The 144,179-nt window shown below is 37.2% G+C and overlaps 1 long non-coding RNA gene across 1 annotated transcript; it reads right to left on the minus strand.

The window, feature by feature from the left end:
- Window positions 1-22,273: 22,273 nt before the first annotated feature.
- Window positions 22,274-84,046, minus strand: LOC144617069 (uncharacterized). The gene is made up of 3 exons (XR_013557086.2): window positions 83,650-84,046; window positions 56,511-56,569; window positions 22,274-22,350 (listed from the first exon to the last, which is right to left on the minus strand). It is a non-coding gene; the product is annotated as an uncharacterized LOC144617069 (long non-coding RNA).
- Between the last annotated feature and the right edge of the window lie 60,133 nt (window positions 84,047-144,179).

Here is a 144,179-nt window from a genome sequence, read left to right on the forward strand (position 1 = left end):
TTCTTTCTTGAGCCTCTTTTCTCATTTCATGAAGGGAAAAAAAGACCAGGTAGCTTGTTGAAGACAGGTGTTTGTTTTTTTGTTTGTTTGAATCAAATGAAACACCAAGTACAAAAAATAGCAGTCCCTTTTCCCATTCTTATGTCTTAATTCCAACCACTTTCAGTCCTTTTCATTGTTTGTACTGTTATTTACTTCCAAATGTCCTTTCACTGCTATTTCTTAGTTTATTAGTATTTTACATTACCTATTGACTCCCTCTGGTAATGAGACTGTAATCTCTTTCACACACCTCCTCTACTTTCTTCCCTCCCATTCTTCCATTATAGTGATATTATAATTTTTGGCTAAATCAATATTTGGAATTATGGTATCATGATAATATAAGTATTGTTTACTATGGAGCCAGGTAGTCTACTGAAGTATATTTTCTTTGTATACAAAAGTTTGATTTCCTGGAGTTAACAGGTGCTTTTTGAAAAACAAACTTTTGATTTTGGAATAATTTTAGATTTCCAGAAAAGTTGCAAAGATAGTAAAGAGTGTTTCTTTATACCTTTCACCTGGTTTCCACTAATATCATCATAAATTATCCTGGTACACTGTCAGTACTAAGAAACCAACATTGGCACATTACTAATGACTCCAAACTTTATTAGGGTTTCAACAGTTTTTCCACTAGTGTCTTTTTTCAGTTCCAGAATTCCATCCGAGGTGCCACATTGCATTGTTGTCATGTACCTTTACTTCCATCATGTCTGTTACAGCTTCTCAGTCTTTCCTTGCTTTTCATGACCTTGACAGTTTTGAGAAGTATGGGTTAGATGTTTTATAAAATGTCCCTCAATATGGATGTGGTTAAATTTTAAAGATTGGGGTTATGGGTTTTTAAGACAAACAGATTCAGAGATACAGTGCCCTTTTCATCATATTAATGGATACATAACACATCAACATGAATTATCACTGGTGGTGCTAACCTCGATCACCTGCCCAAGGAAGTATTTACCAGTATTTTCCAGTATGAAGTTACTATCCCTGCTCTCTATAATCCACTCTTTGGAAGTAAATCACAAGGTTTGGCTCATATTCACAGAGGGGCATAACTAGGCTTCATCTCTTGAAACTAGGCTTTATCTTCTTGAGGGAGATATCTACATAAGTTATTTGGGTTTTTTCTTAAAGAAGATCTGTCTCTTCTATTTATTTACTTATTTATTTACTTCAGGATGAATTCATAGGTATTTATTTTATATGTTAGATTATATCATATACTGGGTTATTTGTTTTGTTGTTCAAATCATTCCAACTTTGGCCATTGGGAGGATTTCTTTCAGGCTGACTCCTGCATCCCTTTGACATGATCCCATGCTTATGTTTTTTGAGTACTTTCCTACTTTCTGGCACTACAAAATGCTCAAGTCTCATCTTATATAATTTTCCCTTCTTGGCCTTAGCATCAGCCATTTCTCTAAGAGTTTCAGTTCCTTTTAATGGGGAATGGTATTTAGAAATCATTACCTGAATATGGGTTGTTTTATTTTTATTGCTTGGTTTTCTATGTGTCTCTCATTGATTTTTCCTAAGTGCTCCAATGGATCTGCCAACTGCCTTTTATTTACAAAAGCTGAAACAATCATATAAGCTGTCAGTTCCATTTCCACTGAGATACCAGTCTCCTAGAGTCATCTATCCTCTTGATTACACTTGCCCTTTATTCCAGGCCTGCTTCACTGCTGTCTTCCTGGACTTTCCTCCTCTGTCAAATAGGACTTTTCTTTGTTATTAAATTGTAATAGAACTTCCATATCCTGGATCCCAAATCTCACTTTGTTTTGGTTTGACTGGAGTGTGCATTCATATGCTGGATAGCATACTTGGTAGATATACCTCAAAAAGTATGGAGGAGATCAAAGTTTTGGCCTGTAGGTCTGAAAACATGTTTATTCTATCCTCACATGAGATGGATAGATTGGTTGTGCATCTGAGTGTTTAAGGCATTATTGTATTAGTACATTTTCCTCTATCTCTAGCAGTTGTTGAACTACAGTCATTGCAGTATTCATGTAGGTTTTTTTCCTCTGCCAATGCTTCTGAATTTTCTTGATTACATGCATTTTTCATTCATAGCATTGGGTTTTTTTTCTATCTATAATAAAGCACAGATGGAGTGTTCTAACCTAGAGGCTCATGTCTTTCAGTTTAAGAAGTTGTATATTTTTGATGAAGGGGGCCACGATGGTGGAGCAACATGAAGATTTTGGGTCTCTTGTCACTGAAATGCAGCTAGATGAACACCAAACCATCATGAACACCTAGAAAATTGATCTGAGGATTAACACAGCAATCTGCATAACTTGAACCACAGAACTCAGCATGTACACAACTCAGAGATGTGAACTTGGGGAAAAAGAAGCCACAGAGGGTAGGGAGCTACTTTTGCTTGCAGAGAGAGGATGGAGACAGGGAGGGGGGGAAGTATAGGAAAAGTGCCCCCCTCAAAAGGAGCTGGAGAGAAAGAGAAAGAGTGGAAACACCCATAAGGGACTTAAGAAGCAAGGGAGAAAGGAGAAAGGAGAAAGGAGAAAGGAGAAAGGAGAAAGGAGAAAGGAGAGGGTTTGGATACCCTTAAGACTCTATGAACACGGGAGTGTGGAGTCTGAAACTCTGCAGCTCAATACCTGGTGGAGCTCTGGTGGGAAGGGCGAATTTCCAGGAGCATAGAGTGAAGTCTGAGGGGCCCTCAGGTCACATGGAGACAGGCGGTTCCCATGATGAGAGGACATCTGGCAGAGGCTGTGCAGCTTCCCCACAGGCAAAGGTCACAGCGGACCTCGGAGAACAGCCACATTTGCTGGTGTTGGAATAAGGACATTAAGGGGCAGTGAAGCCTGGCACCAGATGTGTGTTGTGGTTTATCATAACCCCCCAAAATGCTGCTGCTACACAGTCCTGTGAACTTTTTCTGGGGTGGGCTGCCACCTGGCTGCAGTCTCTTGGCATCTGCAGCAGCTGGTCGTGTGAATGTTCCTGAGGGTGGGCCGGTATCCAGCCATTGCTTGGCAAGCCTCTCCGAGAGGGTCTGAGTGGGTCAGAGCCACAGGGCCCTCAGAAGTGAGGGGTTTGGAAACACAGCCCCATCTGAGATAAAACTTGGGAGGGAGGTGCCGCCTGGCAGACTGATGACTTCGTTGGGGACAGGGTAGAAGTGGGGAGTGGATGGAGGCCAGAGACAAAGGAGGGGTTTTTGATTGCCAGTCAGCAGGAGCACAGAGTTCTGATATCAGAGAACTGGGTAGCTGGGTGACGCCATTTTCACCCCTCCCATGCATGTGCATATACACCTACAAGCACCACAATGACCCACCCCAGTAAGCTAAGCAGCAGCATCTAATGGAGAACAGAGCATCTACACCAAGCCCCATCCAGCTGCACCAACTGCTCTCTAGATGAACACCACAAGTCTGTCCACCTGCTTAGTTTATGTACTATAAAGTGCTTCATAGTTTGACTTCTAGGGGAAACTGGATGTAATTTCAATTATATTCCATTCTGCTCACTGATCTATCTATTTAATTTTTTCCCTTTTCTTTTCTTATTCATGAACAAAGAAAGAGAAAAAAAATCATTATTTTCCATTTTTATAAAAAAAGATTTTTCTTCGGGGCGCCTGGGTGGCTCAGTAGGTTAAGCATCCGACTTCGGCTCAGGTCATGATCTCACGGTCTGTGAGTTCGAGCCCCACGTTGGGCTCTGTGCTGATATCTCAGAGCCCAGAGCCTACTTCGGATTCTGTGTTTCCCTCTCTCTCTGCCCCTCCCCTGCTCATGCTCTGTCTCTCTCTGTCTCAAAAATAAATAAAACATTAAAAAAAATTAAAAGAAAAGATTTTTCTTAAAATTTTTCTACTGTATTTTTTATTTTTTGTTAATTTTCATTCTATTTTACTTTCATCATTTCATTTTGTTCTATTTTATTGTATTCATTTTTTAAGTTTTCAAATGTTTTCCTTTTCTTTCTTTCTTTCTTTCTTTCTTTCTTTCTTTCTTTCTTTCTTCTCTCTTTTTTTTTACTTGTTTTCTCAAATCTATCAGGCTTCTTTCAACAACCAGACCAAACACACCTAGGATCTAGCAACCTTTATTTGATTTTTTTGTACTGTTTTTTAATTGTTTAATTTTAATTTTAATTTTGTTAATTCTTTTTCTTTCTGCAAAATGACAAAACAGTGGAATTCACCCCAAAAGAAAGAACAGGAAAAAATGACAGCCAGGGACTTAATCAACACAGATACAGGAAAGATATCTGAACCAGAATTTAGAATCACAATAGTAAGTATACAAGCTGGGGTTGAAAAAAACATGGAATTCCGTTCTGCGGAGATAAAAGAAGTAAAATCTAGACAGAACAAAATTAAAAATGTTGTAACTGAGATACAATCTCAAATGGCTGCCATGGCAGCAAGGATGGAGGCAGCAGAGCAGTGAATCAGCGATATAGAGGACAAACTTATGGAGAATAATGAAGCAGACAAAAAGAAGGAAACTAAGGCAAAAGAGCACAATATAAGAAATAGAGAACTCAGTGACTCATTAAAAAGCAGTAACATCTGAATCATGGTCCCAGAAGATGAGAGAGAAAAAGGAGTGGAAGATTTATGTGAGTAAGTCACAGCAGAAAACTTTCCTAACCTGGGGAAAGACACAGACTTCAATATCCAAGAAGCACAGAAAACTCCCATTAGATTCTACAAAAGCCAACCATCAACAAGGCATAACATAGTCAAATTCACAAAATACAAAGACAAGGAAAGAATCATGAAAACAGCAAGGGGGAAAAAACGTCCTTAACCTACAAGGGAAGCAGGCCAGGTTTGCAGCAGACCTATCCACAGAAACTTGGGAGGCCAGAAAGGAGTGACAGGATATATTCAGTGTGCTGAATCAGAAAAATTTGCAGCCAAGAATTCTTTTTTTTTTTTTTAACGTTTATTTATTTTTGAGACAGAGAGAGACAGAGCATGAACGGGGGAGGGGCAGAGAGAGAGGGAGACACAGAATCGGAAGCAGGCTCCAGGCTCTGAGCCATCAGCCCAGAGCCCGACGCGGGGCTCGAACTCATGGATCATGAGATCGTGACCTGAGCCGAAGTTGGACGCTTAACCGACTGAGCCACCCAGGTGCCCCAAGAATTCTTTATCCAGCAAGGTTGTCATTCAAAATAGAAGAAGACATAAAAAGTTTCTGAGACAAACAGAAACTAAAGGAGTTTGTAAACACTAAACCAGCCCTACAAGAAATTTTCAGGGGACTCTCTGAGGGGAGAAAAGATGAAACAAAACAAAAAAGACCAAAAGCAACAAAGATGAGAAAAGACGAGAGAACACCACCAGAAACTCCACCTCTACAGGCAACACAATGGCAATAAATTCATATCTTTCAATACTCACTCTAAATGTCAAGGACTAAACGCTCCAATCAAAAGACATAGCATAACAGAATGGATAAGAAAACAAGTTCCATCTATATGCTGTTTACAAGAGACCCATTTTCCACCTAAAGATACCTTCAGATTGAAAGTAAGGGAATGGAGAATCATCTATCATGCTAATAGTCGCCAAAGGAAGCCAGAGTAGCCATGCTCTTATCAAACAATCTAGATTTTAAAATAAAGACTCTAACAAGAGATGAAGAAGGGTATTATGTCATAATTAAGGGGTCTATCCATCAAGAAGACCTTATAATTGTAAACATTTATGCCCCCAATGTCAACACCCAAATATAGAAATCAATTAATCACAAACATACAGAAACTCATTGATAATAATACCATAATAGTAGGGGCCTTCAACACCCCACTTACGTCAAGGGACAGATTATCTAAACAGAAAATCAATAAGGAAACAATGACTTTGAATGACACACTGGATTGGATGGACTTAACAGATGTATTCAGAACATTTCGTCCTAAAGCAGCAGAATACACATTCATCTTGAGTGCACATGGAACTTTCCCCAGAATAGATCACATACTGGGATACAAATAAGCCCTCAAAAAGTAGAAAAAGATTGAGATCATACTGTGCATACTTTCAGACCACAACGCTACGAAACTCAAAATCAACCACAAGAAAAAATTGGGAAAGACAACAAATACTTGAAGACTAAAGAACATCCTACTAAAGAATGAATGGGCTAAGCAAGAAATCAAAGAGGAAATTAAAAAAGTACATGGAAGCCATTGAAAATGATAACACCACAGCCCAAAACTTCTGGATGCAGCAAAGATGGTCATAAGAGGGAAGTATATAGCAATCCAGGCCTTCCTGAAGAAGGAAGAAAGGTCTCAGATACACAACCTAACCTTACACCTTTAAGAGCTGGAAAAAGAACAGCAAATAAAACCCCAAACCAGCAGAAGATGGGAAATAATAAAGATTAGAACAGAAATCAATGCCATTGAAATTAAAAAACAACAACACAAAACAACAAAAAACAGTAGAACAGATCAATGAAACCAGAAACTGTTTCTTTTAATGAATTAACAAAATTGATAAACCCCTAGCCAGTTTGATCAAAATGAAAAAGTAAAGGACCCAAATAAATAAAATCAACAACGAAAGAGGAGAGATCACAACCAACACTGCATAAATACAAACAATAATAAGAGAATATTATGAGCAATTTTATGCCAATAAATTAAGCAATCTGGAAGAAATGGACAAATTCCTAGAAATGTGTAAACCACCAAAACTGAAACAAGAAGAAATAGAAAATTTGAACAGACCCATAACCAGTAAAGAAATTGAATTAGTAATCAAAAATCTCCCAAAAAACAAGAGTCCAGGGCCAGATGGCTTTCCTGGGGAATTCTACCAAACATTTAAGGAAGAGTTAACACATATTTCTTTGAAGCTCTTCCAAAAAAAATAGAAATGGAAGAAAAACTTCCAAACGCTTTCTATGAAGTCAGCATTACCTTGATTCCAAAACCAGATGAAGACCCCACTAAAAAGGAGAACTATAGACCAATTTCCCTGATGAACGTGGATGCAAAAACCCTCAACAAGGTAGTAGCCAACCGGATCCAACAATACATTAAAAGAATTATTCACGACCAAGTGGGATTTATACCTGGGATGCAGGGCTGGTTCAGTATCTGCAAAACAATCAATGTGAGACATCGCATCAATAAGAGAAAGGACAAGAACCACATGATCCTCTCAATAGATGCAGAGAAAGCATTTGACAAAATACAGCATCCTTTCTTGATAAAAACCCTCAAGAAAGTAGAGATAGAAGGATCATATCTCAAGATCATAAAAGCCATATATGAAAGACCCACCGCTAACATCATCCTCAATGGGGAAAAACTGAGAGCTTTCCCTCTAAGGTCAGGAACATGACAGGGATGTCCACTTTTGCCACTGTTGGAAGTCCTAACCTCAGCAGTCAAACAACACAAAGGAATAAAAGCCATCCAAATTGGCAAGGAGGAAGTCAAACTTTCACGTCTTTGTAGACAACATGATACTCTATGCAGAAAACCCAAAAGATTCCACCAAAAAATTGCTAGAACTGATCCATGAATTCAGCAAAGTCACAGGATAAAATCAACGCACAGAAATCGGTTGCATTTCTATACACCAATAATGACACAACAGAAAGAGAAGTCAAGGAATCGATCCCATTTACAATTGCACCAAACACCATAAAATACCTAAGAATAAACCTAACCAAAGAAGTGAAAAATGTATACATGGAAAATTATAGCAAGCTTATGAAAGAAATTGAAGACACAAAAAAATGGAAAAATATTCCATGCTCATATATTGGAAGAACAAATATTGTTATAATGTTGATACCACCCAAAGCAACCTACATATTGAATCTAATCCCTATCAAAATAACACCAGCATTCTTCACAGAGCTAGAACAAACAATCCTAAAATTTGTATGGAACCAGAAAAGACCCCAAATAGCCAAAGCAATCCTGAAAAAGAAAACCAAAACTGGAGGCATCACAGTCCCAGACTTCAAGCCATACTACAAAGCTGTAATCATCGAGACAGTATGGTACTGGCACAAAAACAGACATTCACATCAGTGGAACAGAATATAGAACCCAGAAATGGGCCCACAAATGTATGGCTAACTTCTCTTTGACAAAGCAGGAAAGAATTTCCAATGGAATAAAGACAGTCTCTTAAGCAAATGGTGTTGGGAAAACTGGACAGTGACATGCAGAAAAATGAACTTGGATCACTTTCTTACACCATACAGAAAAATAAACTCAAAATGGATGAAAGACCTTAATGTAAGACAGGAAAGCCATCAAAACCCTTGAGAAGAAGGCAGGCAAAAACTTCTTTGACCTCGGCTGCAGCAGCTTCTTATTCAACATGTGTCTTGTCTGGAGGTAAGGGAAACAAAAGCAAAAATGAACTATTGGGACCTCATCAAGATTAAAAGCTTGTGCACAGTGAAGGAAACAATCAGCAAAACTAAAAGGCAACTAACAGAATGGGAGAAGATATTTGCAAATGACATATCAGATAAAGGATTAGTATCCAAAACCTAGAAAGAACTTAATCAAACTCAACACCAAAAAACAAATAATCCAGTGAGGAAATGGGCAAAAGACATGAATAGACACTTTTCCAAAGAAGACATCCAGATGGCTAACAGACACATGAAAAAATGCTCAACATCACTCATCATCAGGGAAATACAAATTAAAACCACAATAAGATACCACCTCACACCATTCAGAATGGCTGAAATTAACAACTCAAGCAACATAGATGTTGGCGAGGATGCAGAGAAAGAGGATCTTTTTATGCACTGCTGGGGGGAATGCAAACTGGTGCAGCCACTCTGGAAAACATTATGGAGGTTCCTCAAAAAGTTAAAAATAGAACTACCCTACGACCTTGCAATTGCATTACTAGGTATTTATCCAAGGGACACAGGTGTGCTGGTTTGAAGGGGCACATGAACCTCAATGTTTATAGCAGCACTATCGACAATAGCCAGAGTATGGAAAGAGACCAAATGCCCATCAAAGGATGAATGGATAAATAAGCTGTGGTATATATATAGAATGGAGTATACTTGGCAATCAAAAAGAATTAAATCTTGCCATTTGCAGCAATGTGATGCAACTAGAGGGTATTACACTAAGCTAAATAAGTCAGTCAGAGAAAGACAAATATATGAATTCACTCATATGTGGAATTTAAGATACAAAACAGATGAACATAAGGGAAGGGAAGCAAAAATAATATAAAAACAGGGAGGGGAACAAAACATAAGAGACTCTTAAATACAGAGAACAAACTGTAGGTTGCTAGAGGGGTTGTGGGAGGAGGGATGGGCTAAATGGGTAAGGGGAATTAGGGAAGACACTTGTGGGGATGAGCACTGAGTGTTATACATAAGGGATGAATCACTGAAACCTACTCCTGAAATCATTATTGCACTACATGATAGCTAACTTGGATGTAAATTATAAATAAATAAATAAATAAATAAATAAATAAATAAATAAATTGCATATTTTTGTTTGATAATTTTATCCCCCTCCTTTTCTGTCTCCTGTTTCTTTGGAGCTACTATTAGTTGACTGTTATTCCTGAATTTGTTAATTTTCTTTTCACTATTGCCTTTTCTTTTGACTAATGATTCCCCTCTTTTCTAAGATATTTTCTTGACCTTATGTTCCAGTAGTTATTTTTAGTTATCCTACTAACTTTCTTAAAAATTCCTTTCAAGGGTTCTTTCTATTTCCCTTTTGTTCACTTAGTTCCCATTTTCATGGCATCCTGTTTTTGTTTTACAGAGGCATTATATTTTCTCTCCAAGGCTACTGATGGTAATGTATCATTCTCCCATCATTCTAGATAGGTAGATTGTTCCTACACAGAACTCCAAGTTAAATCACTTTCTCTCAACATTTTTAAGGCATTAGGCATCCTTTTATAGCTTCAAGGGTTATTGTTGAGAAGTCTGAGATTATTCTGATTTCCAATTCTTTGTAAGTTATCTAGATTTCCCCTTTCTACTAGACTCCTTTCTTTATATCTGGCATTCTGAAATTTCATGATTATATGCCTTTTTCAGCCATAGTACAAGGCACATGTCAGTGCTTCAATTTGAATACGTATTCTATCAGTGGAGGTTAATAATTCCTAACATTTACTGAGTGCCTATCATGAGCCAGATACTGCGTTCAGTGTATCCTTTCACTGACACACCCCACAAACAACTGTATGATATAGATATTATTATTATTTTAAAGAGGAATAAACTGAGGTACAAAAAGTTATGTAACATATCAAAGGTAAGGTAAAGGAGCAAGACGAGCTTTCTGAGTGTAATGACGTAGTGGTTATGGCCACTATCAGGCTTAGAGTCTCATCATCATGGAAGTGATCATCTCACCAAGATGACTTTTCAGATCTTTATGTGAATATGTGATATGTGAATTCTACAGTTTAACTCTCAGATATTAATTTTAATGCTAATATCTTGGCAAAGGGAGTATGTGACGTGGAGTGGGGGGCACCATGTAACAGGAAACTTTAAATTTGAAGCAAATATTAATGAAAAATCACTGTATCTTTGGGGAAAAATTAAAACGTGAATTTTCTTTTTCAAAAAGATTATGTTCACACACCTAAAACTGTCTCATCTCAGGAAGCCTGCTGGCACCAAGAGCAGTAGCTGGTGGTGATGAGAGAAGTATGCACAGTTTACCTCTGTCTTGCTTCTTAAGTGGGCCCTCTGTTGGAAGCACCTTAACATGGCTACTCACAAAAGTTGTACCAGCAACACAACAGCCAGTCGGAGAGTGATTCAGATATCTATTGAGACATTTTTTTTCAGGGGTCCTGATATATATGTGTAAATTAATCTCTGGGAAGATGATCCTTTTGGATGTTAAGGATTCTATGGAGAAGAGATCCAGGAAGAAGATTGGAAAGCAAACATTTCAGTCAAGGGGTGACTGGCCTTCCTGAGTAAAGCTTTTTGAATGTAAGTCAAAATTACTAGGAAGTTAATAGTACTTCTTTAGAATAACCTTTGGAATTATCCAAAATAAGCATTTAGACACAGGCACTTAATTCTGAGTAATTAATGTCTGTCTATATAACCCAGCAACTTAATGAGCTGGGGCGTAGCAGGGGCACACTGAGTCACTGGAGAACCCCAGAGGGCTGGCTGTGAAAAGAGACCCTCAGCTTGCCAGGGTTTTTGGTAATAGCTGGAACATTTTTATAGGCGCATCATTATTGAGTTCCAGCCTAAAGGCATATTGGCTCTAGGCAAGGTTTCATGTACCCTATTATATTGCAGATACAAATGCATCTCTAGATTAATTGTGACAGTCAACTCCTTCATCTTCTATGGGCAAAAATTTTGAAAGCATAATTCTCTGTAGTAAATTAGCCTTGAGCTGAGAGATAGATTTGGCCTAAAAACCAAAATCATCAAGTAGATAATCTTTGATGCCTCACTTTGTGGCCCTTTTCTCTCCCTTTTAAATCATCTTTTGGCAGACTCTCCAGCCTCCAGTATTTTCATCCTGATCTTGGTCCCTCTCAAGAGAAATGCTTTAATAGTTTACCAATAATAATTGCCTAATTAGTATTACATCATGATATTCTACCCAAGAGTATATGGATTTAAGAAGAAGCTTTGTAGGAAAGGAATCCAAAGAAATGATGTGTGGTAAAATTCCATATTCATTCATGGGACATTAATTACTGTTCAGATGCTAAGAAAACAAGGATTAATAAGACGTGGTTCTAACCTTTGAGACTTCCACTGTCCAGTAGGGGAGACAGAAACATAAAAAAACTAATTTTGTAATAGAACATGATGAGTTTTAATCATGGAAACAAGATAATGGGTTGACTTATTGTATTTGGAGTAGGAGGCTGAATTGAATAGAGGAAATCATGAGAGACTTCATGTAGAAAGTGACAGTCGAGATAAATAATCTATGGTAATAAATAATGGGGGAATTTTAAGCATCCAATACATTTAAAGGGTGAAGCTGATTGTCTTCCAAGATGGGAAAGAATTTTGAGCCTCAGGACTCCCTTGGACCCTACTGAATCATGTTGGGTAGAAGAACCCTTATTCTGCCTGCCTTGAACAGCACCAAGAGCAGCAAAACCTGCAGCCGACAGCAGAGTCAGAAATGACAAAGAGCAGGAGGTGTTTTACTTAGCTCTCTCTAAGGGAAACAGCAATGTCCATAACAGTTTTAAAAAAAAAAAAAACTGCTGGGAAGGCTACTCTACGCCCTCATAAGTCCAGATTTATTAAGTGCATTAAAATGGTGCTGCCAAAAGGAAATAACTGGAGAATTTTCTGGAGCCAAGGCGGGCAGAATATGCAGTGATGAGAAGTTGGAAAGCAGCATTATCATTTTCCAGACTGGATTTCACTTTGTTCCACTTCAACCAATGGCCACCTTGGTCCAACACAAAATTTAAAACAAGACCATAGCGTGCCTTTGTTCCAAATGAGAAGATGGAAAATAACACATACAATAGAAGTAAGGAAATCCTTCTGCAAGCTTCCTTGGCAGGAAAAGGTGCTAGGGCAGGGCCGGGAAAAGGTGGAGGAGTAAAGAAGGAAAAAGACTGGAACCAGTGGCTTTTAACATTTTACACTGAGGCTTTGTGTGATGGTTGTGTACATTGTTGAAAAGCACAATGGTCAGTTATTCCTTACATCAGAATTGACTGTTTACTTGGCTAATTATTTTAGTAATCTGAGGGCCCCCTCCTGTGGTTGAAGCAACACTAAGTAGGAACAAAATGATGGAAGCGGGTTCCAACAGAAAGGTAAGGCTGTGAACTTGAGCTTCTTAGTTTGAGACATATGGGCTATATCTAAGGGAGAGCAAATGTGGAATCTAAAATGGTTTATCTGCAGTTTTTGGCTATTATAACTACTAAACACAGAGGCTGTACAGATGACCTGGCTTTTTTGGACTGAAGATGGTTGAAGAAGTTAAAGAAGTTTCTGAGGAAAGAAAATTATTGCTCACAAATTTGGCTTATGTACCTATCTATGCTTGCCAAAGCCAAGCATAAATTATTTTCTATTAGCAATTGTTTTGTCCAATATATTCCTTATGTTAAGTTCTCCAAGATGGCTTCATTCACTAAACAAATGTCTTTTTGAGCATCCACTACACTCAAACACTATTTTTACTACTTAAGATGGTACAAATATAAATTATAGGTGCATTTTGTTTTCAAGAAGATTAGTGTATAATAGAGGAAATAAGTATAGAGCAAGGTAGAAAGTGGCAAGTGCCTTGAAAAGAGTATAGTTACTGTGCTACCAACATTCAGAAGAGATTTACTTTACTTGTGATGTTCAGAAGAGACTTTGTGGGTAAAAAAGGGCTAAATTTGGCCTTCAGTGAGCCTAAATGCATACAGATGGAGTTGAGTAGGAAGGTCATTTCAGTGGAACCTAGATGCTATGAGTAAAGACAAAGACACAGGAAAGCTCAAGGTGAGACAGAAATGATGAGTAGATAGTGACTTCCTGGGAGGAGTCATCCAGGGAAATGGTGGGAGCTAAGTAAGGTGAGGAAGAATGCCAACAGGCTGTAGAGGGCTTTGAACACTAGGTGAGAGAATTTAGACTTTTTTTTCAAGTCAGTTGGAAGAAGTCGATGTATTTTTCTTAATTTAAAATTTTTAAATTTTATTGTGCTAAGAACACAACATGAGATTCACTTTCTTAATAAATTTTAAGTGTATAATATTGTATTAACTATAGGTCTAATGTTGTACAGATCTCTAGAACTTGCTCATCTTGCATTTCTGAAAATTTATGCCCATTGATCAGTACCTCCCCACTTCTCCCTCCCTACTACCCCCTGGAAACCACTATTCTATTTTCTTCATCTGTTTGACTCTTTTAGATACATCATATATGTGTAAAAGTGCAGTTTTGTCCTGCTGTGATCAACTTATTTCATTCGGCATATAATTTCCTCCAGGTTCATCCATTGTGTCACATATTGCAGGATTTCCTTCTTTTTAAAGGTTGAATAATATCCCATTGTATGTATAAGCTTATTTTCTTTATACATTCATCTACCATTGAACATTTGGTTATTTTCACACCTTGACTATTGTGAATAGTGCCACAATGAACATTGGAGTGCTAGTATCTGTTCAAATCATGATTTAATTTCTTTTGCATAAATACCCAGAAGTGGGACTGCTGGATCATATGGAAGTTCAATCTCTCTCTCTCTCTCCCCCACCCTTACCCACCCCTCACTCTCTATCTGAATTCTGCTACTATTGGGTGGAATGTTCTGCATGTTTGTTAGGGTCCATTTGGTCTACAGTGTTGTTCAAGTCTGCTGTTTGTTGTTGTTGTTGTTGTTGGTGGTGGTGGTGGTGGTGATTTTCTGTTTGGTTCTTTTATCCCTATTAAATGTGGGGTATTGAAGTCTCCTACTGTTATTGTATTGCTGTTTATTTCTCCCTTCAGTTCTGTCATGTTTGCCTTATATCTTTAGGTGCTCTGATATTGGGTGCATGTATATTTATAATTTTTATATCTTACTGATGAACTGGCCCTTTTACCATTACATAATGTCCTTTTTCTATCTGTTGTGACAAGTTTTGACTTAGTGTATTGTGTCTGATATAAGAATATAAGAATGTTCTCTTTTGGTTACTATTTGCATGGAATACCTTTTCTTATCTCTTCACTTTAAGCCTATGTGTGTCTTTATTTATGTGTTTAGAAATAAATAAATACCTTGTAGACAGTATAGTTGTACCTTATTTTTATAATTCGTTCAGCCACTCTGCATCTTTTACTTTGGGAGTTTAATCCATTTTCATTTAAAGTAATTACTGATAGGGAAGAATATACTATTGTCATTTTTGTTCATTGTTTTTTGTCTTATAGTTCTTTTGTTTTTTTCCTGTCTTGATGCTTTTCTTCATGTTTTGCTGATATTTTGTATTTTATATGCTTTGATTCCTCTTTTTCTTTTGTATAACATCTATAGGTATTTTCTTTGTGGTTACCATAGGGCTTACATAAAATATAACAGTCTATCTAAAGCTGATATCAACTTAAATTCAATAGTAAACAAAAATTCTATACTTTACTAATATCCTTCTTATACTTTGTTATTGATGCTATAATTTATATCTGTTTCATATCATATATATGAAACATATCATATACTGTATATAATATATATCTATTAATATATTTTTAGTCAGTTATTTTTAACATTTTTTTCTTTTAACTTATATACTAGAATTGTCTTTTAACTCATACACTAGAATTACTCACCACCATTATAGTAATACAGTATTCTATATCTGTCTATATATTTACTTTTGGCAACACATTTTATACTTTCTAATGCTACTATATTGCCCATTAGTGTTCTTTCTTTTTTTTTTTTTCAAGTTTTTAAAAAACGCTAGTTAGTTAACATACAGTGTAATATTAGTTTCAGGAGTAGAAACTAACACCCAGGGCTCATCACAACAAGTACCATCCCTAATAGCCATCACCCATGTAGCCCATCCCCCACCCACCTCTCCTCCAGCAACCCTCAGTTTGTTCTCTATAGTTAAGAATCTATTTTATGGTTTGCCTCTATTTTGTGTTTCCCTCTCTTTTTCCCCCTATGTTCATCTGTTTTGTTTCTTAAACTCCACATATGAGTGAAATCATATGGTATTTGTCTTTCTCTGACTTATTTCACTTAGTATAATATCCTCTAGCTCCATCCATGTTGTAGCAAATAGCAAGATTTCATTCTTCTTGATGGCTGAGTAATATTCCATTCATCTCTATCTATTCATCAGTCAATAGACATTTGCACCACTAGACTTGCCTTATAAAAAATGCTAAAGGAAATTCTTCAACTTGAAATGAAAGGACAGTGTTAAGTTAAAGAATTTCCTTTAGCATTTCTTGTAAGACAGGTCTAGTAGTGATGAACTTCTTTAGCTTTTGTTGGTGAAAATCTTTATCACCTCTTCATTTTTTTAGGGACAGTTTTGCCTGGTACAGTATTCTCAGTTGGCAGTTTTTTCCTTTCAGCACTTTGAATATATCATCCCATTCCCTCTGGCATGCAAGGTTTCTGCTGAAACACCCACTAATAATCTTGTAGGATTTCCCTTGTGCTTAACAAGTTGCTTTTCTCTTGCTGCTTTCAAAATTTGCGTTTTGTCTTTCTGTATCTTTTGACAATTTGATTATAATGTATCTCTGTGTGGTTTCCTTTGGGTTCATTTTATTTGGGATCATTTGGGCTTCCTAAATCTGGATGTCCATTTCCTTCCCAAATTTGGGGTTTTCAGTGATTATTTCTTTGAATAATTTTATCCTTTTTCTTCCTCTTCTTCTCCTGGACTTCCATAATATGCATATTGGTCTTCTTGATGGACCAGAAGCCCCTTAAGTTTTATTCATTCTTTTTGCTCTCTGATTGGATATTTCAAATGAACTGTCTTTGAATTTGTTGAGTATTTTTTTCTGTGCTCTAGTCTGCTGTTGAACCTCTTTATTGAATTTTTCAGTTTAGTTACTTTATTCTTCACCTTCATGATTTCTGTTTGGTACTTTTTAATGTTTTTTAATCTCTTTCTTGAAATTTTCATTTTGTTCATAAATTGTTCTCCTGAGCCTCTTGAGAATTTTTATGATGATTATTTTGAATTTTCTGTCAAATGTTTCATATATCTATGTTTCATTAGAATCATTTTCTGGAGTTTTATTGTATTCCTTTGTTTGAATTGTGTTTCCCAGTTACTTCATTTTCCTTGATTCTGTGTTGGTATGTACATATTAGGAAAGTCTGCCATTTCTCCCAGTCTTCACACATTGGCCATGTACAGAAGACCTTCACCAATCAACCTGGCCAGAGCTTGTGTGGGCCTCTCAAATCTTCATGCTAGTCCAAACTGCCATCTTTGTTCTTAGTGGCCTCCAAACATCTAGATTACGTCTCTTGGGTTCTGTCTCTTGAGAGACTTTTTTTCCCTCCCACCTGCTTGCTCTGTGCTGAGACAGGACTCCTCCTGTGGCAAGTGTCTGCTCCCTAGTTCAAACTACCATCTTTGTTCTCTGTAGCCCGCAAGAATCTAGCATTTACCAGGTCCCATCAATGCTGTAAGACAGGCAAGATAAAATCCAGTCCCTTGGGAATCATCTACAAAATCTGAAATATCGGATATGCAACCTAACTCTTTGCCTTCTCAAGGAGAAGCTGGGAGCTGGGGGTTTCCTCCTGTTTATATTCCTCCTGATTATTGTTCTGGGTGTGGAAAGAGAGGGTGTCTTACATTTTCCTACCAGTTTTGATGTGGATGGTTTCACATTTGCCTGGGATGCAGGAACCTTTCAACTAGTTTTTGTATTTCTCACAGAGGGAATTGATCTGTGTACTACTGTTGAATTGGTATGTTCATGAGGGAAAGGAGAGTTCAGGGCTTCCTATTCTGCTATCTTGCTGAAGTCATTCTCAAAGAGGTTTTTAATCAAGGTCGTTGATATAATCAAAGAGATGGTTTCTGAATATTTATCTGTCATGAATTTTATAGGTGTACTAGCAAGCACATTGATGCAGATGAGCCACAGGTAGGTGTGGCCACCAGAAAGGTTTTTTTCAAATTAAGGTCATAGAAAGTACCTCGGTTTCATTGGTCTTGATGTACGCTAATCATTAGAGACAATTTATGCAATGTAGTTTTACTTCATCTTTCCTTCTTTCATCCATCCATCCATCAAGAAGAGATGAATACTCTTCTATGTGGTCAAAACAATATGTTCTCATTATCCCAATTCCTAAATCATGTAAAATGAATATATGATTTTCAGGAATTTAAAAACATAAGTAAAATAGTATCTGATTAATATGATTAAGCTTGAAGGCAAAATCAGGTGTCCTAGTTAAAAGTTTTCTCAATTTGAACAATTCAAATTAACCAGATAATGAATAGATCAACTCTGATTTTTGGCTATGGAGACTCCAGGTATATACCAAACAAAATGAAATGGAGAATTAAGGCAATTCAGTCTCCAAATTCTCTTCTTAAGAGAAACATAGAATGAAAAAAAAATATTTGAAGAGGTGAGGATTATGGATTGACTAAATTTAGCTATATTAGTAATGTTTAATAATTACTTACAGAATTATGATTCCTTATTAAGTTTTCCCCATGTAGGCATTACAAACAATAAAATGCTTATTTAGAGAATTTATGAGCTTTTAATCTACCTGATTTTCTAACTATGGAAATAGTCTTATGTTGTAACTGTCATTTGGTCCTTTATGGGTCAGTGGTCCTAGAATATCTCCTCATACCCATCCTCTAGCAAACTCCATCAATATGGCCAAGATCTTCATCTGAAATATCCCAGGATCAGGCTTTGAACATCTTCTCTTTTATAACACTTAACCTCCAAGTGATTTCATCTAGTTTCATAGTTTTAAACACCATCTATATTCTATTAACTCCCACATTTTTATCTCCAGTTTAAACCTCTGTGAAATCCAGAGCTGTAAATCCATTTGTCTACTTGACATCTCCACTTGGATGTCTAAAAGGCATTTCAACTATACCAAGTTCAGCTGTCTTTTTTTCTTGAATTTTGCACTTCCATGCACTAAAAATACTGTACCTCCATTCATCCAAATGGTCAAAACTGTTGTCATCCTTGTTTCCTTTCTATCCCACTTTCAGTTCATTACCAGATTCTCTCAGTTCCACCTTTAGACACTATCCAGAAGTCTTACCGCTACTTCTACTGCCACCATCCTAGTTTAAGCCATTATCATATCCTTCTTGCCTGGATTACTACAATGCTGTCACCGACTGATCTCTATGCTTTTCCCCTGGATCCCTTACAGTCTTTTTCAACTTAGTAGCCAGACTGATTTGCTCACATAGAATAGCTGTAGGCTTCTCATCTCTTTAATATAACTTTCTTCCTCTGCAGAGGCTACCTACCAGGCTCAGTTCTGGTTGACACATTAGGCCTGGATTGGTGTGGCTCTGTGCCCAGAGCAATCTGGTTTTATTCACCAACAGCAGTTTACAGTTTCATTTGTACCATTAGAGAAAAATGTCTGGAACTTCCCAAATAGCATAATGCTACAGCATATTAAAGGGCTGCAGCATTATCCTTTCAGAGCCCTCCATATGTGGGCAGCTAGAGTTTAATGACTCTTGGTCCATTTCATTGAGGCTAAGCTATGAGTTGGGTGGATAATTTCAGGAGGCCAAGTTTTGTTGCTCATTGGCTGTATTCACTTAGAATGCATTTGAATACTGTAATTTTCTATTAGCTGGTGTCTTACATCTGTAACATAGGATTATTAAACCTTTTTTCTGACCACAATAACGTATGTCAGGAAGTTCTCCTGATATTTATTCCCAGGAGAGGTAAGATTGCATTTGCTTCTCATTCATCTCAGTAAACTATATAAATGGCAATTGTGGTGTTCTGTCCCACTATACGTACCCAGTTGTGTGGCTGCATGCTTTAACCATGGGAATATATCTGTATCTTTCATATTCAACGAGAGCATTTTCTATTTCATTTTCAGAGTCCCTTGAGATATGGTGTCAGTTGTAGAACATGAAAGTCTGACAGGAGAGTGAGTATCAATCAATCAAATATTTACTGAGTGCTTACTAAGTGAAAGGCACTGTGCTAAGCTGGGTTTAAGCACAGTATTAAGAGGAGTTGGAGGAAAAGTGTTCTTTTTTTTTTTTTTAGAAACTCTCAGAGGTTCAATGTCAGACAGAGGAGAGAAAGCTGAGTAGAATAATACTTTTCCAGATTGTGCAAAATTGTGAATTAGGTGTTTTCACCTCCTTGTTTTTACTTATTTCTCTTTCTTGATTCCTTTTCCTTCATGTCTTTTCCTGTTTACCTAGGCCCTTTATACTCTCTCCTCTACACTAGCCAGTACCAGCATTATTTTCTTAAGCTGTAGTTAGGCCTTTGGGGTGGGAGTGGGGTCCCATAATCACACTTACCCAAATGCCTCATTTCTTCAATGCCATCCCATTGAGTTACAACCTGCTCCCCTCATCTCATTAATATATTAATGATCAAAACCATCTAACTCATTTATTTACCAAGGTGATTTACATTTTAATAGGTATCTTATACATGACAATATTTACTTTAAAAAAAACCCCAAACCTCTAAATACTACATTAAAAACACTCTGGCAGATTAGAGGGGGTGAGATTTGTTTTTCAGGTAAGTGTGTATTTCTGGAATCCTTCAAATCACACTTCTGTTGGCAGCCACCTATTTTGTTCAGAGGTATAATTAACCGTATTCACTACTCATTTAGTTTTTTTTTTTTCCCATGGATTCAATTTGAAAGAAACTTGCAACTGCTTAAATTACCTAATTTCCTTTGCACATTTTCATTTAGCAGTTGTTGAAAAGAAAAAAAAAAAAACACTTTGCATTTGAAACCCCAAGAAACCGCGTTGTTTTATTATTATTATTATTATTATTATTATTATTATTATTCATGTATTTGCAATGTATTTGTTGATGTACAGGTGATTATTTCTTTAGATTTTCAAAATTGCATCTGTATTTCCCAACTCAAAAGAGTTCTCACATGAAGTTCATGCTGAAAAACTGATGGGACTCTAATATAGGTTTTAAAAGTATTGTGCTTTGCTCAAAATTGGTTATAGTTTTAGAAAAAGAAGAAAGGCTGAAGTAAAGTAGGCTAGCTACATGATGCATCAGGGTGAAGAGCCACATGGAAAGATGGCGGCCAGAGAACTTCCGGACTCCAGCAGCTTCCGTGAGGAAGCCCTGCTGATGTGTGTGTAGGTCCATCTTCCTCCAGATCTCTTGTGTGATGGACTGAGCTGTATAAGAAGTATGAAGGAAGAGGGACTCTACTTTCCTGACTGTGAAGGGAAATTCTGAGCTGTGGAAGGAGGAAAGGACAGCCTGGAACACAGGAACAGATAAGGTCCTCTCTAAAGAAGTAAGGAAACAAGGCATTATGAGTTTTGATGAAGTCTTAAAATGTTGAACTTTCATAGAAAGCTCTGAAGCCCAGAAACCTCAAAGAAATCCAGAAGCTGAAGGTAAGCAATACCAGGAATATAAGAAAAGGCTTCTCAGAGACAAGGCAAGGATAAAAGCTAAAAGTTAATCATAAGAAATTGCATACGGAATATGAACACGACTAGATTGTATTTTCTTTCAGTCTTTCTTCCTTGTGGTCTGTTAGGTAGAATATTTTAAAATCATTTGAAAAATAACCAGCAGTTTTATAGAAGAAACACTACTAATTGGATTTTGTGTATTTTCCCCTTCTCTGGGTCATCCATCGTGGCAATGTTGGATCTAGACTCTCACTAACAGCAAAACCTGGCCCCTTATGGTGGCCTCAGGATTAGAGAAATAGGAACATAGGAGCCAGCACAGCACATATCTAGGTTTGCTTTGTAGATCTAACCTGTAAAGGATAGTAACCTAAAAAATCCCCAGAACAACACTACAGCCAGTATTGCTGGTAGGCACATTACAGACATAAATTTGAAAACTTGAGAGCATCCTAGTTAGCCAGAAAAACATCGTGGCATCCTGGTGTTTGTGGGTTTGCAGATGCCTGGCACTGATAGTATTTGTCCCATTGCAGGGTGGTCAGGGGTAATGTCATGCAGATTAACAAATGTGTTTTTCATTCTCCTCTAACAGTCTTCTTGAGACCACAAGCTTAGACCACAGGTCAGAAATCCAAGACAGGACTCAGAATGTGTGTGCAACTGGCTTAGAGGCTTCCTGCATTGAGGAGCCGGCTGTTCTTGTGATTGAGCAATGAAAAGAACTTTCTCCCACATGGCAAAAGAGCCAATTCCACCAGACTGAAGGCTACATGTGATAGTTCATGTCTTAGGTGCCTTTTGATTTTAATTGAGTGGATTCTTTTACTATTTTGTCAGAGATCTAAATAATGTCCTGTAGCCTTGCCTCTTAAATTCACTTTTCCTATAGTGCTGCTTACAAATTCCTGAAGTTAATTATTTAGTTGAAGAGTCTGCTCATAAAGAAAGTGTAGGAAAATCTGTCTCATGGTTATTTGGACTAGTGATAATGAATGATAAAGCGAGCAATGTACCACACACAACTGTCACAATATAGCAGGTACTCAAATGTTGGAGGAAAACAGTTCTTTTCTTACCCTTCAACTCTTACCTTCCCGCATTTCCTAAGATTATCCCTTTCTTTTAATTGGCTCTTCACATGTGAAATAAACACACCACTTGATAGCCTATTAAAGTAAACAACCAGAAATGAATAAAACTGTAGACCAGGATTTCTCCATTTCATTACTGTTGACATTTTGGGCTAGATAATTCTGTGTGTGGGGTTGTCTTGGATACTGTAGTATGTTCAGCAGCATCCCTGGCCTCTACCTACTAGATGCCAGTAGCAACCCCCTGGTTATGATATCCAAAAATATCTCCAGACATTGCCAAATGTCCCCTGAGGGGAACAAAATAGCCCTTGCTGAAGACCAAGCGGATTAACCACGCCCATCCCTTTTTGTCTCTCCTCAGCTCTCTACTCCTCTCTACTCGTGGAGAAAAAAGCAAATGACAACACACAAACAAACATCAGGCTTTTGTTTAAAACAATAACAGTAACACTGCCAGAGAGTCTGGTTTCTCCAGGGGACCTCATTCACAATGTGACTGGAGCCAAGTTTTCAGTGTGAATGGTCTCCCCTGGGCTTGGGCAATGCTGGGGCCCTCAGAGCGTGACTTGGGACCAGGACACAGGCAGCCCAGTTCTTTACACCTTCCGTTTGGAGTCCTGGGCAGTGAGAAACAGTGAGCCATCACGTTTCCCAACAGCAAGAAAACTCCATTAGGTTCACCATCCTTTATGGAAAATCATAGGGAATCGTTTCCAAAAATATAGATGTGAATTGCAAGGGTTCTCTGGATAATTTTCAGTTTCCCAGTTAGTATCCCTTAAACAGAATGACTCATTCCCTGAATATTCCATTTATTTGAGAGAGTGGTTACTGTCTGAATAATAATTTTTCTCCTATGATATTTTGGCAAACCATAGAAATAAATCCTGGTTTTGGAATGGGATAGTTCATTGATTGACATTTGTCCCAGGATAAATTACCATCTGATAAAATTCACAATTCTAAATCCCACCAGTAGTTTCAGATACATCTGTTTGCAATTATCCTATCATTTGCTAGTTATTTCTTCTGATGGTTCACAGCTCTCTATATTCTCTGAATGTGTTAAAAGCCAATGGCTATTCCTTAGCTTGAATTTTTCTTCTCTTTAATTAGTCCCATTCTTGGCACTCCTGTGAGCTTCTCTAATATATTAAGCTCTTGGGTCAGTGGTCTAATTAACATTCAAATAGCTCTCAGTTTTTTGTAATCTACAACCCCAAGGGGGCATCTTCTTTTTGATATTTAACGGGCTATTTACCTTATTACTATTTCCTCAAGTATCTACAGAGGCTGAGTTTATAAAAAATTTCCAAAACCACATAATTATGATTATTATTATTTTCTGTTTTCATTATTTTAAAATCCAGGTTTTATGGTATGCAAAAGCAGCCAGGTAAAGACCCAATGCCTTGATCTTACCTTCCCTGACAGATCTTTTTCCTCCATTTTTAACAGTGCTGTATGCAAAAAGCCTTTGAACTGTATTCATATTGCCTTCATCCTCTGAAAATTCTAGGGATTTATCCACTGGGATATGATCAGTCATTCTACATTGGTGAAATCCAGATGAGCTGGAAGATGACAGCAGTATGATGGGGAAGTTGGGTGCTACTCATGTATGCATGAATGTAAAGAGTAGAATTAGGTTTCATGGTAGATGCTGAGAACCAGAGAGTATGGTGGGAGTTATTTGGAATGTGAGAGCAGGAGGGGCTGACTTCAGAGATATGATGTTCAAGCGAGTTGTGATATGGGCACAACTGTACAGCTCTCCAGCTTCATTTCTGACCACTCCTGTTTGCACATTTAAAGGCCTCTGTGTGTGTGTGTGTGTGTGTGTGTGTGTGTGTGTGTGTTAAATGTTTCTGCTAAACGTTTATTTCTTTAGTGCACTCCAAACCCAATGAAAGGGAAAAAACACACTGCCAAAACTACTTTTCTGTTTGACACCAGAGTGCATCATCCTTGCTTTTCTTTAAATATATGTATTTTTAATGTTTATTCACTTCTTGAGAGACAGAGACAGAGTGTGAGCAGGGGAGGGGCAGAGAGAGAGGGAGACACAGAATCTGAAGCAGGCTCCAGGCTCTGAGCTGTCAGCATAGAGCCCAATGCGGGGCTTGAATTCACGAACCATGAGATCGTGACCTGAGCCGAAGTCGGAAGCTTAACTAACTAAGCCACCCAGGCCCCCCTCCTTGCTTTTCTTTAAAATCATGATTACCGTCATTGTTTTCATAAAGGGAAATATTTATTGCATGACTTCTATTTGTAGGGCACAGTCCTAGGCCTAGTGACTAGGGCCCCTCATTGACTTGCCATTATGCTATAAATCAGATGTTTTAATTCTTCATGCTCTGTTTCAAGGTACCATGTTAGTATGCACCCAAGTTTTTGTAGTTTCCTATTCTCCCATCTTTTCTCTTAGCTAATTTTAGGCAAATCTGTTCAATACTTTCATTATCCTAATCCTGCTTTTAACTCTTTTACCCTTTTGCTTTGCCCATTGCCTAGAACGTTCCCTTTTCCCATTTTTTCTTCCAAAGAATTCCTGATTTACATTTCACAAGGAGACTGTGAGCCACAGATGAGAAGTTTATATGGCCCTAGTGGTGTCACCCTCAAAGGGTGTGCAGAAGAATTAGGAGACTAGAGGTTTCCATTCTTGAAGATCTCATGTGACTTGTAAGACTTGAAAAGGCAACATGCTGAACATTGTTTTGGAGTGAGGGCATTTTAGAGATATGTAGCAAAGTGTTGGAGCTAACAGAGTATGTCAGTAACCAACTTGATCTTAGTCTGAACATGTAGTAAGGAAATGACTCCTTCATCTACTGGAAGCAAAGTGCAGGCATAACAGAAACATAATACACATTGGTTATTTCTTCTTTGTGTCCATTGTTTGCTTAATTTTCATATGTAATACTGATGTTCATGCATTTTTTATTTTGTAAACTTCCCAAAAAAGAGGAACTATGACTGTATACTTTGTACTTATCCCCAAACAGGGTGATAGATAGATAATGTGTTTTGTTGATGATGCTGTTTGACTGATCTTTTCTTATCACTGCAGTGCTTATTGACATCAATCACTGTCCACCATCTTTTGTTCCTGATTTCTATAAACACTTCACAAATTTAAATTATTCAACAGACATTTGGCCATGGGACTTAGCAACTCTGGTTCTTATGAGGTCTCTTAGGGAAACATACTGAAGACATGTGAAGGTACTACTAACCCCATAAGGGTATAAATAGAGAACCAAGGGTACTGAATTTGAATTTATGATCTGGAAACCATGCATTCCATGGTGGCAATTCCAGGGTTCTTTTGTACGACAACCAAAAATAATTTAAGCTCTCTGTGACTCTACTTCTTGCCACTTCCCCCTACCCTTCCCATATAAAAAGGGAAAGTATCCTTAATCTTTTTGGGCCTCGGTTTCCTCATGTGTGCAATGGAGATAACAAGAGAACTTACTTCAAAGGGTCCTTGTGAAAATTGGATGAGTTAATATATGTAGAGTTTAGAATAGTACATTGTATATAAAGAGTGCCAAATAAGTGTGTGCTATTATTATCTGGACTACCTCTTAGTATGAGGGAAGTGCTAGCCAAGGAAAAATCTCTAATTGTCATGAGGTATTTTTTTTATCTTTGAGAAGAGGCTCCTGGCAATCAAATAGCAATTAGCTATGCTTCTCTAAAGAAAGCACTGATCCTGTACTGGTTCAGGACGAAAGTCCTTTTTACGTGTAATGGCCAATATTACAGAAATGCTGGGAATATTTACTAGGAAGTTTTACCTAATGAGTACAAATTGCAGTAAATGTAATAGAAGTTGAAAACATTTGCTGTATTAACGATGCAGGAAACAATTTTTAAAAATAAGCAATGGGAAAATTATATTGCAATGATTTAAACACAGAAAGTCTCTGTATTTGTGTTGCATCACACACAGTAATTCTGTGGAGATACTTTTTGGAAAAACACAGTCATTACTATAAATCATTAAAAATAATCAGTGGAAAGCTTATTGACTATAATATGAGGAAGGAACACTTTTTAGCCAGTATTTGCAGAACAATTTTCCTGAAGTAAAAGCATTTTGTGCTGTAGCCACAGAATGGACTGTCATCTCTTAGTCTCTTTAACGCTGTTTTGCTTTGGTTTGGGGAGACATGAAAAACTATATATCAAAAGATGGAAAAATGAATATTTTAAGGCAGAGACAAACAGTGTGGAATGCTAAATGAAGGTAGAGAAAAAGTCAGTTTAACAGACATGCCATAAGGCACAGCATGAATATGAACTGCAAATTTGCCCCTGAACTTCCTAATGGCCAAAATCAAAGGAGAAAGTATGAGCTACAACATTCTTTCTGACCATATAATAAATAGACCACTGAGTTGTTAGGAGAAGCAAAGAGTTTCCTGGTACTGAGGTCTAATAAAAATTTCTCCTGTAGGTTTTCACAAAGGGGACACTGGATAATGTGGTGGATGTTGTTTTTGGTCACCTAGCTACCATAAAGACAATACTGTTATAACATTCTTTATTGTGTCCCTCAGAGAGGCCAATGGCAGAACATCAACTCACTTCAGTAGCAGTAACTCTGCAAGAGATCAAAGTAAGAAGGTCTGGGCAGATACGATACCCTGACTGGCTAACCTGAGCATTACTTCTTGCAGCTGAATTTTAGGGAATCCCTGCAGACTGATGAAAAATGTACTGAGCTAGGAGGCAGAAGACATACACTCTGTAATGGTTTTGCCTCCGAGTGGAGATGTCACCATGGGTTACATCTACTCTTGCCCCAGGTGGGTACCCCAGAAGCAAACTCCTAGACTCCTATTTGGGTACAAGTGACCTATTATGAAGATAATTTTGTAAAAAAAAACCACAAAACACAAAAAACCCAAAACCCAAACTCTGAACTTTGTATACCAGCTAGTTCTTGGCTGTCCTGGGCTGGGAAGTGAGAGAACCAACAATCAGTGTCTTCAGACTCTTTGCAAAAGGCAAAGAACAATTCTCTAAAGTCCCAAAGGCAAACTGTTAACTACCAAGCAAAATCAACCCCCTCCAGTGGGACATCAACAGGGTCTGCACCAACTTCTCTTCTTTGGGCCTTACGACTTCATTTGTAACACAAAGTGGTAGGATTTGATCATCTCTATGTAGCGTCAGTATGTGATTATAAATTTTGCAGATCTAACCTTAGTTTTTAACTCTTCTGGGAATACTGTTTAAATTACAGCATGGCGATATACCTTAAACAAATTGAAAACGGCTGATAGTCTAGTACAAAAGTAAAGGTGATACCATGAACTAGCCAGACTGCTGTTTGTTAATGTGGAAAGGCATCCCAGGGGCTTTATCTCTCCTGGTGGATCTACAGAAGGAATGAGTGTGATACATGGGAAATTACAGGCTGGGGAAGAGCCAAGACTTGAACAGTGGTTAGAAGATGGAATTTTGTAAATTGGGTTGAAAGCCAATTATGGAATACTGAATAAAAATTACTCGGCCTTTATGGCCGCTGTGGTACCTGTTCAGACCAACGGATGGTAGTGTTTTTTCTCTCTTTCTTGGAAAAGATTTCATCCACCCTTCTCTAACAGCACATAGCAAACCTGCCTGGAGGTTGTACAGGGCTACGAGGGCCCTGTAGCCCTTGACACCCATATTCCACTGTGCGTTCTCCCCATTCTTCTTCCATGCAACCCAGGAGGATGGGAGGTGGTGAGAAAGCTTATTTGCACTTAATACACATTCTTTCAGTTTGAGTCTCTGGGAAAGGCACATTTGTTTATCCTCTAGTCTCCAACTTTAGAAGTAGAAATTTAATTCCTAATCAAACATATAGATTATATGACTATGGACAAGTCACTTTGTTAAGCTTCAGTTTTCTTACGTGTTAACGGGGATATCATAGTATCTATCCCATATGTTTGTTATGAGGAATAACTGAAATATTGGCTATCCACCATATAGAGCAATTCTTGGCCAAAATTACGATGGTCAATATTGTCATCTCAGGTGGGGTGATGTTTTGAGATCTGGGCACAGTGGGAGAACACAAAGACAAACAACCACATTTTTGTTGGTGAATAATTTACAAACTTTTAATAAAAATGTGGTGTTTTTTTGTATTTGTGTTTATTCTTGCAGCTGTCAATACAGAGAACAAACTGAGGGTTGCTGGAGGAGAGGGGGTCAGGGGATTGTCTAAATGGGTGATGGGCATTAAGGAGGGCGCTGCTGAGATGAGCACTGGGTGTTATATGGAAGTGATGAATCACTGGGTTCTACTCCTGAAACCCAAACTACACTGTATGTTAGCTAATTTAAATTTAAATTTAAAAAATTAAAAGAAAAAAAGAAAAAAGAGAAAAGAAAGTTGGTGAATTATTTTATCTGACCTAACTGCTCTAAGATGTCTCTCTATAGATTCCAAGCTTCTTCTTAGTGTGTATCTTATATGTCTATCCTTTTTAAAACAGCTGATGAAGATAAAACCACAAAGTGAAATAAATAACTCATATAAAGTACCATGAAAGAATAATGTTAAATATATCAGTTGTTACACTAAACAGAAACAGACTGAATCCCTCTATTAAAACACAGAGATGATCTGCTTAGGTTAAGAAACAAAACACAGTTATAAGTTATTTACAAGTAACAAACAACTCAAAATGATATTGCAAATTTGAAAATAAAAGAGTAAAGATACCAGGTACATGCAAATAAAAAGAAAGAATGAGTCATACTATTAATATCAAAAAGATAAGTTAAAAGATATAAAACAGGGTAAGAAGAGACATATATTTGTTAAGTGGTGCTGTTTATGAACATATATCACAATGAAATATCAATGTGTACCAAATCATGGAGATAAATATGCAAAGGAAAATAGTTAAAATATAAGAAAATTATGAAAAATTAAACTTGCAGTGGGAGATATTGTTATCCTATTTCAGGACTGATGAATCTAGTTGTCAAATGTTACCAAGGACACAGAAGACTTGAATCACACTATTACACACACACGGTCTGAATTTAATAGATATGTATATAGTGTTATATCTACGTATTTCAGAATAGCTCTCTATTTATCAGCGATTCTCAAACGTTTTGGTCTCAGGATCCCTTTACATTCTTAAATATTATTGCAGCCCCCAAATAGTTTGTGTGTGTGTGTGTGTGTATGTGTATGTGTATATATATATATATATATATATATATATATATATATGTATATGTATGTATACGTATATATATACATGTATATATATATATGTGGGTATATATGGATATATTTTAGAACATATGAGTTATAATGTATCTATATTTACCACATTAGTAATTCAAACTGATAGTTGAAAATATTAACTTATTTTAAACAACAATAAACTCATTACATGTTAAGAATAATATTTTAGGAAAAAAATATTTTTAAAAACAAAAAGTACAGAGTGACAATGTTTTGAATTTCCAATATATTTAATGTCTGGCTTAGTAGAAGAAAAATGCATTCTCATATTTCACTTCTACATTCAATTTGCAATTCAGCTGCAGTATGTGAGGAAAATCCAGCCTCATACAGTTTCAAATGTAGTTAAGACAAGAAGAGTGCTAACAGCCTTTTCAGATAATTATGGATATTCTTCTTTAGTATACACCAAAACTTGGCCAGTGGTGTGTTCATAAATATTAGGTGCAATGTGAAATCTGAAATTATATCAATGAGTCTTATAGACTCAGTTTACACTGACATCCATTGATTGCTTATGCACTTAGAAGGGATTTTTTACCCATGTATTGTTTTGTAACATCATGCAGTGGTAATGTGTTTATTGAGTTTGCAGATCTTCCTAATGTTGACAAGTCATTTTACATTATTCAAAAACTAGACTCATTAATATCGTCACCAATTTCACCAGAAAAATCTTTAAGTATTAGAAAGGGGTCAAGATCAAACTAGTTTTTCAAACTTCTACTTTTGTTTAAAAGTTGTCTTTTACCTTTAGCAAGAAATATTGTCAATTATTTTCCTTTGTGTGTGTGTGTATTGAGTAAATCCGCTCTCAATTCAATCACACAACTGATTTTCCTTGAGGCAACCATCTTACTTTCATACACAGCAGAAGTACTTTTTGCACATTTTGTATTTCATACTACAGAATATTAAAAAGATGTCCTTAGGGTTAAGTTTTAACATAATTAATTATTTTTGCTGCTTCATCAGGATATTCTTAAGTGAAACAAGCATTTTTTGTTCTATTGCAAGTGTGTTTCAGTGAAGAAAATGACTTCCATAATAGTTCAGTGTTCTTTCTTGATTTGGGTTAAACAACTTTACCCACCCTTTCTTTTGCATATTAGTACAAATGCCAACACAATAAAAATGCAGATAATGTCTTACTTTTATTATGAAAATGGTTTTTACCTGAGGACTCCTTGAAACGCTGTTAGGAACCCCCAGGGATTAGAAGACCATATTTTGGAAACCGCTGACTCTATATATTATATAGATCATATGCAATATGTGTGTGTATAAATTGCACATATATTACACATATACACATATATATTATACATACTAGTTATATCAGGGATCTTACTTCCCTTTATCATGTTGCTCTGCCATTTCCTAGGGCACTATCATTGCTTGGTCTCAGCTGGGATTCCATAGTTTCCAGCTGGTATCAAGGGGCAATGAGGCACAGAGAAGGCATGCCCATTGTCTTAAGGCTCAAGCCCGGGTATTTGTAATGTAACTCAGAACTGAAATTCTAGACAATATTGACCTTGTGGGACAGGGGTGGAAAAGGCCACAGAAACATGAGAGTGTGCTAGAGTTACTGTCTCATTGAGAGGAAGATAGAGTGATAAGTTTGAGAAACATTATGTTTGAATCGAGGGTTGAGGACAATCTCTGAAAATAAAAATAGGATGTAATAAAGTTTAAACCATTAGGAAAAATTATCATTCTCTTAATTAGATAGCAATACAGGAGAAAAACAAAACAAAAGTCTGGGAAATAGAATATGTGAAAAGGGATGGCAGTAATATAATAGTGATTGCAATAAATGTAATATATTTAATAGGCTAAACTCAACAATTAAAATATAGAGACTCTTAGTTTTGACTGGAAAAATCTCAAAAAATGTTGCTCAATGTCCAAAAGATAGAATTTAAAACAAAAGGATTTAGAAACTAAAAAAAAGAAGAACAAAAAATAAGAGTGTTAACCAAAAGATGATGGACTGCCAGCCATCTTAAAACGTGATGAACTAGCAAAAACAAATACAAAGATGAAGAAAGAAGTCACATTCTAATAAATAATAAAGTAAGAAGATATAATAGTTATAAGTATTTATATCTATTACTATAACCTTAAAATACATAATGCAACTATTGTGGGGAGAAACAGATGAATCTACTGTTATAGTTACAGTTTTGACACAGTTCTCTTGGAATGAGGTAGGAAAAAAGAGCCAAGATATAAAAGCCTTGAACAATGCAATTAATAAGCACAAGCTATTAGTTACATATAGAACTCTCAGCAACACTGAATACACATTTTTGTGCATTCATAAGAATATTTACAAAATTTGACCATGTACAAGGAAACCTCAATACATCCCAAGGAGTAAATAATGATGAGTAAAATGAGCACAATAACAGTAAGTGTTTAGAATTTTTGAAACACAGTTCTAAATAATTTGAATCCTTAGAGAAACATATCCTATGAAATAGGTCCATTATTATTTCCATTTTACAACATGTAACTTGCCCAATTCCCTCGATTGTGCAACTGTTCTTAATCTTTATGTTATACTAATACTCTTATGCAATGAATTTGACAATCTGGATAGAATGATATTTCTGGGAAAAGTTAAAATGCTAAAATTGGTACAAGAAGAAATAGAGAACATGAACACACCAGTAGGTATGAAAGATACATATATGGTAATCAATGTCAAACAGATTACATTCTTCCACTATTAAAATATAATCCTTGGTTAAAAATAAAATTCTAAGGGAAACTGAAAAATATTTAAAACTAAAGAAAATTTAAAAGACTGTCAAAATTTGTGGGACATAAAGTAATTTTTATAGGGAAATATGTAGCTTTGAAATATTAGAGAAGAAGAAAGTTTGGAAATAAATGTGCTAAGCTTTCAGCTTAAAAATTTGGAAAGAGGGGGCAGAGAAAAAAGAGTGCAGAAGGAAAAAGAAATGTGTATTTGATTGGGAAAGCATTGAGTGATATGAAATAATTGTGGAAGGAGCTAGGGGAGTAAAGTCTAAAAGGGAAAGGAGGGAGGATCAGAGAGAAGTCTAATCAGGGCCCACAGAAAGGAGGTGGTCAAGTCTACGGAAGGCTATTGCTTGCTTCCACCTTATTGGGGGGTTGGCCCTTATTGGGAGGATTAAATGAGCTGTGGTATATAAAAAGTGCTTTGGACAGGACCTGGCACATAAAAAACATGTGCTATTCTTATTCTACCTTTAATAACAATAACCAGTCAAAAAAAGGGTTGGGAAAAAAGGCTAATGTTAACATCTCCATTATAACCAAGATTAGAAAATACCTATGAATAAATTTAACAAAAAAAGTACTGATAAGTAAAACCATAGAATTTTACTCAAAAATATAAATTATGATTTAAACCAGTTATCTCGTAGCTTTTCCGTAAAGGACCAAATAGTAAATATTTTGGGTTTTGTGGCATATATGGTCTCCATAGCAACTATTCAACTCTGCCACTGCTCACCTTCAGCTGTAGCACTATGATAGCTATAGAGAAGATATAAATGATGGGCATGGCTAGATTTGGCCAATGGGCTGTAGTTTGCTGACCCCCAACTTTAAAAAACAGAATTACATGCCATATTCTTGGGTGAAACAATTTAACAAGTATAAAAGTCAATTTTTCTAAAATAATTAATAAAAAGAGATATTTTGTAAAAATAATTGCACTGAGATAGCTTTAAAAAAATTAGCACAACTGAGAAAGCCCAGAACCAATTTTTGTCTTTCCCCCTTCCCTGACTTCTCTCTCTCTCTCTCTCTCCTTACGCATTTAGCAGAAAATGTCAAATATATCTAGGTTTGGGATGAGCAATTTTTCTTTGAAGTTTACTTATTTTGAGAGAGAGAGAGAGAGAGAGAGAGGCAGAGAGAAGGGGAGAGAGAGAATCCCAACCAGGCTCTGAGCTGAAGGCACAGAGCCCAATGCAGAGCTTGATCTCACGAACTGCGAGATTATGACCCGAGCCAAAATCAAGAATCATACACTTAACTGACTGAACCACCCAGGCGCCCCTGGGATGAGAACTTTTAAATCAAGATAGAAAACCTAGAAGCCATAAAAGGAAAGACTGATTTTTTGATTGCATAACAATTAAGAATGTTTGTATAGTAAGAGATACCATAGCAAGTATAAGGTAGAGAGTGAGAATAACTTCTCCGCAATGCATCTGAGAAATAATATTTAAATACACAAAGTTCTTACACTGCTACTAAAAAGACAAAAACACAATAAGAATGGGAAAAAGCAATCAGAAGAAATGCAAATTCAAAGGGTTCATTAATATATGAACATATGTTCTGTTTCAGTGGTAGGAACATCTCCCCTATCGGATGGTAACACAAGGATGTGTATTGCAGCTGTCTTTGTGATAGAGAGAAAAGGACAAACAGAGCAAATGCTTATCAACCTGAGAGTGGCTGAGTACACTGTAATACATCCAGAATATAAATATTACAAGGAAATTAAGAAGAATGAGTTAGAGTTTCTAGTTTAGCTGAGGGATTTCTAAATGTACAGAGAAAATAGAGATGCACGTATGGTCTCTTCTTTTTGTAAACAATGCGCCTCCCCAAATCTTCTGTGCATAAGTGTGTACATTTATATATAAATTGTACAAGCACAAAAGGGTAAAAAACATTGATTACTTGAAGAGATGGGGATGTGGAGGGGGGTGGAAAGAAGCAAGGCACATGCATACACACAGTTTGTAAGGAAAAAAAGTGCTCATAATTTAAAAAATCTCACTTATGTAAAATTTTATTTATATATCCAGAGGTGGCATTAAAAATATTTAACAACCGGTATGGCACAGGTACAGACCAATCAGAACAGATGCTGGCTGGTACATTGTACGGGTGTGTGCTCACTGAATATTGGCCCTGTTATTTCTCTACATACTCGTGCCTTTATTTCTGTGGGGTAGATTCCTAGGAGTTGGATTGCTAGGTCAAAGGGTATGTGTATTTCTAATTTTAAAAGAAATTGCCAGATTGCTGTCCAAAAAGACTGTAGCAATTCACATTTCTTCTAGCGATATGTAAGAGTGCTTTTTCCCCACATCCCAACAGCAGTGGAGAACATATCAATCACTGAGCAGGGAAATATTCTAAGATAGGCAAGTATTCTGTCTCTCAGCTGGAAGCCTCAGCTGTTGAAAAGAGTGAAAGGAGCTTGTGGTTTTAAAGAAGGTCTCTGACATGCTAATCTTAAACTCTGAATACTATGTGCTCAAGGTAGAATGTCTACCAGCTGCTCCTGCCTTCCCCCATGTTAATCCCCACCAACTCCAATTTAGGCTTGTCCCTTCTTCCTAACCTGAGGTGATAATTTTATTGCAGCGGATGTTCCTATCTTTGAGATATGTGGTACCATTTAAAGCTTTTATCACTAAACCCACAGGATTTGGTTCCCTCAGCAAATGGACACCATAATAACTAACTACTATTTTTAATAAACCAAAGTACAAATCAGAAAACTCAAATGACAAGGGCATTGGTGTAGGTAATGCAGACTCATAGTGTCTCATAACACTTTGTGGGAAAAAGATAATTGAATATGGGATATAGAAATTATTCTTTGGTTAGAGTTTTTTTATCCCATGAGGTGGGCAGAATGCTTAAAGGTAGAGAGAAACAGGAAGGAGGTAATTATGGCTAAATTCTCAGCATGGTTGATGGGATGAATAATGATATTATTTATAAAGAACAAAGGTGAAGAAGTGCATTAAAAAAGAAAGGAAAATTAAATTCAGTTTTGAACACTGAATTTCATTTACTAACAACATTTGAGAGCCCTCTATATTCTGGGTGCTGAGGATCCAGAGATAAATGACACAGCCTAAGCCCTTAAGACACTCTAAGTCTATCTAGATCTATAAATGGACAATTAAAGTCTGTGGTATATGTTTTAGTTAAAATAATATTCCAAGATAATATAGAAGAAAAAAAAAAGAAACCTAGTTCTAACTAAGGGGTCCTGGGAGTCTTGCTGGTAATGGTGATGCCTGAGTTTACACTGGGAATAGTGTGAGTCCAGTGAAACGTAAGGGAAGGGCATTCCAGATGGAAGGAAAACATTTACCAAGGCACAAAGGGAGGGTGAATGGAACAGGTGTAGGAAAATACAAGTGGTTAGGTATAGCCAGAATGTGAGTGAACATAGGGCAATGGCAAGAAACATGTTGAGGAGTAGGATCATGAGGTGAGGATCAGCCTTCTAATCCATGCTGAAGAACTGGGTTTTACCCTGTAGTTGGGCAATGAATCATTGATAAAGGAGGTGAATGATAACCAAATTTGTATTCAAAATTGATCATGGACCTCTGTAGAGAAGGTGGATTTGAGGAGAGATGCTGGGACTGGAGACAGAAGACACTATCAGGAGGGGCTGCAAGCATCTTAGCAAGGTCCTAAGGCCACAGGGACACAGGTTGATGCTCTCCTTTGTACCAGATGTCTGTATGACATTTCTGGTTGTCCCAGACTGCCCACCTTCAATTCTGCCTGTCTCTTCTCATTTCCCATTCATCTTTCTGTCTAGCAAAGCCTATCTTTGTCAGCTATTGGAGTAAGCAATCAATTTGATACTGACTGACGAATAAGTCATAGGCTTATTTTAGGAGAACCACCTTTAATTCTATATTGGTAGCATTGCAAGTAAGGTTACTTAGTTAAAAGCTGTTAAAAGCTTAGTTAAAAGTTAATTTTTTGGCTATGTGACAATCATTTATATTTCACAGCTGGCCACCTGCTCTGCCTGCTTATAAAACCAGCCTTGTGTAGCATACAGCATGGTCAGAGGTCAACAAGAGAGATTTTTTCGCCTCCACCTTTGACAGTGTCTCTGTATCAGTTTCTTTAGTTACAGAAACCAAAAGCAACTCTGGCTAACTTGAGCAAAGGTTAAGATGTTGGGGATGAAGCAGGGTGAATTTCTTGGAAAGATACGTGAGATTTCACAGAAGCAAAGGAAAAAGTGAGCAACCGGGTTGGGGTAGTCAAGTGGCTCCAGGAATACTTGAGTCAGGAAGTCAGGAACTGGTAAGTGTCCCTCTGGGACACTGCCTTAGAGGGGACTTGACTCCAATTTAGATTCCATAAAGAAAGCTCTTGATTGGCTTAGTTTGCTTAATGTACTTATCCCTTGGTGAGGGCAGGGTGAAGGTGAGGGATGCCATGGTTCATTCCCAGGGAAAGTGGAGGCTATCACCAGAAGAACAGGAAAAGGATGCTGGGCAGGCAAATACAACAGATATCCACTATAGTATTGCCTTGCTAACTTATCAACTAGGTGGACTAGGAGATTCTAAACTTTCTTCTTCCTCTAAACTTTGGGCTTTATGAGTCAAATATGGCTAGGTGTCCTCGTATGCCTTTATAAGTTTATAGATACATCTTATCAATTCTTTCCTTAGTCAGTAAGACAGTTTCAGTTTCAGATGCTTGGCTGAATAGGGTCTGAATAGAACTACCAGTGTTTGCATGCTTGATATTTCCAACTGGCTTATAGCAATGGAAAGGCTAGTGTTTAAAAAATAAAGCTATGAAAGAAATTTTCTTAAAGGTTATAGAAAGATACAAGTTTCATAGCTTCCCTGTAGCAGAAGGCTATTCCAGGAAATTAGCTTTGTTTAAAATATGTGGAATCTTTAGTTCTAGGGATTTCTACTTGCCTTTCCATTTCAAGACCAAGAATGTACACTTTTAAGATTATTAAAAATAGTTTTTCCATCTCTGACCAGAGAAAATGTTGACCAAAAAGTCAATTACAGCAGAAGCTGCTTAATTAGTCCATGTGTTAGTGGTGTGGCAACTGCCATAAAGACATTTCCAGAGACCCTCTAAGTGTTCTTCATGCGCTCCAGGCAGCCTGGGTCTCTGGCTTGCAAGGCCCTGGCGGCAGCCTTCACTTGCCTTTTTACAGTAATAACAGATGGTTGGCACAAATTGATGTTTGCCACCATAAGTTTCTTTCTACTCGAGACCATAAGATACTTTTTGGCTGTGTTCTGGCTTCATCGTGGAACTTTTTCTCCTTCATTAAAGATGGGCAAAATCCTAGCGATTTGAGTTCTGGCTTTGATTTGGGAAGTACATTTCGAGGAAGAATGGACTGTGTGTCTTTGATTTCTAACCTTCTTTTTACTTGTGTGTGACTCAAACTGAAATTATAGCCTTCTATTATTTTCCCCTTGAATGGTTTTTGACCTGCTTCTAACAAATAGGGAAAATAAACTAACCAGCATGAGAAAACCAGTGTCAACATTAGAAAAACATGTGTAAGAGCAAATGGAAAACCAACATCCACGACTCATTAAAATTAATGGCAGGGCGTGGCACACAGCTGCCCACTGATGAGAAGAAAGCTATACTCTGAATTGGTGGGGAATTAACTATTGTAAAAGGAGAAGCAGAGTAATAGTGATTTGACCTGGTAACATCAGTGGGGGGGATGGCAGGGAAAGAAACAAGTATTTAAGCATTTGCCTCAGAGTCAGTGGTTTTTCTTGATACATAGATATTTTTCACCATGGAAATACTCATTCAGGGATGATTGCAGTGGTTATGACAATAGATGCCAGTAAAATAGGAAAACTAGAGTGTTCTAAGGAAAAGAAGATTTAGATTTGAGACATCTTGAAGTGCTCTAAGAGGATCTCATTGTAGACACTTGGACAGGAAATAAGAATTTTATTCATTTATGAATACCGGACACACTTAAATGATTTAAGTCAAAGGTGAAAAAAAAGTGAAACAAGGAAAGGTGAAAGAAAGCTGCTTATCAGACACACCATATGTCACTTCTGCTCATATTCATTGGCCAAACAAGTCATGTGGGCAAACAGGGAAATATGTTCTTCCTACCAGGAGGGCTTGGTGAGCACCTGCGGCACATATTTTAAACAAATATTCAACTGACCATATTACTAACACAATTTTGTTTAGTTATTATAGATTTTCAGTTTATGTCTTTATTTTTAATTTTTTTACAGTTTTATTGAGATACAACTGAAACACAACATTGTGTAAATTTAAGGTGTACAATGTGATGATTTCATAATATGTATATATTGTGAAATGTTTATTACAATAAAATTAGTTAACACATCCTTTCCCTCAAACAATGACTATTTTGTTGTTATGGTGAGAAAATTAAAGCTCTATTCTCATAGCAACTTTTGAGTATACAATCCAATATTATTAACTATCGTTCTCATGCTATACCATAGGTCTCCAAAACTTATTCATTCTATAACTAAAAGTTTTTACTCTTTGACAAATATTTCCCTAATTCTTCTACTCCTTAGCCCCTGGCAACCACCATTCTACCTTGTTTCTATGAGTTCACTGAACTCCATATATAAGTGAGATTATGCAGTATTTGTCTTTCTGACTTATTCCAATTAAATAAATGAAAGTCCATCCACATTGTCTCATGGCAGGATTTCCTACTTTTTAATGGCTGAGTAATATTTCACTCTGTGTATGTATGTTTGTGCATGCTTCTTTATTCATTCATCCATTGATGGATACTTAGGTCTTGGCTATTGCACATAATGCTTCTATGAACATGATAGTGTAGATATCTCTCTCAGATCTTACTTTCATTTCCTTTGGATATAGTTAAAAGTGTGATTACTGGAATATATGGTAGTTCTCTTTCTAATTTTTGGAGGAAACTCCATACTGTTTTTCAATTTTCATTCTCAACAACAGTGTACTGGAGTTTTTTCTCTATATCCTTACCAGCATTTATTATCTCTTGTCTATTTGATAAAAGGTATCCTAGCAGGTGTGAGGTGATATCTCATCATAGTTTTGATCTGCCTTAGCTCGATGATTAGTAACGTTGAATGCCTTTTCATGTACTCGTTGGCCATTTGTATGTCTTCTTTGAAGAACTATCCATTCAATTTCTCTTCCCTTTTTTTTTTAATTTAAAAAAATGTTTATTTATTTTTGAGGAAGAGAAGGTGCGAGCAGGAGAGGGGCAGGGCGAGCTGGAGAGGGGCAGAGAGATGGAGACAGAATCTGAAGCAGGCTCCAGGCTCTGAGCTGTCAGCACAGAGCCCAACACCAGGCTCCAACTCCCAAACAGTGTGATCATGACCCGAGGCTAAGTCAGATGCTTAAGTGACTGAGCCACCCAGGCACTCCCTCTTCCCAGTTTCTAATCTGATTATTTTTTTGCTATTGACTTGTAGTAGTTCCTTATACATTTTGAATGCTAACCTCTTATCAGATACGTGGTTTGAAACTATTTTCTCCCATTCTATAGGTTGCTATTCATTTTGTCAATTGTTTCTTTTGCTATACAGAATTTTTTAAATTTGAGGTAGTCTTACTTGTTGAGTTTTGCTGTTGTTGCTTGTGCTTTTTGGTGTCACATCCAAAACAAACGAACAAACTATCGGCAAGAGCAATGTCAAGAAGTTTTCCCTAATGTTTTATTAGAGAAGTTTTACATGTTTCTTAATCTATTTTAATTTTTTGTGACTGATGTAACATAGAGGTCCAATTTCATTCTTTTGCATATGAATATCTAGTTTTTACAATACCATTTATTGAAGAGACAGTCCTTTCCCCATTGAGTATTCGTGGCTTCCTTGTTAAATATTAGTTGACCATATATGTGTGGCTTTATTCCTGGGCTCTCCATTTTGTTCCACTGGTCTGTGTGTCCGTTTTTGTGTCAGTACCAACCACACTGTTTGGTTACTATAACTTTAAACATACTTTGAAATCAGAAAATGTAATGCCTCAAGCTTTGTTCTCCTTTCTCAAGATTGCTTTGGTTATTTGGGGGTCTTTTGTCGTTCCTTACAAATTTTAGGATTGTTTTTGCTATTTTTGCCATTGGAATTTTGATAGGAATTGCACTGAATCTATACATGGCTTTGAGTAATATGGACATTTTAACAATATTAACTTCTTATCCATGAACACAGGATATTTTTCCATTTATTTGTGTCTTCTTCAATTTCCTTCATCAATGTCATATAGTTTCCAGAGGGTAAAGGGTTTATACTTTCTTGGTCAAATTTCTTCCTAAATATTTTATTATTTTTGATGTTATTACAAATTGGATTGTTTTCTTTCTTACTTGACACATCCCCAAAGGCAAGGGAATTAAAAGCAAAAATGAACTACTGGGACCTTATGAAGATAAAAAGCTTCTGCACAGCAAAGGAAACAACCAACAAAACTAAAAGGCAACCAATGGAATGGGAAAAGATATTTGCAAATGACATATCAGACAAAGAGCTTGTATCCAAAATCTATAAAGAGCTCACCAAACTCCACACTCAAAAAACAAATAACCCAGTGAAGAAATGGGCAGAAAACATGAATAGACACTTCTCTAAAGAAGACATCCGGATGGCCAACAGGCACCTGAAAAGATGCTCAATGTCACTCCTCATCAGGGAAATACAAATCAAAACCACACTCAGATATCACCTCATGCCAGTCAGTGTGGCCAAAATGAAGAAATCAGGAGACTCTAGATGCTGGAGAGGATGTGGAGAAACGGGAACCCTCTTGCACTGTTGGTGGGAATGCAAATTGGTGCAGCCACTCTGGAAAACAGTGTGGAGGTTCCTCAAAAAATTAAAAATAGACCTGCCCTATGACCCAGAAATAGCACTGCTAGGAATTTACCCAAGGGATACAGGAGTACTGATGCATAGGGGCACTTGTACCCCAATGTTTATAGCAGCACTCTCAACAATAGCCAAATTATGGAAAGAGCCTAAATGTCCCTCAACTGATGAATGGATACAGAAATTGTGGTTTATATACACAATGGAGTACTACATGGCAATGAGAAAGAATTAAATATGGCCCTTTGTAGCAACAGGGATGGAACTGGAGAGTGTTATGCTACGTGAAATAAGCCATACAGAGAAAGACAGATACCATATGTTTTCACTCTTATGTGGATCCTGAGAAACTTAACACAAACCCATGGGGGAGGGGAAGAAAAAAAAAAAAAAAGGAGGTTAGAGTGGGAGAGAGCCAAAGCATAAGAGACTCTTAAAAACTGAGAACAAACTCAGAATTGATGGGGGGTGGGTGATGGGTATTGAGGAGGGCACCTTTTGGGATGAGCACTGGGTGTTGTATGGAAACCAATTTGACAATAAACTTCATATATTGAAAAAAAAGCAAAGTAAAAAAAATAAAAAAATAAAATAAAATAAATTGCATTGTTTTCTTAATATCTTTTTCAAATACTTCATTGTTAGTGTATTAAAAATGCAATTGATTTTTCTAAGTTGATTTTGTATCCTAAATTTTTACAGAATTTTATCATTAGTTCTTACAGGTTTTTGTTTGTTTGTCTGTTTGTTTGTTTTTGATGGAGTCCTCAGGATTTTATATATACAAGATCATGTCGTGAACAAACAGAGCCAATTTTACTTCTTCCTTTCTGACTTGAATGTCTTTATTTTTTTATTTTTCTTTCCTAACTGCTCTTGGTAGGCCTTACAGTACTATGTTGAACAGGAATGATGAGAATAAGCACCCTTGTCTTGTTCCTGATCTAAAAGGGAAAGCTTTCAAACTTTCATCATTGAGTATGATGCTAGCTGTGGGCCTGTCATATATGGCCTTTATTATGTTGAGTTACGTTCCATCCATACCCAATTTGTTGAGAGTTTTTATCACGGAAGTTTTTGAATTTTGTCAAATGACTTTACTACATCTATTAAGAATACCATGTCCCAGAGCCAAAGCATAAGAGACTGTTAAAAACTGAGAACAAACTGAGGGTTGATGGGGGGTGGGAGGGAGGGCAGGGTGGGAGGGAGGGCAGGGTGGGTGATGGGTATTGAGGAGGGCACCTTTTGGGATGAGCACTGGGTGTTGTATGGAAACCAATTTGACAGTAAATTTCATATATTAAAAAATAAAAAAAAAAATAGAATAAACATTTAATGCTAAAAAAAAAAAAAAAAAAAAAGAATACCATGTCATATTTTTCTTCCATTCTGTTAATGTACTGTATCACATTTATTGATTTGCACATACTGAATCATTCTTGAATCCCAAGGATAAAGCCCACTTGATCACAGTCTATGGTCCTTTTAATGTTCTGTTGAATTCAGTTTGTTATTATTTTGTTGAGAATTTTTGCATCTATTTTTGACAGAGATACTGTCCTGCAGTTTTCTTTTCTGGTAGAATCCTTATCTGGTTTTGGTATCTGGGTAATTCTGGGTTGTAAAGTAAGGTGCAGAGTCTTCCCTCCTTTTCAATTTTTGGGAAGAATTTGAAAAGAATTGGCATTGACTTTTTTTTTTTTTTTTTTTTTTTTTTTTTTTTTCAGTGTTCTGTAGAATTCACCTGTGAAGCCATCTGGTGCTGGGCCTTTCTTTTTTGGGGGATTTTTGATTACTGTTTTGATCTCTAACTCATTATTGGTCTGTTCAGAATTTCTTTTTCTTTGTGATTCAGCCTAGGTAAGTTATATGTTTCTAGGAATTTCTCTTCCCATGTCAAAGTGTTGATCTTCGTTGGGGGACAAATGAAGTCTCCTACTTTACATCTTGGTTATGTCTAGCAAATTTGTCACTTCAAGTTTTCAAATTTATTAAAATAAAGATTTTCACACTATTCTCTTATTTTATCTTAAATTTTGACTGTATATCTACTATGTTCCCCCTACTATTTTATTTGTGTCTTCTGTTTTTCCTATGATTAATTTTTCCAGGATTTTACCTACTGGCTTTTCAAACTAAAGGGTTTTGTGGTTCCCCCACCCCCCGCCCACCTTAATACTTCTGATTTCTATTGTACACATTAAGTTGCCCTTTTCTTTATTGTTTTAGCTTAGTCTACTTAGACTTTTTCTAATTCCTTAAGTCAATATGTAACTATTCAATTTTCACTTTCCCCTATGTAAGCATTTAGCATTATATTTCCCTTATTTGCTGTCTCTCACAAATTTCTGGATGTAATAGTTTTACTATTACTCAGTTCTAAATCTTTTATAATTTTCATTTGACTTCTTTTATCTTTGGGTGTGAAAACATGTTTTTAAAATTTCTGAACAGATTATCACTTTTGTTGTTTTCTAACTTGATTTAACTTCTAACTTAAATTTATTTCATTTGATTATTATATTATTACACTTAATTTTAATATGTGTGTACTCTTGCTTTACGGTCTGATACAAGGTCAATTTTGGTAAGGAGAGTGGACATTCTATAATTGCTAAATTTGGTATTTTAAATCCATCTTTATTCAACATTGTTAATTGTGTTCTTTACATATTCTATACTTTTAATTATTTTTTGTCTGTAAATCTATCATTTCCAATAGAAATATATTCAAATCACTCACTGTGAATCTGGACTTGTGGTTTTCTCTTCACAATTTTCATTTTTAAGGGTGCCTGGGTGGCTCAGTTGGTTAAGTGTCCAACTCTTGATTTCAGCTTAGGTCATGATCTCCTGGTCGTGAGATCAAGCCTCGCACGGGGCTTTGAACTTTGGATTCTCTTTCTCTCCCTCTCTCTCTCCGCTCCTTCCTCTCTCTCTCCCTGTCAAAATAAATAAATAAACAATAAAACAAATAATTGTTACTTAAAAAAACGTACTTTGCATCTGTGCTATAACTTGCATATAAACTTAGGATTGTTGTAGTTCCTTTGCAAACTGTACTTTTTGTCATTAGGTAGTGACTCTCTTTCCTCTGATAATGTTCTTTGACTTAAAATAAATTTTGTCTAATATTAATATAGCTTCTCCAGTGTTATTTTACTTAACACTCTGTGGGACGTATTTTTCATCATTTACAATTTTTTGTGTGTTATGAAATGTTTTACGGCTTTTTTTGGAGCTGGATTTTGTTTTCGTATTCAAGCTGAAGATTTCTATCTTTCAGTTTAATTGATTTAGTCCACTTACGTTTCTTGTAACTGTTGACACATTTGATTTTTTTCAACTAGTTAACTTTGTATTATTTTATTTGTTTGTTTATTGGAGGTAGAGTAAATTAGAATCCAAATCTGTGTGATGGTAAATTGATGATTATGAGAAATCACCTGGGCTAAAATATACTGTCTTACTTTTCATCTTCTTTGTCAATATGCAGATTTTCCTTCCAACCTATCCTTTTTTATCTATCTATTTATTTATTTATTTATTATTTAAATTTACATCCAAATTAGCATACAGTGCAACAATGATTTCAGGAGTAGATTCCTTAATGCCCCTTACCCATTTAGCCCATCCCCCTCCCCCACAACCCCTCCAGTAACCCTCTGTTTGTTCTCCATATTTAAGAGTCTCTCATGTTTTGACCCCTTTGCCTGTTTTTATATTATTTTTGCTTCCCTTCTGTTTTGTGTCTTAAAGTCCTCATATGAGTGAAGTCATATGATATTTGTCTTTCTCTGACTAATTTCGCTTAGCATAATGCCCTCTAGTTCCATCCACATAGTTGCAAATGGCAAGATTTCATTCTTTTTGCCGAGTAATACTCCATTGTATGTATGTATGTATATATATATATATATATATATATATATATATATATATGCATATATATCACATCTTCTTTATCCATTCATCCATTGATAGACGTTAGGCTCTTTCCATACTTTGGCTATTGTCAATAGTGCTGCTATAACCGCTATCAGGTGCATCTGCCCCTTCGAAACCGCATACCTGTATCCCTTGGATAAATACCTAGTAGTGCAACTGCTGGGTCGTAGGGTAGTTCTATTTTCAATTTTTTGAGGAACCTCCATACTGTTTTCCAGAGTGGCTGCACCAGTTTGCATTCCCACCAGCAGTGCAAAAGAGATCCTCTTTCTCTGCATCCTCACCAACATCTGTTGTTGCCTGAGTTGTTAATGTTAGCCATTCTGACAGGTGTGAGGTGATATCTCATTGTGGTTTTGATTTGTATTTCCCTGATGATGAGTGATGTGGAGCATTTTTTCATGTGTTGGTTGGCCAGCTGGATGTCTTCTCTGGAGAAGTGTCTATTCATGTCTTTGGAGAGGTGTCTATTCATGTCATTTCTTCACTGGATTATTTGTTTTTTGTGTGTTGAGTTTGATAAGTTCTTTATAGATTTTGGATACTAACCCTTTATCTGATATGTCATTTGCAAATATCTTCTCCCATTCTGTCGGTTGCCAAGCCCCACCCAACTGGACCAACCTATCCTTTCGTTAAGCATCTGCCTTTTAAGGAATATAAGCATTATGTATGTTATTTAGTTCTTGTTTTCTCATTTTGGCCCAATGTCTTCTTTGCTGTCCCTATTTGGCTGCTAAAATCCAAATCCCTATGTGTTTGGCAAATGCTTCCAAGGTCATAAAGGTCTATTCTAATTTTCAGCTTTCTCTTTGTTTTTTGGTCCCTGGACATTTTCTTATTTAAAGTTCAGCTATAAACTTAAAATGACTTGTGACAGATTTTACTCACCACTTTTCCGGGTATTTTGAGGTAAAAAGTGTTTTTTTTAGGATACCTTATCTGCTCATACATTGCTGGAAATGGAATTGCTACCAGTTTTTGTTTTTGTTTTTGTTTTTTTTAATTGGAAGGGTATCAGTGCTTCTCATCTTTATGCTACCTTTTCCCTGGCTACCTCTTCCCTGTAAGAGTTTACATCCTTTAAACTCTTCTACTCTAGCCACAGCTGCAGGATCTTTGAGAAAACAGATTTGGTGCATCCTGCCAATCTTTCCTATGCATTTAACCAAACAAGAGTTTGTATATGTACTTGTTCAATTATGAAAAGATCTTTACATATTCCTAATGTGGGTAGGAATTTACATTTTAGCACCACCACTTAAGCTGTGATACAAATTTTATTTTTCCCAATGAGTAATGTTGGAATGTTACCAAAGTCTGAACTGCAAAATTTTAAAAACAAAGATATTTTTATAAACTAAGTCATGTATGCTTTTCTTTTTCAGTTTGCCAAAGCTTAAATTTGATTAGAAATCTGGAGGATCTGTGGTTCCTGTTGCATTCAAGCTGCAAATTTGATGACTGGTAACAACTAGTCTAGTGTGTATGCGTAGTGGGATAAGTTATTTTTGTTGCAATTTGCAAATTTAGCAATGATTTCTCAAGGCTCAACTTTACATGAGACTTGAAGATGCAATCTGAATGACATGAACACCAAGTACCGCATATTGACGAGGAAGTCTAGAATCAAATGAACGTGCTAACTTGATCGGTAAGTGGCTAAATGTAGACTGAAGATCTACAACTACAAAATTGTCTAGCTTCCTTTGTGACCTTACAATATCAAGTTTGACCTTTAACAGTTACATCACAGTATAAGCTTTATAAACAACCAAGTATTAGCAGGTACAGCAACATTTAGAAGACCAAACACAGATTTTGACCACTGAATAGTAACAATAACTATGATTTTAGTTATCAATTATTGAGTGGATGCTTTGTGCCAATAACTCAGCATATGGTATTGCTTATCCTTTCTGTAACTCTGCAGATAAGGAAAGAGGCTTAGGAAAGGTTAGTAATATGCATCCTTTCCTGCAGAACTTCTTTTGCTAAAATTAAATGGCCAAATTTTGGGGAGATAAAAGCATATGACAGAGTCTAATCAGGATATTGTTAATGTACTTTCTAACTCTACAGAGTTGAATGGATAACTATAAACTTTGAAAGAAGCTGATTGGCTAAGGGATGATGAAATAACTTTGGAAGTTTATATAACTACATAGCTGTTACCATACACAGTGTTACCATGGCCACGGTTAGACGTTCACTCAAGTTCATCTACTATTTCCCTCTAAAACTCATAATATGATTGGAATCTCACTATGTGCCAAACTAGTACTAAAAAATTAGAATTTAAAAATTTTATGACTGCTGCATAACATAGTGTTAGGATTATCTTAGTAGATTAAAATATGCATAAGTACATTTCTTCCTTAGTCAGTGTTTGTTTAGATACGTATTTACAACAAGCTCCACAGATGATTTTTATGCAGGTGGTCAGATGGCTGACACAGGTCATCTAGCATATATTACTTCATGGTTTTAGACAAGATCTCTTTATTGTAAACATTAGGTGTAGAAAGAAAATAAAATTTCACTTGGCTCTAATATGAAGTGACATTTCCTTGTCTAATCTGAAGAAGCCAAGCCTATGAAAACTGATATTAATTTCTAATCAATTAATGGTCCTGATTTCCCCTGCCATTTTCAAAAATACAATACAGAAACTTATAAGCAAGTTCAGGTTCTATTTAAGGTTTAAGAAAAATATTATATATGTTTTGTCAGTTATATAAGGTGTGATCACAATATAATGAGAAAGATTCCATATTGAAAAAAAAGAAAATAAAATAATTTTCTTTATAGTTGTATCCCACACATATGACACATATCTTTTTATTCATGTCTTTTAGAAGTTATTTTGTGAAAGGTGACCTCAATGGCTGCCCTGAGAAGAGGGACCAAGGGATTCCCAGGTGGTCGATGTTAAAGATTACTTCATTTCTAGGATATTCACAGAAAGACAGGGCCAATTCAGTGCCAATATTTCATATTGTTGCATATCTCTGTTGGCTGTGCTTTGCTTGAAGACGGTCATATTAAGTACTGATACACTGACAGATCCTTTGAATACATATTTCATTCTTGCCACATGAGGCGCTTTCATTCTTTCAATATCATGCAAGCCTGATGGCATCACTGCTAAGTGGTACTGTTGCTTTCCATTCAAGTCTGAATTAGGAAACTGTTCTGTCATAACAGCGATGCTCTTAGCATTGACACATTGTATTCCTTGGCACAACTGGCCATTTGATGAACACTTTTTCTGTAATTAATGCCTAAAATACCACAGGTGAAAACCTGTCTCCTTTATCATGGTAATCCTTGAGTGGACCATTCTTTGCTTTTTGAGCAAAAATGTATCTGCACTACTGAAGGTGAGAATTGCAAATACCATGTTAGCAGTGGGAATCATTACACACAGGTTCCATCTTGTACATGTATATCTATTGGGCACTGTTCTGAAATTTCTGTATAAAATTCCTCTAGATTACATTCATTTTTCTTCTTTCTACAAATGTATTCAGCAGGGAGAGAACTGCACCCCTTACAGTAAAGTCCCAAAGTACAATTTATTTTTATTTTATTTATTTATTTTTAAATGTTTATTTATTTTTGAGAGGGAGAGAGACAGAGCATGAGCAGGGGAGGGGCAGAGAGAGAGGGAGACACGGAATCTGAAGCAGGCTCTAGGCTCCGAGCTGTCAGCACAGAGCCCGACCTGGGACTCGAACTCACGAACTGCGAGATCATGACCTGAGCTAAAGTCGGATGCTTAACCGAATGAGCCACCCAGGTGCCCAGGACAATTTACATCATGCTTTCTTTTAAAATCTAACTGACAGTATGCGTTCTCTTCATTTTTCTTTTGCTGAGCCATCCCTTCCCTTTTTTTCCCACCAATTTGTTATCACCTGGCTCTTGTATAGCACTAACCATGGACATGTCATTGAAACATTCCAAACCACTGGATACCCAATCAAAATCATCATCAGAACAATCAGACGAGTCTGATCTACCTTTAATACACTTCTGTAGACGACATGTATGGTATCGCTTATTATGCATACCAATGAAATGACCTATTTCATGAGCAATCAAAACAGCCTCTATGACCATGTTCAGTACCCACCGAGAAGTTGCAGTTGTTAAAAAAGATTTCACCCTCAGAGTCCATATTGGCTAATGCCAAAGAATGCTCATAAACATGATATGCAAAAAAATGTGCCAGGTCATAACGAGGCTTAGGAAACTAGTGTTTTATTTGCCGGTCTTGGAATGCTATGAAAATTAATTCTTTTGTGTCCACATTTATTGGATTTGATTCTGTCTGTATTTCCACAGCAGCCAACAGGGTTAACAGCTTTGAGAGGCTCATGTAATATATCCAAAAAGTTAGTAATAATCAATGTTTCTCTCACACTCAGATGTACTGTATTTGAGAGGCTCATGTAATATATCCAAAAAGTTAGTAATAATCAATGTTTCTCTCACACTCAGATGTACTGTATTTGTACTTTACTGTATTTGTACTTTACTGTCTATTCCTACCCCCAGTCCTAAATACTTTTTATAATATGTGTCTTCTTAAAATTAGGAGTTGTGTCCTTAATTTCTTCACAGAACTTTCAAGTCTGGCCGTCTATATCCTTATCAGTTAAACCACTAGCATCATTATAAGTTGGGCCCCTTCTTAGGTCAAAGGCAGAATGGTAGGGATCTTAGAATCTGCCCCTGAGAACCTCGAAGTTTGAGGATCCCTTCAAGATACAATTACTTGCCAGGAGCAAGCTGCTGACTTTTGAGGCTATCCTTGTCTGGTTCAAGGAAGGTGCTCCATGGTGGGTGAGGTGGAGGTAAGCAGCTGGGGAGAGGTAGCCATGCAGGGTCTGCCCCAAAATAGGGGTGGTAGTCAGAGGGGCATTCCTCTGGGCAGAGCCTGGGAGGTGCTTCAGCAGAAGAGTTGGGAAGGTGCCAGATTTCAGTTGCCACTGACTCTCTATAGTTACAGCTGAGGAGAAAGGCCAGAGCCTGTCTCTCATGGTGCTCTCGTTCTGCAGGAGGAGGGAGAGATGAACTAAAGTTACCCTTTTTATTACAGCCAAGAAGAATCATGAGGTGCTGGAAGCATTCATGTGGAGGGTATTTAACACAGTAAGGAAAGGGCTGGATGGTAATTAGGGAGGCAGTCCTGAGGAGATAATGCTGGAGCTGAGCTCTAAGAATAGAGAGCTCCAGGGGCTAAAACGGAAGATCTCCAGCAAGGGCCTGAAGCCTAAAGGAAGAGGGCACATTAGAGACACTGAAATCGGCTAGAGAGCAGAAAACACCTTCATGCTAATCAGTAAGGAGTTGGTCTACTTGATACACACACATAATTGTTTTATCATTTTCAGAAGATTGGAATAGCTCCTTTGCTGTCTTTATTCTTGTTACTTCCATTTTTTAAAATCATAATTGAAAATATTTCTTAGCTTCTTTGGATCACATACGATTGGAACCTAAAGAGTCACTTCGATTTGGGTATAAAATGTGAGTCTAAAACAATGTGTTTATGAACCCAGACAAAATATGAGGGAAAAACTTCTTATTCAGGATTCAGAACTGTCAAGCTCCTGATCATCATTTATGTGGATACAATTGGGTTTCCGTAGATGCAGTCTTTTAAAAACAATTATTCCCATATTAGAGAGAACTTTCGGAAATAAATTTTGTGTGTATTTCTTAATGTAACCAATGTTACAAGTCGAGCTAATTGAAAGGAATGGCAACATAAATTATGGGAAGGCAAAGGGCCTTCTTTCTGAATGTGCACATAGGAGATGCCACCTTCCTTTCTACTACTTTCCTCACTGACTTATCAGAATTAAAGTCCTATACGTGCTGGCTATTTGTAGCCTCATAATAACCCTCCAAAGGAAACTCAGCTGGTGTCAGGTAATCATTTGTCATTCGAATCTAATATTTTCTCTCCATCTTGCCAAATCATTTTGATGTGTCCTACTTGGTGAAAGGGGAATTGCAAATACCTTTGCCATCCATCACTGCTGCAAATCACTGAAGCGGAATCCCTCTGCTTGTGTTTATCTAGCAACCAAAGTTGTGTTGCTAGTATGAAGGTGGCCCTACATGAACCCATCAATCATCGGGCAGCACCTTACAGCCTCACCATTAGGACTGAGATCCAGTAAACATCTTAAACTCTCCCCTGGTTCTGTGATAGTTCATGTAAAGAAAAACAGAGAAGACACCCTCCCCCGGCCCATAACTCTATGTAAACCAGACCCATCCCCTACTCTGCTCACCTAGCAAGGGCAATAGGTGTAAAAATATTTTGAAAAATTTTTAAAAATATGCTATCTTCTTTACCAGTATTATTTCAGGATCATCTATAAAATAACAAATATCAGGTATCCTCTAGATAAATTGCACTATGTAAATTGTTATCCTGATCTAGGATTAAATAATTGTAATTTTAATCTATATCCTATTTCTTCTTGTATGACAGAACTTGTGCCTATCATTTAACTACATTACATGCCTGCTCCAAATGACATTTAAGTCATGTTACCATCTTCCTTAAAACCATTCAGGGGTTCTCATAACTTACAGGATGCAGGGTAAAGTCTGAATTTATTAGCATGGCATCAAGGCTCTTTATCTTACTTCTTTATGAGTATTGCCTCTACGTTCTTTTCAGGACACTCCTCTCTACATGTTGCCTTTTCCACCCTTGGAAGCCTTCACACTTAACCTATTTATCACCTGTTTGTGGTGGTATACACCAAATATTTGTCATCTGTCACAAACTGCCTCGCATTTTGGTGTTTTTAAGAAATGTGTGCATGACATGCTTGTGGAGAAGCACCAAGCATGCCAGCGATTTTTGGCATTCTTCACAGTACCTCGCATACTCTAGGTGTGTGTTAAGTAACTAGTGACAACAAGGGTCCGCAGTGTGGTCAGTCATTTTGTATACACTATAGGAATGCTGAATAGTAGCAGGTCAACATCAGCTGACATTTCTTTTCCTTCTTTCCCTATTATTTGAGTGTTACACATCAGTTATATTAGTATGCACCTAGTTATTTGGAAAACAATGCTTTTCCCTTCAAGTATTAATAGAATATTAATGCGTACATTTAAAATAACAAATGTCTTTAGTGTGGTACACATCTTGGTGACATTGGTCACTAGATGGCACACCACAAGCTCTTGTTGGGCAGTTCCACAAACTAACCTATTATTTGAAAGAGGATTGCAAAGATTCAGAGCAAACTGGATTGGGAAAAATTATATTAGAAGTGATATTCAGTAAGTTTGTTTCAAAGTAAAAATTAGATTTAGAATGCATAAACTTATACGACACATGGAAGCTATAAGGAATCATTCCTTTAATAGATAATTATTATTATTTTTTTTTAAAAGAAACTAGGTACTAGACACTGAGTCAGGCCCTGAGGGAGACAGCATGATGATAAAACCTGGGCCTGGTTGGGGTTTAGCAGAGGAGCTAAGAGCATGAGCCTTCACTCTACCTTCCAAATGGTACTTAAAGAATAAACCTAGCAAACCAATAGGAGATTGTCTAACTCCCATGGAAGAAAGTAGAAGACTGGATGAACAAAAAGTTCAAGCGACCTGCAGTGTATTTAAATGTCAGTGAAAAGAGTTTTCTAAACTCATGTGCCCAGAGTCAGCATGCAATTTCACTGAAGATTTATGCTGATTTTAGACTGCAAGTACACAGGACTCCATAGTTCTCTGGGCAGAACTGAAATCACACATGCCTGGTGTAATCTGTACACAAGATGTAAACAACTCACAGAACAGTAAATCCGAAGTCACATGTCCATATGCACGTGTTGATATTTGCTGTGGCTTATGAGGTACGGTGTGACTTGGACATCTGTCCAGAAGGAAACATGTCACTCCTCTACTCAATGCTACATTCGTGGAGGCAAATGATCCCTATGTCTTCCATCACACGGTGACCTCACCCCAGCGCCACTCTGCACCCAGCCCTCTGTTCGTGTACAAATGCCAGGTTTTCATGTCTCTCAGGGCCCCAGTCTCCTTCCATGAATGATTCTTGATGTTCCCTTGTGGTTCTTAGGTTAAAATGCCCACTGTCCATTGCTTTTATCTTCAAAAGCTACTTACTCCTAATTTACTACCCATCTCATTCTGTTTTCCCTCTTTGCCACCTCCCCAGAGTATCTGATTTCCGGTTATCCCTAATAGTATGGTAATTGCTATAACCCATTCTTAAAGAAATCCAACAAGTTGTTAAATTTTTCCATCATAGAAATGTGGAAATTTTTATAGAAATGTGGAAATTCAAGCAGAAAAAAATTTTAATGGTCATTCTTTCATCCCATATTAGTATATTCCCTGCCAGTCGTTTTTATAAACACATTTTTTCAATCATGATACATCTTTACATGTTTTTGTTATATTTAACACAAAATATATATTTTTGGCACTTTTATGAACTCCTGATCAAAGCATGCCTACATTGTGCAGTTGATGAATGCTATGTTACAGAAATATAGCTCTGCGTTCAAGACACTGTTTTGTCTTCCTGACACACAGTAAGATTATATTTACAGCTTCCGTTTACAGCTGAGTGTGGCCTATGTGACTGAGTCAGAGCTGACGAGAAGCAGGCAAAATGATGCAAGCCTCTGCTAGCATTCATTCATGACAGAGAGGGTCTGGAGTTCTGAGTCACTGCTTAGAGAAAAGCTGACACGGGGAGCCTCTTAACCACACTGGACTGTGCCATTTGTTGTATTAAGCCATTGAAATGTGAAAGTTATCTATTAATATGGCATAACTTGGCCTATCCTTACACATATGACTATTTGGGGTAATTGTTTTAATTTTTTTTTTTTTTTGCTACTATAAATCACAATATGATGATTATCTTTTGCGTTGGATTTTTTCTCTTCTATTTCTGAGTATTCCCTTTAGATAGATTTCTAGAGGTAAAATTTTTGACATAGGATATAAACTTTAACACTTATTTGTAGCCTATTTATATCATACTTGTCTCACATATTTCCATATTATATTTATGTAATAACTAACTATGACCGGGTCTCTTACTCCTAGGAGATTGCAAGTTCCTCAAAGGCAGAGTCACTCTTTTCATCAACTTTTGTAATGTCTAGTCCCTAGCACAGGTCTTTCACATAGTAGCATGAGGGAAGCACCTGCAATACATGAAGGAGTGGATATGGATTGTTACATGATAGCTGTGCTGTAGTCATTCTTACCATCTGGGCATTGGTAAGGGAGAAATTCTATCTCTAGAAGCTTACTACAGCACTTTTTTTTTCTCTTCCAAAAGCAGCTTATGGCTAATGCTTTGACTAGTAGACATTCAGGGCTTGGGTGAAAGCATATTGGAAATTACAAATGAGACAGTTCATTCTTCCCACTGTTACCATTGCTCTGACTTGAGCTTTGGCTGTATCGTTTTTTATGTTCAGTAAAGCTAAAGACTGTATCTATATGATGTAATATTAAAAGGAATGTGTTTTAGATTATTTGAGTCCTTAGATTATTCAAATAATTGGGTGGATTATATGGTCAATCAAGATCAACTGTTTAATATTTGTTCATGATATCCTAAAAAGAAGAGTCTTACCAATGGCTATATTAATGAGTGGTCAAATTTCATTTGAATGAAAGAGTGATCCATTGTATAGCCAGGGAGGGGGACAAAAACATAAGAGACTCTTAAATATGGAGAACAAACAGTGGGTTGCTGGAGGGGTTGTGGGAGGGGGGATGGGTTAAATGGCGAAGGGGCATTAAGGAATTTACTCCTGAAATCATTGTTGCGCTATAGGCTAACTTACTTGGATGTAAATTAAAAAAATAAACTAAAAGAATTAAAAAAAATAATAAAGAGGTCTTTAAAGCTAAAAAAATAAACAAATAAAGTATATGCTACTGCACAGATCTAAACATACCAGAGGTCAATTCATACTTCTTATGTTCCTTAGGCATATAGTAATATATGTGGCAAACATTAGCCAGTCATATTTTTTTTAAGTTTATTTACATATTTTGAGAGAGAGAAAGCATGCATGCATGTGAGCAAGGGAGGGGCAGAGATAGAGGGAGAAAGAGAGAATCCCAAGCAGGCTCTGCAATGTCAGTGTGGAGCCAGACATGGGGCTTGAACTCAGGAACCATTAGATCCTGACCTGAGCTGAAATCAAGAGCTGGAGGATTAACCGACTGAGCCGCCCAAGGCTCTTACATCAATCCCATTTTTATGTACCCATATAGAGATTAACCTTGTTCATGAGGAGAGACACATCTTCTACACAGATGGAAGGGAAGGAAGAAGGGAGAGGAATAGACAAAGATACATTTCTAAGTGTCTTTGTGAGGGGCCAGGAGGCAGAGTGCCAACCTGGTGGCTTCTATGCTTTCTGTGTGGCAGGAGACAAGATCATTGCTGAAAGTTAGAGAAGCAGTAGCCATCCCACTTGCTGTCCTGTGAGCCTCTCCCTGCCCCCCACCTTTGGGACTCCCTCTTTTTGCTCTTGTACCTTCCATGCCTCTATCCCTACCAGTTTCTTCTGTTTAGCCTGTAAAGAAGCTCAAGACTCTTTTGCTCCTCCAAAAGTTCCCTTGATTCTCATCCTCTCATTTCTTCTTTCTCAAAACCCTCTCCTTCATGGCTTCTGGAACACCGTATTTGCTTGGTTTACCTTATCCTATTTGACTTTTCTTTTTGAATTTTTCTCAGATGTCATTCCTCAGATTCTACCCTCTCCTCCTCATTCACTGTTAGAGTTGGCATCTTTGCATGCAGGTCTCTCAATTTTAGCTACTGTCCTAAATAAGCTTTGGGTGGAATACTATGGATTGAGGAGAATTAAAATTCTCTCCTCCTTTCAGAAATCTTATCTCAGAAGCTCCCTCCATCCTTCCTCTGCACGCATTACACTCAACCCTACAAATTAATGTGGTAGATTTGTATCCCACAAAAAAATGTATGCCATTCAAAACAAATCTTATTACATTGCATAACATACCAAAGTACAACTAAGACCAGACAGATGAAAATATTTATCACATTATTTTTTACTGCACTTGGCACATGGGATTGGGGAAGTTCACACTCAGGAGGAAGCCATAAAAACAAGTACCAGGTCATCAGCTCCAACTTTTGTAAGGAAACTGTTTTCCCCTGGGACATACGATACAGGCTTAAGACAGTGTGAAACCTGAAAAAAATTTTAAAGTAAGGAGAGACAGTTCTCATCATAATATGAAATGCAGTGGAATCTACCAGACTTGACTTTATGAAGTTTACTCACAGGACAGATCAAGTTGCCTTGTCTTGGATGAGTGAAGTCACTTCAAATTGGTCAGAATCCTGGGATAAAAAATAAAAAGGAATGTGAAGATTCTTCAAAGGCATGTCTGAGAAAATACTGAGAACCTACCAGAGTTTTAAATTTAGAGCATAGAAGGTGTTGAAGTCTTGGACAATGTTTACTTGACAATGTTTGAGCTGTGAAAGTCATGATTAATTTCCTGACCTCACACAGTGCTGATGACGTCATCCTCCTGTTTTCATTTTCACTCTTCAGTGATGATAATATAATAGGACTTTAATCACTTTGGCTTAAAAAAATAACTCTTCTTTAATTCTTCTAATTGCCATGATTACTCAAAAGCTCTGTAGAAAACCTATTATTAAAATATCTTATAGACGAAAAACCTTGGTATAGAGTCATAGGGACTCTATTGATATTACGAAAGCTATGTGAGTCAATGCATTAATATTTGAGTTTCCTAAAGAAACCAGGAAGAAAATTGTGGTGTTGATAGGTAAAATTAAACTTAATAATTTCTCTTTAGATTATTTGTATTAAGAGACCACCACAGTGGGATTCCTTTAAGTGAAACACATGAAATATTCAAATAGAAATAGTGAACAAGCCAAGAGGTTCTTAACCACAAGTATGCTATAGAGTCCTCAGAGGAGTAGGTTTCCCTGTGTTGGTACCATCTCTGGACATTCTAATTTAACAGACCTGGAAGTCTATGTTTAAAAAAAAAGTTCCATAGGAGATTCTGATGGGCACCCCTTCTTGGGAACTACTGGGCTTTGTTGTGTATTTCCTGCACACTGGGCCAGCACTGAAGATTAGCGAGTGACAACACTGTGAGAAGAAGCAGCACAACTTTCAGGTCAGAACACAGAACACTGGCCAGTTTTCACTGTGGAATGTAAAGGTATATGCAAAATACTGTGAACATGACAGCAGTAAATGAATAAATTAGTCTACTGCATTGGTTCCTAAACCTTTTCGTTCCACAATGTGTCTTTTTCTGACTTGATTATATCCCAATTTGGTGCAAAAAAAGCCCAACACTTACTGACAGACAAACTGGGCCTGTACCACCTGGCTATTAATGAGGCACATCAGTGCATCTGTTATTTAGGATTCATAATTGTGAGCAAATAAATGCATTCCGGCTGATTTAAGTAGAAAAGCAATTTATTGAAAACCTATTAGAATCCCCGGAAAGCTAGAGAATAAGACTGGGCAATTAAGCAGGAAATGAGGGAGGCCAGGCAGTCAAAGCCATGTTCAAGAACTGCTTATGGGGTCTCCTTTATCCTTCTTCTCTGTGGCACCAGCACCCAGATCCAGAGTCTGGGGTGGAGACATCTGGTCACTAAATACAGGTCAAGTGCTTACATCCATGCCAAATCAGAGGCTGGGAAATCAAGTATTTGGCTTTTCAGCCTCTATAAGTAGGAGGTAGTTCTGACTGCCCCCAAAACTTCTATGGTATAAACTTCCTCAAACAGAAAGGAAGTTCACATACAGGGTAGAAAGAAGTGTACTATCTTATTGTTTGAGGAATATGGTTAGTAAGATTTTTGTGGTTGATTTGTAAGTTGATATGGTAAGTGTTTCTGAAATATCAGGGCGTTTTCTACTCTAATAAGTATGGTAAGATAATTTAATGTTCAAAACTTAGCTCTACAGTTCACACACATGTAATATTGAGCAATTTATGACCTCATCTGACGTTAACTTTCTTCATTGGCAAATGGTGATTTCAATAACTCATACCTCTCAGGGTTGTAGCTCAAATAAATTGGTACACACCAAGCAATTTGTATACTGAAAACACGAAATAATCATTAAGTATTGTTACTATTCTTTTGGTGCTATGCTCATTATTTTTAGCTTTACACTCTGTAGCTATTGATAAGAAGGTATAGGGGACTGTCCTGGAAATCAACTTCTTTTGAGAATTACTATAATTGAAAGATACCAATATTTGAATCCTGACTAAGTAAGGGTTAGTGCTGTGGTGGTATTTTATTATTTAATCTGTGGAATTACTGATTGTGGAAATTCAAAATTTCTGGTGGTAAGGCACTTAAGTTGCAATTCATTCTTTCCCTTCATAAATACTTAAGGCATACTTACCATGTGTCAGGTAATAGGAAGGAATACATGATGACTTATGCAAGGTCCCTGCCTTTAAGGGATTCCCAGTCAAGTGGGAGAATAGAGAATTCTAACAGAGAATTCAAATAGAGAATTACAACATTGATGCCATTTCACTAGAAATGTATAATTCCAAAAGGTGTCTAATTAGTATACTAAATTCACTCTAGTGATCTAGATTAAAACATAAGATTTTAAACACAAATGTATTTCACATGTAAATTGGCATGGATCATGATGCTGAAGTTCTTTTGTTTGATAAATCAGATTAGTATTGATTTTGACCTTTTTTAAAATCTATTTTTTATTTTTTTATGTTTATTTATTTTTGAGAGAGAGACAGAGCATGAGTGGGGAGGGGCAGAGAGAGGGAGACACAGAATCTGAAGCAGGCTCCAGGCTCTGAGCTGTCAGCACAGAACCCGACGTGGGGCTTGAACTCACAGACCACGAGACAAAGTTGGACACTTAACTGACTGAATCACTCAGGCACCCCTGACCTTTAATTTGTAATCGCAGTATTATTTGCACTGATAGTTATTCAGCTTTGTAACATGAAACCAGTATGCTTTGTAACGTCAGTTAATTTAATGTGACCCTTAAATTCAGTCACATTAGACTGTTATTTTCTAAACACATTATACTCGGTGACTTTGTCTATGCCTTTGCTTACTCTGGAATTCTCTTCTCTGTCCGTCAAACTCTTGCTTATTCTCCAAGAGCCAGATCAAATACCACTCCTTTGTTTAGTTTTTTCCAGTCCTTGAAGCCAAAATTTAGAGCTTTCCCTCTTTGAATTCCCAAGAAGTTTGTTTACCCATTTACTATGGTGTTCATTTTATTGTGCCTTATAGTTATTGATTTATAATCTAACTTATTAGTCAATCCTCATGCCTTCTTGAAGGCAGGGACCATATCATTTTTGTCTCAGTATCCCCTCAAGTATAGTATTTTGTTTGCATTTAACAGAGGAAAGGATTCCAAGTCTAACGGGGCTTGTTGAGTTAGAAAAACAGATGGAATTAAAAACAACCAAGGCAGGGCCATATTATACTCCCTGAGCAAAGGGGGTAGGAATGTGTGGTAGGGGAGGGCACAGGATGAGGCAAAATACTCTTGTGACACACATGCCCGGGAGTCACCACTGGGAACACAAGTTCTGTGAAGATGCTGCTGTTGTGACAGTCCTTTGGGCAACAGGGAATGACTAAATATTTAGGCTCGCTAGATTGAGAAGTGGGGGTGGGAGGCACTGGTACATTTCCTGCCTCAGTTAGGAATTGAACTGATGGGAAAGCTAGAGTTTCATTTAAGTTATTGATGGGGTGAATCAATGGGTCCTGCTAGTGGCAACCAGTATGTGGGATTTTAAGCAGGGTGGGTGGTATTTACTGCAGTGCTTTAAGCAAAGTGATTTGGGGCAATGCGGAACAGTGAAAGCTTAGATGTAGGCTATTGGAATAGTCTCAGAACGAGTAATAAAGTCCTAGATTAAAAAGAAGGCAGTGGAAATGGAAGGAAAGGACTGCAGTTTGAGACAAAGTATTATGTTTACTATCCTGAAGCCAGTTTTTTTTTCTTAAAAAAAAAAAATCTTGAAAAAGGGTTGTTGGGGTGCCTGGGTGGCTCAGTTAGTTGAGTGTCTGACTTCAGCTCAGGTCACTATCATGCAGTTAGTGAATTTGAGCCCTGTGTTGGGCTCTGTGCTGACAGCTTGGGGCCTGGAGCCTGCTTCGGATTCTGTGTCTCCCTCTCTCTCTCTGCCCCTCCCCCGCTCACACTGGGTCTCTCTTTCTCTCTCAAAAATAAACATGAAAAAAAAATAAACATCAAATTAAAAAAAAAAGAAAGAAAGAAAAGGGGTTGTTAAATACCAACCAAACTGTTATTTAAGTAATCATTCAAGAAAGTATTTTATAGGTGGCACATGTAAAAAAAATTTACGAATACATTGTTACTTATTATATTGGCTGGAAGGAACTGAGTCTTAGCTTTGTCATATACCGTATTTAAGATCACACCATTATCTGACATGAAGCACATTGGGCGGCAAAGCTCTGTTTCTGAGTCCAGCTGTCTAGATTTGTACCTCAGATCTGCTATGGTCTAAATGTATGATCTTGGGCAATTTACGTACACTCCCTCAGTCTCAGTTATTGCATTGTGTTGTTGAGTAGATTACATTACACAGCTTGGGCTGCACTAATCAGCTATGGCTGGGGGAATGGAGTGAAGAAACTTCAACATGGCTGTGGATAGCTCTCACCTAGGTTTGGGTAATGCCAGTTCACAGAAAAACAAGGAGGGAGGCGGGGCCAGCTTCATGGTTGTGTGACTCTTGCAGCCATGCAGGGTCTTAGGCTCGGAAGGGCCCCACCCTTGGTTTAATGTTGCCATCTTGAAATTCTTAATAATTTTTGAACGAAGGACCACCTCTGCATTTTCATTTTGCACTAGGCCTTGCAAATTATATAGTAGGAGGAGAGGTTATTGTGAGTGGAGCAGATACATCCTAAAGTAGCATTTTTTTGTTTTTTGTTTTTCAGCACTGACTGAACATAATACCCTGGGAGCTTCTAAAAAACAGATGACCAGGGGTGCCTGGGTGGCTCAGTCGGTTGGGCATCCGACTTCGGGTTCAGGTCATGATCTCGTGGTTCGTGAGTTCGAGTCCCGCGTAGGGCTCTGTGCTGACAGCTCTGAGCTTGGAGCCTGCTTCAGATTCTGTGTCTCCCTCTCTCTCTCTGCCCCTCCCTACTTGCACTCTGTCTCTCTTTCTCTTTCAAAAATAAGAACATTAAAAAAAAATTTAAAACACAGATGACCAGACCAATTAATTCAGGATCTCCAGAGATGAGGTACAACCCTGGGCATTTTTGAGAAACACTGTCTTAAATAGAAAAATTCCTACAATTCCATATACCACTGCTCTCTATTCCCCATTGTAAAACCTTAATTAGTCTCTCTATGACTAAGAAAGTATGAGCTTGGGATCCTCAGCCTGCTACTCATGGCTGTTTGCAATCTGGCTCCACATTCCATTTCAGTCTCAGAACTTAAACTTTTTTTTTGGTTCTCTACGCTCCACCCTAATTGGACATCTCACCGTTATGTGAATATTGCCTTTGTTCATGCCAAGCCCCCAACTGGAATGTCCTCTGCTTCCATCTACCTAAGCTGCTAAGACATTATTCAAATACAACCTCTTAAAAGTTTCTTAGATTTCTTCCTTTTCTGAATATTCCTAGGTAATTTTAAATAACATGTATATTCTTCTTTGGTTTATTTGTGTACATGTCTTACCTCTTCTATATGTTCCTTCAAGGGTACGTAATGTGTCTTACGAATTTTTATATCCCCCACAATGCCAAGAATGGTTCTAGGGGCTCAGCTGCTGTTTAAATATATACTTTAGTACATGAGTAACCAAGCCTTATTGCCCTCACCGACTAACCCATGCATTTTGTGTAATACCAGCAGGCTTAATCATCTATTTGCCAATAAAGATCAGTTGAGAATAGCAAAATCATGTCACTTTACTGAGACTGAAATCAAACCTTCAAATGACTCCAGTGGGTCTAAATTTTTTCAGTAATCAGAGTATGAGATGTTGCCTTGCAGTCCAAATGCCATTGGGTAAGTGAGCAAGAAATATTCAGCTTGACTGCATTATTTTTTTCTTTAATTTCAAAAAGTACATTAGTACCGAAAGATAATTAGAATAATTTCAGGGGCTCTGGGACTACTCAAAATTTCTTCCTTCATAATTTAAGAACATCTGAAGTTTTACTCCCTTCTTTTAAGTGAAGGGATTAACTGTTAAAATGCAGATATCCTTGTAAAGGAAGAGCCTTCTCTCCTCTAGGAGACTAGAACTGCCTGCTAATAGGGAATGTCCGGTTTTTGCCTCCTGATCTTTTTTTACCAGAATGATTTATTGACGTATAAGTATGATCTCTATCGCCCACTCCGATTAAAATATTTTATCATCTCCCTATTGCTCTGAAGACAAAGGCCACAATATAAATATCATGAGGGAGTGGAAGGATGAAGAAAGGTGAGGAAAAAAAACAGTAAAACCACTTAATGGTTTTGTCGAGTCTGAGACCTTTGGTTTAATCATTTGTTCTGCGTTTGCTTTTCTGAATCACATCAGCACAGCATGGGACTCCTAATTCAGGGATTTGTACACGAATGTTGTGAAAAACAACAACAAAAGTCTTCAAGGTATTCTACAGTGGCTCTAACATTCTGACAGAGAAAAATTAGATGGCAGAAGGACAGCTGTGAGATCCTGGGGTGCAAGGTCTGATTTCCAGCATATTATATGGCCAACCAAATATTCTCTTTGCAATAACAAAGTCAAATCATTTCCCTTGCTTATGTGTTGTTTTTCCATTGCATCATCTGTGTGGGAACCCAGTGACCCACAGAAAAGTTCCCAACGCATGCTGACTTCACCCAGGTGATGAAGCTAAGATGTAGTAAGAAAAATAACTAAGGTCTTAAAAACTATTCTTCGTAACAATTTCTTGGCTTCTGGCAGAAGCTGAAGTGGGACATTAAAAACATTATTCAGATAATTAATACTTTACTCTTATCCCTGCCATGCCCTAAGAATCTCTTTAATATTCTCCCCGCTCCCTCCCTTTCTCTCTCTTTCCCTCTCTCTCTCTCTCTCCACACACACACACACACACACACACACACACACACACAAGCAGTATATACATAGCTATTTTTAAAGCTGTAAAAATTAAAAAAAAATTTTTTAATGTTTATTTATTTTTGAGAGAGGGAGAGAGACAGAGCATGAGTGGGGGAGGGACAGAAAGAGAAGGAGACACAGAATCCAAAGCAAGCTCCAGGCTCTGAGCTGTCAGCGCAGAGCCTGATGTGGGGCTCGAACTCAGACCGTGAGATCATGACCTGAGCCGAAGTCGGATGCTTAACTGATGGAACCACTCAGGCGCCCCAAAACTGTAAAAAATTTTAAATTACTAGATTTCATTAAAAACAATTTTTTTCAACATTTATTTATTTTTGAGAGACCGAGAGAGACAGAGCATGAGCAGGCGAGGGGTAGAGAGAGAGGGAGACACAGAATCCGAAGCAGGATCCAGGCTCCGAGCTGTCAGCACAGAGCCTGACATGGGCCTGACATGCAGCACAAACTGTTGAGATCATGACCTGAGCTGATCAGACACTTAACCAACTGAGCCACCCAGGTGGCCCTAGATTTCATTTTTTTAAGGGGAGCTTTCAGTTTACAAAAAAATTGTTCAGAGGTACAGAGAATTCCTGTATATCCTTTTTTTGTCCCTGCACAGTTTCCCTCTATTATTAACATCTTGCATTAGTGTGCTACAAATAGTGTGCTACAACTAATGAAACAATATTGATACTTTATTTTTGACTAAAGTCTATAGTTCACATGAGGGTATATTCTATGTTGTGTAGTTCTATGCATTTTGGCAAAAATAGAGTCATGTATCCCTCATGATAATAACATATAGAATAGTTGCACTGCTCTAAAAGTCGTCTGTGTTCCACATACTCCTTTCACCTGAAACTCTGGCAAAAAACCCAAACCAAACCAAAACACCCACAAAACTGATCATTTATTGTCTCCAGAGTTTTGTCTTTTCCAGAATGTTATATAATTCATTCTATCTAAAGAATTTCTTTGAACATTTCTTGCCAATGCAGCTCTGTTGGCAAGAGAGTCCCTCAGTTTTTGTTTGTCTGAGAAAGTATTTCTCCCTCACTGTTGAAGAATTTTGCTGGAAACCTAAAAAACTTCTGGGCAGTTTTTTTTCTTTTCAACACTTTACATATTTCACCCTGCTCTTTTCTTGTTTGCATTATTTCCTAAAGCTGTGTCCAATATAATTCTTATTCCTTTATAAGTAGCTTTCTTTCTCTTGCTTCTTTCAAGATGTTTGTCTGATTTTCTGCCATTTGAATATGACATGCCTATAGATTTTTTTTTTTTTTTTTTTTTTTTTTTGGTATTTATCCTGCTTGGTGTCCTCTAAATCTTCTGTATCTGTGATTTGGTGTGTATTACAAAATTTTAGAAATTTGGCCATTTTTAAATTTTTTATTAAAAGTTTTTTAATGTTTATTTATTTTTGAGAGAGAGAGAGTGTGAGGGGCAGAGGAGAGACACGGAATCCGAAGCAGGTTCCAGGCTCTGAGCTGTCAGCACAGAGCCCGACTCAGGGCTTGAACTCACAAACCATGAGATCATGACCTGAGCCGAAGTCGGACACTTAACCAACTGAACCACCCAGGCAACACAGCCATTCTTTTTTTTTTTCTTTTGAAATAAAATTTATTTGAGTGTATTTGATAAACCATATTAGTTGTGGGTGTACAACATAGCTATTCAATGAGTTTATACATTATGCTATGCTCCCCACAAGTACAGCTTCCATCGGTCACCAATGCTGTATTATTGACTGTATTCCTTATTCTGTGCCTTTTATTTCTATGACTTACTCATTCCATAATTGGAAGCCTGTATCTCCTGCTCCCTTTCACTCACTCCCCCCCCCACCCCCCGGCAACCATTGCTTTGTTCTGTGTATTTACACATTTGATTCTCCTTTTTGATTATTCATTGTTTTTTAGATTCCAGGTATGAGGGAAATCATAATGGTATTTGTCTTTCTTACAGGACTTATTTCACTTAGCTTAATATTGTCTAGATCCATTCATGTTGTCTCAAATGGTATGCTCTCATCCTTTTTTTATGGCTGAATATTTTTCCACTGTGTGTGTGTATGTGCGTGTGCGTGTCTATCACTTCTTTATCCATTCATCTATTGATGGTTGCTCCCATATCATGGCTATTATAAATAATGTTATAATAGGGGCTCCTGGGTGGCTCAGTTGGTTGAGTGTCCAACTTCAGCTCAGGTCATGATCTCACAGTTCGTGAGTTCGAGCCCCGCGTTGGGCTCTGTGCTGACAGCTCAGAGCCTGGAGCCTACTTCGGATTCTGTGTCTCCCTCTCTCTCTCTCTCTGCCCCTCATGCTCTGTCTTAAAAATAAAACATTAAATTAAAAAAAAAATAATGTTATAATAAACGTAGGGGTGCACATATTTTTTCAAATTAGTGTTTTTGTTTTCTCTGGGTAAATACCCAGTAGTGGTATTATTGGATCATATGGTATTTATGTTTTTAATTTTATGAGAAAGATCTATATTATTTTTCATAGTGGCTGTACCAACTTACATTCTCACCAGCAGTGTACAGATGCTCCTTTTTGTTCCATATCTTTGCCAGTACTTGTTACTTCTGTCCTTTTTTGATTGTAGCTATTCTGAAAGGAGTAAGGTGATGATATATCTCATTTTGATTTTCTATTTCCCTGATGATTACTGACATTGAACATCCTCTAATGTTCTGCTGGCCACCTGTATGTCTTCTCTGGAAAAATATTTATTCAAGTCCTCTGCCCATTAGAAAATCAAATTGATTGTTTGATGTTGAGTTGTGTAAGTTCTTTCTACATTTTAGTTATTAACCCCTTAACAGATATATCATTTGCAAATATCTTCTCCCATTTAGTAGGTTGCCTTTTTGTTTCATTGATGGTTTCCTTCATTGTGCAAAAATTTATTTTGATGTAGTCCCAATAGTTTATTTTTGCTTTTGTTTTCCTTGCATTAGGAGGTGTATCTAGAAAAATGTGGCTATGGTTGATGTCAGAGAGATTACTGCCTGTGTCCTCTTCTAGGATTTCTATGCTTTCAGGTCTCAAATTTGAGACTTTAATCCATTTTGAGTTAATTTTTCTGTATGGTGTGAGAAAGTAGTACAGTTTCACTCTTTTACGTGTAGCTGTCCAGTTTTCCCAGCACTATTTATTTTTTTTTTTTTAATTTTTTTTTTTTCCAACGTTTTTTATTTATTTTTGGGACAGAGAGAGACAGAGCATGAACGGGGGAGGGGCAGAGAGAGAGAGGGAGACACAGAATCGGAAACAGGCTCCAGGCTCCGAGCCATCAGCCCAGCGCCTGACGCGGGGCTCAGAGCCTGACGCGGGGCTCAGAGCCTGACGCGGGGCTCAGAGCCTGACGCGGGGCTCGAACTCACGGACCGTGAGATCGTGACCTGGCTGAAGTCGGACGCTTAACCGACTGCGCCACCCAGGCGCCCCCCAGCACTATTTATTGAAGAGACTGTCTTTTCCCCATTGTATATTCTTGTCTCTTTTGTCATAGATTAATTGACCACAGAATCATGCATTTATTTCTGGACTCTGTATTTTGCTCCACTGATCTATGTGTCTATTTCTGTGCCAGTACCATACCGTTTTGCTTACTACACGTTTGTAGTATATCTTGAGATCTGGAATTGTGATACATACAGCTTTGTTTTTCCTTCTCAAGATTTCATTGGCTATTCAGCATCTTTTGTGGTTCCATGCAAATTTTGGTATTATTTGTTCTAGTTTTGTGAAAAATGCTGCTGGTATTTTGATAGAGATTGCATTGAATCTGTAGATTGTTTTGGGTAATATGGACATTTGAACAATATTAGTTGTTCCAATTCAGAAGCATGGACTATATTTACATTTGTTTGCATCATCTTCAATTTCTTTCATCAAAGTTCTACAGTTTTCAGAGTACAGGTCTTTCACCTCTTTGGTTAATTTTATTCCTAAGTATTTTACTCTTTTTGGTGAAATTGTAAATGGAGTTGTTTTCTTAATTTCTCTTTCTGCTACTTTGTTTTTGGTGTATAGAAATGCCACCAACTTCTGGATATTCATTTTGTGTGATGTAACTTTATTGAAATTATTTATTACTTCTAGTAGTGTTTTGGTGGACTCTAGGGTTTTCTACACGTAGTATACGTCATCTGTGAACAGTGACAGTTTAACTTCTTCTTTACCAATACAGATGCCTATAATTTCTTTTTCTTGACTGTTTTGGCTAGAATTTCCAGTATTATGTTGAATAAAATTGTCAAGAATGGCCATCCTTGTCTTATTTCTCGTTTTAGAATAAAAGCTCTCAGTTTTTCACCATTAAGATGTTAGCTGTTGGTTTTTCATATATGGCCTTTATTGTATTGAGGCATGTTCCCTCTAAACCCACTTTGTTGGGGTGCCCTTTGTTGGGGCTCAGTTGGTTAAGCATCTGACTCTTGACTTCAGTTCAGGTCATGATCTCATGGTTCATGGGATCGATCCTTGTGTCAGGCTCTGTGCTGACAGCATGGAGCCTGTTGGGATTCTCTCTCTCTGCCTCTCCCCTGGTCTTTCTCTCTCTCTCTCAACAAATAAACATGAAAAAAAAAATAAAGCCACTTCATTGAGAGTGTTTTTATTGTGAATTGGTGTTGAATTCTGTCAAATGGTTTTTCTGCATCTATTATCATATAATTTTTATCCTTCACTTTGTTGATATAGCATATCATGATTGATTTGAAAATATTACACCATCTTTGCATCCCCAGAATAAATCTCCCTTGATCATGGTGAATGTTACTTTTAATGTATTGCTTAATCCAGTTTGCTAATATTTTGTTGAGCATTTTTGGTCTTAGCCATTATTTCTTCAAATATTTCTTTTTTCTCCCCCTCTCTTTCTTCTCCTTCCAGGATTCCTAGCTCTAGATATTTTAAGGTAAAGTTGTTTGAGAGTCAGAACAGTAATTTTAATGTTTTCTTCTTTTCTTTCTCATTTTGTTATTCATTTCTGTGCAAAGATATAGTAATTTTTATTTGTTTCAATTTTTACTTTAAAATAAATTTCAACACTAATTTGGATGAGAAATTCATTAATTGGAGGAACTCCTAGGCTGTGCTATGGGATCTGAAATGGAAAGGTAGTATGCAACTAGGGGATAAGGATGAGATAGCCTTGAATTATATAGGAGACTGGAGTTTTGGACTAGACTGGACTGAATTTTTAATGGCTGAAAGTGACTGAAAAGCTGTGGGTTCTGCCCAATATGTTACTAAAAGACAGAAAATGGAAAAGATAAAAATCATTCCATATTAATTCTCCACCACTATAAAGCTGCTCAATACTGGTTTATTAAAATCAGAAAAAAGGAACTTGAGACAACACGTACTCATATGGATAAAGGGGGACATTACAACATTACATAATGATAAAATGAAATATCCCCCAACTACAATTATGAGCATATGTGCATCTAAAAAAGCATTGACACACATAGGTAAGAACTGATTAAATTACCAAAATCATAAAATTAATAGAGGGAAATTGTCATATGCCTTTCTGATTGATCAACTTTACATAACACAATTTACAAGCTGGATATAATCTCATAACCCAAGGAATAGAAATTACATATTTCTTTCAAAATTACATTGATTATTTATAAAACACACCAATCCAGAAAGGACATGTCTTGAAATTTCACATGTTCTTTGACCAGTATGTAATAAAATTAGAAACCAAAGAAAAGATACCCCCCCAAATTGGTGTGTTAAAAAATCACATGGAAAACTTAAGAGAACCACAATTCTATATATTTAATACATTAAGAATAAAAAGTCATAGTGAATTAAAAATATTTGGAAGCTAAATGACAGAGCATTACTTACCAGAGCTCGCGGGACATACTTAAAATAGTATTGGCAGGCAGAATGTATAGCCTTAAAAGGACATATTAGAAAACAAAACAAAACAAAAAACACTGAAAACTAATAAACTGCTTAACTCATGAAGTAACCAAAAGAATTACAAATTTAAAGCAGTGGAAAGGAGAAAATGATAAGGATAAAAGAAAATAGTAATGCAAGAGCCAACAAATAAACAGTAGAGGTGATTCAGAAAAATAAAAGCTGATACTTGAAACAAACAGAAGAGACAAGCCTCAAAAGACAAACATAATATTAAGAATGAGTAGGGCTAGGGGCGCCTGGGTGGCTCAGTTTGTTAAGCAGTCAACTCTTGATTTTGGCTCAGGTCACGATCTCACAGTTCATGAGATGGAGCCGAGTTGGGCTCTGAGCTGACAGCACGGAGCCTGTTTGGGACTCTCTCTCTCTTTCTCTCCCTCTCTCTCTATTCATTTCCTGCTCACACTCTCTTAAAATAAATAAATAACCATCAAAAAAAAAAAAAAAAAAAAAGAATGAGTAGGGCTACAGTGTATTATGCTAAGCAAAATAAGTCAGTCAGAGAAAGATAAATACCACGATTTCACTCATATGTGGAATTTAAGAAACAAAACAGAAACATAGGAGAAGGAAAACAAAAGAGGGAGACACACCATAAAAGAGACTCTTAAATACAGAGAACACACTGAGGGTTAATGGAGGGGAGGGGGGTGGGGGTGGGGATAGGCTAAATGGGTGGTGGGTATTAAGAGGGGCACTTGTGATGAGCACTGGGTATTTTATGTAAGTGATGAATCACTAAATACTGCTCCTAAAACTAATATTACACTATATGCTAACTAACTAGAATTTAAATTAAAAATTGAAAAAATAAAAAAAAAATTTTAAATGCAAAGGTTATAAAAGTCATAACAGACCTTCAAGAAAAAAATCAAGAATGTTCCAGATTGAACAATACTATAAAAACATGACAAATGGAACAACATGTGTTCCTGGATTGACTTGTTTGCTAAAAGGAGCTACTGAAACAGTTGGGAAAACATGAGTGTGATCCCTGGGAGAAGGATATAGAGAACTTCTTTTATTATTCTGACAACTTTTCCAGTGGAATTGTTTACCAAAAAAAATTCATAGATGATTCTCATGGTTAAGAAAAGAAAAAAAAGAAAAAAAAGAAAAAGAAAAAGAAAAAAAAGAATGAGTAGGATAACATGATCACACATAAAGTAGATAATGTTAATAATTTTAAAAATATATAATGCTATAAGCACTATATGTTCATAATTTGTAAAATGTGGATTAAACCAATTTATAGAAAATATGATTTAACAAAATTGATTCATGAAGAACTACAAAACCTTAATTATAGAGCAATCATTAAAGAAAAACTGAATCAATTTTAATTTAAGCCCCCCTTCCTGAAATAAAGCATTAAATTCAGAGGATTTTATAAACACATTTCACCAAACCTTTAGGAAATTCACAATTTTTATCTATATAACTTGTTTCAGTAGATAAAAAGTCTTGACAGAAAATACATTGATACCAAGTAGTATTAAATCTATGAAATGCAAAGATGGTTCACATCAGAAAACATACCAATTTAGATCAATACAATAACAGATTAAAGGGGGAAACCATACAATTATCTCAACAGAGGTAGGAAAAAGGATTAAAAATTCAACTTTGTGATGATAATTGGGGATGGGAGGGAACATTCCTAACCTGATAAAAGTAATCTACTCCAAACTTCAGCAAATACTTTACTTAAAAAATAAACATTTGAAACATTTCCATTAAAGTCAGTGTGCTACTTCTGCTTGTACCTCTGGATCCCCTCTCCACCCTTTTCTACTTAACTCTGTGCCCCAGGAGCCTAGAATTTACATCCATGTGCTCCCTTGCTCACTGGTTTTATTGCTATCAGCCAGTGGGGAACCCTAGATCTGAGATTGGAAAGAGAATCAAGTCAGAGTATTTGTTCCCCTGTTTTCTTCTAGGTGAAGTCATCCTAGGCTAGCTCTGTCCCTTACTGTAGGTCATTACTCTTATCATGGTAAAGTGTTTTATATGACTAAGTATTTTTGTACATGTATCATTTCATCTCTTCATGCACATACATATATACTTTACCTCAATACTTTCCTACTTATTCTAACTGGCCTTCATTTATAGCTAATTATTTAAGAACTATGAAACCAATTGTGTTCTCAGAATCCATGATCACATCTGACATATGCTGTATTTATTTATATATATGAGTTATCTACAAGTAACCATAGTGGTCAAATAGCCAGTATGATATATCTATATCATATAAATGATATTCATATCAGTGTAGGAACTAGCTAACTCCTGTTTTAACCATTCTGTAGTAAAATAAGTTCAAAAGTGTTGATGTATTTACACAAAAATAATATTTTTTTGCTTGGTTTTGTGATTTATTCTTAGCTCTATGTTTTTTCCCACCTTTTCTATTTCTGAGTTCTTAATACTATTTTTTTTTAATTTGTAATTTGTGCACCATCTCAAGTTTGTGCTGTTGGTCTTTTTGTCCATTTTTCTTTCTATTTTTTTCTATTTGTAATTTCAGTTCTAATTGTAGTCTCCCTTGGCAAAATTCTGTGCTCTGAGTTTAGCTTCATGCTCCTCCTGGGAAATTACTCAACGTTTTGCTCTAACAAGTCTTTGATACATATCACTCAACTGCTGATTTGTTGCTTGTAATTTCAAGTTCATCATTCTTGTGATTAAAAAATAATCCTGCGCTTCCTCCCCTACCTCTACTCTCACTGCATCTTGATTGTGAAGGCTGTAAGATCTCCAGTCAGAAGTTTCTAGAAGACTATTTTCCTCTAGAGCTTTGCTAATCAGAACTTTAGAAAACAAGTTCAATAGCTTACAGGACATTAATAGTTCTTGAGGGTTATATCTTAAAAATTGTTTATTCTGTAAATCAATTTGATAGTCCACATATAGCAGTATCTAGGTCTAGGATTTAGGACCACAGACTGTGTGTGGTGCTGCCAGGTTCAGTTTTCTAGAACCATGTTGATCCTCCATTCATCAATTCAGCTTTTCTTTAAAGGTTTAGGTACACCATAAAGGTCTCATGTAAACCAGAGCCATAAGGATGTTCTGTCAATTCCCAAATGGGTATTTACTCTTAACTGCTGGTGACCATGCTACTTACATTTTTCATACTAGAAGCTTTGACAGTAACACAGCCCTTTAGGGACCGCTACTGCTCTGTTGTCTTTAAAGTTCTCCATCAACTAATTTTCATTTCATCTATACTCATTTCCCATAAGACTCTGGTCCGAAAAAGTATTTTAACCAAATTCAGTAATCTCTGATTTTCCCATCCCAAGAATTCTCTCTACTGTATCTGATAATTCAACTGGATTGTGTTGTATACATATCCAGAATCCTCCGAATCATCCACTGTATATTTTCTTTTACATCCATATGAAAGGGTAAGAAAACATACAAGGATTAACTCTATCCATTCTCCAATCAGCCACCAGAATATTGGGTTATTTTTCTTTCAACAAGGATTTTTTCAACCATGTTTTTGACCAAAACAAATGAATGCTATTTCACTTTTTGCCTTTTTTTGGTAAAAGCAAAAATCCCCTTCAAATTTCTTCCAGTTAGCAAAGAACAGATAGTAATGTAGGGCTCTTTTATTTTTTTATTTTTATTTTTTTTTTATGTGTATTTTATTTTATTTTTTTTTTATTTTATTTTTTTTTATTTTTTAATATATGAAATTTACTGTCAAATTGGTTTCCATACAACACCCAGTGCTCATTCCAAAAGGTTGTAGGGCTCTTTTAAAAGCGAATTGGTGAAATGTGAACTTTTGAAAAGCAGTGGATAATTTAACTGAAAGTTTGTGCCCTTTAATTGTCCTCTCCTTATTTCTCCTGACCCCCAGCCCTTGCAACCAGTTTTCTACTTAGTTTCTATGAGTTTAACTATTTTAGATTCCACATATAAATAATACCATGCAGTATTTGTCTTTGTCTCTCTGGCTTAATTTAGCTTAGCACAAAGCTCTCCAGGTTCATCTATGTTGTTACCAATGACAGGATTTCCTTCTTCTTCTGAAGGCCGAATAGTATTCTATTATATACGTATGTATCTGTTCATCCATCGATGGATACCTTAGGTTGTTTCCACACGATGGCTAATGTGAATGATGCTGCAGTGAACATGGAAATCCAAATATCTCTTCAAGAAAATGATTTTGTGTCCTTTGGCTATAGGCCCAAAACTGGGATTGCTGGATCATATGTTAGTTCTAGTTTTAATTTCTTGAGGAACCTTCATGCTATTTTCCATAGCGGCTGTACCAATTTACATTCCTACCAACAGTGCACAAGGGTTCATTCCCTTTTCTCCACATTCTTGCCAGTATTTTTTATCTCTTGTCTTTCTGATAACAGACATCCTAATAGGTGTGCATTGATCTCTCACTGTGGTTTTGATTTGCATTCCCTTGATGATTAGTGATATTGAGTACCTTTCCATGTGCTTGTTGACCATCTGTTGTCCTCTTCGGAAAAATGTCTTTTCAGGTACTTTGCCAATTTTTAATTGGGTTATTTATTCTTTTTGCTGTTCAGTTGTATGGATTCCTTATATATTTTGGATACACGTTTTGGATATATATTATCAGATATGTATGTTTTCTCCCATTTGGTAGGTTGCCTTTTCATTTTGCTGATGGTTTCCTTTGCTCTGCAGAAATGTTTTAGTTTTAGTTTGATGTGGTCCCACTTGTTTATTTTTGTTTTTGTTGTCTTTATTTTTGATGTCAAATCCAAATCAAAGTACTTCGTCTTGAGCAAGGAGCTGGCATGATATATCTATATCTCTATTTATATCTATCTATATCTATATTTATATCTACACACACACACACACACACACACACACATATATATTTTTTTATATATCATGGCCAAGTTTATATTGTTAGTAGAACAGAAACTCACTGAAACTTCAAATGTTATGATCTCTTCTCCCTGTCACTCTGCCTCCAATTAACCATTTATTAATTTTTCTATTACTTCTTAAGCTTTTACTGAGTGTCATTGCTGTTAGATTAGGTGCCATATACTAGAGATAGAAAGGACAAAGAAAATAGGTTCTGCTCTGGAGGAGCTGTCACATCAGTGAGAATGATATACAAATAAAAATTATACTTCTTTGTCTGTAAAGTACAATGATACTTACATACACAGAATGCTTCATGAATTCTCTTAGAATGAGGGAAAAGGCTTTCTTCTTGCCCACCAACTTTCCTTTATTATGACCATGACTTTGTAAAAATGCACATAGTGCTGAAGGGAATTAAAAACTTTGTCAGGTACCAAATACGAAGGTGATAATGTTTTAGTTTAGTTAGTGGAAGAAAGTAAAGTAATTTCTTTCCCCCAATTAAACTCAATGATAAATTTGGCTTTTGCTCTGAGTTAAATGGGAAGCTAATGCAGAGTTTGAGGGAAATGTTGCCTGAAGGAACACCAAGTAAAGGCTCCTGGAATAATTTATGCAAGCGAGTATGGTGGTTTCAACTAGGTGATGGCAATTACAACGATGAGAAGTGGTCAGATCCTGGACATATTTTGGAGGTGGAACCAACAGGATTTGGTTAGTGGAAAGCAGGATGTAAATGAAAAAGAAGAGGAGAAGATGACCCCTTGTTTTTTGGCCTCAGCCACTAGGCAAATAATGTTCTATCAACAGATTTGGGTATGGCTAAAGATAGAAGTTGTTTGGGGAGAAGGTGTATTGAGTCTGGAGTGTCTATTAGTCATTCAAGAAGAGATGTTAAGTAGGTGCTTGTCATGTATGAGTTTGGAGTTCGGGGGGAGAGGTCTAGGTTGGAGAGGCATGTTTGGGAGTTGACAGCATACAGGAAATATTTAAAATAATGAGACTGGATTAGATCACCAAGAGATATAATCATGTTTAAGTTATGGCCAAATCAATTTGAGTAAACTAAACAGGATGAGACCAAAACATTTGAGCTATTTCATGTACCATAACCACATAGATATCGAATACAGTGACAAAGTTCTGTTATGAATCCTCTTAAACAGGTACAATTCTTAAATATGTATTAAACTATTTACTCTACTAGGTTAAAATATGGTGTTAATGAGTCTAGGTCTAATCTTCATTCAGTCTGGTTTGATTCCGTTAGTAGGACAATTTTTCTCATGCAGAGGAAAATGTCCTAATACCATAGACTGTGTTTTCCTTTCTAGTCAGCTTTATAAATATGTGCTATTAGTTACAAGGAGGTGGGATATAGTTCAGTGGCAACTCATGAATAATCTGCCTAAGGAGAAAGTCACTTACCAATACAACCATTTTTATAAAGTCAACTGAAAAACTGAAGTAATTATAATCAGGATTACTAAGTTATCTAAAATTTTTTAGATAAAAAGTAGTTTGAAGCATGACTTATTTGGACAGTTATGTGTACATGTATATGCCCTTTATCCTTTTTTACAGAAGATCATCTACTTTGTAAAGTAGATGTCTACCTTGTAAAAAGATAAAATGGTTGTAAATTATTTTTCCCATGTTTCTCATTTTCCAAAATAAATATTTCAGCATAAAGTATATTTTCTGATGATTTGTGAAAACATGTGAGTGGAAAAGAGACTCTTAGAATTTTTTCACACCACTTACAAATCTAGTTAAGTGTATACCATCTTTCCTGCTAGTTTTTTTTTTTTAAGTTAATTGTTTTAACTTTTTTTTTTATAAAAAAAGTTTTTATATAAAACTTTTTATATAAAAAGTTTTTTTTTATAAAACTTTTTTAATAAAAGTTAAGATATTTTACAACTCCCTGCTTAGACATAACTCAATACTCCTAGACAAGTATTGTTTTGCCAGTTATTATTTCTCCTCTAAGGTAAAACTGTGACTTGCTAATGCTGATCACTATTGGGAAAGGAGGGCTCTGTCTTCCTCCTCTTCCTATTTCTACAGAGAAGGGGTTCTCTCTACTTCCCATGCCTGCAGGGGGAGGTATAGGAGTGAGGACTTCTGCTTCTTCTCCACCTCCCCCCACTGTCTCCTCCCTCCAGGAGAGGAAGAGCTGATCTGATTGTTCAGATACTGGCATTCATTGGACCACATGAAAAATCCAAAATCTAGAAACCAGTTCCACCCTTTCTTTCCAATGCCTGCTTCATGGAACAGTCAATAAGAGCTGGCAATTACAATGTAATCTGGTTCTTGCAGATGTCTCTCAGCTAGCAGCTTGGAGGTAGACAGGAGTGACAGGATTTAGGCATCAAATCCCACCATAAAGTCAGAGTCTCTTCCAAATTATACATTTTAAGAAACAATTTAGATGAATCACTTTTCCTCATTGTTTTTCTTCCTTGATTATAAAGGACAGGCCCTAAACCACAATATGCTATTGGAATATGAGGACAACCAGTGAAAGGATTTGGCCTCGCTAACCTGTGATGGCTGTGACTGAAAGAGAAGAGCAAGAAGTAGACAAGTGATGAATAATAAAATTCTGGTATCACTTTTGCCAACAAACTTTTTGCTTTGAGATGGAACAGAGGTGACCTGGGTCAGTTCTCATTACATTACATCCTGAGTAAGTTAAAAATCTAGCTAAGTAACTAGAGTAAGTATGTATTTCTTCTATTGCTTTTTTCCTTTGCATTTGGTTTATTACTAAATGATAATAACTTTAAATGTACCATTTATTCAGATATATAGCTTTTATTTCATTTCTGCTTGTTGACATTCTACTCAACTGATAGTGCCACTTCAAAAATTAAAATCCTTCAGAAGTGCCTCATATCTTTTAAAATAAAATGAAAACTTCTTAATTTAGGCACTCTTGGCCCTTCCTGATCAGATCCTGCATATTTTCCTCACATCCAGCTAGAGGGAGTATTTCAAAACCAGTTCAGACAGCATCAAATGCCTCAGAAGTTATCTTTTTCCATGTCCTTCCTCTTACTCACCTGCTCAGGTTGTTTTGTTTTTTGTTTTTATTGGCTCCCGTTTTTCCACAGGTCATTATTGCCCAGGGCTCCCTATCTTTGGCTCTGTAATTGGGCCTAGTGTCTACTTATAGCTGTTCTGTTATTTTTTAAAGGCTAGTTTATTTATTTAAATGTTTATTTTTGAGAGAGAGCACTTGGGGGAGGGGCAGAGAGAGAGGGAGACAGAGGATCTGAAGAGGGCTCTGCGCTGACAGCAGAGAACCCAGTGCAGGGCTCGAACTCACAAACCTCGGGATTATGACCTGAGTCGAAGTCAGATGCTTAACCGGCTGAGCCACCCAGATGTCCCTACAGACTAGTTTAGATTCTCTTCTCTGGCTTATGAACCTTGCTCCTCTGCTTGATCCTGAGTATTGGACTTGTTTCTTTGTCTTGCTTTCATTCAGCATTTCCAATAATTCTCTCCACAGCAAATCCTCTTCCCCCGCTCCTCCTGCCTACTTCATATCTCCCCCTGCTTTCTGGCAAAAGGAGTGGAATCAGGTAAGCATGGAATTTTTAAAAAGTGAGTTCTTTGGAAGATCTTAATATCTGGTGCCATTAGCCTATGCACTTATATAAGACCTACCAAGAATAATGGATATGGGTCCTTTGTCCAGGATTTCTCTTTTCTGGACAGAGCTGGAAATACACAGAACAAACTCTTACTTTATACTACCTTTACACTAACCTCCCTGCTGACCAACTCCTGGATGTTAGCACCTCCATTTTTCATGATACAAGATACAATACAGTTGATGAGGCTGTAATTTAGACATGATAGTCTGGATCCTGAGGTCATACACTGTTTACTTTAATTATAATTATAATATGGGTTTCTGGAAGGCTCTCTATTATCCATATATGCACTGCTTTATAGGTAGCCTTTAGAAAATTCTTTTTTGGTAATTTTATATAAAAGGAATAATCCATTGGTAAACTTTAAAGGTTTTCGTTATCTTCTTAGTTCCCACTGCTCAGACATACTAAAATACTCCTGAGAATTAATATCATTCTTGTTATTGTATAATATTATAGCTAGATAGTAGTGAGAATGAGCACACCGTTATTTAATATAAAAACAGAGAAAAAAAGAACAATTTGCCTTGAGGGATATATTCAATGATTGACACAGCGGTTGCTGCTTTCGATAGCTTGTGACTTATTAATATTATAGCTAGATACTAGTGAGAATGAGCATACCATTATTTAATATAAAAACAGAGAAAAAAGAACAATTTGGCTTGAGGGATATATTCAATGATTGACACAGCGGTTGCTGCTTTCGATAGTTTTGTGACTTTAAAATAAAACTGCCAACATTTGTTCTCAGCTTGCTCTCTCCAACAGCTCCTGCCCTGGCTCCATCCCATAATTGTTCAAAAGGGGCTTCATAAATAAGTGTTGTGTAATGGCACTGGTATGTGTTTGGGGACCGTAGGATATTATTTCTTAACTGCGCACTATATTTCACGGCAGACTTTGATTTTTAGAAAAGCAGTGACCCCAGTGAAGTAGCTCCCCAAAGCAGCTCTGATTATTCTAGACTTGGCACAGCTTACTGCAAGACCTCAGTGTGAGAACCAAGAGGTGAGCTCACAGAATTGGCTAGCAGGTGGCTCCTGAGCTGTGCGGGATGACAATGGAGATGCAGACTAATGCCTGTGGCTGGGGTAGGGTGGGGAGGAGGAATAGCTCACTTCTAGAAAAATGGAAGCAGTAAATAGCCACGTGTCTTTTCCAGCAGCACTAACTTTCTGGAGCTTATGAAATCATCGGAATGAAAAACAAAACAAAGTCTATAAAAGCACCAAAACCATGGAGGAGCCAAACTAACTTTCCAGTCACAAACAGGTCAATTTGAGGCAGTTGGCCTAGACCTCAAGCAGTTCCCAGTAGCTCCAATTAACTGCTTCTCTTTTCCCAACTCTTAAAAGATCTAATAGTTTTTCTGAAAAAGGTAGGGCAACAGAGAAAAGAAAACTTAAGTACTGTTCACTAAGTACTTGTTTATGAATTTTGTCCCCAAACTTCAGTCTAAGATCAAGAGGGTGACTTAATTTCCTCATCCCCACTTCTCCCAGGTTAATGGACCATATTTTGGACAGTGGGGATGGGGTATGGAAAAAAGAAGTCTATATTTTCAGTTGCTTTTTTCTATCTATATCCTCCCTAAAAAGTGATTATTAAAAATTCAACAGGAGATTATTTAACTTTAGAACTATGTTTAGGTTTGGTATAGCGTTATCTGCATGTGCCAGCAAAACTAAATGAAGGCCAAATGCTCACCAGCCTCATTACTAAACACAGCAACACGTTACTAGGCTCTCTTTTCCTGGCTGAGACTTCACCCAGCATCTAACACGTTGCCTTTGGCACATAGGTGGAGAGACTGTGAAATTTGAGCATAATTGACTCTCAGTCTGTGAGTCTCATTTTCTTGGCTCTGTCCCATAGGCACCCCACTCTCATCTACTGCCCCTCCATCACTCTACTAAACTTACCACCATCTCTCTACATATTAGAGTTTCTGTAAATTCACACTTTCCATCTTAACAGCCAGGATATACAAATACTTTCCAATTGACACTAATCTTAGACATTTTCTTTTAAAGAACTGGATGGAAGGAGTAAAAGTTGCAAAGACTGAAGCTTAAGATGTTTAAAATTTAAATGGGATAAAGATCAATTTCCTTCCAACTGTGTAACTCTCACTACCATAGTAGTGGCTGGCTTTTTGATACACCCTATTTGCACGCTGGGGCTCATAGTATTTGAAATTACCAGGGGCTTGTTCTGGAGTCGGGATGATGTCTGAACCTGGTGAACTACCTGGATATGTGAAATGGTATCAGGGATTTCTTGGAGACCTCCACGTCGAAAACCCAGGTTAAATACATTCTCCGTTGGCTTTCCACGTCCAGTTCTAAGCAGATCAAAATGTTTGCTAATGGGACATTTTCATCAAAGATGGCTACAGAATCTGGGATCGGGTTATATTTGGGGCTGACTCAAATATATTTTCAGGTCTTAATATTTTGGCTCAAACTCCTACTCAGAAATGGTAAAAAAAAAACCCTCCAAAAATGCACCCTATTGGGTGTACCCTATTAGGGAACACTGCATGGTGTAGAAAGAAATCAATTCTAAAGAGAATAAAAATCAACACATACCATGAGATATCCAGTAAACAGAAGTTACAATGTCCTATAGCATCCCCAATTGCTGGGTGATCCGTAGGAAGTATTATTTCTCCCCTTAACTACAGTCACTAGAGGATAAATTCTCATATTTTCGGATCAGATCACTGGTTTAGCCTTGCTCTCAACTTCATGGTTTTTGATGGAATTCTTCTGCTGTGAGGGCTCCTACTGGAATTTCTGATGATGCCAGCTCTACTGCATATTTATGCAGTATGCAGTGTCTCAGGGCTCCACCAAGGGGTGAATCCAGTGCTCTCCCCCAAGCAGCATGCAATCCCTATTAGGAGGGTAAATAACTCTCCCTGGACACTCTGAAGCTCACCATGGAAATTTCCCGTTTCCTCGAGTTGTTAGCAATTCCTTTTCTCTTTCCTTTTTTAATGTTGCCTATCTCTATAGACCTAATATCCTCTTTATTTTTTTTTAATTTTTTAATGTTTGTTTATTTTTGAGAGAGAGAGAGAGAGAGAGAGAGAGAGAGCGAGCGCATGAGCAGGGGAGGGGCAGAGAAAGAGGGAGACACAGAATCGGAAGCAAGCTCCAGGCTCTGAGCTGACAGCATTGAGCCTTATGTGGGGCTTGAACTCACGACCTGTGAGATCATGACCTGAGCCAAAGTCAGATGTTTAAACTGACTAAGTCACCCAAGTGCCCTCCCCTCCCCCACTGTTGTCCACTTTAGATACTGTCCCCTAAACTCAGTTTTCCATCCTCTAAGGGATATTGCCTTGACCTCCAGATCACTGATGTAAGTAGCTCATATCTTCTTTCTCTCTCCTCAGTTGACATTTGGAGATGTTATTTGACCTGTTCAGTAAATTTCTTGTTTTGGAGATATAAATTTGACCAACTCTGTACTAAAGATTTCCAAATCTATTTCTCTAGCTAAATCTCTCCCAGTACTCCAGGTTCATATATTTTATATAGCAGATGCTATCACTGTCTCACTCATATCACCTTGGTATTTATCCTCTATATGGTGAAGGCTACTTAGTAGTAAGAAACACCTACTACTCTCCACACCTTTTTTTTGGTGGGGGGAAGGTCTGCAAGAGAATGTGCATCCTAGGGTAAGCTAGCAGTGCTGCAGAGCTGGGAGAGTTAACAGCTCCAGAAATGGCTCTCAAACAGTGCTGGTGGAGATTTGGTGGCTAACAATCCCAGCGTCTAACCAGTAGGTTGTGGTAACTCCAAGGTATATTCTATACCATCTTCTAAAGTTTTACCAGTGGTGCTAAACTTTAAATCCCCTGACTTTGGTGGTTATAACTGGCTCAACAAAGCACATTTTATAGGTTTCCTTACTTTTCCTTCATCACTTTCCCATTAACCTTTTGGTGTTTTCCAGGACCACTTCCAAAATATACTACTTGCATTTGAATTCTTATCTCAAGAGGCTATTTATGTGCTAACCCAAAGTCAGGCATCTAGCAAACTACAGGACTTTTTTAAAAATAGTTTTTAAAGGTTGATGGGGGGTGGGAGGGAGGGCAGGGTGGGTGATGGGTATTGAGGAGGGCACCTTTTGGGATGAGCACTGGGTGTTGTATGGAAACCAATTTGACAGTAAATTTCATATATTAAAAAAAAAATAATAAAAAAAAAATAAAAAAAGAAAAAAAAATAGTTTTTAAAAAATGTTTATTTTTCAGAAAGAGAGAGAGAGCGAGAGCGAGCACACAGGGGAGGGGCAGAGAGAGACACAGAGGATTCGAAGCGGGCTCCAAGCTGACAACACAGAGCCCAACTTGGGGCCCCAACCCATGAGCCTCGAGATCATGACCTGAGTTAAAGTCAGATGCTTAACCAACTGAGTCACCCAGGTACTTCGCAAACTAGAAGACTTTTTAACCTGGCTATTTCACTGACAGATATCTCAAGAATAATTCATTCAAAACAATTTTATATTCTAGTGTCAATCTGTTCTTCCTCTTCTATGCTCAATTCTCCACCCACCAAGTTACCCAAACCCAAACTTGCTCAAGGCCATTCTGTCACAAACCTGTTAACTCTACCTCGATAATATTTTTTCAACTCTGTCCCTTCCTCTTCATCCCTACTACTGCTGGTCCATGGTAGTTCTTATCATCTCTTACCTGTGCTGTTCTCCCTGCCTCCAGTCTCATTTTTAGAAATGAAGCAGAGGAGAATTTAGAATGACTTCCAGGCCTTTGGTGATTATAAGAAAAGCAATACAGAATAGGGAGAAGGCTTAGAAGGAACATTGTTGCAATTGTTTTCATGTATTTTTAGTTTGAAGAGTCTGTAAGCCACAGTGGATAATGGGCCAGGAGATCCTGGACACCATCTTGTTTAGGAAATATATGTCTATATTTGAAATCATAAAAATTTAGGAGATCATCCAGGAAAAGCATGCAGAATGAAAAAAGAGCTAAAGGCAAAATCTGAGGAATATTAACTTTTAAAGGTAAACAGAAGAACAAGATCTTGCAAGGTGTAACTAAGAAAGAACAATATGGAAAACTTGAGTGAAACCACGTTTAAGGGGGGAAACCAAGATGTTACAAAAGCCAGAAAAGTGAGCTAGAAAACTTTACTCGGTATGAACTTCTCAATGAAACTGTCCCTTACTATCCTATTTAAAATAGTGTCCTTCTCCCCACTATCTAGAACTTCCCATGCCTCTTCTCTGTTTTATTTTTCCAAAGTACTTTTTACCATAAAATTTCTAAATATTTTTATTTCTTCATTTTAAACATCTTCACAGAGCTATAATTGATATACCAAACAAACAACCAAAACTGAAACAACCACAACCCTGCACTTTGATTCAATGTATACAACAGGGTGAATTTGAAAACATGCATACACCTGAGAAAACATCACCACAAAGTAATAGTCATATTCATCATCTCCAAGCGTTCCTTGTGCCCTTCTGGTTTTTGTTTTGTTTCTGTTGGGAGCACCTAACATTAGATCGACCCTCTTACCAACTTTGGAAGTGGGCATGTAGTATTAAGTATAGGCAATATGTTGTAGAGCAGTGCTCTCGAACTGTGATTTTACGCCTAATGAACAAAGCAATTCCTCATTTAACCAACCCCACACCCTGGCAACCACCATTCTATTTTCTGGTTCTATGAGTTTCATCATTTTAGATACCTGATGTAAGCGGAATCATGCAGTATTTGTCCTTCCGTAATTGGCTTATTCACTTGGCACAATGTCCTCCAGGTTCCTCAACGTATTGTCACAAAACGGGATAATTTCCTCCTGTTATCAGGCTGAATAATATTCCACTGTTCGGGTATATCGCACACACAAAGGACGAGTGGCTTGAGCACCAGCTTCTTCCGCTACCAAAGCACCCTGCGGAGGTGCGGCTTTGGTCAGAGGCTAGCGAAAGCAGACACGTAGGGGGAGTGAATGTGCCAGCCCAGAGGTTGGGTCTAGGGGGTGGCCTGCCACTGAGTGGCCTGGGGGGCCTCGGGTCCTGGCACCTTCCGTGGAGCTGGGGTGAGTGAAAAGCCTGGGTTCCGGGTAGCGGGCCCAGCTGTGCGCCAGGCGGGAAGCATGGGTTGGCGGGTGCCTGCCTGCGACCGGGATCAGGGTTCGCGGGGGCTCATGGGAGCTGGGGCTACGGGAGCCGGCCAGGGCCAGGAGTGGCTGGGCGCTAGACTGCCACTGGAGCTTGCGTTAGCAGGAGCACGCTAGGAACCTCGTGCTCCTTAGAGCCACCCCTGCTGCGAGAGCCACGGGGGCACTGTGGTGAGCTGGGGAGTTTGGGTCCCAGGAGCCGCTAGTAGCCTGTTTCTACAGGAGTTGCTGCCAGTCGGTGGGCTGGGAGCCTGGGGCCTCAGGGACTGCCTGGGGCCATGGCTGCTGGCACGTGCTAGGGGTGGATAGGCCTGGGTTCGCAGCAGCCTGTTAGGGTGCCACGTAGGGTGGGGGTAGTTGGTGTCGCGCTGGGGCCTCCTGCAGTGAGTCGGAAGGTCACCTTGTTCTCCTTACACAGGAAGCTTATCTCTTCCGTTGGGCTCCTGCACTGGAGTGGCTGCACTGGAGTGGAGGGGGAGGGCTGATGGGTGTAGAGTGTGTGTATCTTACCCACCTCAAGGCACTTTATTTTTTTATTTTTATTTTTATTTTTTCAACGTTTTTTATTTATTTTTGGGACAGAGAGAGACAGAGCATGAACGGGGGAGGGGCAGAGAGAGAGGGAGACACAGAATCAGAAACAGGCTCCAGGCTCCGAGCCATCAGCCCAGAGCCTGACGCGGGGCTCGAACTCACGGACTGTGAGATCGTGACCTGGCTGAAGTCGGACGCTTAACCGACTGCGCCACCCAGGCGCCCCTAGGCACTTTATTTTGATGTTTCACCCCAATGGTGTCATCCTTTATCTGGAATCCTTGGCTTTTGTGAAGGTATTCTCGTGTGCAGGTAGTTCGTTGTTCATATTGATGTTCCTGGGGGAGGACGAGTGCTAGAAATTTCTGCAGTCATTTTGCTCACGTCACACCGACGTTATATCTTGAAGTTAGGTAGCAATGCTCTTTAACTTTTTCTTTTGTAAGAGTGCTTTGGATAGCTTCTTTGCTTTCGCAAATGAATTTTAAAAGTAGATCATCAAATTTTGCAAAAGGGTGGTGGGATTTTTGATGACAATTGCGTGGACTCCTAATATAAATTAGAGGATAGTGGACAGTATTCGTGTGGTTTGTCGCTCCAAGAACTCCGTTAGTTCTTCAGTTTCTTTCAGCAGTCTTTCAGTTTTCTATGTAAAAGGCTTGCATATCTTTTGTTAAATTCATTTCATAGTATTTTGTTTTTTGATGCTATTTAAATGGAATTTTTATTAAATTATCAACAATTGTTTTGCTCTATATAATAACATTTTTTATTTTTTTGTTGTATAAAAATTACATTTTTTTTTTTTTTTTGGTAAATTAATTTTGTAGCCTGTGACCTTGCATAGTTTACTTATTCATTCTGGTAGTTGTTTTGTGAATTCTTTAGGGTTTTCTATGTAAACAAACATGTCATCTGTAAATGGAGATAGTTTTACTGTTTTATTCTGATACTATGCCTACATTTTCTTTTTTGCCTTAATGAAATAGCTGGGATCTCTAGAATCATGTTGAATAAAAGTGATGAGATTGAATATCTGGACTTTTTCTCAAGCTTATGTGAAAGTGTTCACAGTTCACCACTAAGTGTGATTCTAGGTGTACATTTTAGAAGATATTCTTCATCGCTTTGAGGAATCTGACTTTCATTCTTAATTTGCTGAGATGTTTTTGTTTTGCTTTTAAAGTCACGAATGGATATTGAATTATTTCAAGTGCTTTTTCTTCATCCCTTGAAGTGATACCATTTTTTTTTCCTGTTAATGTGATGAATTACTCCCATTTTCAAACCTTGCATTTCTGGGGTAGCCCTACCTGGTATTTCATGGTAAACATAACTTTTTATATTGCCAGATTCAATTTGCTATTACTTAAGTATTTGTACATCTATCATTAGAAATGTTTATAATTTTTGTAGAAACATTGTCAACTCTGGGTATTAGGATTATGCTGGCTTTATAAAACAAATCAGAGTGTTTCTTCTATACTCTGAGTTTTGTAAGATGGGTGTTATTTTGTCCTTAAATGTAGAACTTACCAATGAAATAATTGGGCCTGAAATTTTCTTTGTGAGAAGGTTTTTGATAATAAATACAAGGTTATTCCAATTTTCTAATTTTTGTGTCAGTCTTAGTATATTGACTTTTTCAAGAAATTTGTTGATTTTATTTATTATATTTGTTGGTACAAGTTATTAATAATCTCTTAACATATTCTCAGTGTGTTTAGGATTTATAGTGATAATCCCTCTTTTATTCTTCATGTTGGTAATTTGTGTTTTCTCTCAAATTTATTTTCTTGATCAGTCTAGCAAAGGGTTTTTCAGTCTTATTGTTTGAAAGAACCAACATTTGTCTTTGCCAATTTTCATGTTATTTTCTATTTTGTTGATTTCTGCCCTTTACTATATTCCCTTTAAAATTTTTTTTCTTCTTTTCTAGATTCTTGTGTGGAAGCTTGGAAGCTTAGATCATTGATTTTCTACTTTTCTTTTTATTTCTTTTTATTTAAAAAAAATTTAATTCCTTATTTTTGAGAGTGAGAGAGAGACAGAGTGCGAGTGGGGGAGGGACAGACGGAGGGGGAGACACAGAATCCAAAGCAGGCTCCAGGCTCTGAGCTGTCAGCACAGAGCCTGACATGGGGCTTGAACTCATGAACTGCGAGTTCATGACTTGAGCCGAAGTCAGACACTTAACTAAGTCACCTAGGCACCCTTTACCTTTATATATATTTTAAACATAATGTTTAAAAATAAATTTCCCATTGAGCACTGATACATATTTTTGATATATTTTTCTTTGTTCAGTTTGAACTATTTTCTGTTTTCCCTGTGATTTCTTTTTTAACCCACAGACTATTTAGAAATGTGTTGTTTATTTCCAACTATTGTGGTTGTTTTTTTTTTTTTTTTTTTTACTAGATAGCTTAGTTAATTGCTTGCTTGCTTCTTTCTTTCTTTCTTGGTTTTAAATTATTTAACTTCTAGTTAGTTAACATGTAGTGTAATATTGGTTTCAAGAGTAGAATTTAGTGGTTCAACACTTACATGTAACACCCAGTGCTCATCACAATAAGCAACCTCCTTAAAACCCATCACCCATTTAGCCCATCCCCCCCGCTCCCCTCTAACAACCTTCAGATTGTTCTGTATAGTTAAGAGTCTCTTTTATGGTTCGTCTCCCTCTCTTTTTTTCTTCCCCTATGTTCATCTGTTTAGTTTCATAAATTCCACATATGAGTGAAATCATGTGGTATTTTTCTTTCTCTGACTGACTTATTCCATTTTGCTCCAGCTCCATCCACATCATTGCAAATGGCAAGATTTCATTCTTTTTGATGGCTAAATAATATTCTAGTGTGTGTGTGTGTGTGCGTGTGTGTATACACATATGCATACACCACATTTTCTTCATCCATTCTTCAGTCAGTGGACATTTGGGCTCTTTTCATAATTTGGCTATTGTTGATAATCCTGCTATAAATATTGGGACTTCATTAAAATAAAAAGCTTCTGCACTGCAAAGGAAACAATCAACAAAATTAAAAGGCAACCTACAAAATGAAAGAAGATATTTGAAAATGACATATCTGATAAAGGATTAGTATCCAAAATCTATAAAGAACTTATCAAACGCAACACCCCCAAAACAAATAATACAGTTAAGAAATGGGCAGAAGACATGAATAGACACTTTTCCAAAGAAGATATTCAGATGGCTAATGGACACATGAAAAGATGCTCAACATCACTCATCATCAGGGAAATACAAATCAAAACTACAGTGAGATATCACCTCACACCTGTCAGAATGGCTAAACTTAGCACAGGAAACAACAGTTGTTGGTGAGGATGTGGAGAAAGAGAAACCCTCTTACACTGTTGGTGGGAATGCAAACTGGTGCAGCCACTCTGAAAAACAGTATGGAGGCTCCTCAAAAAGATAAAAATAGGACTACCCTATGACCCAGCAATTGCACTACTAAATATTTACCCAAAAGATACAAAAATATTGATTCAAATATGATCAGTATATTGATACATATGATTGGGGCACATGCACCCCAATGTTCATAGCAGTTAATTGCTTTCTAATTAAATTCTTTTGTGGCCAGAGAACATATCCTGTATTATTTTAGTCCTTTGAAACTTATTGACACTTATTTTAGATCACAGCACATGCTCTCTATCTTGGTGAACATACTGTATGTAATTGAAAATAATATGTGTTCTATGGTTGTTGGGAGTAATGTTTTACAAATATCAATTAGGTCAAGATGAATAATAGTATTGTTGATTATGCTTTTATTGACTGTCTGTTGATATATAAATTGTTGAGAGAGGGGTGTTAGTATGGTTAACTATGACTGTGAAATTGTCTTTCTCTTCAGCTCTAAATTTTTTCGTGTATTTTGAAACCTTGGTATTAGCCATGTACATGTTTATGAGTGTTAATATGGTTGAATTCACCCTCTTAGTATTATGAAATGTTTCTTTGTATTTCTGACAATACTCTTTATCTTGATGTCTATTTTTTGTTGATGTTAATATAGTGACTCCAGTCTTATGCTTACTATTTGCATGGTCTTTTTCATCCATTTACTTGTTTGGAGTTTCCATCTCTCTGCTAACATTACCCATCTGCTATTGTGTGTTGCCTACATTTTTGATTAGAGCCCTTAATATATTGATCATAGTTACTTTAAATTCCTTTTTTGATAATTCCAGTATCTGTCATATCTGTCTGATTCTTATGATTGCTTTATCTCTTCACATTGTGTTTGTTCTTGCATTGTAGCATGACTTATAAATTTTTTATTGAAAGCTGGATCTGTTGTAGATAATAAGAACTATGGTAAATAGACCTTCATTTTGAGGATTTACAGTAATCTAGAAGTTAGGATATTTAATGTTTTCTGTAGCTATAGGTGGCAGAGGCTTCAGATTCCTCTAGTGTCCGTGTATTTGTCTCCCCTCTTGACTTTGAGCTTCCCTTAGTACTCCTCCTCAAAAAAAATCAGTGTATGTGTCTTGTAGCTTTTCACCTGTAACCGGCTGTCATTGTACTAAAGCCCTATTATTGTGGAAAAGTGTGTGGAAGGGGGAGTGTTCTCTAATTATCTGGTTATATCTTAGTGTTTTAGTGAGCTTGTGTCTTGGGGCTGTGACCTTCAGATGTGTTTATCCAGTGATATAATGCTCCAAACCCCATTTTTATTCCCTTCCCTGGCTATAGTGTTCCCAATGTATTTCCAAGAGGTCTTGACCTATGTTGACTGTTCTTTTTGTTGTTGTTGTTGTTGTTGTTAAATGAGATAGGAAGTCTAGAGGTGGTTGGAGTTGGAGAAATGCTCTTTTCCTAACTGAGATGTGACTCTGGCAAAGTTATTTTTTCTGGAGAGTAGTCCTTTGTTATGAAATATTCCATGGGTATACTTCACACTGATTATTTTCTCTACCCTGCCAGAATGAAGAAGTGATCTTTCTTGGATCTTCTTTATAAGAACATTGTGGAATTCCTGGAGGCAAAGCCCATGAAAATGTGCCATGTCCAGGAGTTTCTTACTCTCAGGCTAGTCAACATTTGGTCTCCAGAAAAGTGTCAAAAAAACAAAACAAAACAAAACAAAAAAAAACCCCATGGAGTTCCTACCAGTTTATAGCTTCAGCAGCTTCTGCCCTAGGTAATCAGATCTTGGCTGTGTCTCTTTGAATTTGTCTCTCCAGATTTTGGGGTGGTGGTTTGCTCTGCGATTTCATTTCTTTGATCAGCTCAAGAACAGTTGTTAACATTTAATATTTCAAACTTTTTTTCTTATAAAGATCTGAGTGATGATTTCCAAGCTCTTTACATATCAGAGCTAAATAGAAGTCTTACATTCATTTACTTATTTTTATACTATGTATACATAGTATCCAGTGGGTCTTAGTTCTTTATGTATTCTGACAGTTTCTGTTTTTTAATTGTTGATATGGTTGTATTTAGGTCTACTACTTCACTCTTTGTGTTTTGTTTCTACCTTTTTGTGATTGTTTTCCTTCTTTTCTACCTGCTTTCAACTTTGACTAGTTTTTAGAATTCAATTTAACTTTGTTCTTTTTTTAGTTATACCATTTATATTAATTTTTATTGATTGCTCTAAGGATTTTAATAAACATCCATAAATTTATTTATTGAGGGACTAGAGGAAGATGGTGGCAGAGGGAGTAGGAGGACCCTAGGCTTGCCTTGTCCTATGAATACAACTAGATAACTATCAAATCATGAAATGACCTGAAGACTGACAGAACAAACTCCACAACTAATGTGAGAGAAGAGGCTACATTGGAGAAGGTAGGAAATGCAGAGATGTGAATTAGGGAAGAAATGGATCTGAGCTGCTGTGGAGGGGAGGGGGCTGTGGTCACGGAGAAGGGTGTGTTACAGAGGAGTACACAGGAATGCACATGGAGAATGTTTCCCCATAGCCATTGGCTTGGAAAATGAGAGGGGCTGAATTTCGTGAGTTCTTGCAACCAGCAGGGCTTAAAGCCTGGAGTTTTAAAGATCAGTGCACTTGGCTGGGATAGAACCCAGAGGGCACTGCACTGCTCTTAGAGAGAAGGCAGGCAGACAACCCAGAGGCATATGGCATGGAAACAGTGATCTGATGTGTTCCTGGGGCACACAGCGGGGAGATTATTTGGTCTTCTCAGAGCATGTCCCTGAGAGGCATCATTCATGGAGATGTCACTCCAGAAACAAAGGAGCTAGCGGGCCCCATTTCCCTCCCCTACCCCTCAGAATAAACACAGAGACACATGCAGGACACAGTGCAGCATGGACACTGGCTGCTTAACTTGCTTACACCATGCCTCACCACCCTGTGCTTTCATGGAACTGCTCTTCTCCGTCACACTTACCTCAGTCCCGGCACAGCAGAGCCCCTTCCCCTAGAAGTCCAGCACAAATACCTGCCCAAACCGTGTCTCCTGACCAGAGGGTTTTGCAGGGTCTCAGTTCTGGTGGAGGTGGTAACAGGTCTCATTTCATGATAAGACCAAAGCACACCTGATTAAAACTAGACATATTCAGGCCAGGGACCAAACACTGCCCACAGCAGGCAAGGAAAGCCTCTGTAGATGACTAGCCTAAAGGACAGAGTAGCCAGAATACAACAGCAGAGTGCATGCAACATACACTGGAGGCACTCCCTGAAGTGCCAGGCCCTGAGCACTATAGGACCTGTTGAGAGATAAATGGTAGAGAAGAAGGCAGAGACTTACGCAATATGAGAAGACAGAGGAATTTATCCCAAGTGAAAGAACGAAATGAGGCCATGCCCAAAGATATAAAAGAAACAGATATAAGTAGCATGGCCTGATGGAAAATTTAAAGCAATGATCATAAGGATACTCATTGGACTTGAGAAAAGAATGGAAGACATCAGTGAGACCTGCACCACAGGTATAAAAGAATTAAAAAAGAATCAGTCACTCCCATCAGTAGTGCAAGAGGGTTCCCCTTCCTTGCCAACACCTGTTGTTTCTTGTGTTGTTAATTTCAGCCATTCTGACAGGTGTGAGGTGGTATCTCATCATGGTTTTGATTTGTATTTTCTTGATGCTGAGCAACATTTGAAGAGTGCAGTAAATGAGATTAAGAACATGCTGGATGCAATGAACAGAAGCCTGGAAGAAGCAGAGGAGTTAATTAATGACATAGAAAACAAAGTAATGGAAAGCAGTGAAGCTGAACAAAAGAAAGAATTGTGCAAAATGAGAATAAATTTAGGGAATTCAGTGAGTCCATCAAATGTAATAACATTTGTATTAGAGGAATCCCAGAAGAAGAAGAGAGAAAAAGGGGCAGAAAATTTACTTGAAGAAGTAATAGCTCAAAATTTCCCTAATCTGGAGAAGGATACAGGCATCCAGCTCTAGGAGACACAGAAGACTCCCATCAAAATAAAAAAATGCAGGACCACACTAAGACATATTGTAATTAAATTTGGAAAACATAGTGATACAGAAAAAAATCTTAAAAGCGACAAAATAAGTCATTAATATATATTAGGGAAAACTTACAAGGCTAGCAAGAGATTTTTCAACAGAAACATAACATGCCAGAAAGGAGTGGCATGATATATTCAAAGTATTGAATGGGAAAAATTGTAGCCAAGAATACTCAATCCTGTAAGGCTATAATTCAGAATAGAAGGAGAGAGAGAGTTCCCCAAATAAGTGAAAACTGAAGGAGTTCAGGACTACTAAACCAACCCTGCAAGAAATATTAAAGGGGATTCTTTGAGTGCAAAGGAGAGTCTAAAAGTGATAGCATAAAGGCAAGAAATGCAAAAGTAATAAAAATGAATATTTCTACAAAAAATTAGTCAAGGAACTCACAAAAAAGGATATACCTAAAACATACATACACACACACACACACACACACACGTATATATACATATACCTAAAACATGGGGAGGAGAGGAGAAAAGATTGGGTTCAATCTTAAATGACTATCAACTTAATATAGACTGCTATTTGCAGAAGAGGTTATATACAAACCTAATGGTAAGTGTAAATATAAAAAAACACTCATAACATGCAAAGAATAAAGAGAAAGAAATAAAAATGTATCACTGAAGAAAATCAGCAAAACATGAAAGACAAGAAAAGATCAGAGAAAATCTCCAGAAACAACCACAAAACAAGTAGTAAAATGGCAGTAAATACAGAGCTATCAATAATTACTGGGAATGTAAATGGATTAGACACTCCAATAAAAAGGCATAGTGTCAGAATCAATTAAAAAAATCCCAAACCCATCCATATGCTGCCTATAAGAGACACATTTTAGACCTGAAGACACCTGCAGATTTAAAGTGAGGGGTTAGAGAAACATTTATCATGCAAACAATGTCAAAAGCTGGACTAGCAATACTTATATTGAATAAACTAGATTTTAAAACAAAGATTTTAATGAGACAAAGAAGTTCATTATATAATAATAAAGAGGACAATCCAACAAGAAGATATAACAGTTGTAAATATTTATGCACCCAACATGATGGCACCCAGATATGTAAAACAATTAATAACAAACATAAATTAATTGCTAATAATACAATAATAGGAAATTTTCACACCTCACTTACATCAGTGGACAGATCATCTAAACAGAAAACCAACGAGGAGACAATGGCTTTGAATGACACACTGGGCCAGATGGACTTAACAGATATATTCAGAACATTTCATCCTAAAACAGCAGAATATATTCTTTTCAAGTGCACATGGAATATTCTCCAGAATAGATCAATGTTAGGCCACAAAATAGGCCTCATCAAAGTCATACCATGCACCTTTTTAAAAAAAATGTAATTTATTGCCAAATTGGCTAACATACAGTGTATACAGTATACTCTTGGTTTTGGGGGTAGATTCCTGTGATTCATCGCTTACATATAACACCCAGTGCTCATCCCACCAAGTGCCCTCCTCAATGCCCATCACATATTTTCCTCTCTCGCCTGTCGCCCACCGCCCCCCCCCCCCCCATCAACCCTCAGTTCTCTTTATTTGAGAGTCTTTTATGGTTTGCCTCCCACCCTCTCTATTTTATTCTCCTTCTCTTCTGTGATGGTCTTCTGTTAAGTTTCTCAAGTTCCGCATATGAGTGAAAACATATGATATGTCTTTTCTCTGACTGACTTATTTGACTTAGCATAATACCCTCCACTTCCATCCACGTCGTTGCAAATGACAGGATTTCATTCTTTCTCGTTGCCAAGTATTCCATTTTATATATAAACCATATCTTCTTTATCCATTCATCAGTTGATGGACATTTGGGCTCTTTCCATAATTTGGCTATTGTTGAAAGTGCTGCTATAAACATTGGGGTACAAGTGCCTCTATGAATCAGCACTCCTGTATCCTTCGGATAAATTCCTGGTAGTTCTATTGCTGGGTCATAGGGTAGTGCTATTTTTATTTTTCTGAGGAAACTCCACACTGTTTTCCAGAGTGATTGCACAAGTTTGCATTCCCACCAACTGTGTAAGAGGGTCCCTGTTTCTCCATATCCTCTCCAGCACCTGTTGTTTCTTGAGTTGTTAATTCTAGCCACTCTGACCGGTATGAGGTGGTATCTCAGTGTGGTTTTGATTTGTATTTTCCTGATAATGAGTAACATTGAGCATCTTTTCATGTGTCTGTTGGCCATCTGGATGTCTTCTTTGGAAAAGTGTCTATTCATGTCTTCTGCCCATTTCTTCAGTGGATTGTTTGTTTTTCAGGTGTTGAGTTTGGTAAGTTCTTTATAGATTTTGGGTACTTACCCTTTATCTGATATGTCATTTGCAAATATCTTTTCCCATTCTGTCGGTTGCCTTTTAGTTTTGTTGATTGTTTCCTTTGCAGTGCAGACGCTTTTTATCTTGATGAGGTCCCAATGGTTCATTTTTGCTTTTCATTCCCTTGCCTTTGGAGCAAGAAATTGCTGCGGCTGAGGTCAAAGAGGTTGTTGCCTGTTTTCTCCTCTAGGGTTTTGATGGTTTCCTGTTTCACATTTAGGTCTTTCATCCATTTTGAGTTTATTTTTGTGTATGGTGTAAGAAAGTGGTCTAGTTTCATTCTTCTGCATGTTGCTGTCCAGTTCTCCCAGCACCATTTGCTAAAGAGACTGTCTTTTTTTCCATTGGATACTCTTTCCTAATTTGTCTAAGATTAGTTGGCCATACATTTGTGGATCCAATTCTGGGTTCTCTATTCTATTCCATTCGTATGTGTTTGTTTTTGTCATGCACCTTTTCCGACTGCAATGCTATGAAAGTAGAAGTCAACCACAAGCAAAAATCTGGAAAAAAACACAAATGCGTGGAGGTTAAATAACATGCTAATAAATGATGAGTGGGTTAACTATGAACTAAAAGAAGAAATTTAAAAAAATACATTGAACAAATGAAAATGAAAGCACAATGGCCCAGAACCTTTGGGATGCACCCAAAGTAGTCCTAAGATACAGATCTATCTCAAGAAAAAAAATATCAAATAACCAACCTAACTTTACACCTAAAGGAGCAAAGAACAACAAATGAAGCTTAAAGCCAGCAGAAGGAAGGGAATAATAAATATTAGAGCAGAAATAAATTGTATATAAACTATAAAAACCCCAATAGAACAGATCAATGAAATCAGGAGTTGGTTTTTTGAAAAAAATCAATAAAGTTGATAAACCTTTAGCCAGTCTTATTAAAAAAAGAGAAATGACCCAAATAAGAAAAGTCACAAATGAGAGAGGAGAAATAACAACCAACACTACAGAAATACAAACAAGTATAAGAAAAATATTATGAGAAACAATGAATTTGGTTAGCTAGAAGAAATGGATAAGTTCCTAGAAACATATAAATTACCAAAGCTGAAACAGGAAGAAATAGAAAACTTGAAAAGACTGAAAACCAGCAAAGAAATTAAATTAGTAATCAAAAAACTCCCAACAAACAAAAGACCAGGACCAAATGGCTTAACAAGTTAATTCTACCACTCATTTAAAGAAGAGTTAATACTGGGGTGCCTGGGTGGCTCAGTTGGTTAAGTGTCCAACTCTTGATTTTGGCTCAGGTCATGATCTCACAGTTCTTGAGATTGATCCCTGCATTGGGCTCTGTGCTGACAGCACGGAGCCTGCTTGGGATTCTCTCTCTCTCACTCTTTCTCTGCTCCTCCCCTGCTTACACATGTGTGTGTATGTGCTCTCTCTCTCAAAAATAAACATTAAAAAAAGAAGAGTTCATACCTATTCTTCTTTAACTATTCCAAATAATTGAAAAGTAAGGAAGCTTCATTCTATAAGGCCAGCCTGATACTATAACCAGATACAGTTGTTTGGAGTCTACTTGGCACTTACTTATTTCAGGGTAAGCCAGAGTGGCTGACGATACATTAAATTTGGGTTTCCCTCTGTCTGGTTCTTCCCTTTCTGGGATACCCTCCTCACTTTCTAGTGGATGTGGTTTTAGTAGACTTTCCACCCTAGTTCATCCCAGAAGAATTGTGAGTTCTAGCTGTTATGATAGATGTCATCTATGGTCTATACTAAGGCTAAGAGCTCCATATAATTGGTTCTCAGTCCTTCATTCTTCAAAGTGTCAACTCCATCTAGAATCTGCTTGATGTTTTCACTCTAAAGTGCTTTTGGGTCTATTTGTCCTGAGTTTATAATTCTTATCTTGGGGCACCTGGGTGGCTCAGCCAGTTGAGCGTCCGACTTCGGCTCAGGTCATGATCTCATGGCTCGTGAGTTCGAGCCCTGTGTCAGGCTCTGTGCTGACAGCTTTGGAGCCTGGAGCCTGCTTTGGATTCTGTGTCTTCCTCTCTCTCTGCCCCTAACCCACTTGCATTCTGTCTGTGTCTCTCTCGAAAAGAAATAAACATTAAGAAAAATTGAAAAAAAAATCTTATCTGCAGAGGGTGGATAAAGAAATGGAACTGTGATAGCTCTTAAAGTTCTCTTTGGCTAATTGTAACATCTCTCATTCCTAGGGCTGCTTCTGTTGACTGATTTTACTTCTGGCCATTGGTCACATTTTCCCACTTCTTTGCTTTTCAAGAAATTTTAAATTGTTGGGCATTGCAGATATGTGCTATCTTTCTTTAAAGAGCTTTGAATTTGATTCTATGGGTCTAGATTTGTCCTCACTGTAGCCTTAGAGTAATATTGTGCCTAAAGTGTGGACTTTCTGGGGATATCAACTGAATGCCTGAAGTGTTTATCAATATCTCTCTACTCTGGATGGTCATAGCTTCATCTCCCAGTTCTGTATGATCTCTAGAATATCCATTTAATTGAGAGATCTCTGATAGTTTCTGCCAGGACTTGCAAAATCACTCCATGTGTAATTTAGAATTGAACCAAAAATTCAATGGAAACTCTATGTAGATTTCTGGAGTTCCTTTTCTGCATGGCTTCCCCTTCTAATAATATGCCCTACAAATTTCATCTGTGCTAATAACATTGAATTCTTATCTTTATCTCCTAATTTCATTAAGATCACTGTGCTCCCTTTGGGGTATATTTCCCTGGGACATCATCTGGAAAGTGATTGTGGGCAGAGAGCTGATATAATTTGAGACTCAACTCATTTATTTTCTTTTTCTCAGAGATCACAGTTCTATACTTCATGTTTTCTAATATGTGAAAATTGTCTTATGTATTTTGTGCACTTTCATAGCTATTTATTGTGGAGGTCTGATAACCAATTCTTCTGCCATAGCTGGAAGACGAAGTCCCTTTTTCACAAAAGCTGAACATATACAAATTATCAGATCTTACCTACAGAGACTCTGATTAAATATGTTTGTGCAAGGACTCAAGAGATTTCATTTGGTAGTCCTCCCGTTTCATGGTAATTTTGATGTAGGTAATTAGAATGTCATACTGGGATAAAGTTAAGATAAGAGAAACAATATCATCTGAAATTTATATTTATTAAATTAAAGTCATATTAGAGTCCAAATGTCAGCATGGTGGTATCCTGAGTAATTCAGATGAAGTCAAGAGAACAGGCCAGCAATAGTAGGTACATAAGCCTTTTAGAGATTGGAAGGGGTCTGATTAGAATCGGGACCACAGAAATAAAAATTCTGTTTGAAATATTAACTGGGAGTAACTGAAAACAGAAGAGGAGAATCTTCCTGCCAGATGGGAAAGATGTTGGTAGATGCACAGATTAAGGAGGCTTTGTTCTAGCTTTGGCCTCTGGTCACTGACAGCATAGCCCTTGAGTGCAAACTAAAAGCCAGAGGGACATGTATCCCCTCTGATCTCTGCTGCCACATTTCTCACCACAAAACTTTGCAGCCAAGTATTCCCCAGGCACTCCAGGTTCTTCTAAGCAGAGCTGCCATGCTTCCTGGAAGATATTACTGTTTATGTCAACCTGGTCTCAAGAGCTGTCTAAAAGAGCAAAGGGATTTACTGCTCAAAGGAGATGAAAGATTGGAAGAGGCCAAAGATCTTAACTCAGAGAAAACCCATTAAAGATATTTTGCCTTGTCAGAGACTGTCTGTATGCCAACTGCTTAAAAAGGAACATCTAAAGACAGAAATTTATAAAGACAGAATGGCAGGTAAGAAGGCAAACATTTGTTTTTCCCTAAAGGTACAGGTAGAATTCACATAGCTATGCTGACTGCCATGCAGTAATTGACTTTCTTTCCAGCCCTGTTCTTACCATTCCTTACTGAGTCAACTTTTTTCAGTAACTGGTTTCCTGAACGCTTGATTTTGTTGAGACGTCCCTTAAAGTCACTATACCCAAACTGAACTTCTGCTTGGAAGGCAAAGTTGAAAAGACAGACCCTAAATAATCTTTTCTGCACTCTAAAATAGCAAACAACTCTACTATGCTTATCTGTAGCTCCAGAAGGTAACCTCAGGCCTTAGCTCTCAAGTCCCTCTGGTTCATTTCAGTATTTTTTAGTTCCCTAGATGCCATTTTCCTATGCATCATTGTCCCTTCGAGGACCTTTTATCAGAAATGCTGGCATTACAGTTCCCTTGTAACACCCCACCACCGGCTCGGCCTTAAAATAAGTGCTAGCTGCCAAACCTCACTCACAACAGGGGACATATCAGAAAAGGAGGGGCAATACTGCCATGCAGAATCACAAATGAAAATATCAGCCAGCTTTAAAGGCATCAGATTATCTTCCTAGTTCAAATTGCCAGGCTCTGTCAAGGAGTGATATGGTGTTTCCTGATGTGTTGAAAGCAGCACTGCGATGAAAGGAAGATAGTGCCCTTATCCAGCTGAAATTTTGAACTGGATACCCCGTGGGAGTCTTGTATATAGTCTTTGACTCATCACAATAAAGACTGGCTGCTGACAGCTCATCAACTTTGACTTCTGGCCAAAACCCTAATACTTGGCTTCCTTTTTTACCCCCCTCTGAACTCTTCCATTTCTCATTTTCTAACTTCTTCCACCTACTCTTTAGATATCGAAGGTTTTCCTGGGTCTGAAGGCAGCCTTGACCCATTGCAGTATCGGTCCACTGACTCATTTGCCAAAGCATGTTGGACACTTTTTGTCCTACTATTTGTAATGCAGCTAATATTTATTGATCACTCTGCTAGATGCTAGAGGTGTAGACATAAAGAAACATGGTTACTACCGTCACGGGGAACTTCCACAAGTGTGTTTGTAGATCTACCTACATCAGGACTACTTGGGCAAACTTGTTAAAAATCTAGATTTCTGGGTTCCAACTAAGATTTACTATGTAGAAATTTCTGAAGTTAGATGCAAGAGTCTACGTTTTTAATTAGCTCCCCAGGGTTCTTAAACACGTTGTTTGATAACCACTAGTAAATACACAAATATGGAATTAAAATTTATGATAAAGGACCTAAAAGATGAAAGGATGACATAGAAAGGCAAATTTAGATTCAGACATGTGGGCTAAAAGGGGCCTAAGGAAGTGATTTCTTAAAAAAAATGTATTTATTTAACTTCAAGTTAGTTAACATACAGTGTATTTATTATTGGTTTCGGGAGGAGAACCCAGTGGTTCATCACTTACATATAACACTCAGTGCTCATCCCAACAAGTGCCCTCCTGAATGCCCATCAAGAAAGATACATTGAAACTGAGACTTGAGAGATAAGTGGAATCATTCAGATGAAGAATTGGGAAAAAACATTCTTCAGGCAGAGAGAAAACTTATGCAAATGTCCTAAGGTGATAATATTGATATTTTCCTAGCCCATATACATGCCTAGTATCTTGTCCTAAAAGAACTATCAACATGTAAAGACATGCACCCTATAATCTGGGTTTAAGTCTTCTCTTCTACTTTGGCCTCAGCCTAAAAATATCCTTATTAGGACCTTACTTAAATTAGGAAAGAATTGTAGGGGGATTGTTAAGATGGCAAATGACTAGAGCAACCCTAAGCTTGCCTCCTCCCTTGAACACACCTAGATAAATATCAAATCATTCTGAACACCTGAGAAATTGATCTGAAGCCTGAAAGAACAAAGCTGCATATCTACAAGCAGAAAAAATGACCACCTTGTAGAAGGTAGGAAGTATAGAGAGTTGATTTAGGGGAGAAAAGAGCTGCAGGTGTTGGGGAGGGGAGGGAGTCCTGGTAGCTGAAGGGAGAGAGAGAAAGAGAAAGAATGAAAAAAGTGAAAACACGAGTAGGGAATTTCACAGGTAAACCACTTCTCCCAAACCATTGACTTGGAAAAAGGAGAGCATTTAAAAAAATTTTTTAAAAATATTTATTTATTTTTGAGAGACAGAGACAGAGCATGAGCGGGGGAGGGGCAGAGAGCAAGGGAGACACAGAATCCAAAGCAGGCTCCAGGCTCTGAGCTGTCAGCACAGAGCCCGACGTGGGGCTTGAACACATGAACTGTGAGATCATAACTTGAGCTGAAGTTAGACGCTTAACCGACCGAGCCACCCAGGTGCCCTAAGGAGAGTGTTTTTTAAACAGTGGAGCACAGAGTCTGAAGTTTCATAGGTCAGTGCCATTGCCAAGGTCATGCCTGGTGGTGCTTTGCTGGGGAAGGAGGAAAGAGACGCAGTAGTGGATAGTATGATCTGAAGATCCCCTGAGTCATATGGAGAGAAACCGTTCCCCTTCTTGGAGTGCATTTGGTAGAGGTGATATGGCCTCTCCATTTGGTAGAGGTGATAGGGCAAAAGACCCTGTGGATGTGATTGAGCTGCTCCTTTCACAAGCATAGGAACAAAGACACCAGCTGAGGGCAGCAAACCTTGGCACCAGCTTTGTGCTGTGATTTATCATAAACTAGGAACCACGGCTCAATTGTACAACCATTTTTTGGTACAAGCTAACACAGCCACCATGACACCCTCCCCCAGAATATCAATGTAGGGCTGTACAATGGGGGAGTCTTTTAAGTTAGTTTTGAAACCCAGCCACATCTGAGATAAAACATAGGAGGGTAGACAGCTCAGACTTAGATAGGGTGCATGTGAGGATCTGACTGAAGCTGGGGACACAGGAGGGATAATTGTTTGCTCATCTGTGAAGGTTTCCTGAGCAGTGGTGGGCATGAACTCCCCATTCCAGAGATGAGAGAGCAGGGTGAGGCCATTTTCACCCCTGGCCCACCAGCAGTGACCAACCTTAGTGAGCTAAAGAGAACCACCAATTGGAAACTGCTGTCGTTACACCAAGCCCCACCCCCTACACCCTAAAGGCTTATTTCCTGTATGGGAAAGTCAGCCTGAGAATTAGTGCAACAGGCCTCCCTCCCAGAAGGCCAGCACAGACCACTCACAAGCACCAAGTCTACTGATCATAGAGTGCTGAAAAGCTTCAGCTCTAGGGGAAATAGGATCTGGCATTTTTTTTTTATTTTTAATTTAGTTTATTTCTTATTTTAAAATTTTTGCTTATCAGTGTGTGTGTGTGTGTGTGTGTGTATAGTTTTTGAATCCAACATTTTTTTCAAATGTTTATTTTTGAGAGAGACAAAGTGTGAGTGGGTGAGGGGCAGAGAGGGTGGGGGATAGAGAATCTGAAACATACTTTGTGCTGCCAGTGCAGAGCCTGATGTGGGGCTTGAACTCATGAACCATGAGATCATGACCTGAGCCAAAGTCAGACACTTAAGCAACTGAGCCACCCAGGCATCCTTGGATATATCTTCTTTTAACAAGCAGACTAAAACAAGCCTAGTTTGTTGTTGTTTGTTTTCTCTTTTTGTTTTTTTTTTTTTTTCTGGACAAAATGACAAGACGGAGGAATTCACCCCAAAAGAAAGAACAAGTATAAATTATGGACAGGGATTTAATCAATACAGACATAAGAAAGATGTCTTCACTAGAATTTAAAACACTAATCATAAGAGTACTAGCTGGGCTTGAAAAAAGTGGAGAAAACATGAGAGAATCATTTGCTGCAGAGATAAAAGAACTAAAATCTAATTGGGCTGAAATTAAAAATGCTATAACCTAGATACAGAGGAATGAATCAGTGATATAGAAGATAAAATTATGGAAAATAATGAAGCCAGAAAGAATAGTCGTAGATCATGAATGTAGACTTAAGGAACTTAGCAACTTCTTAAAACACAATAATATTCAGATCCTAGGAGTCCCAGAAGATGAAGAGAGAGAAAAAGGGGCAGAAAGTTTGTTTGAGCAAATTTTAGCTGAAAACTTCCCTAATCAGGGTAAGGACATAGGCATTGAAATCCAGGAAGCACAGAGAACTCCCATTAAATTTGACAAAAACTGGTAATTACCTAGACGTATCACAATCAAATTCACAAAAGACAGAGACAAGGAAAGACTCTTGAAAGCGGCAAGGGAAGTATAGTCCTTATCCTACAAGGGGAAACAGATCAGATTTGTAGTAGATCTGTCCAAAGAAACTTGGTGGTCCAGAAAAGAATGGAAGGATATATATATTCAACATGCTGAATGGGAAAACTATGCAGCCAAGAATACTTTATCCACTAAGGGAGTCATTCAGAATAGAAGGAGAGATAGAGTTTCCCAAATAAAAACGAAAGGAGTTTGTGACCACTAATCCAGCCCTACTAAAAATATTAAAGAGGAATTTCCGAGTGGGGGAAAAAATACCAAAGCAACTAAGACTAGAAAGGACCATCACTGGAAACACCAACCTTACAGGTAATACAATGGCACTAAATTCATATCTTAAAATAATCAGTCTGTAAATGGACTAAATGCTCCAATTGAAAAACATAGGGTATCAGAATGGATTAAAAAAAAATAAGACCCATCTATATGCTGCCTACAAGAGACTCATTTTAGACCTAAAAACACCTACAGATTGAAAGTTAGGGAATGGAGTATCAACTATCATACTAACGGACATCAAAAGGAAGCCAGAGCAGCCATACATATATCAGACAAAGTAGATTTTAACCAATGACTATAATAAGAGATGAAGAAGGGCATTATATCATAAGGGGGTCTATCCATCAAGGAGATCTAACTGTTGTTAAGTGTTTGTGCCCCCAACTTGAAAGCACCCAAATATATAAATCAACTGATAACAAACTTAATGAAAGTCATTGATAATAATACATTAATATTAGGGAACATTAACACCCCACTTACAGCAATAGAAAATCTAAGCAGAAAATCAACAGGGAAACAGTGACTTTGAATGACACACTGGAGCAGATGGACTTAACAGATATATTCAGAATATTTCATCCTAAAGCTACAGAATACACATTCTTTTCGAGTGCACATGGAACATTCCTCAGAACAGATCGCATATGGGGTAACAAATCAGCCATTAACAGGTACAGAAAGATTGAGATCATACCATACATATTTTCAAATCAATGCTATGAAACTTGAAGTCAACCACAAGAAAAAATTGGGAAAGACCATAAATATATGGTGGTTAAAGAACATCCCACTAAAGAATGAATGGGTTAACCAGGAAATTAAAGAAGAAATAAGAAAGTATAAGGAAACAAATGAAAATGCAAACACGAGAGTCCAGAACTTGTGAGATGCAGCAAAGGCAGTCCTAAGAGGGAAGTATATTGCAATACAGACTTAATTCCAAGAAGCAAGAAAAGTCTCAAATACACAACATAATCTTACACCTAAAAGACCTAGAAGAAGAATAGTAAATAAAGTCTAAAACCAGTAGAAGAAGGGAAATAAAAAAAAGAGCAGAAATTAATGATAAACAAATAAACAAAACCCCAGAACAGATCAGTGAAACTAAGAGCTGTTTCCTTGAAAGGATTTAAGATTGACAGACCCATAACCAGACTTACCAAAAAGAAAAGAGAAAGGACCCCAATAAATAAAAGCAGAGCAATCACAACCAGCATCACAGAAATACAAATTTTTATAAGAGAATATTATGAGAAATTGTATGCCAACAAGTTGGGCAATCTGGAAGAAATGAACAAGTTCCTCAAAACGTACAATCTGCCAAACTAAAACAGGAAGAAATAGGAAATTTGAACAGACCCATTACCAGCAAAGAAATTGAATCAGTAATCGAACTTCTTCCAACAAACAAAATTCCAGTGCCAGATGACTTCCCAGGGAAATTTTACCATACATTTAAAGAGTTAATGCCTATTTTTCTCAAAATGTTCCAAAAAAATAGAAATGGAAGGAAAACTTCCAAACTGCTTCTGTGAGGCCAGCATTACCTTGATTCCAAAACCTGAGGAAGACCCACTAAAAAGGGGAATTACAGAGCAATGTCCCTGATGAACATGGATGCAGATTTTCTCAACAAGATATCAAACAGAATCCAACAGTACATTAAGAGAATTATTCACTATGTTCAAGTGGGATTTATTCCTTGTCTGGAGGGTGGTTCAGTATCAACATGATATACCTACCACATTGGTAAAAGAAAGGATAATGATCCATATGATCCTCTTAATAGTTGCAGAAAAAGCATTTGACAAAATATGGCATCCATTTTTGATAAAAACCGTCAACAAAGTAGGGGTAGATGGAACATATCTCAACATTATAAAGGTCATATACAAAAGACCCACAGCTAATATCATCCTCAATGGGGAAAACCTCAGAGCTTTTCACCTATGGTCAGGAATCGGTGAAAATATGGACAGATATGTCCACTCTCACCATTACTATTTAACATAGTACTGGAAGGCTTAGCCTCCAGCAATCAAACAACAAAAAGAAATAAAAGGCATCTAAATCAGTAAGGAAGAAGTCAAACTTTCACTTTTTGCAGACGACATGACACTCTATGTAGAAAACCAAAAATACTGCATCAAAAAATTGTTAGAACTGATATATGAATTCAGCAAAGTCGCAGGATATAAAATCAATGTACAGAAATCTGTTGCATTTCTTTTCACCAATAATGAAGTAGCAGAAAGAAAATAAGGAATTGATACCATTTATAATTGTACCCAAACCCATAAGATACCTAGAAATAAACCTTTCCAAAGAGGTAAAAGATCTGTACATGAAAACTGTAGAGCACTTAAGTCAAGAAATTGAAGAGGACACAAAGAAATGGAAAAACATTCAATATTCAGGGATTGGAAGAGCAAATATTGTTAAAATGTCTATACCACCCAAAGCAAGGGTAACCCTTTTACGCTGTTGGTGTGAATGCAAACTAGTGCAGCTGCTCTGGAAAACAGTACAGAGGTTCCTCAAAAAGTAAAAGATAGAGCTGCTGTATGGTCCATCAGTTGCACTGCTAGGTATTTACACAAAGGATACACAGATATTGTATTGAAGGGAAATATGCATCCCGATGTTTACAGCAGCATTATCAACAATAGCCAAATTATGGAAAGAGCTGAATGTCCACTGACTGATGAATGGATAAAGAAGATGTGTATACCCAATGGAATATTTTTCATCCATCAAAAATAATGAAATCTTGCCATTTGCAATGATGTAGATAGAGCTAGAGTGTATTCTTCTAAGCAAAATAAGTCAGCCAGAGAAAGACAAATAACCATGTAATTTCACTCATTTGTGGAATATAAGAAACAAAAGGGATGAACATGGTAATAAAAGAGGCAAACCATAAAACAGAGTCTTAAGTATAGAGAACAAATTGAGGGTTGATGGAGGGGAGGTGGGCAGGGGAATGGGTTAAGTGGGTGATGGGTATTAAGGAGGGCACTTGTTGGGATGGGCAATGGGTGTTATATGTAAGTGATGAATAACTAAATTCTCTTGAAACTAAGATTCCAGTATGTAACTGGACTTTGAATAAAAACTTGAAACTAAAAAAGAAAAAAACCCTCAACAAAGAGAAAATATTAGAAGCTTTCAAACAGAAGTTACAGAGCTGAAGAATATAAAATCTAAGTGAAAAATGCTCTAGGGGTGTTCAGCAGTAGAGTTTTTAAGGCCAAAGATTTTATCAATGATGTAGAAGAGAAAACAATAGAACTCACATACAATAGCAAAAAGAACAAATAATTTTTATAAATGAGGATAACAGACCTTTGGGATAACATTAAGTGGAATAATATTTGTATAATATGGGTCCCAGAAGGAGAAGAGAGAGAAAGGGCCAGAAAACTTATTTTAAGAAATAAAATAAAATGGTCAAAAACTTCCCTTATCTGGGGAAGGAAACAGACATAGAGGTCCAAGAAGTCCAAGGAGTTCCAAATAAAATGACCCTGAAGAGATCTACATCAAGACATGTTACAATTAAAAGGATAAAATTTAAAGAGAATCTTAAAAGCAGCAAAACAAAACTGTTACATACAAGGGAAACCCATGAGGTTACCAGTGTATTGTTCAGCAGAAACTTTGCAAGCTACGAGTGGCATGACATATTCAAAGTGCTGAAAGGAAAAAACTTCCAAGAATTCTCTGCTTGATGTGGTTATAATTCATAATTGAAGGGGAGTTTAACAGTTTGCTTATCTGTTCCAGATAAGCAAAGGCTAAGGAAATTCATCACCACTATTCTGACCTTATAAGAAATGTTAAGGGACTTTTCTAAACTGAGAAGAAGTGGCACTAATTAAGAGCAAGAAACATATGAAATAAAAATCTCACTGCTAGAGATAAATGTATAATAAAAGTAGTGGATTAATCACTTACAAGCACGTATGGAGACTAAAAAACAAAAATAGTAAAATTAACTAAAATTGTAATAATTAGTTTAAGGATGCATAAAATAAAGAGATGTAAAACACGACATCAAAAATAAAATGGGGAGGTGTGCCTGGGTGGCTCAGTCAGTTAAGCATCTGACTTCAGTTCAGGTCATGATTTCATGGTTCATGGATTCCAGCCCCACATCCGGCTCTGTGCTGACAGCTTGGAGCCTGGAGGCCTGCTTCAGATTCTGTGTCTCCATCTCTGCCCCTCCTCCACTCATGCTCTGTCTTTGTAAAAAAACAAATAAGCATTAAAAAAATTTTTTAAATAAAAAAATAAAATGGGGATAGAGATGTATAAGGCTTTAGAATATATTCAGGATTAAGTTTCTGTTAACTCAAAACATTTATATACATGGGAAATTATATGTGTAACCATTAAACAAAAGCTTAGAGTAAACACACAAAAAATCAAAGGAATCTAAACATAACAGTAAAGAAAATCATAAGCCATAAGAGACAAGAGAGATGATGAAAGGAATAGAGAAGAACTATGAAAAAGAAAACAACCAACAAATTGGCAAAAATACAGACCTATCAATAGTTGCTTTAAATGTAAGTGGACCAGACTTTCCAATCAGAAGACATAGACTGAGTGAACAGATTAAAAAAAAAATTATGTGCTATTTCTAAAAAGACTCACTTTATATGTAAGAACACAGAGTGAAAGTGAAGGGATGGAGAGATATATTCTATGTAAATGGAAGCAAAAAGCTATGTAGCTGTGCTTGTAGCACACAAAATAGACTTTAAACAAAGACTATAATAATAGACACAAAAGACTATTAGGTAATGATAAAGAAGTCAACCAAGCAAGGTATACCATTTATATATGCACCCAGCATAGAAACACAAAGATATATAAAGCAAATACTAATGGATTTATAAAGAGAAGTGGATAGTAGTAGAGTAGTAGTAGGGAACTTGAACAGGTCACTTATATCAATGGACAGATCATCTAAATGGAAAATTAATGGGACGCCTGGGTGGCTCAGTCGGTTAAGCATCCGACTTCAGCTCAGGTCATGATCTCACACTCTGTGAGTTTGAACCCCACGTTGGGCTCTGTGCTTACAGCTCAGAGCCTGGAGCCTGGTTCAGATTCTGTGTCTCCCTCTCTCTCTGCCCCTCCCTTGCTCATGCTCTGTCTCTCTCTGTCTCAAAAATAAAAACATTAAAAAAAACAAATGGAAAATCGATGAAGAAACATTGGTCTTAAATGACACACTAGACCCAATGAACTTAATAAGTATATACAGATTATTTAATCCAAAAACAACAGAATATACTTTCTTCTTGAGTGCGTGGAACATTCTCAAGGATAGACCACATGTTAGGCCACAAAACAAGTCTCAATAAATTCAAGAATATTGAGATCATATCAAGTATCTTTTCTGACCACAATAGTATGAACCTAGAACAATTACAAGATGAAAACTGGGAAAAAACAGAAATGTGGAGATTAAACAATATGCTCCTGAACAACCTCTGGGTCATCAAGGAAATCAAAGAATAAACTAAAAAAAATACCTAGAGACAAATGAAAACAGAAATATGACATACCAAAAAACTTTGGGATGTGGCAAACACCATTTTGAGAGAGAAGATCATAGCAATACAGGCTTATGTCCAGAAATAAGAAAAATCTCAAAAAAGCGATCCAACTTTACATGTAAAGGAGCTAGAAAAAGAACAACTGAAGCCCCAAGTCAGTAGAAGGAAAGAAATAATACACATCAGAGTAGAAATAAAAGAGGACTAGAAAAATGGAGAACAGTGAAAAAGTAAGAGCTGTTTTTTAGAAAAGATAAAATTCATAAAGCTTTGGTAGACTAAACCAAGAAAAGGAAAGAGGGCTGTAATCGGAAGTGAAAAAGAAGAGAACTGGGGCGCCTGGGTGGCTGAGTCGGTTAAGCGTCCGACTTCAGCTCAGGTCATGATCTCACAGTCTGCGGGTTCGAGCCCCACATCGGGCTCTGTGCTGACAGCTCAGAGCCTAGAGCCTGCTTCCGATTCTGTGTCTCCCTCTCTCTCTGCCCCTCCCCTGCTCATGGTCTGTCTCTCTCTGTCGCAAAAATAAATAAAAACATTTAAAAAAAAAAAAAGAAGAGAACTGACACCTCAGAAATACAAAGGATCATAGGAGACTATTATTTTATTTTTATTTTTTTTTATTTTTTAATATATGAAATTTACTGTCAAATTGGTTTCCATACAACACCCAGTGATCATCCCAAAAGGTGCCCTCCTCAATACCCATCACCCACCCTGCCCTCCCTCCCACCCCCCATCAACCCTCAGTTTGTTCTCAGTTTTTAACAGTCTCTTATGCTTTGGCTCTCTCCCACTCTAACCACTTTTTTTTTTTTTTTCCTTCCCCTCCCCCATGGGTTTCTGTTATGTTTCTCAGGATCCACATAAGAGTGAAACCATATGGTATCTGTCTTTCTCTGTATGGCTTATTTCACTTAGCATCACACTCTCCAGTTCCATCCATGTTGCTACAAAAGGCCATATTTCATTTTTTCTCATTGCCACGTAGTATTCCATTGTGTATATAAACCACAATTTCTTTATCCATTCATCAGTTGATGGACATTTAGGCTCTTTCCATAATTTGGCTATTGTTGAGAGTGCCGCTATAAACATTGGGGTACAGGTGCCCCTATGCATCAATACTCCTGTATCCCTTGGATAAATTCCTAGCAGTGCTATTGCTGGGTCATAGGGTAGGTCTATTTTTAATTTTCTGAGGAACCTCCACACTGTTTTCCAGAGCAGCTGCACCAATTTGCATTCCCACCAACAGTGCAAGAGGGTTCCCGTTTCTCCACATCCTCTCCAGCATCTATAGTCTCCTGATTTCTTCATTTTGGCCACTCTGACTGGCGTGAGGTGGTATCTGAGTGTGGTTTTGATTTGTATTTCCCTGATAAGGAGCGACGTTGAACATCTTTTCATGTGCCTGTTGGCCATCCGGATGTCTTCTTTAGAGAAGTGTCTCTTCATGTTTTCTGCCCATTTCTTCACTGGGTTATTTGTTTTTCGGGTGTGGAGTTTGATGAGCTCTTTATAGATTTTGGATACTAGCCCTTTGTCCGATGTGTCATTTGCAAATATCTTTTCCCATTCCGTTGGTTGCCTTTTAGTTTTGTTGGTTGTTTCCTTTGCTGTGCAGAAGCTTTTTATCTTCATAAGGTCCCAGTAATTCACTTTTGCTTTTAATTCCCTTGCCTTTGGGGATGTGCCGAGTAAGAGATTGCTACGGTTGAGGTCAGAGAGGTCTTTTCCTGCTTTCTCCTCTAGGGTTTTGATGGTTTCCTGTCTCACATTCAGGTCCTTTATCCATTTTGAGTTTATTTTTGTGAATGGTGTGAGAAAGTGGTCTAGTTTCAACCTTCTGCATGTTGCTGTCCAGTTCTCCCAGCACCATTTGTTAAAGAGACTGTCTTTTTTCCATTGGATGTTCTTTCCTGCTTTGTCAAAGATGAGTTGGCCATACGTTTGTGGGTCTAGTTCTGGGGTTTCTATTCTATTCCATTGGTCTATGTGTCTGTTATGCCAATACCATGCTGTCTTGATGATGACAGCTTTGTAGTAGAGGCTAAAGTCTGGGATTGTGATGCCTCCTGCTTTGGTCTTCTTCTTCAAAATTACTTTGGCTATTCGGGGCCTTTTGTGGTTCCATATGAATTTTAGGATTGCTTGTTCTAGTTTCGAGAAGAATGCTGGTGCAATTTTGATTGGGATTGCATTGAATGTGTAGATAGCTTTGGGTAGTATTGACATTTTGACAATATTTATTCTTCCAATCCATGAGCAGGGAATGTCTTTCCATTTCTTTATATCTTCTTCAATTACCTGCATAAGCTTTCTATAGTTTTCAGCATACAGATCTTTTATATCTTTGGTTAGATTTATTCCTAGGTATTTTATGCTTCTTGGTGCAATTGTGAATGGGATCAGTTTCTTCATTTGTCTTTCTGTTGCTTCATTGTTAGTGTATAAGAATGCAGCTGATTTCTGCACATTGATTTTGTATCCATAGGAGACTATTATGAAAAATCATATGTCAAAAAATTAGACATCCTGGAAGAAATGGATACATTTCTAGAAACATACAACCTTCTAAGTATGAAGAATGAGAAAATCAGAACAGACCAATTAACTACTAGGAAGGAGATTGAATCAGTCATCAAAAACCTCTCAACAAACAGAAGTCCTGGATCAGATGGCTTCACTGATGAATTCTAAATGTTCAAAAAAGGCTTAATATCTATCTTTCTCAAACCCTTCCAAAAAATTGAAGAGGAAGGAAACACTTCTAAACTTATTTTACGAAGTCAGCATCATTCTGTTACAAAACCAGAGAGGAACATCACAAAAAGAAAATTATAGGCCGATATCATTGATGAGCATGGCGGAGAAATTCTCAACAAAATATTAGCAAGTCAAATTCAGTAATGAATTAAGAGGATCTTATACAATGAGCATGTGGAATTTATGTCAGGAATGCAAGGATGGTTCAACATCTGCAAATGAATCAACATGGTACACCCCATTAACAAAGCAAAGGGTAAAAATCATATGATCATCTCAATATGCAGAAAAAGCATTTGACAAAATTCAATATCCATTTATGAAAAAGACTCTCAACAAAGTGAGTACAGAGTGAATGTACCTAAACCTAATAAAGGCCATGTATGACAAACCCACAGTTAGTGCCATACTCAATAGTGAAAAGCTGAAAGGTTTTCCTCCATTCAGCTTTTTCTCCAAGATCAGGAAAAAGATAAGGATGTACTCTCTCACCACATTTAGTTAACGTAGTATTTTATTTGACATGTCCTTGCCATGGCAGTTAGGCAAGGAAAAGGAGAAAAAGCATCAAAATGTGAAAGGAAGAAGTAAAACTCACTATTTGCAGATAGAATGATACTATATTGAGAAAACCCAAAGGACTCCACTAAAAGAAAGTTAGAGCTAAATAGTGAATTCAGTAAAGTAGCAGGATACAAAATCAGCATATAGGAATCTGTGGCATATATATACACACATAATGAGTTATAATAAAGATAAGTTAAGAAAATATCCCATCTGTAATTGCATCAAAAAGAATAAAATACCTGTAAATAAATTTAACCAAGAAGGTGAATGACCAATACACTGAAAATTCTAAGACACTGATGAAAGAAGTTGAAGATTTCTCAATCTCTGTTTCCATTGCAGCACTATCTACAATAGATAAGAAATGGAAAACACCTACAAGTGTGTTGGATGAATGGTTAAAGGAGATGTGGTTAAAAAGGAATACTATTTAGCCATGAAAAAGAATGAACTTTTGCCATTTGTGACAATGTGGTTGAACCTTGAGGGTATTATGCATAGTGAAATAAGTCTGAAATAATGTGGAGAAAAGACAAATATCATATGATTTCAGTCGTATGCCTAAGTAAAAAGTAAAACAAAACAAAAACTCATAGAGAACAGATAGGTGGTTACAACAAGGCAAGGGGTGAGAGGGTGGGTGAATTGGGTGAATGGGGTCAACTGTATGATGATGGATGGTAATTAGTCTTTTAGTGGTGATCACTTTGTAGTGCCTACAGATGTTAAATTATAATGTTGTACACCTGAAACTTATATAGTGTCCTATACCATTTTTACTTAAGTAAGAATATCTAAAAAGTAATAAGTTAAAAAAAAAAATGAAAATGTAAGGCCAATATCAGGACTTCTGAGCAATCATATCTATTGGCTTGGGATACAATATCTCAAGGAAGAAAGCTGATTACTTGAAACAGTGTATACATAAGGGAACAAAGCATGAAGCCACTGAGCTGGAAGAATGTCCAGATTGTTCCATTTATATGTTTTATATTTATGTAAGTCAAATGTATGTAAGTCCAGACAGAAAACTTATACCACAAACATATTAAGGATAATTATTTGCATAATAAGGGAAATAGCCGTGTAACCTAATTTGCAATAAAAGTCTGCATATTTTCTTAGGGAATCTATCATTGCACTTGAATATTTGTTTAAAGGCTTTCATTATTGAGTACAGAACAAATAGAAGCTTAAAGCACAGTTTATCATAGTGTTATTTGTGGTAGCAGGAAGATGATAGCAATCTGTTTTTCAACCCTGGGGGAGTATTAACACAAGGTGAATATATATGATGGAATATTTGCAGAAACCAGAAAGTGCAAACTGGATGAATGTATAGCAGGAAGGTTTTATCTTAAAAATATATTGCTGAGTGGAAAAAAAGTAAGAAAGTTAGTATCTGTAGCACAGCACTAGCAGTTTACATTAAATGTCATGTATACAGCAACCACTCCCATTTTTGAGGCTGTGTATGAAGAAAAGATTTAAAAACAAGCTTATGAGGGGAGCTGATCATAGGGTGAGAGCAAGATACGGGACTACAGAATGGGAATGACAAAGGGATAACTTAATAAATAGCTAAGAGGGGTGCCTTGCGCAGACCAAAATAATAATATGCCATAGCCCGAGGAATATGGTTAACTCAACTGTCTGCAGTTAGCATCTTTTAAAAAATAAACAAATTTAAAGAGGGAAGTCAGTGTCAATTGATGACCTAGAAACGAAATGAACTTGAAACTGTGCTGTAAAGGAAAATACATTGTGCAAAATTTAATTTGCATACCATTTCAAAACAAGCCCAGATGTAACATGAGGCAAACTTCCTGACATACCAAAGTACTGTCTTCTGTGCTTTTGTGTTGCAGAGAATATTCATTCTTTAGTCATAGAAGAGATATTGTATCATTCTTCCACTTCATTGTGTTGCTTTTGTACTCTTGTATTAATCTCAACAAATGCATAGAATTTCTCACTTAGCAACTCATTGACTCTGAGCATCTAGGTTGGAACACACAGATGGAAAAGACCAAAGAGGTTCTTCTTGCCCTTGCCAATCATAGAAAGGAAGTTAAATAACTTCTTGGTACAAATACATATTTTTCTTTGTGGATTTTTACAAGTTCTCTTTCTCAGACCTTACAATAGAAATACATTAACTTATGATAGTACCGGTGGTAACTATGTTTATGATATAGCAGTAAAAACAATCATAATCCCAACGATAGATTAGGGAGTGGACTAACCCCAGGTCCCTAAAGTCTGACAACTATATAGTAAATCCTCCGGCAGATCTATCAGGGCAATGATGACAGGGGCTTATATAAGACTGAGATAATATTCCTTCTGGGCTCTCATCCAATAGCCGGGGATTGTAGGGAAACTTTGCCCTTGGTAATTAAGTCCTAATTTAGTAATTATTTGAGTAGCAAAGGGTTAAAGTCAATGTTGGTCTTTGCATACTACAGTTTTTCTATTTTCAGAACCTATCATCTTGGAAAAAAAAAGAAGAAAAAAAGCAACAACACACAACTCTAATGCTCTTAGCAGATGGATCTGTGTTATTGCAGAACAGGGACCTGGAAAGTCTCCATATACCAAGCTATAAATATTCCTCTGACATTTATTATCCTCACTTGAGTTCAGGTGCTTAAATACTTGGACTGAAGTCATGTTTGTAGCAGAAAAAAGTTGATCTTTAAGCATAGCTTGTCGCTGGCTAAATTATTAGCACCAGACAAAGATAGAGGGTAAGTATGCTGGAGCAAGGGAGTCTCCCACTTAAGAGAGGTCATGGAACCTTTAAGTCAAATTAGTTGAAGTTTAGATTTGCTTGTAGTACAAATTCCCAAACACCTCACCTCAGACAATTTGATGGATCACATCCCAGCAACTCCCACCAACCCCCAACTTTCCAAATATGTATCTACTAGTGACATTCTGTGGTCTTGAATTTGAGTCCCAGCACTGCCAGCTGCAGAGGATTGTAAATTCAAGCTATGAATCTCAGTTCATGTTGCCTTAAGGGAAGTGTAGGATTATGTAAACCAGGAGATAATAACCGTTTTAAAATCCTTCTAATAAAATAAAATCAAGCTAAAGGTGTCAGCATAGATTAGCAGTCCTTCTTTATTTAGAGGTGTGGATTCCTCAAGTGTGGCTATTTTGTGGTTCAGGCTAGGATTTAGTAGTATTGTTCTTAATTAGGGACTACTTAATTCCCTTGGGGATGATTACTTGGAGCCTGGGATAGGTTTCATTCTGAAAGGAAAAGAATCCATGCATGACTTTGCCTGGGATATTGTATAATAAAGTCTTACAGATATATCCATCCCAAAGCTATTCCTAACCCTTGCTCAGGAGGACCCAGAACAGTGTGAAGCTGAGGAAGACCCATAGGCCTCCTCTTTCATCCTGTCCTTCCCCAGTATGAATGACCCCTTTGTGGCTGTCAAAAAAAGCTGACCCAGTATGATGCTATACCAGTACATTTATAGCGTCTGGAACTGGGCAGCACATTTTAAAGGGACATTGATTGTCAAATTACATTGCCTAGAGAAGACTGAGGGGTCTAGAAGTTAGGAAATGTAAATATAGTAAAAGAAATTAGATTTCTCTTTTCCTAGCTAAACATCAACAGGCATCATAGTGCTAACAGCATAGTCTCAGGAACCAGACAGGGTACTCGCAAATCTTGGTTGTTCTGGTTAGTAGCTGTCCAAGCTTTAGCAGGTTAAGTTGCTGTAGTTTTGCCGTCTGTAAAAGGGGACAAATAATAATGCCTACTTTATAGTGTTTCTCTGAACATTAAATGAATTAAAAGTGCTTAGAACAGGATTTGAAACTAGTAAAGGCTTTATCAACATTTGACAAATAAATGAAAAGGATATAAAAGCTGCATTCAAGTGTTAGAGGGGCTATAATATAGAAGTGTAAGTACACCTTTAAGTTGCTGTTGGTCAAGGGTTCTTAACTGGAGATCCATGGAACAACCTACATGTGAGTTTTGTATATATGCATACTTTTTTGAGGGAAGGTTTATAGCTATTTTTATATTTCCAAAAAATACCATGACCATGACCTTCAAAAAGATTAACCATTGAGAATAAAACAAAAATGGGTGAAAGTTTTGGGGAGGTTCACTTTGCTTGTAGGAAAGGACTTATTCTTAATTTTTTTAATGTTTATTTATTTTGAGAAAGTGGTGCAGGGAGAGAAGGAAACACAGTCCAAAGCAGGCAGGCTCTGAGCTGTCAGCACAGAGCCCAATGTGGGGCTTGAACTCACAAACCACAAGGTCATGACCTGAGCCTAAGTCAGATGCTTAACCAACTGAGCCACCCAGGTGCCCAAAAGGACTTATTCTTGAACTTTAATTGTCAAAGCCCAGTGGGTGATCTTGGGAGCATCAGAAGCTCTATCCCAAGAACTGTTTCATCCAATGCTAAATGAACACAGCTTAAGACTTGGAGGAGAAACCAAATGGACTCTCATTATCAGAGATCTTAGAGGTGAGACAGGTCTCAGCATCCCTGCCCTATACCCCTCTCTTCCTCTTTCTGCATCACTCTTTTCCCATAATTGAAGAATATGTGACTCTCCTGGGTCTTGGAAGCTGCAAGGTTATAGTTCACACGTAGCACCAGTGCTCTGTGATAAAGCCACATCACCCTCTTGCTGAAAAATTTCTGGTGATATGCCAATACTTAATTCTTTTACCGAGAACCTAAGTCCAATTATAACGACATCATCTTACCCTTCCAACCATATTCTACACTCTGAATCTTTCTTTAGTATATAATTTAAGTGTTGTATTCTCTGTGAAGCCTTCTCTAACCTCTAAGAAGAGTTAGCTGCTCTATTATGAATTCCCATGTTACTTTATGGAAATGCTCTATCACTCATGATGTAGCATATCTCCCATATTGTAATATAAACACATGAAAGGCTGATACCATGCATTATTCAACATTGTATCCCTGTGGTAGATATTGCTAGTTACCTAACAAATTCCCATTCTTCCTTACTGAAAGAGTGTTTTCTGGACTCTCTTGCATGTAGAAGTGATCATGTGACGAATGAGACCAATGAGATGTAAAAGAAGGCAATGTGATTGGGTACTGGCTAAAGGAATATGGATACAAGTGTACCATGCTTCTACCCCTGGTCATAAAACCCCATGCATCTCCCCCCCCCCCCCCCCCCCCCCCAAGAATCATGTCCTTTGATAGCAATCTGGAACCTCTTTGACTCTTTCTGGACTTATTATAAAATAAAATCCTATTTGAAATATTTTTTGTAATTTTATAGCTAAAAAATATTTTTTATAATTTACAACGTTGCTGTCTTCAACATTCATGAAATAGTGAGCAACAAGGTTCTGAGAAGGTATATAGTAATATTATTTCTGAGTTTTAAAAAGTATACTTTGGGGGCATCTGGGTGGCTCACTCAGTTAAGTCCCCAGCTCTTGACTTCAGCTCAGGTCATGATCTCATGGTTTGTGGGTTTGAGCTCCACACTGGGCTCAGCACTGACAGTGTGGAGACTGCTTGGGATTCTCCCTCTCCCTCTTTCTCTGCCCCTTCCCCTGCCTGTGTGTGCTGTCTCTCAAAAGAAATAAACTTAAAAAAAATAAAAATAATAAAAAGTATATTTTTAGTTGAGAAAAGGCAACATTTTAAGTTACCTAAAAAGAAATTCTAGCAAGGAAATTAGACCTGGAGAGTAAATACCATATAGAATAAGAAACCAGACTATGAGTTTGATATAAAATGAATTAAGGGAAAAGAATAATCAAAGGGAAAAGAAGCAGGATAGAAATTGGGAGGCAAACCATAAGAGACTCTTAAATACAGAGAACAAAGTGAGGGTTGCTGGAGGGGCGGTGGGTGGGGGATGGGCTAAATGGGTGATGGGCATTAAGGACGGCACTTGGGATGAGCACTGGGTGTCATATGGAAATGATGAATCACTGGGTTCCACTCCTGAAACCAATACTACACTGTATGTTAACTAACTTGAATTTAAATCAATCAATCAATCAATCAATCATTAGGCTGTGTTTCAAAAGTTAGGTCTGTTACCAGGTGAAGAAGTTCTTGTGAGACTAGACAGAAGCTGGCATATGCTTTTCCCTGGAGTATTTCAAACCCTCACAGGTAAAGCAAGTCACTTCCTGATATAGAAGTACTGCCAGGGGCTACTGACAGAGCTAATATCTAGGGTGGATACACAGGCTTTCAGTTTTTCTTTTACACAGTCAGGTTTTTTTTTTTTTTTTCAGAGAACTTTAAACACCATTGGTTGAGATCCTTGCCAAACTTTAAGGATGCAAACAGTCGTAGATCTCCTATGAATAAAGATACCATTTTTGAGGCAATTCAGAGTGAGTCCTGGCATACAAACTATATTAAGAAAGAAGAGTTAAAAAGTAAAGAGGCCCTAATTTCTGCTCAAGGCCTGTTCTCAACTTTGTTACATCATATCTCATTTCCTGTGTATTTATCATAGAATCTAAGAGGATCAGACATGCACTTATATGTTACAGTGTTTCTTATATAATGTGATTTAAAATTCCATCACATATATGAAGGGAGAATCTAACCTCTGTACCATAAGCCACAGCATCTGTTGGAAGAATTGCTTCATCTGGAGGAACTGGACGGTAGGGACAACCCAAGTCTAAGAATGGTGTAGCTGTTTTCTATATGTTTTTAGTGGCGAATCATTCAAAAACTGTTATTTGTTATTCATTGTTGATATCCTCGTCTTCGAAAGAGGTAGCTATGGTTATTTTTAATATTCCATACCTAAGTTTATTTTCAGATAACTGTGTGATATTCTGATATACCTATCATTATCTTCTGGACAATTTTCCTAGTGTCAGCTCAGAGATGTACTCATTCATTCATGCTTTCTTTCAGTGGTCATTTTAAAACCATGAGCTATAGGCCAGACATTGCCTTGGGGGTGGGGGCTAAAGAAGACAACATTTCTACCTTCAAGGGGCTTGTAGTTGAGGAGAGGGGGAGAGGGTGTGATGCATAACCACTCCTAATAAGGTGTGTAAATTGATATACAGCAGACAGGATAGCCCGAAAACTTGGTAATAATATATTGAATTAGCGAAGGGGATTGAGAGACATAAGAATTTTCATGATTCTCTGATTTCTGTCTTGGAAATCATTAGTTAGTTTTTACAGTCTGCAAAGCGAGGAGAATGGAGAGTTAGGGGATGAGTCAGGCCTGTAAGCGGCTGCCCAAGGCATCAATCTATGAAAGATACTAATACATCATTATCCTGAATCACAGCTCTAGTGCCAGTTAATGACTCAGGTTTCCATGCACAACCTCTTGGTAAACTAAATAGCATGTGGGAGGGAAAGAAACACAAATCCCCGCTGATGCTGTCCTCTTCCCTCTGAGGAATTATGGGAAACATGCATGCAAGATACAGGGTGTAGTTGGGGCGCTTGAGTAGCTCAGTTGGTTAAGCGTCTGATTCTTGGTTTCAACTCAGGTCATGATCTCACATAGTTCGTGAGATCAAGCCCTGCGTTGGGCTCTGTGCTGACAGTGCAGAGCCTCCTTGGGATTCTATCTCTTTCTCCTCTCCTTCTTTCTCTGAACTGCCCCCCCGCCCCCCCGCCCCCCCCCCCGCCCCCCCCCCCCGTCCACCGCCCCCTGCTTGAGCGCACTCTCTGTCTCTCTCAAAATAAATACATATACTTAAAAAAAAAAGATACAGTGTGTAGTTGCATGTCTTGTCCCCAAACCTGAAAGCAGCTGTAAGAGTCACCCAAGGCCAGCATCTACTATCAATAACAATTGTGATATTAACTAAAGCATGGAAAAGTGCTGTTTACCTGGGACATGTGATTTATTATATCTATATGTTTTAGTAGCTAAAATTTAAACATCTTAATATGTCTATGAAGGGGTTGACTGGTTGAAAAGAACTAAAAAACGGTAGTGAAAATTTACCAGGATTTTTTCTTTTTAAATTTTGGAGCATGTGCTGCTCAGTTTTGGTGAGTAGAAGTGAATTAGTGAATGTATTTTTATTTCCCCTATTCTGTTAGAAATTTTCTTGAGTTTAAAGTGAAAAATGAAATAGAACAACACCCACTCTCTGCTATGTCAGGAAATTATGTTCAAGAATTTGTTACTCAACATTGATTGATTGGAAGTGTTCTTTTTGTAGAACTCACACTATAGCACGCACAGCAAAATAATATTTGACTAATTGCTGACATTACTATAATCTTGCTAGGTGGCCTGTTACACTTAATTTCGCAATATGAAACCAAATTATATTGCAGGGAATATATACAAAAATGAACAGTGAGTTTATTTGTCCTTAGGATTCTAATTATAACTGATTCTAGGTTTCATATAATATAGGAAAAGTGCTAAGGAATTTTTCTTGTAAATCTGGCTTGTGGTTTTAGGAGCATTTAGCATAGCTCATTAAGATGAATTTACCTACAATCTTGTACAGACTCTAGATGGATAAAACATTCATTGATAATGTTAACAAAGTTTATTTTCATAGTAATTTTGGTTTACTTTAAAACTCTATCACGTATGTGAAGAGAGAGTCTGACCTATTGGATCCAGAAACACCCATGTCAAATAACATCTGACTTATTTGACATTATCTATGTAAAATGTTACTACTCAAAAAAGTGGTCATAAAATATTTTCCTGACCTATAAATCAGAAAAAATAAAACTTGTAAATGTATTTTAATATTTTTTTTAACGTTTATTTATTTTTGAGACAGAGACAGAGCATGAACAGGGGAGGGTCAGAGAGAGAGGGAGACACAGAATCTGAAACAGGCTCCAGGCTCTGAGCTGTCAGCACAGAGCCCGACGCGGGGCTCGAACTTACGGACCGTGAGATCATGACCTGAGCTGAAGTCGGACACTTAACCGACAAGCCACCCAGGCGCCCCAAAACTTGTAAATGTATTTTAAAAAGACTCTAACCATATCTACAAAAGTGAAACTTCATCCTTGCTTAAAGGTCATTTATTTTAGAGTGATAGAAAGCTATTATAAAGTAAAAGACAATTTCAAAAATATCGAAATGTTATATTGTGTCAAAGGATTTAGCAAGTCTAACATGAAATATATATGTTTATTAAATCAATTTCTCCCACTGTATCTAATTACATATTGAAAAAGTAATTAAAGAATTTTAATTTTAAGGAGTCTCTGAATATTTGCCTGCCTAGTGTTAGTTCATCTGGGAAGAACAATTTTTAGAGAGAGGTGATGAGTCAAGTATTGAACATGCTGAGTTAGAGATACTTAAGAGACATCAAAATGAAGATATCAGGAATTTATATAACAGTAGGACAGCCTAATGGTTAACAGCATGAACTTTGGAGTTCACCATGGACTGTTTGAGTTCATTCCTGCCTTAGCCAATTACTAGTTGTGTGACCTTGGGCAAGTTATATAACCTGTCAGTGCCTCCATTTTCCTCTTCTATACCTACCTTGTAGAGTTGTTATGGGAGCAAATGAATTTATATTTGTAAAGCTCAGTGTCTAGAACATAGAAAGCACTATTTAAGTATTTGTTAAATAAAAATGTGGCATCTAGAACTTGGATATGAGGTCTGGGCTAGAGGCAGGAATATGAAAGCCATCAGCATGTGGTAGTAGCTGAAGTTCTGAGATGATGAAGGGTAACGCTGACTAGAAGTATCATGTTGAATGACAGAAGTGGGCCAAAGGCAGAACCTTTAGGAACACTAACCTTTAAGGAATAGCCACAGCTTGTAGATTCAGTAAGGAGACAAAGAAGGCAAAGCCATAGATAAGAAGAAGCTAAGGAAAGAGTGTTGTGTTAGAAGTCATGAAAGTAAAATGGAAATGGGGGTAGTCAGCCATGTCAAGTGCCACACGACGACACTGAAAAGTATTATTTTATGGGGTGAGTTCATTTCAGTGGGTAAGTAGGGTGAAGACAGATTGCTGAGGGTTAAGTAGTTGGAGAGAGCATGTGAAAGCAGAGAAAGAAGTAGGCTATAGGAGGAACTTGCTAAGAAGAGAAGCAGGGTAGCAATGAGAGAAGAACATTGGATTGACGGAAGTATCCTTATTTTTTTCTTTTTTTCTTAAATGAGAGGGACTTGAGCCCACATATGGTCTATGAGGAAGGGATGCTGGAAGGGAAGAGAGTATAATTGATGGAGCAAAGTCTTGAAAGAGACAGGGAGGGATCAGATAAAGAGTGCAGGTAGATTGATTACTTTGAAGAGGAAAAAACCCATTCCTTGAAACTGGAGTAAGAAGGGAGAATGGATGCAAATAAGTTTGGAAATGGGAAACTGAGGGAGTTCATATCTCGTCGATAACCAGTTTCTTCTGTGTCAGCAAAGGCAGTACCACCCAGTGTGAGATACAGGGCTATGGTCGGTAGCTTACCATGCGATGCTGAACCATGCCATAGATACCTGCTGTTATCATTGAGGTAAACAAACTTGGAAGCTAGGTTGTCAGAAGGGTCATCCACATACACAGTGAAGTTGCTTATGATGATGGCAAGAGTTGTAGTAAAAGTGAGACAGATGACAGCATTGAGGAGTGGTAAAGGGTGGCACAATCAGGTAACATGAACTTGAAAGGAGGAAAGGTTTTTATGGAGGTGGAAACACCATGTCTTCAGCGATGTGCTGGTTATTCTCTGTTTGCCCCTTCCCCCATAAAACCAGTCTTCCTACCCATGGAACCATTGTGGGGCCCTAGAAGGCTGTCACCTAAAGCCTGTATCACCTGGGTGCACTTCTGACTGGATTTTGGTGGGTTTGGCCAGAGAGAGAAGGCAAGAGGAGAGAGAGGTCGCTCTATTTCTTCTCAGCACCACTTCCAGTAGCAGCCGAATCGTTTCAAGACTGCAACCCCAGAGAGTAGCCCTTCTCCCACATATCACACTCTCACTAGGTTCTTTAAAAAGGTTCCTTTCCCCTTGCCTCTTTAGCCCTAGGGTGGCAAAGCCTTCCCATTTTTGCTAATCTCTGCATGTCTTAATGTTTATTTCACCCCATAACCTGCCTACTTTTCTGTAGCTCATTGAGCCTGCAAGTTTATTCTCTTGCCTGCTGGGCTCCTCAGTGACCCAAGAGGCAGTCTGGAATTATGAGAAGCGTTACTTGATGGCTCCACGTATGGGAGAGCCAGCGTCTTCCACTCCTGGGGAAGGCACGGAGAGTGACGTCAACGTGCTGTTTCAGCAAAAGTCAAAGGCTTCAAGTTAAGTTGGGCATCACTTGTTAAGGAGTAACAAATTCAGAGTTGTAGAATCCTGTCTAAATTTTGGGCCGAGAGAGGCAGAAATAAGTTAGAAGTGTTGACTCTACAAGTAGAAAGCCAAGGAAGAACAAATAGTGCTGCATGGGTTAAAATAAAAATAAAGAGTAATGACATAACTGAGAAATGTAAAGGAATAAGAACTATCAAATAATTTGAAGAGAATTAACAACAGGTGGTCTTAATCTGCTATGGGGTGGGAACTGGAAATTGTCTATTTTGTTTATCATAAGCAAATTATTTTGGCCAGAAACCAGAGTTAATTTTCTCCTTTCTTTGTTTGCTCAGGTTTCCCAGCCAGTGGGTTATTGTGAAAAGCTGTTTTAGTGTTTGCAACCCTCTTACACTCAAGAATGACAACAGAGTCAGGCTTTTGGGTACTGAATGACAGGATAGAGCAAAACAATAGAATGGCCTACTTTCCTGTAAAACACTCATGGCAGATCAGTAAAAGTTAGCGAATGCAGGAAAAGACGGAAAGGGATTGAAAGTTTTTCTTTCTCTTATAAAAGCTTTAGGCAAAGTTTTATTTTAATATCTTGACTTTTTTGGGTAAAAGTTAATAAATATGGAAGTGCTGTCAAGCTGTATATCCAATACCCAGAATTAATGAATGTTGATATTTTGACATTGTTGCTTAACAACCCATGTTGCTGAACAACATGGGTTTGAACTGTGTGGGTCCACACGTACGCAGAAGGTTTTGATAAATACAGTAGAGTACTGTAAATGCATTTACTCTTCCTTATGATTTTCTTAATAACACTTTCTTTTCTCTAGCTTACTTCATTGTAAGAATACAGTATATAATACATACAACATATAAAAATGTGTTAATCTGTTTATATTATCGATAAGACTTCTGGTCAAAAATGGACTATTATGAGTTAAGTGTTTGGGGAGTCAGAAGTTATATAGATTTTCAACTGCATGGGGATTGGTGACTCTAACCATTGTTCAAGGGTCAACTGTACTTTATATATGAAATATATAAAATATTGCTTATAAAGTTGATGTCTACTTTTCTATTCTCTTTCCTTCTTTACTCCCCCAATTCCCTCAGTCCCTCTTTTTTTCCAAATTACATCATCCCATCTTTCTCCCCAAATACTACTGTCATTAATTTTGTGTGTATCACTCCAGTTCATATTTTTAACAAATTTTTACTATATATTTAACTAATATCCAAAACCAGTATTTAACACTATGTTTTTAAATTTTACATGAATGCTTTCATATGTATCGTGTTGCATCTTGGTTTTTTTAAAGTTAGCCTTTCTTATGTTTTTTTGGAATCTGTCCATACTAATATATATAGTTCCAGTTCATTGAATTATTTGCTGTGTAGCAGGCTTTCTTAAGTAGGGTTCTTCAGATAAACCCAGGACAATGATTTGAATGGCTCTTTTCTCAATTCTTGCAAGGATGGTATATAACTAGTATTATCCTAATTTTATGTATTTATTTTCAGAGAGAGAGAGAGAGAGAGCATGAGCAGGGGAGGGGCAAAGAGAGAGGGAGAGAGAGGGGGAGAGAGAGAATCCCAAGCAGGCTCCATGCTGTTAGTGCAGAGTCCAACGCGGGGCTTGAACTCAGAAACCATAAGATCATGACCTGAGCCAAAATCAAGAGTCCGAGGCTTAACTGACTGAGCCACCCAGGTGCCCCATAACTAGTATCATGCTAAATGTATAGGAAGATGTTAATTCATTGCATATAATGAGTGCTTTAGACCACTAGGGCTTAAGTCTCTTCCTTGACCTGCACTTGAGAAAGCCTGTTCTGTTATCACTACACATTTTATTGATCTGTTCTCTATACTGACTACATTTAAATGCTTCCAAAATATTACTTGAACAAATAAATTTCTCTCTGCTTATATCCTGGTGCATATGTATAAGAGTTTTTCTAGGACGTAAATCTAGAGATAAAATTATTGAATTGTGCGATGGGGACATTTTTAACTTTACTGAAGATTGAAGAATTGCTCTTTAGAATAGTTATGCCAGGGTGCCTGGGTGGCTCAGTTGGTTGAGCATCTGACTTCAGCTCAAGTCATAATCTCACAGCTCTGTGAGTTTGAGCCCCACATCGGGGTCCAGGCTGACGGTTCTGTGCTGATGGCTCAGAGCCTGGAGCCTGCTTCGGATTCTGTGTCTCCCTCTCTCTCTGTCCCTGACCGACTCTCATTCTGTCTCTGTCTCTCTCAAAAATAAATAAATATTAAAAAAAAATAGAATAGTTGTGCCAGGTTATACTCTTCAGTGTGGAGAGCTTACATCCCTCCCACTCTTACCAATACTTGATATTATCAGACTTCAATTTTGCCAATTTTGTAGGTATGATATAACATGTTACATTTGGAGGGGTTTTTTGGTTATGCATAAAGATAATAATTTTTGTATGTGTTTGTTGACTGTCCAGGGTTCCTCTTCTATGAATTCCCTATTCACATCCTTTGCTCATTTTCCTATTGGGTTATTTTTATGTGTAAATTTTTTGGTAGGACTTCTGTGTATTATTAAAACCGATTCTTTGACTCTTATATAAGTTTCAAATATTTTCTTTTGGGATCTTATATTTTTACTGTGCTTATGCTTTTCTTTCATATTACAGAAGATTTACATTCTATATAATCAAAGTTATCAGCCTTTCTTTTTATAAGATGTGCTTTTGTGTCATGTCTAAAAAAACCTTTCCTTCCATGGAGTCATAAAGATTTTCTTTTCTATTTGTTCCTAAAGGTTTTTATTTTTATTAATGTGGAGCCCATTGCAGGCCTTGAACTCACAACCCTGAGATCAAGACCTGAGCTGAGATCAAGAGTCAGACACTTAACCTGCTGAGCTACCCAAGCACCCTCTGAAAGTTTTTTAAAATGGTATTTAGGTCTTTGAAGTATAAAGCATTTATTTTTGTACATAGCACAAAGGGAACATGTGTATGAGGAAGTGACTTATTTTTCCTATAAGGAAGACAATTTTCTGAACATTTATGAACTAAATTGTATCATTTCACAACTGATTTGTAATACTACTGGTATCATATGTTAACCATATTTTATATATGATAAGGACTGCCTCTGAGTTCCCTGTTGTTCCGGTGAGCTCTCTGGGCACTCATGCAGTAATAACCAAGACCTCTTATTACTTTCTAATGCCTCAATATCTGATAAACCAGATTTCCAGTGTTCTTCTTCAGAATTGTCTCGACGTGTATTTTTTGTTCAGTAAATAATTATTTTGTGTCTATGTATATGTTAATTCTAGGGATATAGCAGTGAACAGAACAAAATTTCTGTTCTCATAAATCTTAAATTCTGGTGCGGTGTTAAAGACAGAAAAAAAACCCAAACCACAACCAAAATAAAGACAGTATTTCAAGTACCGGTAAGTACTGTGAAGGCAAATGAACAATATTAAGGAGATGAAGCATGACAGGGTTATGGGAATTTTGTTATAGTCAGAACTTTAGCTTCCATATAGATTTCAGAATCAGTGTTTCTAGTTAAAAAATTCTGTAGTGATTCTAATCGGAATTTCATTGCCTTATAATTTGTGGGAGGAGTGATATCTTGATGTTGTTGAATCTTACCATTAATAAACATTGTAGGGTCCATTCTACTTTTAGAAAAGATGGTACAACAGGAAGAATATTTATCTGCCTGCCTACCTAAAACACTTTAAAAACCTGAAGATAGTGGTTTTCAAGATGTTGGATACCAGACGATGAAGAAGAGTAGTTCATGACAGACAGGAGATAAGTGAAGTCCCTTATGCCTGCTTCCAGCTTATTACCTTGAGACAGTTTTGAGACCACGGTGCAGAAAGGCAAGCCCAAACAGACTCTTAGGTTGAGGTGGCAGAGTTGAGAATTCTGGGAGATCAGGGCAGCTAAAGCTTTCAGAGTAGAATACTGGAGAGGGGAGAGCTGCACAGAGACAGGACTCCTGAGATCTGTAAAGGGTACCACTTGAGTATTGGGATACGGAACACTACATGTGTATGAGGATACGGAACACTACATGTGTATGAGGAAACTACTTGAGACTAGAGAAAAAAAATCACTTGAGGGATTAGAGAGATCAGTAGCAGGACTTACAAAGGGCCTGTAATGGTGTCTGCCTCTACCAGGCAGAATGGAAGATGTTATTCACAGACCATTGGGAAGAGTACCCTATTGGGTTTTTGCCTCAGTAATGGTGTATAATAAGTATATATATTACATGTAATATAATAATATATAATATTATATATATTATATACCATTATAATAATTATATATTTAATATTATATATTATATGTAATATATATTACATATAATATATATTATACGCACTATATATATACTATATATTATACATATATTTCTTGTCTTTTTGATAATAGCCATTCTAGCAGGTGTGAGCATTTTCCTGATGATTAGTGATTTTGGATATCTTTTATGTACCTTTTGGCCATTTGTATGTTTTCTTTGGAAAAAAATGTCTATTCAGGTCATTTGCCCATTTAAAAAAAAATTTTTTTTTTTAACGTTTATTTTTGAGACAGAGAGAGACAGAGCATGAATGGGGGAGGGTCAGAGAGAGGGAGACACAGAATCGGAAACAGGCTCCAGGCTCTGAGCGGTCAGCACAGAGCCTGACTTGGGGCTTGAACTCATGGACCGCGAGATCATGACCTGAGCTGAAGTCGGACGCTTAACCGACTGAGCCACCCAGGCGCCCCATCCTTTGCCCATTTTTAAATGGATTATTTTTTCTATTGAATTATATTAGTTCCTTATATATATTGGATATTAACCCCTTATTAGATAATTTGTAAATATTTTCTCCCATTATGTAGGATGCCTTTTCATTTTGTTGATTGTTTCTTTCGCTGTATAGAAATATTTTGTTTTGATGTCCCATTTATTAATTTTTGTTTTTGTTTGCACTTTTAGTGTTATAACACAAAAATTAATGCCAAGACCAATGTCATGGTCTTTTTTTCTATGTTTTCTTCTAGGAATTTTGTAGTTTCAGGTTTACACTCGAGTCTTTAATTCATTTCAAGTTAATTTTTGTGAGTGGTGTAAAATAGGGGTCCAGTTTCATTCTTCACCATGTGCTTATCTAGTTTTCCAGCACCATTTATTGAAGAGACTGTCTGTTGTCCATTGAGTATTCTTGAAAATCTGGTCAAATATTAGTTAACCATATATGCATAGGTTTATTTCTTAGCTCTTTGCTCTGTTCCATTGATCTATGTATCTATTTTAATGCCAGTACCATGCTGTTTTAATTAGGATAGGCTTTTAATGCAGTTTGAAATCAGGAAGTGTGGTATCTCCAGCTTTGTTCTTTGTTCTCAGGATTGTTTGGCTATTTGGGGTCTTTTGTGGTTCCATACCAATTTTAGGATTTTTTTAATATGTGAAAAATGCCATTGGAATTTTGATAGGAATTGCATTGAATCTTTTGGTGGCTTTGGGTGATAAAACCATTTTAACAATATTAATTCTTCTGATCCAAGAACACGGGATATCTTTCCATTTATTTGTGTCTTCTTTGATTTCTTTCATCCGTGTCTTACAGTAAAGCTATTTCACCTCCTTGATTAAATATATTCCTGAGTATTTTATTGTTTTTGATACGATTATAAATGGGATTGTTTTCTTTATTACTTTTACAGAACAATACTGTTTTACAGAAATGCAGCTGATTTTGTATGTTGATTTTATATCCTGCAACTTTTGAATTTGTTTATTAGTTGTAATGGTTTTTTTTTGGTGGAGTCTTTGGGGTTTTCTCCACATAAGATTATATCATCTGCAAATAGAGACAGTTTTGCTTCTTCCTTTCTGATTTGGATGCCTTTTTTTCCCCTTGCCTAATTGCTCTAAGACTTCAAGTACTGTTTCATAAAAGTGGTGAGAGTGGCCCCCCCTTGTCTTGTTCCTGATCTTAGAGGTAAAGCTTTCTGTCCTTCACCATCACGTATGATGTTAGCTGTGGGTTTGTCACATATTATTGTCATATATATATTTATGAAAGAAAATATATATTATACTTTATTATATTGAGGTACATTCCATCTATATTAATTTGTTGAGAGTTTTTGTCATGAAAGGAAGTTAGATTTGGCAAATGCTTTTGCTGCATCTGTTGAGGTGATCATATGATTTTTGTCTTTTATTCTATTTCTGTGGTGTATCACATTGGTTGATATGTGTATGTTGAACTATCCTTGCATCTCAGGAATAATCCGACTTGATCCTGTTGTATAATTTTTAAATTGTGTGGTTGAATTTGGTTTGCTAGTATTTGACAGAGTATTTTTTTGCATCTGTATTCATCAAAGATATTGGCCTATAATCTTTTCCTGTAGAGTCCTTATCTGTCTTTGGTATCAGAGTGATGCTGGCCTCATAAAATGAGTTTGGGAGTATTCCCTCTTCTTCAGTTTTTTTGGAGATTTTGAGAAGGATTGGCATAAAATCTTTAAAAAATGATAGAATTCATCAGTGAAACCAGGTACTGAGCTTTTGTTGTTGTTGTTGGGAAGTTTTTGATTACTAATTTGATCTTACTATTGTTCTGTTCAGATTTTCTATTTCTTCATGATTCCGTCTTGGTAGTTTGTTTATTCCTAGGAATGTGTCCATTTATTCTAGGTCCAGTTTTTATTTAAAGTCTATTTTGACTGGCATAAGTGTAGCTATCCCTGTTCTACTTTGGTTTTTCTATTTGTGTTGAATATGTTTATCCATCACTTCACTTTGTCCCTATCTGTGTCCTTAAAGCTGAAATGAGTATCTTGTAGGCAGCATATTGTTGGGTCTTGTTTCTTTGTTCATTCAGCCTTTTGACTGGAAAATTTAATCCGTTGCATTCAAAGTAATTATTGGTAGTTGAGGACTTATTAATACCATCCTATTGTTTTATGACATTTTGAAGTCCTCTTGTTTCTTTCCTTGTCTCTTGCTATTCTCCTTTATGAATTTTGATGATTTTCTGTAGTGATATGCTTTGTTTAATTCCTTTCTTTATCTTTTGTGTAGCAACTATAGGATTTTGCTATGTGGTTACCATGAAGCATACATAAAAGATCTTTTAGGTGTAACAATATATTTTATGGAGATAACAACTTAACTTCAATCACATACAAAACTGTACCCTTTTTCTCCCCCTGCCATTTTTGTTTTTGATGTTGGTTTACATTTATTTATTTATTTATTTATTTATTTATTTATTTATTTATTTTAGTAGGCTTCATGCCCAGTATGGGCTTGAATTCACGACTTTGAGATCAAGACCTGAGCTGAGATCAAGAGTTGGGTGCTTAACCAGCTGATCCATGCAGGCACCCACAGTTTACATCCTTTTCTATTGCATATTCATTAACAACTTATTGTAGCTATAGTTAATTTTATACTTTTGTCCTTTAACTTTTATACTAGAGTTAAATGCTTAGCATGTTACCATACTACAAGTTTAGATCATTCTTATTTTGAATTTATGCTTACTTTTACCAATGTGTTTTATATTTTCATTTGTTTTCATATTCAAATCAATATCCTTTCATTTCAGCTTGAAGAAGTCTTTTTGGTATTTTTTGTAGGGCAGGTCTAGTGGTGATAAATTCCCTAAGATTGGAGGGATTTTTTTTGGAGGTAAGTCTTTATCTCTCCTTCATTTCTGAGGGAATACTTTGCCAGATAAAGTATTTTTGATTGGCAGTATTTTTCTTTCAGAAAGCACTTTGAATGTGTCATTTCACTTTCTTCTGGCCTACAGAGTTTCTACTAAGAAATCCAGTGATAGCCTCCATTGTATTTGAGGAAATGTTTTTTCTCTTGCTGTTTTAAAAATTCTCTCTTTTTCTTTGATGTTAAGACAGTTTAATTATAATGTGCCTTGGAGAAGATTGTTTTGTGTTGAAATTTTGGGGTGACTGATTAGCTTCTTGAACTTGCATGTCCAAAACTCTCCCCATATTTGGGAAGTTCTTAGCCATTATTTTTTAAAATATGCTTTCTTCCCCCTTTAATCTGTCTTCTCCTTTTGGAAACTTTTAATAGTGCATAGATTATATATTTTCTTATTTTTTTTCTACTGGAGGCATGAGGCAGATGAGGATGGCATGGTGTGTGCTGTGTATGAAGGCAGTGGCAAATAGTATTTGGAGGAAACGAAACTCAGGTCTGCAGGAAGAAGAGAAAAGTGAGATAGCTAGGGACAGCTGAAGGAGGGTGGCCAAAGCTGAAGGTACCTGGAATGCTCAAGTGAGTTCCCATTCAGGTTGGCTCCCCACCTGACACAACTTAAGGGTATCATATAATTTGCATATGCTTTCTTTACTCTTTTCCATTTTTTTTTTTTGCCTCCTCACACTGTGTAATTTCAAAAGCCTGTTTTCTACTTCACAGATTCTTTCTTTTCCAAAGGAGCCATCCAGATGGCTAACAGATACATAAAAAGATGCTTAACATCACTCATCATCAGGCAAATACAAATGAAAACCACAATGAGATACCATCTCACACCTGTCAGATGGCTAAAATTAACTTAGGAAACAATAGGTGTTGGCGAGGATGCAGAGAAAGGAAAACCCTTTTACATGGTTGGTAGGAATGCAAACTGGTGCAGCCACTATGGAAAACAGTATGGAGGTTCCTCAAAAAGTTAAAAATAGAACTACCCTACGACCCAGCAATTGCACTATTAGGTATTTATCCAAAGGATACAAAAGTGCTGATTTGAAGGGGCACATACACCCCAGTATTTAGCACTATCAACAATAGACAAATTATGGAAAGAGCCCAAATGTCCATTGACTGATGAGTGGATAAAGAGGATGTGGGGTGTGTGTGTGTGTGTGTGTGTGTGTGTGTGTGTGTGTATTCCATATATATTCCTCCATATAATGGAATATATATATATATATTATATATATATAATGGAATATATATATATATTATATATATATAATGGAATATATATATATGGATATGGAGGAATATATAATGGAATATATATATGGATATATATGGATGAAGATATAATGGAATATCTATATATGGATATATATAGATAAAGAGGATGTGGTATATATATATATATATATATATATATATATATATATATGATGGAATACTACTTGGGTGGTAAAGAATATTGAAATCTTGCCATTTGCAACACTGTGGATGGAACTAGAGTATATTATGCTAAGCTCAATAAGTCAGTCAGAGAAAGACAAATATCATATGATTTCACTCATATGTGGAATTTGAGAAACACAACAGATGAACATATGGGACGGGAAGGAAAAACAATATTAAAACAGAGAGGAAGGCAAACCATGAGAGACTCTTAAATACAGGGAATAAATTGAGAGTTGCTGGGGGGGGGGGTGGTGTGGGAGGATGGGTTAAATGGGTGATGGGCATTAAGGAGGGCAGTTTTAGGGATGAGCACTGGGTGTCATATGTAAGAGGTGAATCAATGGGTTCTTCTACTGGGTTAACTAATTTGAATTTAAATTAAAAAGGCTCACTTTTAACATATATGTATGTGTGTACATATATATGTGTACACATATAAATAATGTACATATATATGTACACACACATATATAAATAAATATATATATAAACATATATATAACATACACATATATATATATGAAGATAAATAAAGAAGTAGAGGACTTGAACAACACTATAGACTATAGAGCAATTGGACCTAACAGTCATATACAGAACACTCTGCACAACAATAACAGAAAATACATTCTTCTTGAGTGCCATGAAACATCCCTTTTTTTTTCTTTTTTTTTTTTTTTTTGCCATGAAACACTCTTGAGGACAGATCACATTTTAGGTTACAAAACAACTCTTAACAAATTTAGGAAGATTGAAATCATACCAAGTATCTTTTCCAAGTAACCACAGGGGAATGAAACTAGAAATCAAGTGCAAAAGGAAAACTAGAAAATTCACAAATGTGTGGAAACTAAACAACACACTTTGAAGCAACCAAATAGGTAAAAAATAAACCACAAAGGAAATTAGAAAATATCTTGAGATAAATGGTAATGAAAATAAAATATAACAAAACTTGATGGATGCAGTAATGGCATTATTAAAAGGGAAGTTTATAGTGACAAATTCCTACATTATAAAAGAAGAAACAAAAACCTAACTACCTCAGATAGAGAAAAACTAAACCAAAAATTAGCTGAAGGAAGTAAATAATAAAAATTAGAGCACAATAAATAAAACAGAAAAAAAAAGTTTAAAAATAAATGAAAATAAGAATCGGTTTTTGAAAAGATCAATAAAATTGGCAAGCCCTTAGCTAGACTAAGAAAAAAGAGAGCACTCAAATAAATAAAATCAAAAATGAAAGAAGAGACATTACAACTGAGGCCACATGAGTTAAAAAAGAAAGATCGTAAGAGACTATCATGAAAAATTACACCTCAATAGAGTGGAAAACCTATAAGAAATGGACAAATTTCTAGAAGCATATAACCTACAAAGACTGAATCATGAAGAAATAAAAAACCCAAACAAACCTGTAACTAACGAGATGTGATTGAAATAGTAATGAAAACTACCCCTCTCCCACCCCCACCCAGCTCCAAATAACTTCCTTGGAGAATTCTACCAAATATTTAAAGACGGAATTAACACCAATCCTTCTCAAGCTTTTCAAAATAATTTAAAGAGGAGGCATGCTTCCAAACTCATTTTTTGAGGCCAGCTTTACCTTGATATTAAAATCTGACAGAGATACTATAAGAAACGAAAATGGCATACCAATAGCCCTGGTGAATATTGATGCAAAAAATACTTAACAAAATGCTGGCAAACTGAATTCAACAATACATTAAAAGAATTATACACCATGATTATATACCAGTGGGATTTTTCTTGCAGTACAAGGATGGGTCAACATATAAGAACTAGTCATTATAATACAATATGTTTACAGAATGAGGAGAAAAAACCCATGTGATCATTTCCGTGAAGAGAAACCATTTCATAAAATCCAGTGCCCTTTCATGATAGAACTCCTCAACAAACTAAGAACAGAATGAAATAATTTCAATTTAATAAAAGCCAAATATTAAAATCCCACAGCTAATATGATACTCAATGGTGAAAAACTGAAAGTTTTCCTTCTCAGACCAGGAGTAAGGCAGGATTCCCTTTCTCACCACTTCTATTCAACGTAATAGTGAAAGTCATAGAGCAATTAGGAAAGAAAAAGAAATTAAAGTCATCCATATCATAAAAAAAGTAAAATTATTTATGTTCACAGATAGCATGAACTTATAGGTAGAAAACCCTACAGATTCCATTAAAAAAACCTCGTAGAACTAAATGAACAAATTTAGTAAGTTTGCAGGATACAAACATAACACATAAAAACCAGTTGTGTTTCTTTTTATACATTAACAATGAACAATCTGAAATGGAAATTAAGAAAATAACCTCATTTGCAATAGCATAAAAAATACTTAGAAATAAACTAAGGAGGCAAAAGTCTTGCACACTGAAAACTATAAAACATTGTTGAAAGAAATTAAAGAAGACACAAATAAATGGAAAAACATTGTAAATTCATGGATTGGAAAACATATTATTAAAATATCTCTACTATCTAAAGTGATCTACAGACTCAATGCAAATCCTATCAAAATCCTAATGGCATTTTTGCAGAAATAGAAACAAAAATGTAATATTCACATTGAATCCCAAAGGATCTAGAATAGTGAAGACAATTTAGAGAAAGAAAAACAAAGGAGGCCTCACACCTCCTGATTTCAAAACTTGCTACAGTGATCAAAACGGTATGGTACTGGCATAAAAACATGTAGAGACCAATGGAATAGAATAGAGAGCCCAGAAATAAACCCTCATATATATGGTCAAATGGTCTTTCACAAGCATGCCAAGGGTACACAATGGGCAGAGGTTAGTCTCTTTGATAAATGGTGTTGGAAAAACTGTGGACTTAAATACAAAAAATGGAGTTGAGTCTTACCTTACACCATCCACAGAAGTTAAATTGGATTAAAGACCTAAATGTAATACTTGAAAGTATAAAAACCATAGAAGAAAACATTAGGGGAAAAGCTTCATGACACTAGATTTGGCAATGATTTCTTGGCTACAACACTGAAAGCACAAACAATAAAGGAAAAGGAGACAAATGAGATTACATCAAACTTAACTGTGCATTAAAAAAAACAGTTAACAGTGAAAAGGCAACCTACAGAATGGGGAAGAAATTTTGTAAGCCATATATCTGATAATGAGTTAATATCTAGAATATCTAAAGAACTCCTACAAGTCAACAACAAATTATAACAAATAATCTGATTAAAAACTGGGCAATATTCTTGAATAGACTGTTTTCCAAAGAAGATATACAATGGCCAACAAGCGTGTGAAAAGATACTCAACATCACTAATCATCAGGGAAATGCAAATCAAAACCGCAATGAAATAGCACCTACCCCTACTAGGATGGCCACTATCAAAAAAACAAACAAAAAAAACACACACAAAGAAACAAGTGTTGGTGACGATATGGAGAAATTGGAACACTTGTCCAATGGTGATAAAGTAAAATGGCACAGATGTTATGGAAAGCAATATGGAGATTCCTCAAGGTATTAAACATATGGGTACCATCCCACTTTTGGATACATATCCAAAAAAATTAAAAACTGGATCTTGAAGATATATTTGCTGCCCCGTGTTCATTGCAGTATTATTTATAGTAGCCAAATGTAGATATAATCTGAATGTTTATCAATGGATGAATGGATAAAGAAACTGGTATATACATATGTAAAATTTATATATGTAATATACACACTAAACATGTATGTAATATATGCATACGTAAAATATTATTTAGCTTTAAAAAAGGAAATTTTGTCATATGCTACAACATGGATAAACCTTGAGGTCATTATGCTAAGTGAAATAAGCCAGTTACAAAAGGACAAATACTGTTATGATTCTACTTATATGAGCTATGTAAAGTAGTCAAAGTCTTAGAAAATAGAATGGTGGTTGTCAGGGGCTGGAAATACAGAGAACAGGAGAGTTTGTGTTTAATGGGTATAGGGTTTCAGTTTTTCAAGATGTAAAGTTCTAGAGATTTGTTGTACAATATAGTGTGTATGTTAACACTATTAGATTGTAAATGGTTAATATGGTCAATTTTAATGTTACATGTTTTTTACTACAATTGAAAATAAAAGGTACATGAGGAAAATGGTGGTTGGATATGTTCATGATTTGGATGTTGATGTGTTGATTTAAAGGATGCAACCATATGTCAAATATTATATTTATGGTTTAAATATGTGCAGTTCATTTGTATGTTAACTACATCTCAGTAAAGGTATACTGTAGGAAACATGGTATATCCATTTTTTTTCAGGTCTGATTTATTATTTATATGGATTGCTTGATTCATATTTTTGGCTATTTTAACATTCCTCACATTTGGAGCTGTTGGTATTTCTAACACAGAAGGAAATATAAGATATCTAATATCTGACTATCAAGTGGCACCTATTGTTTCCTTAAATTTTTTAAAATGTCTATTTTTGAGAGACAGAGACTGAGCATGAATAGAGGAAAGGCAGAGAGAGAGGGAGACACAGAATCTGAAGCAGGCCCCAGGCTCCAAGATGTCAGCACAGAGCCTGATGCGGGGCTCGAACCCACAAACCGTGAAATCATGACCTGAGCCAAAGTTGGACATTTAACTGACTGAGCCACCCAGGCGCCCCAAGTGGCACTTGTTCTTTCAGTTCAAAGACAGCTATGCCTTGTAACATGAAGCAAGTTGTTATCAGAACAAGGTGGATAGACTTAGGTATATGGGGACTAACACTTACCATTTTTTCAAACACACAGGTGTACACATACTGAACAATTGTAACTTCTTATATTCACTTCTTAAGTTTACTTATGTTTCAAGTTTTTATTTAAATTCTAGGTAGTTAACATGTAATGTAATATTGGTTTTAGACTTAAAATTTAATGATTTATCACTTACATATAATACCCAGTGCTCATCCCAACAAGTGCCCTCCTTAATGCCCATCATCCATTTAACCCATTCCCTCACCCACCACTCCTCCAGCAGCCCTCAGTTTGTTCTCTGTATTTACGAGTCTCTCATGGTTTGCCTCCCTCTCTGTTTTTATCATATTTTTCCTTCCCTTCCCCTATGTTCATCTGTTTTGTTTCTTAAACTCCACATATGAGTGAAATCACATATTTGTCTTTATCTGACTTATTTCACTTAGCATAATGCTCTCTAGCTCCATCCACGTCCTTACAGATAGGAAGATTCCATTCCTTTTGATGGCTGAGTAATATTTCATATTATATATACACTACATCTTTTCCATTCATCAGTTGATGGACATTTGGGCTCTTTCCGTAATTTGCCTATTGACAATGCCGCTATAAACATAAGGGTGCATGTGCCCCTTCAAATCAGTGTATTTCTATCCTTTTGGTAAATACCTAGTAGTGTAAATGCTTGGTTGTCAGGTAGTTCTGTTTTTAAGTTTTTGAGGAATCTACATACTGTTTTCCAGAGTTGCCGCACCAGTTTGCATTCCCACCAAAAGAGGATTCCCCTTTCTCCACATCCTTGCCAAAATCTCGTTTCCTGTGCTATTAATTTTAGCAATTCTGACAGGTGTGATGTGACATCTCTTTGTGGTTTTTATTTGTATTTTCCTGATGGTGAGTAGTGTAGAACATCTTTTCATGTGTGTGTTAGTCATCTGTATGTCTTCTTTGGGGAAAAAAAATGCCCATTCATGTCTCCTGCCCATTTCTTAACTGGATTATTTACTTTTTGAGTGTTGAGTTTAATAAGTTCTTTATAGATTTTGGATACTAACCCTTTATCAGATATGTCGTTTGCAAGTATTTTCTCCCATTCAAAAGGCTGCCTTTTAGTTTCATTGATTGTTTCCTTCCCTGTGCAGAAGCTTGTTATCTTGATGAGTTTCCAGGAGTTCATTTTTGCTTTCGTTGCCCTTGTGTCTAGTAAGAAGTTGCTCTGGCCAAGGTCAGAGAGGTTGCTGCCTGTGTTCTCTAGGATTTTGATGGTTTCCTGTCTCACATTTATGTCTTTCACGCATTTTGCATTTATTTTTGTGTATGATGTAAGAAAGTGGCACAATTTCATTCTTCTGCATGTTCCTGTCCAGTTATCCCAACACCATTTGTTGAAGAAACTGTCTTTTTCCCATTGGATATTCTTTCCTGCTTTGTTGATTAGTTGACCATTAAGTTGTGGGACTATTTCTGGGTTTTGTATTCTGTTCCATTGATCTGTTGGGTCTGTTTTTTGTGCCTGTACCATAGTGTCTTGATGACTACAGCTTTATAGTATAGCTTGAAGTCCAGAATCCTGATGCCACCAGGTTTGCTTTTCTTTTTCAAGATTGCTTTCACTATTCTGGGTCTTCTGTGGTTCCATACAAATTTTAGGATTGTTTATTCTAGCTCTGTGAAAAATAATGGTAGTATTTTGATAGGGATTGCATTAAACATGTAGATTACTTTGGGTGATATGGGCATTTTAACAATATTTGTTCTTCCCGTCTGTGAGCATGGAATGCTAGGAATTGTTTTTTTATGAAATTGTAAATGGAATTGATTCTTTGATTTCTCTTTCTGCTGCTTCATTCTTGGTATATAGAAATGCAACTGGTTTCTGTATGTTGATTTTGTATCCTGCAACTTTGCTGAATTCATTTATCAATCATAGCAATTTTTGGGGTTTTCTACATAGAGTAGCATGTCATCTGTAAATAGTGAAAGGCTGAGGCTAGGACTTTCAGTACTATGTTAAATAACAGTGGTGAGAGTGGACATCCCTGTCTTGTGCTTGATGGTAGAGGAGAAGCTTTCAGTTTTTTCCCATTGAAGATGATACTAGCTGTGGGTCTTTCATATATGGCCTTTATGATATTGAGGTATGTTCCCTTTATGTGTACTTTGTTGAGGGTTTTTATCAAGAATAAATGCTGTACCTTCATTTATTGAGAGGATCATATGGTTCTTTCCTTTTCTTGTATTAATGTGTATATCACGTTGATTGATGTGTGAGAATATTGAACCACCTTTTGCAGCCCAGGAATAAATTTCACTTGTTGGTGGGGAATGATTCTTTTAAAACACTGTTGGATTTGATTTTCTGTATTTTGTTGAGAATTTTTACATTGATGTTCATCAGGGATGTTGGCCTGTAAGTCTCCTTTTTAGTAGGGTCTGTGGTTTTGGAATCAAGGTAATGCTGGCCTTATAGAAGGAGTTTGGTGGTTTTCCTTCCATTTCTATATTTTGGAATAGCTTGAGAACAATAGGTATTAACTCTTGTTTTAGTGTTTGGTAGAATTCCCCTGGGAAGCCATTTGGCCCTGGGCTTTTGTTTGTTGGGAGATTTTTTTTATTACTGATGCAATCTCTTTGCTGGTTATAGGTCTGTTCAATTTTTCTATTTCTTCTTGTCTCGGTTTTGGTAGATTGTATGTTTCTAGGAATTAATCCACTTCTTCTAGATTGCCCACTTTGTTGGCATATAATTTTTCATAATATAATCTTATAATGGTTTGTATTTCTGTCATGTTGGTTATGATCTAGCCTTTCTCATTCATGATTTTATTTATTTGGGTCCTTTCTCTTTTCTTTTTGTAAGTCTGGCTAAGGGGTTATCAATTTTATTAATTCTTTTAAAGAACCAGCTTTTAGGGGCGCCTGGCTCAGTCGGTTAAGCGTCCGACTTCAGCTCAGGTCACGATCTCGCGGTCTGTGAGTTCGAGGCCCGCATCAGGCTCTGGGCTGATGGCTCAGAACCTGGAGCCTGCTTTGGATTCTGTGCCTCCCTCTCTCTCTGCCCCTCCCCCATTCATGTTCTGTCTCTCTCTGTCTCAAAAATAAATAAACGTTAAAAAAAAAAGAACCAGCTTTTAGTTTTGTTGATCTATTCTACTGTTTGTTTGTTCCTATATCATTTATTTCTGCTCTCATCTTTATTATTTCCCTTCTTCTCCTGGCTTGAGTCTACATTTGCTGTTTCTTTTCTAGCTACTTTAGGTATAAGGTTAGGTTATATATTTGAGATTTTTCTTGCTTCCTGAGTAGTTCTGTATTGATATATACTTCCCTCTTATGACCACTTATGTTGCATCCCAAAGGTTTTGGGCCATTGTGTTTCATTTTCACTTGCTTTCCTGTATTTTTTAGTTTCTTCTTTAATTTTCTGGTTAAACCATTCATTATTTAGTATGATATTCTTTACCCTCCATGAATTTGTGGTCTTTCCAATTTGTGTGTGTGTGTGTGTGTGTGTGTGTGTGTGTGTGTGTGTGTGACTTTATTTCATAGCATTGTGGTTAGAAAATATGTATAGTATGATTTCAGTCTTACTGTGTTTGTTGATGCCTGATTTGTGACCCAGTAGTTAATCTATTCTGGGGAATGTCCCATGTGCACTTGAAAAGAATGTGTATTCTGTTGCTTTATGATGAAATATTTTGAATATATGTTAAGTCCATCTGCTCCAGTGTGTCATTCAAAGCCATTGTTTCCTTTTTGATTTTCTCATTGTTGTAAGTAGGGTGTTAAAGTCCCTTACTGTTACTGTATTATTATCAGTGAGTTTGCTTATGTTTTTTGCTTTTTCATGTATATAGGTGGGTGCCTTCAAATTGGGGACATTAACATATACAGTTGTTAGATCTTCTTGTTGGATAGACCCCTTTATTTATTTATTTATTTATTTATTTATTTATTTATTATTTTTTCTTAAGTTTATTTATTTATCCTGAGAGAGAGAGTGGGAGATAGGCAGAGAGAGAGGGAGAGAGAGAGAATCCCAAGCAGGCTCAGCACTGCCATCATGGAGCCTGATGTAGGGCTCAAAGTCACAAACTCTGAAATTATGACCTAAGTCAAAATCAAGAGTCAGACACTTAACCAACTGAGCCACCCAGGCACCCTGGATAGACCCCTTTATTATTATATAGTGCCTTTCTTCATTTCTTATTACAGTCTTTGGTTTAAGTTCTAGTTTATCTGATGTAAGTATGGCTACTCTGGATTTCTTTTGATGTTCATTATCATGATAAATCGTTCTCCATCCCTTCACTTTTAATCTGCTTGTGTCTTTAGGTTTAAAATGAGCCTCCTGTAGGCATATAGATGGGTCTTGCTTTTTAATTTATTCTGATGCCCTATTTTTTTTTGATTGGAGTATTTAGTCCATTTACATTGAGTAATTATTGATAGATATGAATGTAGAGCCATTGTATGACTAGTAAAGTCATTGTTTCTGGAGATTTTCTCTGTTCTTTTCTGGTCATTGTTGCTTTGGGTCTTTCTTTCCCACTCAGAGAGTCCCCTCTAATATTCTTGCAGGGCTGGTTTAGTGATCATGAAGTTCTTTAGTTTTTGTTTGTCTGGGAAAGTCTTTATTTCTCCTTCTATTCTGAATGACAGCCTTGCTGGATAAAGTATTCTTGGCTGCATATTTTCCCCATTTGGTGCATTGAATATCACATGCCACTCCTTTCTGGCCTGCCAAGTTTCTGTGGGTAGATCTGTTGCTAATCTTATTTGTCTCCCCTTGTAAGTTGGGGATTTCTTTTCCCTTGCTGCTTTCAGGATTTTTTTCCTTATCTCTGCATTTTGCAAATTTAACTATGATATGTCTAGGTGTTGGCCTGCTTTTGATGGGAGTTCTCTGTGCCTTCTGGATTTGGATGTGTGCTTTCTTCCCCAGATTTGGGAAATTTTCAGCTATAATTTCCTCAAATAAACCTTCTTTCCCTCTCTTCTTCTGGAATTCCTATGATACAAATGTTATTATGCTTTATGGAGTTGTTGAGTTCCCTAAGTCTACCTTAAGATCATAATTTTTTCCCTCTTCAGCTTCATTATTTTCCATATTTTTATTTTCTATATCACTTCTTTGTTCCTCTCTTTTTTTCCATCCATGTGGTCATTACATCCAGTTGGTTTCACATCTTGGTTATAGCATTTTTTATTTTGGTCTGATTAGTTTTTAGGTCTTTTATCTCTGGGGTAAAGGACTCCCTGGTGTCCTTTTTTTAAAGTTTATTTTGTTTATTTTTGAGAGAGAAGACAAGCAGGGGAGTGGCAGAGAGAGAAGGAGATAGAGAATCCCAGCAGGCTCCACGCTGTCAGCACAGAGCTTTACACAGGGCTCGATCCCACGAACTGTGAGATCATGACATGAGCCAAAATCAAGAGTTAGACCCTTAACCAAATGAGCCACCCAGGTGCTCCTCCTTGGTGTCTTCTGTGCTTTTCTCAAGCCCAGCTAGTATCCTTATGATTGTTGTTTTAAATTCTGGGTCAGACATATTCTTTATCTCTATTTCAATTAGATCTCTGGCCATGACCTTTTCTTGTTCTTTCTTTTGGGATGAATTCCTCCAGTTGACATTTTTGTCTAGTCTCTGTCTTCTTCTGTGTGTTAGGAAAGCCAGTTATGTTTTTTGCTGTTGATAAATGGCTTAAGAAGAGGTCATATACTTTCCAGGGCCTGGGGCCTCAGGAGGTATTTCTGCTATATGCTGTATGCACTCTGCCTTTGTGTTTTGGCTGCTCTTTCCCTCAGGTCAGTCCTCTGCAGAGTTTCTCCTTGCCTGCAGTGGCGGGGTGGGGGTTGGGGGGGGTGAGGAGGGTTTGGTTATTGTCTAGTGTGGCAACTTTTAAGTAGGTGTGTTTTTAGTCTGCTTGTTAAAAGAAGCCAGATCCTACTTCTACTAGAACTGAAGTTTTGTAGCACTCTATGCTCAGTAGACTTGGTTGCGTATGGGGGTTTTGTGCTGGTCTTCTGGGGGAGGGGCTTGCTTCTGCTCTGGCTCTCAGGCACACTTGCCCTAGTAAAAAATGCACCTGCGGAGTGCAGGGAGGGCGGGACTTAGTGTAAACTGCTCAAGCCTCCACTGTGGGCACTGTGTTTCTCACTGAAGTCTGTCCATGCTAATGCATGGGGGATTAAAATGGTGTCAGCCCAATCTCTCTTCCCTCAAGAGAATTTGTACCCACCACTGTTCAGGAAGCCCTCACTGAAGAGTGAACAGTCTCCCCTTGTGTGTCCCAGACATCCTGCAGATCCCTGCCTTCACCTGTCTGTGTCCAGGCTGTCTGCTCACCTGGCAGTGCAGTGCACTTGTGTTTTATCTCAGGCATGCTGGCTGAGTTTCAAAACTCTAAATTTTAGGGACCCAGCATGGCAAGGACCCTCACTGATCCTCTGGGTGTGGGTCTTGTTGGGATGTGGCTGGTGTCGTTTTGTCCCATGGTAGTCGCATCAGTATGCAGGGGGTTGGAGTTTACAGTAAAGAGAAGCATAAAACCTGCATTCAGGTTAGCTGCCCCAGCAGATATCTCTGCCCCTGTGCTAATGGATGGGACAGCACAATGGCGCTCACTGGCTTTTTTGTGTCCTGAGAGGCAATGCTATCTCTCCCAAATGCACTCCAAAAAGGGGAACTGTCTCTCCCAGTGCAACCTAGGGGAGCCTCAGACCATGCTCCCTGGCCTCTGCCCTCCTGCATGGGAGCATCACTACAACCCCCAGGCTCCACACCCACCATGGCATGGACTTCTAAAACTTCAGTCTTTGAGCTCTGCTGCTTGTGAAAACTCATGATAGTCAGCCCCTCTCATTTTCCCAGTCAGTGGTGCTCTGCCCTGTCTCTCTCCTTCTCTCCCCCCACCCCCATGATCAGGGCTCCCTCCCCTCTATAGCCACCTGCAATTCTTTTCTCCCCCAAATCCTGTCTTTGCACCTCCTATCTTCCATGGTGTGGCCTGTTTTCTCCCTCTAGTTGTGCAGTTTGTTCTCTGAGTCCTCAGATAGATTACTTGGGTGTTCAGAATGATTTGATATTTATCTAGCTGTGTTCAAGGGACGAGGCAAGCTAGGGTCCCTGTGTGCCTCCACATCTTAACTCCTCTCTGCAAACACTCTACTTCTTCATAAATTTAGAAATAGGCATACTAAGTGGTGCCTGGTAATGATGGTGTATACAGTGGGGCTGTGGTACTGACTAAAACAAAGAATTTTGGAGGGGCTTTATAGCAGACAAAGAGGAAATCATAATGATGATTA

This window comes from Panthera onca, chromosome C1, assembly GCF_046562875.1.
Source record: "Panthera onca isolate mPanOnc1 chromosome C1, mPanOnc1 haplotype 2, whole genome shotgun sequence".
In the NCBI taxonomy this organism is placed as follows: Eukaryota; Metazoa; Chordata; class Mammalia; order Carnivora; family Felidae; genus Panthera; species Panthera onca.